A 104,546-nucleotide genomic window follows, 5' to 3' on the forward strand; every position below is an offset into this window, starting at 1 on the left:
TGACCTGCAGTGCAGTCACCTGATAATATACCAAGCATAAATCTGCAGAACCTCTCAAGTACCTGAGAATCCATTTCACGGCCTGCCAGTGTTCCTTGCCAGGACAACTCATGTATCTGCTGACCACACTAACTGCATGTGAAATGTCTGGACGAGTGCAAACCATTGCATACATCACGCTTCCAACTGCACTCGAGTATGGAATGTGAGACATTTGCTGCTTTTCTTCATCAGATTGTGGTGACAACTCTGCAGAGAGTTTGAAATGTGGTGCCAACGGAGTACTCACAGTTTTCGCTTTATCCATGCCGAAGCGTTGAAGAACCTTTTCAATGTAGTTCTTCTGCGACACACGAAGCTTGCCCGCCTTGCGATCTCTGTGAATATCCATGCCCAAAATTTTCTTGGCAGCACCCAGATCCTTCATCTCGAACTCACCACTCAACTGCGACTTTAACTTGTTGATTTCCGACATGTTTTTGGAAGCAATTAACATGTCATCAACATACAGCAACAAATAAATGTGCGAACCATCTGAGAGCTTCCGATGATAGACACAAGCATCATAGTCACATCTTGTGTAACCATGCTGAATCATGAAGCTATCAAACCGCTTGTACCACTGCCTTGGGGATTGTTTCAATCCATATAAAGACTTCTTTAATAGACAGACATGGTCTTCTTTACCAGGAACTGTAAAACCCTCTGGTTGACGCATGTAGATTGTTTCCTCGAGCTCACCATGCAAGAACGCCGTTTTTACGTCAAGCTGCTCAAGTTCTAGATCAGACTTGGCCACCATGGCAAGTAATACACGAATGGAAGAATGCTTTACGACTGGGGAGAAAACTTCATTGTAGTCAATCCCCTCTTTCTGAGTGAAGCCTTTAGCAACCAATCGTGCCTTGAATCTAGTTGCTTCAACCCCTAGGATGCCTTCCTTTTTCTTGAAGACCCATTTGCAACCAACTATCTTCTGGTTACTTGGCGGCTTAACCAACTCCCAAGTATGGTTCTTGTGAAGAGATTCTATCTCCTCACTCATAGCAATTGCCCACTGTGCCGACTCATCACACGTGACAGCCTCATTATAACTGGAAGGTTCTATACCAATGGACTCCGCCACACTGAGCGCGAAAGACACCAGATTAGCGTAACGCGGATTTGGTTTGATTTGTCTCTTCGTTCTTCCAGTGGCAATGCTATATGGTTTTTCTTGAGGTGACTCATCTTCATCGGAATCTTGCACCTCAACTTGATCATCCTGGACTGAAGTACCTTCCGTAGGAATTGGAGCGTCCACCTGACACTCCACCTGCTTCTCAACACCGTGATCTCCCATTCTATCTGACTCCTCCTTTTCCCGGGAATTTGTGGTGGATCGAAGCATGGATGACTCATCAAAAGTCACATCTCTGCTGATGATGAACTTGGACGAAACCGGATCAGGACACCACAACCTGTATCCTTTCACCCCTTGGCCGTATCCAAGAAATATGCATTTCTTCGCCCTCGATTTGAGTTTTCCCTCATTTACATGAGCATACGCAGGGCAGCCAAACACTCTTAAACCAGAGTAATCAGCAGGAGAACCAGACCATACTTCCTCAGGAGTCTTCAGCTCAATAGCTGTTGATGGAGATCTGTTAACCAAATAACAAGCAGTATTAACAGCTTCAGCCCAAAATTCTTCACCGAGCCCAGCATTTGATCGCATGCAACGAGCTCGCTCCAAGAGAGTTCTATTCATGCGTTCTGCAACTCCATTTTGTTGTGGTGTTCGACGAACAGTGCGGTGTCTCACTATTCCTTCATTTTTGCAGAACTCATTGAATTCACCTGAGCAAAACTCCAAGCCATTATCCGTCCGGAATCGCTTGATCTTCTTTCCTGTTTGATTTCGATCAAAGCTTTAAATTGCTTGAAGTTGATGAGAACCTCATACTTGCTCTTCAGAAATACACCCAAACCTTTCTCGAGTAATCATCGATAAAGGTAAGCAGATATCTGTAACCACCTTTAGAAATTGTCGGAGAAGGCCCCCAAAGGTCAGAATGGAAGTAATCCACTGTGCCTTTTGTCTTGTGAATCCCAGTGCTGAACTTACCCGAGTCTGCTTACCGAAGACGCAGTGCTCACAGAAATTCAACTTTCCTGTACACTGCCCAGACAATAATCCTCGTTTGCTTAGCACCGATAAGCCTCTCTCGCTCATATGCCCGAGCCGCATATGCCATAACTTCGTGGTGTCAGAATCTAGATCATCTGATGATGACACTCCCGCAACACCTGTAACCGAGGAACCATCGAGGAAGTAAAGGCCCCGCTCCAAATTACCACGTATCACAGTCAAAGCACCCGAGAATACCTTGAGAACTCCACCTTCAGCAGAGTACCGAAAGCCTTTCTTGTCCAACGTACTCAAAGAGATCAAATTTTTCTTCATTTCTGGAATGTGCCGAACATCAGTTAGAGTTCTAACAATACCGTCAAACATCTTTATACGAACTGTGCCAATCCCCATGACTTGACATGCGTGGTCATTTCCCATTAGTACTGAACCAGAATGCTTCTCGTATGTTGAGAATGCATCTTTCGAAGTACTTATATGAAATGTAGCTCCCGTATCAAGAATCCATCTCCCACCAGCGTAAGAGTCGGATACTGCAAGAACGATCTCGGCATCACTTGAAGAATCTGCATCAGCTACATTCGCACGATCATTTTGTTGCTCCTGTGATTCTGATTTCTCCTTCCTTTTCGGACAATCTACCTTCATGTGCCCGTACTTCTTACAGTAGTAGCACTGTATTCTCTTCTTGGACTGCGATCTAGGATGGCTTTTACTTGAACTTCCACCCTTTGCCTTGGATCTTCCTCGAGCAACCAAGCCTTCGCCTTCATTGTTTTCGACCACCTTACCAGTGATTTTCTTCCTCAACTCACTGGAACTTAAGGCATTTTTCACCTCCTCTAGAGTCAGGTCATCACGACCGTACATCATTGTATCAACAAAATTCTCATACGAGGGAGGCAAAGAACACAAAACAATTATTGCTTGGTCCTCATCATCGATTTTGTTATCGATATTATTCAAATCCATGATAATGGAATTGAATTTATCCAGGTGCTGGGAAACAGGTGTACCTTCCTCCATCTTCAGGGCATAGAGTCTTTGCTTGAGGTAGAGCCGGTTCGTCAATGACTTCGTCATGTACTTGCTCTCTAACCGGAGCCACAAACCGGACGCGGTTTTCTCATCCGCTACTTCTCGTAGCACTTCATCTCCTAGACATAGCAGAATAGCACTATGTGCTCTTTCTAGCATGTCATCCTTTTGCTCTTCCGAAAGCGTGCTTGGTAATTTATCTTTACCAGACAATGCTTTTAGCAATCCTTGTTGAACCAGCACTGCCCGCATCTTGATGCGCCATAAACTGAAACTATTTTTCCCGGTAAATTTCTCGACATCATACTTAGTCGATGAAACACTTGTAGCCATAATTTGGAACCTTTGAATGAATGATAATATTTTCTTCCTGATGTGAAAGATCAGACAAAGCTGCAGTCACAGGGCAATTCAGAAAATATTATCACTCCTTCAACTACGCTCTGGTACCAATTTGTTGCGGAAAGGATCGATTCGAGAACTCCGATATGACTACAAGTAAATTGACCGGAACGAAAAATAAAGTGAACACAAGGATTTACGTGGTTCGGCTTTAATGCCTACGTCCACGGGCAGAGGCGAAAAGAAATTTCACTATAACAAGATGAAGATTACAAGTGTTTTACACTCAAGACACAACCCGAGAACCTCACAACTCTCAACCCCTATAGAAAACCCGAAAGCTAAAATCCTAGCTTTCAAAGAACAAGCTTTGCTCTCTCTTGGTTTGGGATGATCAATATGGCTAATGAACCTCTCTATTTATAAGAGAGTTCAAGGACATAATTGTCCAAAACTTTGGCAAAGATTTGTGGTTGAAAATGGACACCAACAACCATCCACTAATCCACTACCACCAACAACCCACTACCAACAACAACAATCCACTACCAATTTTAAGCCATTTCTTAACAAAAACTGTAATACGGGATGGAGAAATCAATGAGGTGCAATCGCCTGTTTCCCATCAAAGCATCATCGATAACTTTTTTTATGACGCCATTAATATGGTAGCTGTTATAATGATAATATGGTGCAGGATCCACCGGGAAAGTGAAGTAGGAAGAAGCGGGATGCAGTCCGTAGGCTCGGCGAACCAGAGCGTCCGCAAAGTATTTCACCACTCTGCTTTGACATGCGTAGGGTCTCTCATCAACAAGAATCAAGATTTTCTGAAGCAAATCATCGGCGCTTTTCAGATCCCCATCTTCAATAGCTTTAGCGCAGGATGGTAACAATCTCAAGGCGGGGTCAAAAAAAGAAGAAGCCATGAAAGAAGGTGAGGTTCAACGGGGTTTGGGTAAAGCAGAAGAGAAATATGGTAGAAAAGAAAGTGAAAGCAGCAAGATGATCACTCAGGAAATGCAAAAGCAGTAGGAAATTAAATAATATCAACTTCATTGATCACTCACGCGGAATACTCGATGTTCCTATTTTGACTTTCTTTTTGCTTCCTACAAATTACCTGCCTGCAAATTAAATAATATCTCAACCTACTCTCTGGTTTTTTTTGTCTACATTAATACTAGAATTTCACAAATTTGATCCCTGATTTTGTATTCTAAAATGGTGTGATGTTATTATCTAATTTTTATAGAAATATATATATTTAAAGGTAAATTTATTAATTAATGAAGAGAACCATATAATTTAGAGAAAAAAATAACAAATACTCATAGCAGATAGTGAAGGACAAGCTCAAACAACACAACAAAAACTTTAGCTTCAGTATCATGACACAACAAAGACTTTATTAATTAATGAAAAGAATTATATAATTTAGAGAAAAAATAATAAATACTCATCGTAAATAGTGAAGGATAACCTCAAACAATACACCAAACACTTTAGCCTTAGTATCATATTATGAACACAATAAGGATAAGTAATTCTTATTGACTCATTAGGTTAGTGGAAGGCTGAGAGCCCCTACTATGTTATTGACTAATTGATTAAATAGATCCCGAAGTAGGAGTTAATTATGAACACTGAAACAAGTTAGTCTTCTTTCCTTTAATTTGATAAAATTTACAATTTGTTTCCACAATTGTTTTTATTATTTTTATAAAATAGCTTTTCTCATTACCTTAACAACAATCTTAATATAATTTAGTTATAAGTACTAACTAGACCCATTATCATAATATAATCTTAGGAACTATTGTAAAATTGTTAAAAATATTACATTACAAAGGGAATGTAAGATTACCTAAGGAATGTGTGTTATTGAGATTACCCCTTACATTCCGAATCTTAATATTATTGACTCAAAATAATGTTTGAAATCCAAAGATGAAATTCTATGCCAAAATATGCTTATTTGAACTTGAAATTGAGTTGCTCAAATATATCTCGAGTCGAGCTTGAACTTAAAAATTATGCTCAATCAAGACCGAACAGAAAAATCAATGCTCCATCAAATTCAAGCCGAGTATTAAGCTTCAAGTTTTGAATCAAACTTGAGCTTACAACTATTTGAACTCAACTTGGCTTAATTGCACCTCTAGTCAAATCTATTAGCTTAAGGTTGAATTCCTCCCACATTTGGTTCTTCAATTGATATTTTACTGAGTTTTTTTTTCTTTATTTATATTTTTATTAAAATTTAGATAAATTTCCCCAAAAATTAAGACATTGAAATTTCCCCAAAGTCACCTTATTTGCATTTCTTTAATAGAGAATGGATAAAGACTGCAAAAAAGTCCAGAAATTAAGACATTGAAATTTCCCCAAAGTCACCTTATTTGCATTTCTTTAATAGGCCTGCGTTGTCACTTTGCTGAAAACATTATTCTATGTTCTGCTGAAATTTGATACAGAAAAAAATACGATAAAAATCAACATTCAATTCCTTACCATTTTCTAGTTCAATTACCATTGTTGTTGGATTTCTTTTTTATCACATGTTAAGAGTTATATGACCCAAATCTTTATTAAAGAAATATAATATAATGACAAAACAATGGGATATATGTAGGGCTTAAGGCCGAAGGCCATGCCACATAAGTAGAATCCATAGAGAACTACACTTATTCTATTTGACATTGATTAGAATAAGATTTTTCAACCTTTAAATAGATGTAGTCGAAACTATTGTATCATTCGAATTCAACACTTTGAATTTCTCTTCTTCTCTCGTGATCTTTCTCGCTAGGGTTTTTTACGTAAATCTGTGTGTTTTGTTCTCTCTTTCTTATTGCTTTACAATCATTCTATTATCGTTACCGACGTTAGTTTTAACATCACAACATATTTATCAACTTGAAATATTTAAAAATGATTTAACAATCTCATTGACATTTGCCAAAAAAATCAATAAAATTATAATTTAAATTTTAATATTTAATTAATTAATTTGAAAATAATTTTACTCTTCGACATAGAAAATAAGTATAAATCCGAGGTTGAAAATACCATACATGCATAAAAGATGAAAAAAAGAAAGGAAAGAAAACTGATAAAATTCATCAAATTCTAGAAACTCGAATACACATTATTTGACTTTGAGCGCGCCCAAACAAGGCATTAATCTTTTTTATTTTCTGATATGCAATCTTCCACGGTATAAATCAAGAAAGATACGTCGTCGGAAATGAATCATATCTTTTTGTGTAAAAGGGAAGAAATCACCATACGTAAGACAATCACCATATTTCATTACGAACACCCCACAATCAACCGAGCTTTGCATTATAGTAAAAAAAAAATGAATGTAAGATACTAAATAAATAAATAAAGGTTAGAAAAGTCGTAGATTTTCAAAGACGGATGCTTACTTCTTCTGCTGAGGAATATCAGTACGCGCCACATATGGCCATTCATTTGCATCTTTATAACCAAATTCTGGCAATAAAAAGTTTTTGAACCATTGTAATATTTTATCAACATTTTTGGAATTGAGAGATAGTATTCCAGACGATTGGTACGGATCCAAGCATGAAAATTTCTTTGCATTGATATCAACATAGAAAAGAACCCAATGATCTGATAAGCACAATGGTAGAAATAGCTGCAATCACACAAAAAACAACTAAAACATTATATCCATTCTTATTACTTACTGTCAATGATTTAAATAATATTTGATATTTTCGATTTGAGTTTTTTCTACTTTAATATTTGTTGTAATTGAATTCAATTTACATTTATATTCATAAACACAATTTAAATCTCAATTATAAGCCAGAAAAGAGAGATGTTTTACTTACCTTATGTACACCGCTTAGGTGATCAGGTTTATACCGAGCTAACACCTCTTGTTCCGATCTGGATCCTTTTATCAAGAGATTCTAATGATAGAATGAATATAGGTTAAGTACTCGTGCCTTGTTTTTATAAATAGTAACAATTTTAATTTGAAATATTATTAGTTTTTGACAAGATCAAGATTCTTACCGCTGCTTGAGAGTCAAATGAATAGTGATTGATGTATGCTTTTGAAAATTTACGAGATCTCTCCTTAAGCAATTTGAAAAAAGCATTGATGACCTACACAAATACATTATCATGAAAGCGATACGAGTACATGAGTTACGAGTTACGAGTTACGGAATTAATTTATGCCCCAAATGCTATACATTTAATGATTACTTACAACTTCATTAATATGGTACTTTTTTTGAGTTTCAGTACTTCTTGGCACCATGAGTAAAGGTTCCAATTTATCACCCGTCAAATTGAGTTCTTTACCTCGTCCAAGTGATTTTCTGTGAAACATAAACTTAGATATATCGTTAGATTATAGTGATCAGTTGATATTCCAAAATTTAATTCATCGAAGCTAGTAACATACCGATTCAATTTTTTCCTTTCCAACTTATCTAGCCGTTCATAGTCTTTGTTTGTAAAGTTTGAGACTAAATATACCCGAACATCCTATAAAAACAAAACAAAAAAAAAAAGGCATGATGTAAAATAATTAATATATGCATAAAACTAACTGAATGTATGAATATATATAACCAAAGAAATGACGTATGAACCTGTTCACACCATTGCCCCTGCTCCTTTAATGTTGTTTCATCATCAGACTCGGAAGATGAGCTCTGAACTTGATCTGATTGATCAAAGTCGGATGATGAATCATCACTCGAAATTTCATTTACGTTCTTAAAGTTTCTTCCATGATTAAATTCTGTAACGAAAAGCTTTGCTTAATAATTTAAGCCTTTCCAATTTCATATTAACATTGACATTCGAGTTTGAGTAACATAGTAGTTAATAATAATAAGTATAGATCAATTACCATTGTTGTTGAAATCTTTGGCATTATCTTCGGTACTAATAGCTTTCTCACAATTCGAAGGTTTGGATTTTTTTCTGACACAAGTGTCTTCATCCAGCTTCCTTTTTCCTTTATCCTATGAAATGAAAATGCATTAAGGTAATTCAGTTTTCAAGGCATATGAAAAAAAATTCAATGGAGACAACTTCTAATCATAATTTATGTACAATGCCTACCGTAGTTTGTGTGGGTTCATGATTTTCTCCATCATCTGTGATAGCAAATCAACACTGTTAAGTGATAAGATAATGTAATACTAAACAACAGAGTAGACCCTAAATGAAGTGTAGGAAAATATAAATTGACGGATCTAAACAAATTAAGAGTAAAGACTTACTTCCTTTTGGAGATTCCAACCAGTTTTCACTGCATACCAAAGCTTCCATGCTCTCAGGATTCAAGATATTGTAGGCTCGATTATTGATCGTGGCCTTAATATTTGAACACGATGTGAAAATTGATACCGGAATAGCGAGGAAATCTCGAGCCATCTTTGCAAGTATTGGAAAATTTTGAGATTTATCACACCACCAACCAAGTATGTCAATGATTGCTCCATCCTGGGGAAGTAAAGGTTCATCTAAGTAAAGCTCAAGCTCTGACTTCGATGTGGCCTCATTAAAGTTGCTTGCAGTTACAAATTTACTGAAGGAGTCCCAAATAGAATTATTTCCAAGCCAATTGGTATCATCCAAGACTGAAGCGGATATGGTTTGATTTTTGGTTTCATTGGCATACTCATTGTAGACATTCGTAAGAACTTCACGAAACGTGTTCAATGGCACCTTACTATCATGGCCATAAATCAATATATATGAGAACTCCACAATTTTAAATTTTAACCTTGGATCAAGAACAGATGCAACAGCTAATGCCGAATTGCATAATCTCCAATAGTGGTCGAATCTCCTCTTCATCAATGTAACAAATGAAGGATTGATTTTTTCCAACTGAAGAAATTTCATGTATATGTGACAAAGCTTTGGAAAGTACAAGCTTACAGTAAGGGATTGAGTTCCTTTGATATCATCAAAGCATCTCAAACAACTCTGTAGAGCTGCTGCATTCTCCCATTCCTCCGTTGATGGGTTTAGTTTAAAATTGCCATCAATTTGCTCCAGTTTACGAAAGATTTCTCTTGATCTCAAAGCACTATCAAGTATGCCAAAGTCTGATTCCAGCTTGAGAGAAAGATCATCCCATGATTTCCCATCTTGTAGCTTCACTTGATCTACAGCTTCTTGGAATTTCAATCTTCCATGTTTTGTTTCAGTGACATATTCAATGGACTTCTTTAAATTAAAAAGTAGGTCATCCATCTCACGAAACCCGTCCTCAAGAAGAGTGCAATTGATGAACCAATGAGTTGAAGAAAGGGAGACTAGATTACTGAGACAATTTTCTTTTATCTGTTGAACCATACTGTCATCCAAAAAAGAGTTATCCACAGTTATGGAACATACTTTACTGCCTATATTCCACTCCGAAACTAAGCTCTGAATAATCCCACCAACAGCTTTTGTGTCATTGATATGCTCCAAAGTTCTCAAACCAAGAGTCTTCATCTTTAGTTCCCAACCATCATCAATAAAATGTGCTATCAAACAACAATATGCAGTCTTTCCATGATTGTTCTTCCACAAACTTACTGTCAAATTTAATTTGCAAGCAAGCTGATCAAAATACAACTGAATTTTCTCTCTCTCTTCATTATAGATGCGATGTATGTCAGATAACAATTTATCTCTTGATTGAAACTCATACATTGGCTGCAAACCTTTCACAAAATTCTTGAAGGCTTCTTGACCAGCCAGATCTAATGGATACTGATGCCTAATAACCATTTTCATAAGATCCAAGTGACTCCTTTCTTGATCAAACGTTGAGCTTCTTTCATTGGTATCAACTGGAAGTATCAACTGGCTTTCTTGATTTTGTTTTTTCTTACCAGGACATACTTTCGAGTGGTTATTCAAGTGTGTGGTTCCACTCTTACTTGACCCTGTAAACACCTTGAGACAGTGTTTACATTTGGCTACTTGTTTTCCATGTTCTTCAAACTTATCAAAGTCTACCCAAACCTTTGACCACGACTTTCTCTGTTTGTTTCGTTTTGTTTCCGCAATCTGAGAGTCATCATTGAAAATAATCTATGAAAAATGAGAATAATAAATCATGTATATTACTTTATATGATTTCAATATTTTATCCAAAGGGAAAATCTATTTGATACTACATATATATACAATATTTAAGCAGAAAATATGAACACGATGTTGAAAGGATATTCCACCAATATTGAAAAAAAAGGTAATAGATTTACTGTGAAATTAATTTATTAAGCTGCATTCTTGATGTAAGTTTTTCCTTATGGGTTTCTATGGAACTGATTAGGTTAAAAGAAAACTAGATTTCCAGTTTAGACAGACTCTATGACATTAAAAAGGAAGAATAAATAATGACCTTGTTATAAGGCCTTTCTAGTGTGTTAAAAGGAGCTGCAACAACCTTTGATGAAGAATGTATAGAAATCAGAGAGTCAAAATTAGGAACCACCCCTTCTTAGAGCAAATGTTATTATCATATTAGAACTATAAATGCTAACCCATAATTAATTCAGTGTTGAAATAATATAAGAATATATAAGGCAATGTAATTACCTGCTCAATATGCGCATTTATTTCGTTTGCATGAATATCCCTTGCTTCTTCAGCTATTTTCAAAGGCATTGCTGTGTTTGAAGATGTAGCAATGCTTGAAATGCCTTCTTGGAACTTAATTTCGGGGACTTGAACTTTTACTGTTACAAACGTTGTCTTCTTATGTTTCAAGTCATCGAAGATACGAAGAGCTAAAGATTTTGACATTTCACTCTCAGTTGGAGGCCAATAAAATTCTACGATATAAACTTCATCACTTGTGTGACGATTTTGTAGGCAGATGGCAACAGCAACATCTATGTGATAATCCTCTAACACTAAATATCTTGAGTCTTCTACCTTAGCAAGAGATGGTTCAAAATGGTAGCCGTCCCTTGATTCAAATGCTTTCTCAATAATGAGGGGGACACTAATCTCGTCTTCAAAATCAATCAAAAAATAATAAGAATCTCTATCTATCTCACAACAAGAAATACTTTGGATAGAAAAAGTATGTTTCTTGTTTGGATCCGAGATAGTTTCATTTATATTGTTAACCTCAGAAGCCCATGTTATAGCAAATGAAAGCTTGTATTTACAACATAAATCTTTTGATATGTCATGTATCTCGGCAAGTGCAGCTGATCGATTCAATATCAAACCCTGTAAAATTATTAAATAAGAAACAATTATCACAAACAAAATTTGAAAATTTGAAATAACACTCTAAATGAAAAGAATTTTGACATTGTACTTTTAATTTGATAAAGATAATAAAATTTAAACAAATTAAAAACATAATGTCATAATTATACTTATTCAAATAAATTTGATTCTCTCTTGCATAGATAGGTATTCATAAGTTAAAGTTGGATTGAACCAAAAAGATTGAAAGCTCATTTGAGTCAAGTCTAGACTACTTAAAATAGTTAACTTTACTATTTTAAAAATTAAATATTTCAAATATGAGTATATTAATATTTTTATTTTATAATTAAATTTAAATAAAAATTATACTTTTTATTGTAAAAAGAAAAAAGAGCTAAATGTTAAAGTAATACCTCTAGGAAAGGTTGAAGAGGTTGACGAGGCAGAGGATTTAGATTGAAACCTACAAACATATTCCATTCAGTGAAAATGCTATACTTAGTCAAATAAATCAACTTTTATTAATTTGGTCACTTGTTGTTTAATTCAACTTATTACAAATAATGTCCTAAATATATATTTTAACTTAAAATACATTGTCAATTTAAATATAATTAAAATAAATTAATTTTGAATATGCAAGAAATTTTGGTTAAATGAATAATTCAGTTAATTAATTTCAACTAAATCAAATTAATTATAAACTATATTTTTAAATCCTTTTCATTATGAATTATATTTTAATTGATGATTCAAAAAGTAGATTTTAAACAATGTTTAAACATCCTGTAAAAAGTCATGTAAGTGGAAATTAATGTAAGTTATTCATTTTCACGTGTGTTTATAATCTATATTTGATATATTATTAGTATACATTGAGAATAATATATAAATCATATTATATAATAAAATAAAGGTTTTGAAACATTTGAAATTTTTGAAAATAATCAATTCAATTTTTATATTTTTTTAACTCAATTGAGGTTTTAAACATTAAAATTTCAATTAGGTAAGTCTATTACTATTTTTTTAGATTATTTTCATCATGTGGTACATTAAGATTATGTCACATAACCAAAAAATTGATATTTTCATTTAAAAACCATAAAAAATAAAACAACTATAAAATTATAAACATGCAAAAAAAATCTATAAAATTTGAAAAACAAATATTCAAAAAATAATAGAAAATTTTAAAAAATAAAAAATATATCAATTTATATACAACCTTAATTGTCACATGACTTCTCAACTTATTTTCCGACCTTAGTTTGTCTTATATTTTTAAAGTTTTTTTATAATTTTTATGCTTTTTTATAATATTTTGTAATTTTTACTAATTTATTAAAATTTATTATTTTCTATATTTTTAAATATTTTTCATATTTTTTACAATATTTTCTTTTTGCAATTTATATAATTTTTATTTTTATTTATAATAATTTTATCATTTTTGTGCACTTTTCTATATTTTCAATTAATTTTTTTGTAATTTTTAAAATATTTTGTATATTTTTATAATGATTATAATTTTTATTATTTTAATAAAAAATTAATTTTCACCATGTGTCACAATCCTTCCATGGCCATGCCATGTTATGAAAATAACACAAAAAGGTAACCATTACCATTTAACAATTGACCTTAATTTTAACAGAAAAAATCTTCAATTGATTGAAATTTTAACATTTAAAAGTATAGGAAGTTAAAATAATTTATTTTCTCATTTATTTTTAGTAATTTTAGAATAATTTATTTTAGTATGGATGTATCATACGGTTGGCTATTATATAGAAATTTATAAGTTATCAATGCATCAAATAAAAATTGATATATAATTTAAGATTATTTGAATTGGATCAAATCAAAAGCAATTGATGGAATCAATAAATTAATAATTTGGTGGTTCAACCATCAATTACTGTAAAATTATTATATAGTTTAAAAAAAGAAAAGAAAAGAAAAGAAGAAAAAAGAATACCTTGTCCAAACTTATGGTTGGTGGAAATGAAATTGAAGTGTCCATCTTCAACTTTGGGTTTCCATGCCGATAAGAAAAACATTGGACATCCCTTGTTACCTAAAATCAAACACTCTTCTTCCTCCCCCATTATTTCTAACCAACTTTCATCCTCAACGCTAAGATTATCTTTCCTGTGGTTTAATGGAATTCGACTAAAGCCAGCCATTGAAAAGAGATGTTGCCATTCTGTCAAACTTGGGTGCCGCCTAATTATATTATTACCTTCCCCTGCCTCTATGTTGCACTCCCACCCATACTCCCAATGAAGATAATTGTCCCACTGCGCCCAGTAAGTCTTCAAGGAATACTGAACTGAATCCTTGAAACATGTCAAGAAATTGGAGTGGGTATGATTAGAATAAAAGTCTAGCATGATTACAATCATCGGATTTATCTCCTTCAATCTTACTAACTCTCTCTCCGTTGCTTCTGCATCTCTTACCAACTTCTCAAGTTTAAATTTATAGTAAACCACCACCATTTCATCATCTCTTCTTCTTTTGAAATCCATTTCACATTCATTCACTTCTGCCAAACTATTGCCATAAACCACTTTCAACTCATCCTCCAACTTTACATTAACTTCCTTGGCATCCTTAGTCAAAAACTCCATTTGGCGTGAGAACTCTACATATGCTTTCAGAAATGGTGGAAGTATGTAACTTACACGGACGGGTAGAGGATCGCCGAAGAAGCTCGGTAGTGTACGAAGAACTGAATTCTGAAACCTGTAATACGGGATGGAGAAATCAATGAGGTGCAATCGCCTGTTTCCCATGAAAGCATCACCGATAACTTTTTCTATGACGCCATTAATATGGTAGCTGTTATAATGATAATATGGTGCAGGATGCACATGGAAAGTGAGGGAGGAAGAAGCAGGATGCAGTCCGTAGGCTCGGCGAACCAGAGCGTCCGCAAAGTATTTCACCACTCTGCTTTCATCTCGAGAGCAGTAGGGTCTCTGATCAGCAAGAATCAAAATATCGTGAAGGAACGCATCGGCGCTTTTCAGATCCCCATCTTCAATAGCTTCAGCGCAGGATAGTAACAAATTCAAGGCGGTTTCGGAAAAAGAAGAAGCCATGAAAGAAGGTGAGATTCAAACAGAGTTTGGGTAAAGCAGAAGAGAAATATGGTAGAAAAGTAAGTCACAGCAGCAAGATGATATCCACGGATATATAGAGAGAGAGAGTGATGGCAAAACCACTTAATGCCATAAGAAAATTAACTACGAATGACCCAAAATGGTGGATAAAAATTGAAAAAAGATTAGTATTCATCAAACAACAAAATCATCTATAAAATCACTTGTAAAATTAAGGTTATTTATATAAACAAGACTAAAAAACGTGCTATAAGAATAGATAAATATTCTTAAAACGGAAAGAAAAATATATTTTTTAAGTGATAACATAGTGCAATATCATATTCTCGTGTTATCATATGACCTAAAACTAAAAAAGATTTATCAAATTCTAAAACTAAAGTAAACCAAAAAATTAAGGACTAAATTTAAAAAATATCAAAATCAAAGATTAAAAGTTAGTTTATCCCAAAGCAAAAGCAATCGCGAGTCATTGATTGATGGAGAAACCCCACGTGGAATACACTGTTTCAACTTTGAATTTTCTTCTTTCCCTGTGGTTCCTGGAAATAATTGAGACAGCCTTTTCAATTTTTGGCTTCCACTTGGATTTTTATTATTTGCCAAATTATTATTTATTCTAAAATAATATTTTAAAAACTAAAAGTTAAATAAAAGGCATGATAATTTTTTTTAAAAATTTCACTTTGTGAAATTTAAAAAATCAATATTAAAATATTAAAGGGTAAACTACAAAAATAGTCACTTTTGTTTGCCTTAGGTTACATTTTAATCACTTATGTTTGAAATGTTACGTTTTAGTAACTTATGTTATTATTTTGTTAAGAAGTGATCACTCTTCCGTTAAGTGCCGTTATCTCCCTAACGGTAATCCTACGTGGCAGTCTAACTAGATTTTAAGTGCCAACTTGGATTTTCTAATGGGATGAGAATAAATTTTTAATTAAATAAATTTAATTAATTAAAAATTTTAAACCCTAAATCTTAGTTAAAAAACCGTTCATCTCCCCCACTAGGGTTCTTGCATCTTTAATTTCTTGATTAATTGGTGAGTTCTTTTCATTCTTCAATCACTTAATGCATCGTTTTGTTTCTTTAATGTTTAATGTTATATTGAATTCATTGTTAAAGATAGTTTCTTTGGCCTATTCTTTGAATGAGAGACACATGGATTTTAAGTGTTGAATTCACTGTTAAAGTGTCTCAAAAGCTTGAATTCCCAGTTATTTTTTTTAACTTTACTAGGGTTAACAATTTTTTTTAAAGCTTGAACTTCTTTTTTTGCCATTGATGTAGGGTGTTGGAATTAACTGTTTAACGGTTCCCAGTTATTAAAGATGAATTCACTGTTAAAGCGTCTCAAAAGCTATGAACTCTTTGTTTGCCATTGATGTAGGGTGTTGGAGATTCATACTAATTTACATGTGATTTAAGTTTTTAGAAAAATGGGTAATTTTTTAGGGTCAGAATGGATCCCTCAACGCAAGAAACAAACAAAAAAAACAGCTTCTAAACCGATGGCTAGGAAGGAAACCCAAGAATTCCAATTTGTTGTTTACAATACCATGACTCAGCAAAAAGAGGTTTTCAAGCTCAAAACCCCTGAAAAAGTTCACATGTATGTCTGCGGTGTCACTGCCTATGATTTCAGTCACCTTGGCCATGCTCGTGCTGCCGTTTCCTTTGATGTCCTTTACAGGTACATAATTTGTCTTAGAGAAACCCCTTAAAGAAAATTAAAAAAAGGGGGGAGATGAACGGTTTTTTAACTAAGATTTAGGGTTTAAATTTTTTAATTAATTAAATTTATTTAATTAAAAATATATTCTCATCCCATTAAGAAATCTAAGTTGGCACTTAAAATCTAGTTAGACTGCCACGTAGGATTACCGTTAGGGAGATAACGAAACTTAACGGAAGAGTGATCACTTCGTAACAAAATAATAACATAAGTGACTAAAACGTAACACTTCAAACATAAGTGACTAAAATGTAATATGAGACAAACAAAAGTGACTATTTTTGTAGTTTACCCAATATTAAATAATAACTTCTACGTTTTCTTTATCTGCAAAAAGATCCTCCCAAAGTTTAGTCAATTGCTACACTTCCTCCCACGTTCTTTTATTTGCATTTTTATTAAAAATTAAGATAAATGGATATTTTAATTATGACCTAATCTTGATTACATTTTCTACTTACCGGTTTTCTTTTTTGCTTAACAAAATTCTATTTTATTATACTTAAATAATATTATTATTAGTTATAATAGCATAATAGTTCCATCCTCCATGCAATTTTTTTTGAGGTTCGACGAAATATAAATATTAGAGGTGCTCATGGGCTAGTTCGGGCCAGGCCCAAAAAATTTTCAGCCCGCATACTAGGCCCGGGCTGGCCCAAAATATGGGCTTGATATTTTGCCCAAGCCCGGCCTGAGAAATAAATATGAAGCCCGGGCTCGGCCCGGCCCGGCCTTTTTTTTTAGTTAATTAGCAATAAGTAAACAAACCATAATATTCATACATTAATCCATCAACATATTTAATTTTATAACAAAATATAAATTGTAAGCTAAATTAAACTTGTCACAAAGTAATACTAATAAAGTCCATTTAGATGCAAAAATGCATAATATATTGAAGCATAGCAATTGTAATTGCAAGTTGCAACCTTGAATTTGAAGAACAAAGTGCATATCTTTCATGTTATCTATAAAAATTATGTTAGAATTGATGTAGTTTTACACTCTAAGCTTTGATTCTTAATAAATAATGAACATGTTGTCCACCATTTACTTTTGGGTCCAATTGCATCTGCATGCTGTCCAACTGCAAACATCCATTACTAAAATCTCGTTTGGGGACAAGTGAAACAATAGAATACTTTGAAGCAACGACAAATGCTTCCAACGTTCCCAGAAAAAATTGCTACTATAATGAGCTTAAAATTTCAGATATAAAAAAGAAGCAACAAGGTATAAACTAGATTATAAACCAGATTATAAACCAGAATATAAACCAGATTATAAAATTTCAAATAAGAGAAAGTAAGAGAAATTAAGAGAGAGCAGAAGACAGATTATAAACCAGGCACTTGGTACAACAGTCAGTGGATGGAAGAATGTTTCAATGTTTTTCCTTTGGCAGCTGAGCAACAAAAACTTTCTCTTCCTGGTCACTGCCTTCTTCTGCCACTTGAGCTTTAGCTCTTGGCTGTTGAGTTTGGTTTTTTCTCAACTTGCCTTTGTTTCTGCAAACTTTCTCAGCATGGACCATCTTTTTGCAGACTTTGCACTGTACATCAGGCCTAAACCAACAATTTTCTCCTGGATGACTGAGCCTTTTGCAGTGTGGGCAAGGTGGATATCTCCTTCTCGCTCCATCTCTTCTGGGCTTGTCAGACCAAGCCTTCTTCCCTTTGTAGCCAGAGAAGCTTGAGGCAGGTCTGCTCTTGGCTTAGAAGGCACTTTCTTCTTCATCCTCTCGCCTGCTGGCCCTTCTTTGCTCTTGTGCATAAAGAGTATTGATCAGCTCAGTCAAAGAGATGCTAATTAGATCTCTCGAGTCTTCAAGGGAAGAAATCTTGGCTTCATATCTCTCAGGCAAAGTTGAGATAACCTTCTCTACAATTCTTGCTTCTCTACAATATCATTTTCGATGTTCAAATTTGCGTTATTTTATTGAAAGTGTAATGTGTCTTACTAGTACACCGAATACTTATTTATTGTTCAAAATGAAATGAGTAACAAAGATAAAGGAAGAAAGGGATAAAGTAGCCTATAGTCCTTGAATTTGATAGGTTTTCAATTTGGTCTTTCCACTTTTTTAATCCACATTTGTCACGGATCTTGACAATTTTTCCTAATTTTATCCTTAAACTTTGAGATTGTGCCTCATCACCTAAAATTTAAGAATATATATATAATCTAAAAATATATATATATATTTACAAATCATACAAAAATTATAAGTTTTAAAAAAAAATTTAGGTGCTGGTATAGAACAATTTCAAAGTATCATGTCATCATTCCTTAACAAAATCTAAGTTCAGGGATTAAATTGAGAAAAGCTGTCAAATTCCAAAACAAAGTGGACCAAAAACAGTTAGGGACCATGGTGAAAAAAACTATCAAGTTTAAGTACTAAAAGTTACTTTACCCCAAGAAAAAATGAAAATGGAAGAGTTGAAAAAGAAATTAGCGGAAAAGGGAAAAAAATAAAAATAGTTTGTCTTTTATGTATATTTTAATATGTTTATTTATTAATTTTTTATTTATGCTACATTTTAATTAATTTTCATGTTATGTTATGTTATTAATTATTATTTTTAGTTTAAATAATATATTTAAAGAAACTAATCTATATGTACATTGGTAGTATCACTACACCAAAACAAGCTTTTAGCGGCGCTTTTTAGCGCCGCAAATACTTTTAGCGGTGCTTTGATAAGCGCCGCAAAAGATGCCGCTAAAGATAGCGCCGCTACCTTTAGTGGCGTTTTCATAAAAAATGCCGCTAAAGGTGTTGGTCTATAGCGGCGCTTCTATCACAAACGTCGTTGAAGATTAAGAGCTTTAGCGGCGTTTTTAATATAACTGCCGCTATAGATTGGTGTCTTTAGCGGCGTTTTTGTTGAAAGCGCCGCTATAGATCAGGGTCGTTAGCGGCTTTTTTTATATAAGCACCACTATAGATCATGGCCTTTAGCGGCGCTTTTCCCAAAAACGCCGCAATAGACCCTGATCTATAGCGGCGCTTTTCCAGAAAACACCGCAATAGACCCTGATCTATAGCGGCGCTTATCCAGAAAACGCAGCTAAATACCCTTTGTCTATATAGCGGCGCTTCGCGCAAAAACGCCGCTAAAGACCCTAATCTATAGCGGCGCTTTTACCAAAAACGCCGCTAAATTTGGCAGATTTGTAAATTTTTTTTTTATATTTTTTGCCCTCCTGTAAAAAACAAATCAAAAGAAATCATATCTAAACCAGCCAAAAGTAACAAATCTATGGATTAAACAAATAATATAATAAATATCAATAAATATAAACAAATTCGTATTATTCTTACAAAAATGTTAAAAGTTAAAATGATAATTGAAAGTCAAAATTGAAGTATATTTACACGATAGTCTAAGACGGCGGCTGTTGCGACTGCTGAAACATCTTCATCATACTCTGGAGCTGCTGCTGGAGTTCATCGAACTTTTGACGCTGCTCTGCTTCCCTCGCTGCAGCCTCTGCTTCCCTCGCTTTAGCCTCTGCTTCCCTTGCTGCAGCCTGTTCTTCTCTCGCTGCCGCCTCTGCTTCTCTTGCTGCCGCATCTGCTCTAAGCTGCTGCTGGAGTTCTTCATACTTTCGTTGAACCTTAGCTTCTCTCGCTGCTGCATCTGCTTTAAGTTGTAGCTGGAGTTCTTCATATCTTTTTGAACATCAGCTTCTCTCGATGTTGCCTCCGCTTTAAGTTGTGTAATTTGCTCAGTTGTTGTAGCTTGCATCAGAGCAATCTGGTCTCTTAACCTCTGAACTTCAGCTTCAGCTCGACTCCCCGAAGGCATATACTGTTGCGAGCTAGATCCAAAATATTAGGACAGGTTAACAAAAGATCCTTGGAATCGAACCCGACCATACCTTTCAGGACCCAAAACTTCAGTGATAATCCGGTTATCAATGTCGTCAATATGAACAGAACTATCACTGGATGCAATCGCGTCGTACTCCACCTTTTTATTCTTTAATTTTTCCTAAAAAATAAATCACACATAGATAGGAACGCAATATATATTAAAAATAAGAATGCAACATAACTTAACAATATTTGCATTATAATAAATGAAATAAATCATTAGAAAGTAAACACTATATAAATAATTAAAACAAGTGAAATTGTATTAAGCAAACGTACCATAATTTCTGCAGCTTCAGGAGTCATAGGGTTTCCATCTTTCTTCCTATGTGTAATGTCAAAAAGTTGAAGTCGTCCAACTTTTTGACCGGACGACAGTTCCTACAATACAATAGTAAAAATATTAATTGATAGAAAGTAATAAATATCTGCAAATATTAAAAGCATTTCAAAATACCTCTGCATGAGCTACACACGCAAAACTTTTATGTTTTAAAATAATATTTTAAAAACTAAAAAATAAATAAAATACATGATAATTTTTTTTAATTTCACTTGTAAAATTTAAAAAATCACCATTAACATATTAAATAATAATTCTCAAAGTCTCTAGTGGGATAACTTTTATGTTTTGTTTTTTCTGCAAAAAGATTCTCCCAAGATTTACAGAGAAAGAAATTTAGTTAAAAGACAATCTTTTAAATATTTATAAATAAAAAAAAAAATTCATGGTCCCACTTTCCATGTTCTATTTTTTGTTTATTTACATTTTTATTAAAAAAATTAGGTAGGTGGATACTTTAATTATTAGGGTGTTCATCCGGTTAATCGACCCGAAATAACATTAACCGAATTAATTGACCTTTCAAAATATTTAACCGTTAACCGAACTGAAATTTTTTTTAAAAAAATTAACCGAACCGAAATTTTTTCGGTTAATTCGGTCGGTTAACTGAATTAACCGAAAATTATATATTTTTTATTTTTGGTTAAAAATTAACCGAATTAACCGAATTAACCAAATTGAATCACTACATAATTAAATTATTTTTAGACTTTTAGACTTTAGTTTTAGTCTTAGTTTTAGAATTTTATTTTTATTTATTAAATTATTTATAATTTAATTTTATGATTGGGTTGGGTTGGGTAATTAGTTTGGGTTGAATACTTGGGTTTAGATTAGATTTAGATGAATAATGAGCCTATTTATATATTATAATTTTATTTATTAATTTTTTCGGTTAACCGAAAAAATTCGGTTAACCGACCGGTTTCGAACCGAATTAACCGTTAACCGAAAAATCAAAAAATAATTAACCGACCCCCGACCGAAAAAATTCGATTAACTGACCGATTAACCGAATTATCGGTCGGTTAATCGAATTTTTTCGGTTTTACCCGAATTTTGCACACCCCTATTAATTATCACCTAACATGCATTGATTAAAATTTATACCTACGGGTTATCTTTTTTGCTTAACAAAATTATATTTTATTATACTTAAATAATATTATTAGTAATAATAGCATAATAGCTCCATCCTCCATGTAATATATATATTTTATAAACAAAAGTAGTAGCTAAAATATGCCCTATTTTTTTAAAAAAAATGAAAAGGTTTTTTATTTTGACAATGTTTAAAATTTTAAATATAATTGTAAATATCGTAGTGACATTGTAAATCCCAATTTTTACTTTTATAATTGATGGTTGAAAGCTTGTGTTTCCTTTCTTTCTTTTATTTTTATTTTTTGGTATTTTTTAATTAAAATACATGAGTAATAAATTAAATAAAAATATTACTTTTGAATATGAAAAATTACTAATCATGTTTTATTCATCTTTTCTCTCTAATTATCTTTGATTCTTAGTAGTTAGAGAGAAAAAAAATTGTGATCATCTTTATATAATCGATTCATATTTAAGTTGATCATCACTCTTGTCGCTCCTTCTTTCTTGTCATTAGTTTCATAATCACAATTAAGCTAATTTTATTATTCACCAAAAAATAATACTGATACCATGTTAAAAAAATGTCAAACTCGAGTACCAAATAAATTATTAAGCCCATAATAATTAATTAATTAATATGAAAATTGTTTTCCTTTTTTACATAGAAACTAAACATAGATCCGAGAGTGAAAGCATCATACATGCATAAAAGAAGTAAAGAAAAAAATATAACAACAATTTCCGTCAAATTTTAAAAATTCGAATTCAGACTTTGAGTCCTAAATAAGACATCAATCATTGTTTATTTTTTTTATATGTAATATTCTACGGTATATATCAAGAAAGATACAGCGACGAAAATGAACCATATCTTCTTGTTTAAAAGGAAAGCAATCACCATACGTAAGACAATCACCATATTACATCACGAATACCCCACAATAAACAAAACTTTACGTTGCAGTACAAAAGAAAAGGACAAATTTGTAAGTTAACAATTAAATAAAAGGTTGCAAAGCTGTAGATAAAGAATAATACGTACTTTTTTGCTTTGGGATATTATTACGCACTACAAATGACCATTCATTTGCATCACTATAACCAAGCTTCGGGAGTAAAAAGCTTGTGAGCCATTGTAATAATACTTTAACATGGTTTTCGAAATGGTAAGATAGTATTAGGGAAGATGGATCTGGATCCAACCATGAAAACTTTTTTTTCCTTGATATCAACATAGAACAAAACCCAATGTGATGATAAGCACAATGGTAAAAACAACTGCAATCACAAAAAGAAACAACAGAATATTACATCTGTTCTTGTTAGTTACGATTAGGGATTTAAATAAAATTTTATATTTTCGGTTTGATTTTTCTATTATATCATAATTGAAAACAATTTATGGATTGCATTCACCAAACTCAATTTAAATATTAATTATAAGCTAAAAAGAATATTTAAAAGAAAAAAAATCAAAGAGCTTACTTTATGTACACCCCTTAGCTTCTCAGCTTTAAACCAAATTAGTACTTCAAGTTCTGATCTGGATTCTTGTATCAACTGAGTCTAATCATTGCAAAACATAGGGTACTTCATACATATAATGATTATAAAATAATAACAATTTCAATTGCAAATATCAATAGACTTTGATACAGCTATTTGAGACTCATATGAATATATGTATTTGAAAATTTATTGGATCTCTTCTTAAGCAATTCGAAGAAAGCATTGACAACCTGCATTATAATATAAAAAATTAATTAACATCATTGATTTATCTTCAACAAGATTTATACTAGATTGAAGACATGAGAATATTGAACACAACTTGATAATTAATGCATGACACAAATATATGAATTGCCAAATTGATTTATGCTCAATCACTATATATTTGATAATTACTTATTGAATCATTAATATAATACTCTTTTCAAGTTTCACCACTTTGGGGCACCATGAGTAAAGGTGCCAATATCTCACCCTCTGAAATTTAAATTTTTTAGCTCGTCCAATCAATTTTTTGTGAAACATAAATTTCTTTATATAGTTAGGTTATAATGATCATTTCGTATTCCACTATTAACACATCAAAACTAGCAATATACCCATTCAACTCATCCTTTCGCCATTTATCTAGCCGTTTATACTCCTTGCTAGTAAACCTTGAGAGTAAATATGCCTTAATATCCTATAAGAGTAATAACCAAATAAAACCAGTAATATATGAATAACTACAAGGAATGTATGTATATATAGAAGCAAATAAATGAAGTATGAACCTGTTCACACCATGGTCCTTCCTCCTTCAATGTTGTTTCATCTTCAGACTCGGAAGATGAACTCTGAACCTCATCCGATTGATTATTATCGAACAATAGATCATAGTTCAAAATTTCAATTACGTCATCGACATTTTTTTCATGATCAGGTTCTGTAATAAGAAACTTTGCTTAATAACTTAATTCCTTCTTAATAATAAGGAAACCAAATTCATTTAAATTCAACCACATAAGTGATAAAAGGATCAAATAAAGAACTTACTTCCTATCGATGATTCCAACCTACTGTCATTGCAAACCAAAGCTTTCATGATCTCTGCTTTTTCACCAATAGACTCTGAAGAAGAAAATTGTGGCTCCATCCAATTGTCAAAAGATAGACTAAAGTCTGGCATTTTTTACTGGATAAGAGTCCTCCAAGATAGACTAAAGTCTGGCATTTTTTACTGGATAAGAGTCCTCCTCATCCATCTTCCTTTTCCTTTTATCCTATGAAATGATAATGCACTAAGGGAATTAAATTCTCATACTGTATGAAAAAAAAATTCAATGGAGACCGTTTCTAGTCATAATCCATGTACAAAGCTTGAGTATGGATAGTATGAAACTGTGATTCCACGTCATCCTTATCCCTTTCCAATAGGAGAATGACAAATCGGATTTTTCCTCTTTATTTTTACTTTTTTACTCTTGACAAAATTCAAATCTAATTAAAAATGCTAAAAATTAGGAGAAAAACTCTTATTTGTCATTCTCCTATTGGAAAGAAATAAGGATGGCGTGTAATCACAATTTCATACAATCCTTTATCTCCATCATCTGTAACAACAAATCCACTATGTTAAGTGATATTATGTAATATACAAATAGCCGAGAAGGCCTTCTAAGCGAAGTGTAGGAAAATATAATTGAAGGATCTAAACACATTAGTTGTTAAGACTTACTTTCTTTTGGAGTTTCCAACCAGTTTTCACTGCATACCAAAGCTTCCATGCTCTCAGGATTCAAGCTACCGTAGGCTGGATTATTGATCATGGCACTAATATTTGAACATGATGTGGAAATTGATACCGGAATTGCAAGGAAATCTTGAGCCATCTTTGCAAGTATTGGAAACCTTTGAGATTTATCACACCACCAACCAAGTATGTCAAAGAATGCTCCATCCATGGGAAGTAAAGGTTCGTCTAAGTAAAGCTCAAGCTCTAACTTCCATGAGGCCTCCTCATTGAAGTTGCTTGCAGATGCAAATTTACTCAAGGAGTCCAAAATACTATCATTTCCAAGCACTATTGTTGAACAATTGAAATCATCCAAGACTGAAGCAGATGATGTTAGATTTTTGGCTTCACTGGCATATTCATAGTAGACATCCCGAAGAACTTTGTGAAACATGTTCAATCGCATCTTACTGTCATGGCCATAAATCACCCTATATGAGAGCTCCACAATTTTAAATTTTAACCTTGGATCAAGAACAGATGCAACAGCTAATGCCAAATTGCATAAGCTCCAATAGCGGTCGAATTTCCTCTTCATCAATGTAACAAATGAATGACTGCTTTTTTCCAACTGAAGAAATTTCTTGTATGTGTCACAAAGCTTTGGAAGGTACAAACTTACAGGAAGGCATTGAGTTCCTTTGACATCATCAAAGCATTTCAAACAACTCTGTAGAGCTACTGCATTCTCCCATTCCTCCATTGTTGGGTTTAGTTTAAAATTGTCATCAATTTGCTCCAGTTTACAAAAGATTTCTCTTGATCTCAAAGCACTATCAAGAATGTCAAAGTCTGATTTCAGCCTGAAAGAAAGATCATCCCATAATTTCCCACCTTGTAGCTTCACTTGATCTACAGCTTCTTGGAATTTCAATTTTCCATGTCTTGTTTCAGTGACATATTCAATGGACTTCCTTAACTTAAAAAGTATGCCATCCATCTCACGGAACCCATCCTCAAGAAGTGTGAAACTGATGAACCAATGATCTGAAGAAACAGAGCCCTGGTCACTAAGACAAATTTCTTTTATCTGATCAACCATACTGTCATTCAAAAAAGAGTTATCCACAGTTATGGAGCATACTTTGTTGCTTATATTCCACTCCAAAACCAAGCTCCGAATAATTTCGCCTAAAGCCTTTGTGTCATTGATATGCTCCAAAGTTTTCAAGGCAAGAATCTTCCTCTTTAGTTCCCAACCATCATCAATAAAATGTGATATCAAACAGCAATATATAGTCTTTCCAGAATTGTTCTTCAGCAAACTCACTGTCAGATTGAATTTACTAGCAAGCTTATCAAAATACAGCTGAAGTTTCTCCTTCTCTTCGTCATAAATGCGATGTATATAAGATAAAATATCTTTAGATTGAAACTCAAACATGGGTTGCAAACCTTTCACAAAATTCTTAAAGGTTTCTTGTTCAGCCATATCCAAAGGACATTGAAGCTTAATCATCATTTTAGCAAGATCCATGTGACTCCTTTTTTTATCAAACCTCAAGCTTCCTTCATTGGTATCAACTGGGAGTATCAACTGGCTTTCTTGATTTTGTTTCTTCTTACCAGGACATACTTTCGAGTGGTTATTCAAGTGTGTGGTCCCACTCTTGCTTGACCCCGTAAGCACCTTGGGGCAATGTTTGCATTTGGCTACTTGTTTTTCATCTTCTTCAAACCTATCAAAGTGATCCCAAACCTTAGACCTCAACTCTCTCTGTGTGGCTTTTGAGGGTTCCTGCTTATTTGCTTTTACAATCTCAGGGTCACCATTGGGAAAAATCTGAGAAATTGAGAATAAATCATTTATACTACATTATATAATTTAAGCATACATATTGACAAGCTATTCCCCTAATAACCCTTTTTATCTTAGAAATTATAAATCAGTTATCAACTAGAATATATGATATTAACAAGGACGAATAAATAATTACCTGGTTATGAGGTCCTTCTAGTGTGTTAGAAGGAGCTGCAACAACTTTTGATGAAGACTGTATAGTTATTGGCGAGGGAAAATTTGGAACCACTCCCCTCTGACAGCAAATGTTATTATCATCGTTAGAACCATGAATGCTAATTTATGATTAATTTAGTGTTGAAATAATAGAGTAACATATAAGACAATGCAATTACCTGGACATTAACCCCATTTAGTTCTACTGCATCAACGTCCTCTGTTTCTTCAGCTATTTTCAAGGGCCTTGCTGTGTACGAAGATGTTGGAATGTTTGAAATAGCTTGTTCGGTGCCTTGAACCTTTACTGTTACAAACTTTTTCTCCATATGTTTCAAGTCATTGAAGATACGAGGAGTAAAAGATTTTGAGATTTCACTCTCAGTTGTAGGCCAATAAAATTCTACTACATAAATATCATTACTTGTGTACCGATTTTGTAGACAGATTGCAACAACAACATCTACGTTACAATGCTTTGCACGTTGGAGATACATGTAGTCGTCTATGTCAGACTTAGTAAGAGATGGCTCAAAATGGTAGCCGTCCTTTGATTCAAGTGCTTTCTCAATAATGGTTTGCTCAATCTTATATTCACATGAACGCATAAATTTATAAGAGTTCCAATCTTTCGAATAACAAGAATTACTTTGAATTGAAAAAGTATATTTCTTGTTTGGATCCGACATAGTTTCATTCATATTGTCAACTTTAGAAACCCATGTTAAAGCCAATGAAAACTTATGTTCACAATATAAATGGTTTAGTATGTCATATATCTCAGCAACGGCAGCTACTCGACTCAATGTCAAACCCTGTAATTATTAAATAAAAGGCAATTACCAAAAAAAAAATTTGAAATCACACTCTAAATGAAAATAATTTTGATATTGTACTCTTGGTTTGATAAAAGAAATAAAATTAAAAGGTGGTTTTTTGTTTTTGTTTTTATTCGTAATTGTAAAAAATAAAATAAAAAACATAATGTTATAATTATACTTAATTCAGACAAATTTGATTCTTTCATACATATAAAGATATATTCATAGATCAAGTTGGATTGAACCGCATTTCAAAAATAAATTAAAAACTTATTCAGGTCTAAGCTAGGCTACTTGAAATAATTCATTTTATTATTTTAAAAATTAAAATATTTTTATATTAATATTAATATTAATATTTTTATAATTAAATTTTAGTTCTAATTTTTACTATGAAAAATTTAATTCGAGTCAATGTGAATTTTAATTTAGCTTAAGGGTGTAAAAAGCCCTCAAACTTTAAAAAAATTTAAAAATTAAGCCCCTCGTTTTTTTTGCACTCAATTGAGCACTTGAACTTTCAAAATGCATCAAAAAATCCCTCAAACTTCTTCAAAAAAATCAATTAAGCCCCTACTTTTTTTTTACTCAATAGGGTACTTGAACTTTCAAAATGCATAAAAAAAAACCCCTTCAAAATTTTTCAAAAAGCAATTAAGCTCCTGCTCTTATTAAAAATTAGAAAAAAATTATAAAAATAATAAATTTTAGAAAAATTATTAAATTTTAATAAAAAATTTAAAAAATTAAAAAATAGAATTTTTTTTATAAAAAATCGTAAAAAAATAAAAAATTGTAAAATTTTATAAATATCATAAAAAAATGACCCCTAGTTTTTTTTTTCAATTAAAGCCATCATGTGTCACAACACATCGTCACATGTGGCGAAAAATGATAAAAAATAAAAGTCAATAAAAGTTATAGAAAAATTATAAAATCCTTCTTTTGGTACGATAATTTTTATAAATATTTTTTTTATGAAATTTATATTTCTTTACATTTTGTATAATTTTCTTACGACTTTATAAAATTTTATAATTTTTATATTCCTATATATTTTATTTTTACTTTTCAATAAAATTTTAATATTTGAATTTTTATTAAAATTTAATAATATTTATAGCTTTTATTTATTTTAATTTTTATATTTTTAAAATTTTTAATAAAAGCAAGGACTTAATTATTTTTTTGAAAAGTTTAAAAATCTTTTTGATACATTTAAAAAGTTAATTATTTTTTTTCTAAAATAGGAACCATAAATAATACAATGAAAAGAGTCCATAAAATAATTAAATGTGAAATTAATACCTCCGGAAATGGTCGAAGAGGCCGAAGAGGTGATGGATATGGATTGAAACCTACAAAGAAATTCCATTACATTTAGTCAACGTAATGATAAACAAAAATAACTTTTATCCAATAAATAAAAATAAGTTAAAGAAAAGACGATTTAATATTAATTAATTTGGTCAGTTTCTGTTTAACTGAACTTATAATTAATATATTATTAAACTAAGAATGTCATGAAATTATATTTTTTAAACTTAAAATAAATTATAATATTTAATATATGATTAAACTAATAATATAATCAAAATAACTTAGTTTTTTGCATATACAATATATGATTAATGGCAAAAAATAAAAAGAAAAGTACCTTGTCCAAACTTACCGTTGCTGGAATTGAAATTTAAGTGCTCTTCTTCAACTTTGGGTTTCCATGCCGACAAGAAAAACATTGGACATTCCTTGTAACCTAAAATCAAACATTCTTCTTCCTTCCCCATTATTTCTAGCCAACTTTGATTCGACATTGAAAAAAAGTCATTTAGGGGATTTACATCCTTAACAATAAGGTCAATACCTTCCCTGTGGTTTAATGGAATTCGACTAAAGCCAGCCATTGAAAAGAGATGTTGCCATTCTGTCAAAGTTGGGTGCCGCCTAATTACATTATTACCTTCCCATGCCTCTATGTGGCACTCCCACGCATACTCCTCATCAAAATAAAGGTCCAACTCCTCCCAGCAATCAAGAGTCTTCAAGGAATACTGAAATGAATCCTTGAAACATGTCAAGAAGTTGGAGTGGGTATGATTAGAATAAAAGTCTAGCATGATTACAATCGTTGGATTTATCTCCTTCAATCTTACCAACTCTCTCTCCATTGCTTTTGCATCTCTTACCAACTTATCAAGTTTAAATTTATAGTAAACCACCACCATTTCATCATCTCTTCTTCTTTTCAAATCTATTTCACATTCATCCACTTCTGCCAAACTATTGCCATAAACCAGTTTCAACTCATCCTCCAACTTTACATTAACTTCCTTGGCATCCCTAGTCAAAAACTCCATTTGGCGTAAGAACTTTACATATTTTTTCAGAAACGGTGGAAGTATGTAACTTACACGGACGGGTAGAGGATCGCCGGAGAAGGTCGGTAGTGTACGAACAACTGAATTCTGAAAACTGGAATACGGGATGGAGAAATCAATAAGGTGCAATTTCCTGTTTCCCATCAAAGCATTCTTTTCCATTAAAGCATCATGGATGACATTTTCTATGACGCCATTAATAAGGTAGCTGCCACAATGATAATATGGTGAAGGATCCACCGGGAAAGTGAAGTAGGAAGAAGCGGGATGCAGTCCGTAGGCTCGGCGAACCAGAGCGTCCGCAAAGTATTTCACCACTCTGCTTTTATATAGGTAGGGTCTTTCATCAGCAAGAATCAAGATGTTCTGAAGGTACGCATCGGCGCTTTTCAGATCCCCATCTTCAATAGCTTCAGCGCAGGATAGTAACAATCTCAAGGCGGTGTCGGTGTCGATGTCAAACAAAGAAGAAGCCATGAAAGAAGGTGAGATTCAACAGAGTTTTGGGTAAAGCAGAAGAGAAATATGGTAGAAAAGTAAGTGAAAGCAGCAATGATTGATATGCATAATTTAGGAAAAGCAAAAGCAGTAGGAAAAGCGCGTCGTCACGCGGAATACTGGTGTTTCTACTATGACTTTTCTGTTTGCTTCCTACAAATTACCTGCCTGCAAATTAAGTAATATCTCCTTTTTCCTTTCATTATTTTCTTTTTTGAGAGAATTTTTTTAAAAAAAATTACATACAAAATCATATTAACCAGTTATTACGCGGTTCATGTTGGTTCGAATAAGACTGGTTTTAATATTTAAACATTATGTTCATACAAAAAAAAATATTTTTGAAGTGATGGCATGACACAGCATTATATTGTAATGTCATCATATGAACCTAAGAAAAGTTATTAATTTTTTTTTTTTTGAAAAACAAAACATAACTAAACTAACTACCTAATATTTTAATAATCACTTACCCTATCATTCCAAGACCATCACACTCTAAATTATCTCCTCTGGGCAATTCTAAATTATGCACTATGTTGTATTGTTTTGCCCAACTCACTGAAATTTTAATGGTTCCCCTGAAATTCCAAGATAGACATTGGAACACAAAGAGATTTCTATTTTTCCATATGCTCCATATTAACGAACCAAAAAGAGTAGACCAAGTCACCCTTTTCCTTAACGTCCATCCAAAATTTTTTAGGTTTGTTTTGACCCAATTTGAGAGGTTCCTAAAAAAAACAGCGACTAGCAATTTCTTGGCACAAAGTACTTCAAAATATTTTTCGTAATCGGGCAATCCCTAAGGACATGTAAGATATCTTCTATCTTGTGGTGGTAGACTAGGCAGGACATACTTTGTCTAATACCCCTTCGTACACGTTCCTGATTGGTAAGCAGTCTTTGTCTGCAAACAAGCCATAAGAAGAAGAACACGATGTGGTCCTTGATACTTCCAGAAGGCTTTCCACTTAGAATCTCTTACATCCCACGTATCTGCTTTTAACATATGATATGCACTTCTTATCGAAAATCCTCCATTTGTTGTATGTATCTAAAAGATTCTATCAAGGCCGGCTAGAGGGTGTGGTGGAGGGATACTTGCGATCTTTTGACAACTTCTTCTGGCAGTCGTTCCTTAAAAGCTTCCATATTCCATGCTGTGTCCTCTGTTACCATATCTTTAATAAAATAGTTTGTGATGGGCCTATCCGTAGCAGAGACATACATTTTCAACGGTCCTACTTTTGGGATCCAAGAATCCTCTCAATGGTGGACTGCCCTTGATGTTGCAACACGGAGTTTGGAGGTCGTAACACGGTAAACAAAATATCAAAAGAGCAGTCTAGCATTGGTGTTGCGACACAACCATAAGGTGTCACAAGATATCCCTAAAGATATGCCCTAAGGAGTAGACTGTCATCAGTGTTGCAACACAGGCCAGAGGGTGTCGTGGCACAGACGTGATGAGGTCACTTAATGAGCCAAGGGTATGTTGTCCACACGATGAACTTTAACGCAAAATAGTTAGCCAAATTACGTCAGGGATTAGTGGCCAAACCTAGGCTTATAAATAGAATTGCTCTGAGCAGTTTATAAACAACTTTTTACTTATTTTAATTGTACTTTCAATTGTAATTTAGATTTCTTTTCAGTTGTAATTTTTAGTTTTCTATTTCGTTCTTTGTGGGGATCGAAATTTAGATTAATCAACTATTCACGAATTACCATTCGTGCCATTATATTTATATTAGGATTTTTCTTATCTCTGTTCTTGTTTTATTCGTAATATTTATCTTTTCAATAAATTACATTGCACATGTTAAATCCATGGGGAACTAATCCAATAAGGGAGATTAATGAGTGGATGTGGGATTAATTAACATCTATGTGGGGTTTCTTAGCGGATCACCTAGTTGGGATAAGGAGAACTTAAAATGTAATAGCCCGATTTTGGGCATAGTCAGAACAGTGGTTTCGTGACCACAAATTAGACGAGGAAAAAATTTATTTTTATTATATTTTATGGCCTACAATTTCACGCAATGATTTCGTGAAAATTTTGTTCAAAAATTTCGACGTTTGGGCACTCAATTTAGTCAAAAGGACTAAATTGTAAAAAGTGCAAAAGTTGAGTTCTACATGTTAGAGGTGTCCAATTGTTATGAAAATTTAAATTGGAGGTTCTTATATGGTAATTATACCATTGGTTAAGTTGGTACACAAAAATGGACATGAGATAAGTGAAATAGGAAATTTTTAAGTTAGGGGAAATTTGGTAATTTAGTAATAAAAAAGGATTAAAAAGGGAAAAATATGCCAAAATGTGCTCATCTTCTCCATGGTGAACGAAAATAGCAAGGGGGAAGCCATAGTTAGGGTTTTCAAGCTTCCAAGCTCCATAGTAAGTGATTCCAAGCCCCGTTTTTAATGTTCTTTACGTTTTTAGAGTCCCGATAACTTGATTTAGCTTATTCTAGCAATAATTTAACCTAGGGCTTATGTTTGAAAAAATACACATAGGTGAAATGTGTTTATTTTGATGTTTTATGGTAGAATATGAAGCTTGAAATTATGTTAAGCAACTTTTGCTAAGTGATTTTAAGTGAAAACGAGTAAAACGACATAATCAATAAAAATACCTAATGCTCATAAGTAAGTGTTAGAGTGGGAATTTGATGTTGCCATAGAAAGGAAAAATGTTCAGCATGTCATAATACATAAGAATAAGGGATGAAGTTTAATTTACAATCTTTGGGGTAAATGTGTAAATATGCAAAAGTTTAGGGGCAAAATTGTAATTTTTCAAAAGTTTGAGTCAAGGGCTGTTTTGATAAATGTGAGTATTAAATAATTCAAATGTGTTATTATAGATCAAGAAAGAAGTGGAATCGACATTGATCGGAGAAAAGAAAAGATTAAAGACTAAATTGCTAAATTTTTATATTATTGCACTAAAGTAAGTTATGTGTAAATAATAGCAATATATTTTTATAAATTGTGAATTATTATTGAATGTGGAAGGAAAATTGTTTATGAATTATTCAAGTGATAAAGTGTTTAAAATAAAGTGTTAAGTGTAAATTCCCGGTTGAACTTACGAATAGAAATGGATACAAGTGACATGTCACTAGAGACAAGTGTTACAGTGAGTCCTGGGTGCTGGGTGATCTAGCATGTGTTGCAGACACCTGACAGCTTGTGTGAGCAGGCCCGTGGACATTTCTAGTGTTATTGATCAGTGGTAGCTTCGGCTACAGTTCGGTGGTAGCTTCGGCTACATTTCAGTGGTAGCTTCGGCTACATATCAGTGTGGCACTTATGTGCTAATTCTCTACGTATCCGTGTATATTCCAAGTGTTCAACGAGAAATTGACTAAGTGAAAATACATGAGATCATGTAACGATTAAGTGTAATTGAATGATGAATATATATGTGGAATTGAATTGAATAGTGATCGAAAGTGAAAAAGTGAAATTATGAAATAGTAGAGTTAGCAACAAAATAGTTTTGGACAGAAACAGTTGTGTGACTTTGAAAAATCACCAAAAATGGTGCTAATCGAATTAGAGAGTGAATAAGATATGAAATAAAATCTTAATGAGTCTATTTTTACATAAAAGAAACATAGCAAGCAAAAGACTTATATACTTTGAGATATTTTAAGTTTAGTGAGACAGGGTCAGAATGAGTTTGGAATCCCCTATTCTGAATTTTGAAAATTGTTAAAAATTGTACAAAAATAATTACGGGCTAAAATCTATATGTTTAGAGCCCTAAATGAGTCTATTTTCAAGTAAAATAAACGAAAGTACCATCCGAATTCTGTACAGTGAGATAATTGATTTTTAGTGAAGAGAGGTCAAAACTGTCGAACAGTGAAATAGGGGAAACTTTAAAGAATAAATTGTACTTATTGGATAAGCCAAAAATTCTGAAAATTTTATGGTAAGAAGAATGCGAATCTAGTTTCAGTTAAAATTAATGGACCTTAATTTGGAGCTCTGTAGCTCTAGATAAAAATAATTTAATGACTCTGACTCGGATAGACAGCTTTGAATATACATGTGAATGAATAGTAAAATTATAGAAAACGTTATTTATAAGAGTGTTATGTACATTAAGGATGTGGAATGGAGTGGAGGAGGAGGAAAATAAAATATATGAATGGTTTGTGCATAATTGGTCATGGTTTAAGCTCATGTGAGGAAATGAAGTTTTATAGCTTATATGTGTGGTATATTTGGAATATGATTTGGCATGAAGTAATGTCATGAATGGTTCATGAATTAACTCATGTTGGTAAGTTTGATACATAGTTACAGAATTCATATATATATATATTTGATATTTTGTTATGTGATTCAGGAAAAGAGTAAGAAATGGCATAATGCAAATTTGATCATGATGTTAGTTTATGTTAAAGGTGTGTTTTATGGTTAAATTTTAATGATTATTTGATAATTTTAGGAATGATATAATATGTTAATTCATATGTTTGCTATTGAATTGTGAAAATTGTAAAAGAATGAAAATTGAATTATAAGTTCAAATTGAGTAGAATGCGGAGTTGAGTACTTTCGTTCAGTGATAAAGACGAATTGACGGAAAATACCATGGATGAACCATGACAATAAGTGATATGTAATTCCGTGTAAGACCATAGCTGGGCTATGGCATCGGTATATGTTATGTGATTACATGTAAGACCATAGTTGGACTATGACATCGAGAAAATAAGTACTCAATTCCGTAAGGCGTTCACTAATTTGACAAAGTTGGTAAGTGTTACAAGGACTCATATTCAAGTGATAGATTTATTGTGATTGTTAAAGTTGAATTCAATTAAGTGATTTCACCAATTGGATATTGTATATGGCAAAATGTGTTAGTGAATTACATATTTATGAAATGATATTTGAAGTTCAGTAAGTGATATATGAAATTAATATGAAAAGATTTATGATTGTTATTAGTATTGTTTCTGACATAATGTGGATTCTTTGATGTTGAAATGATTTAACGAATTTATTGAGCATATGAATGAGTATGAGACTCATACGAATTAGTATAGATATGTACATGTGTCTTATAAGCTTTGAAATGATAAGACTTGTGAATTGTGAATTAATCTGTGTGAAAGTATATGGGATTGATTAGTGAATCTTTACAAGATATTGAATATTTAATATATTACAATGATTTAATAGGAAAAATATGACGATACGAGAATATGAAATGATACGGATCCATTCAGGTACTCGCGAGAAGCAAGTAATAATTGATAAATTCATATGACGAGAAAGTGAAGGATTATAAGTTCATATATGGCTATGAAATGAACAAATGGTGATAGCTATAAGGCTTGGATCGAATGAGTATATATATATTGGGCCTTGTAAGCCCTAATTAGCGATTCGAAGATAATAATTTAAAAGTTTTAATCTGTATGAAATTTTATAACTCAGTTTAATATGTTTATAAATGTATGTGTTTTGGTAATGCCTCGTACCCTATTCTGGCGTCGAATACGAGTTTGGGGTGTTACATAAAACCTTAGGCTTGACGACCCTAAAAAGTCAGTGGGAATGAACTCGAAATTAGTATTGCCTTTCCATGAAAACCTTACCCCAATCTGGTCTGAACTATGACATCGAGCGATAAGTAATTCTTATCGACTCATTAGGTTAGTGGAAGGTCGAGAGCACCTACTAGGTTAATGACTAGTTGATTGAATAGAACTTGAAGTAGGAGTTAATTATGAACACTGAAGCAAGTTAGTCTTCTTTCCTTTAATCTGATAAAATTTGCAATTTGTTTCCACAATTTTTTTATTATTTTTATAAAATAGCTTTTCTCATCACCTTAGGAACAATCTTAATATAATTTAGTTAAAGTACTAACTAGACCCATTATCGTAATATAATCTTAGGAACAATTGTAAAATTGTTAAAAATATTACATTACAAAGGGAATGTTAGATTACCTAAGGAATATGTGTTATTGAGATTACCTCTTATATTCCGAATCTTAATATTATTGACTCAAACAACTTACGAGTATTAGTGTTTCATTTACACCCAATGATATTTCAATCAGACCAGACCGAACCAGACAGTTGAACTAAAGCTGGCCGAAATACCAATCTAAAAAATGATAATGAACCGAAAATCCGAACATATCAAATGAACCGACAATTTAACCTATTCAACTATCAATCTGATTCTAAAAACATGATTTAGAAGCATTATTTTTACACAACATGTGAAATGTAACATAGGCGTTTTACGAGTTGAAACGTTGAAGTAAACGATTGAATTGATCAATGGTAGTAAGTCAGTGTAATGCATCTTTTTAGCTCAGATGTTGCTGAGTAACTCACGATGTGCATCCATGCTGTATAACTTTATGTACACTTCTCAAAAGGGCCATTATTAATTTATTAACTTTTTATTCCTTCTTTAAAAAAATATTTTTAATAATTAAATTTAAATAAAATTATTTTATTTTGCGTTTTTTTATCATATTAATATTGAAGAGGAAAAAATATCATGCTTATTATTTTATAAAATCATATGTAATTTGACATTTTTTCGATTCAAATTGAGCTGTTTAATCTACCAATTTTCAATTGAATTGATTCAACCAATCAATTTAGTTTAGTTAGACCTAAAAAAATAAAAATAAAAAAAATGAAATTTAACCCAATTCAAGCCAACTTAATTACAGGATCAAACTAGCATGAAATATACTTCTTTAATATTATTGTTTGGTACTTTTAATATTTACATTGAGCTCCAATTATATTCAGACTCAAGCTACGTCGGAGGGAAAAAATTTTTCTAGCATTATTGTTTTTATCTATAATATTCAAACTCGAGACCTTATTTAAAAAAAACATCAAGCTTCTTTTCTGCTTGACCCAAAAAATGTTCATTGAAATTATTATTATCTTATACCTTTAAAATTTAAAAATAATAATAATAAAAGAGGAAAATAAAGAGTCTTCGATTTTATAAATGGTAGGATGGTGAAATTTAAAAATTTTGTCTAAAAAGAGGTTTAAATTGAATACTTGATAATTACAAGGGACTAAAATTGAAATTATTCTATTTAACCAAGAGGGGGCCAAGACCCTTGCCTACCTCCCTAGGTACACCTAGACTTGTTCAAGAGTTGATTACCCATCCATGCTAGAAAACCTGTCCAAAATTTGAGAGGGTTTGAGCAAAAATATTATTCCCATAAAATGAGCTTGTTAAAAAAATAGATCCATTTAAAATATGGGCCGAGCTCAGGCTTAAACATTCAAGATTTGAGCTCGACCTTTTTTTAAGTTTATAATTCTTTATATTATATATATTTTTATATATTATATAATTTACAACACATTAAAAATAAATCTATACTAAATATATAATATTACTTTAATGTAAACATTAAAATTGTGTTAAGATGATTATATAAAAAAATTCATTAAATAAAAAAATCATTAAATATTAAATTAAAAGAACATAAATATTTTTAAAAAATAAAAATAATATGGTCAACGTAAAATGGGTTTGCATAAGTTTTTTTGTAGATAAGGGTGAATTTGGATAAAATTTTAGGCCTATATTTCAGATTGGTTTGGGCTTGAACAAATATAAAGTATGTTAATATCATACTTAGACCTGATCCGACTCATGAACACCTCTCTAAGCCTACACCCTTGAAGTTGATAATTTTAAAAATAATAGCAACTAAATGTTTAAATTACTAAAATTTGTTTCCACAAAGAATGAGAAGTTCAATTAAGAGAACAAGGTAGGGAAAAAGTATCATAGAGGATCCTGTACTAGGAGTCGGATTGCATTTCGCCCATTTTACTGAAAAATGGGCAAATTAGTCCTTGTACGTTGGCACGATGCAAATGTGGCATGCCACATATCAGTATCTGGTTATTTCATCAGTCATACTAGTTTTTAACCGTACAAATGGAAGAAATTTTTAACAAAAAGATTAAATTGCTCTTTGATTTAATGTAGAATAACTAATTTGTCCATTTTTTAAATGGAGGAAGCAAATCTAACTCTTAATACAATCTCTATAGTTTGTTTACCTACAAAGTAAATAGCAATAATTTTATCGTATGTTAAAAATTAACAACCAAGAATTCCACATTAGTTATTTCAACAGTGAAAGACGCAAGGATGTTTTCCACTTCTTGGAAAGCTCAACAATATTGGTGCCTCAAGAATGTTTTCTACTTAAAATCAACGTTCTATAACATATGCTCTTTTGCTAAAAGCCATTGCAACTACTAATCAAGCCAAGATTTTCTAAGAGATCACAAAGAAAGCAAAAGAGTACACACTAAAAGCTTTACTTGAATTTCTATTGCTATAATAATGGCGTAGATAAACCAGTTAGGTGTATGGAATGGTGGGTCGAATTTCGTATGCTTTTTTCATTTGTCTTCACAACATCCTGCAAAGAGACTTGATAAGTGATTTGAGATTCCTTTTAGTTGATTCATCACTTGTGAAGCCAAGTATATCAGGGCTTATATTCTGCAATGGTGAATGAAGAGTGATAAAGCTGCAAATAAAACAATGAAATTTTCTTCTTCCTAATAGAGGAATGTTAGTAGTAGGTAAATATATATAATCTTACCGCAATATTCTTCAAAGTGAAAATCAGTGTATAAATTGATGTTTGAAGTAATTCAGTGTTCTTTGGGGTCATTATAATGGATGAATGCACTCTTCTGCACAAAGCAAGAAGAATATATGTAAGGTTATAACGAGGAACAGGGCAGCCGGTACATAAAACAAGGGACTGCAACTTATTTTCAACATGAAGATGTTGAGTGGAATCCTTTATCTTAAATGTTTCTTAGTTATAAGCATGAGAGAGGTAAAAGTATAGTGGAGCCCTTGTATCAGGAATTAGATTGTATTTTGTCCTCTTTATTCAGAAAATGGACAAATTAGTCTCTATACGTTAGATTAAAGAATAAATTAATCATTCTATTAAAAATTTCATATCCATTTTTACTGTAAAAAGCTTGTCCTTATACATTAGCATATAGTACACGTGACACATCACGTATTACTATTTGGTTATTCTGTCACCTATGCCATTTTTTAATAGTAGAAATGCAATCTACTAATACGACCTCAAAACTTTTACCTTTATATGTGTTACTGGTAAGCTGTCTTACAGTTAAATTCTGCTATTGATCTCTGTAGTTTATGAAAGTTATGGATTTAGTCCTTTATCTTAATTTGTTGTTTTTCAAATTTTAAAATGCCATAATGATAAATTTAGCTTTAACTTTTATATCTTTTGTCAATTTCACTTTTATTTTTTTCAAATTAATTTTGACTATTAACCTTTCAAAAAGAGTCAAGTTGCTTTCTTTTAAGTAAATAAGGACTAAAATATTAGTCACCTAACTTTAGGGTTAGGCTTTATTTTGATCAACTAACTTCAAAAGCTTTCAATTTCATCACCAATATTTTTAAAATTTAAAATTTTAGTGACCCACAATTAAATATTTAACAAGAGAACTAACATGGGCTTATTTTTATTGGTTTAATAACAAATTTAGCCTCCGAAACATGAATAATGAAAGGAAAAAGAGAAAAACTTAACATCCAAAATGGAGTCAATTGTTTAAGCTTGAGCTAAATTAAAGTGCAAAAAGCTCAACATCATTTCAATTGCGATGGAAAATAAGTATAAATCTAAGGAGGAAATACTATATGTGCATAAAAGGGTTAGATTTAACAAAATTAACAATAAAAAGACATTAAAAAAAACACATCCATTGAATTTCAGCTCCAAAACAAGTGGCAAATTTGTCTATCTTATTTACCATGTAACCTCCCACGGTATATATCAAGAAAGATACGACGTCGAAAATGAATCATATCTTTTTGTGTAAAAGGGAAGAAATCACCATGCATTAGGCAATCACCATATTTCATCACGAATACTCCGCAATCAATCGAGCTTTAGTTGTAGTAAAAAAAATGAAAAAAAATGGTAAGATAATAAGTAAATAAAATATAGAAAACTTGTAAGTTTTGAAAGATGAAATCTTACTTTTCTTGCTTTGGAATATCAGTGCGCACTTCAAATGGCCATTTCTCTGCATCATTATGACCAAATTCTGGCAGTAGATAGAGTGCGAACCACTGGAATATTTTTTGTTTTTCGACACTATTAGACATTATCCGAGAAGATGGTATCGGATCTAACCATGAAATCTTCTTCTCTTTGGTATCTACACAAAAAAGAACCCAATGTGCTGATAAACACATTGGTAGAAACAACTACAAAAAAAAAAAAAAAGAATTACAATTAGATATGATCAACTATTTAAATCCAAGTTACATCACAAGATTGAGCTTACTTTATGGACCCCTCTTAACTTTTCATCTTTAAACCATGCTAATACTTCATCTTCTGATTTGGATCCTTCTATTAAGCAAGTCTGGTGATTGCAACATATACAAGTTAAATGGTACTCCCTTTACATAATTTCATATAAAAATACCAATAATTTTTGGCAGGATAAAAATTCTTACAGCTATTAGAGAATCAAACGAATAATGTTTGATGTATACATTTGGAAATTTGTCGGATCTCTTCTTAAGCAATTTAAAATAAGTATTAACGACCTGCATGTAATATTAATCATTAATATCATTAATATATCTTCAATCAAAATATTAAATTGTAGAACTATTCACTTTGAAGATGAGTAAAACATAATACTAATTATAATTATAAAAATGATAACAATATACGAATTAAAAAGCTAAGTTATGGTTCAATCACGTAATAAGTAATTACCGAATCATCGATATAGTACTCTAGTAGTGTTTCATCACAATGAGGCACCATGAGTAAAGGTGTTAGTTTCTCGCCCATTAATTGAAATTCCTTGTCCCTTCCAATTTTCTTTCTGTGAAAAGTAAATTTTAATTTATAGTTAGATTTTCCATGAAACATAAACTCTAATATATATAGGTAGATTATAATGATCACTTCTTATTCCGATATTAACTAATTAAAACTAGCAACATACCCGCTCAACTCACTCCTTTTCCATCTATTTAATCGTTTTTTCTCCTTGTTTGTAAAGCTTGAGACTAAATATGTCCGAACATCCTTATAAGAACAAGAAGTTAGAATTCGTAATGTAAGAACACTAATATATGAATAAAAAGTAAAAGAATGTATATAAAAAACATTGAAATAAAGTATGAACCTCTCTACACCATGACCCTTGCTTCCTCAATGTTGTCTCATCATCAGACTCGGAAGATGAGCTTTGAAATCGATCCAATTGATTACTGTTGAATGGTGGTTCATCATATGGAATTCCAATTGCGGCAGCAATGTTGCTTCCATGATTAGTTTCTGTATCAAGAAATTTTGCTTAACAATGGAGTGAGCCATTGCCAAATGTTAAAGGAAACCATTGTTTAAGTAGTTTTGGATTTGTCTCCACTACTAGTTTCTCCATAAGAACTTACTTCCTATTGACGATTCCAACCTATCTCGATTGCAAACCGAAGCTTCCATGATCTCTGCTTTTTCACCAACAGACTCTGAAGAAGAACATTGTGGCTCCATCCAATTGTCAAAAGATAGACTACCATCTGGCATTTCAACAGTTCAATTGATACCAAGTTTAAGTAGCAAAACAGATAATAATGGCAAGTATGGTTCAAATACCATTTTTGTTGAAATCACTAGCAATGTCTCCATTACTACTAGCTTTTTCATGAGGCCGGTTTTTGAAAACTTTTACAGTAGGAGTGTCATTCTCTTCCATCTTTCTTTTCCTTTTATCCTGTGAAATGAAAATGCATTAATGTAATCAATCTTTTGAAATTCTTAGACATGTTGTAGGAAAAAGAATTCAATGGATATTAGTACCATATTTTGCATGGGTTCATGATGTTCTCCATCATCTGTGATAGAAATGAATTCATATAAGTGAAAACTTGATGCAACTCTAAAAAGTAGACCCTCTATTGAAGTGTAGGAAAATAGAATGATAAACTCTAGCTAAACAAAAAGGTCTAAACAAAGTCAAAGTTAGACTTACTTTCTTTTGTAGACTCCAACCAATTTTGACTGCATACCAGAGCTTCCATGCTCTCAGGGTCTAAGCTACTGTAGGCTGGATTTATGGTCATAGCACTAATATTCGAACATGGTGAGGAAACTGATACTGGGATTGCGAGGAAATCACAAGCCATCTTTGCAAGTGTGGGGAACCTTTGAGAATTAACACGCCACCAACTAAGTATGTCTGCATCCGAGGGAAGCAAAGTCTCTTCTAAGTAACAGTCAAGCTCTGACTTCTGTGAAGCCACCTCTTTAACATTGCTTGCAGATGCAAATTTACTGAAGTAGCTCACAATACAATCTTTCGTGGTCTCTGCTGTTAAAGAATTGGAATCATCCAAGACTGAAGATGATGCACTCAGATTTTTGGCTTCATTAGCATACTCAAAGTAAACATCCATGAGAACTTTACGAAATCTTATCAGCTTCATCATACTTTCAAGATCATAGGTCTCATTACATGAGGATCTAAACTTTAACCTTGGATCAAGAGCAGCTGCAATAGTGAAAGCCACATTACATAAGCTCCAATAGTTGTCAAATTTCCTCTTCATCAATCTGACAAACGGATGATTGCTCTTTTTTAGTTGACCAAATTCCTCATATATGTTGCAGAGCTTCGGGAAGTACAAATTTGCAGTAAGGGATTGAGTTCCTTTGATATCATCAAAACATTTGAAACAACTTTGTAGAGTTACTGCCTTCTCCCATTCCTCCTTTGATAGGTTTAGCATAAAATTGTCATCAATTTGCTCCAGCTTACAAAATATTTCTCTTGATCTCAAGGCACTATCAAGTATGTCAGAGTCTGATTCCAGCTTGAAAGAAAGTTCGTGCCATGATTTCCCACCTTGTAGCTTCACTTGATTTACAGCTTCTTGAAAGTTCAGTTTTCCATGTGTTGTTTCAGTGACATATTCAATGGATTTCCATAACTTTGAAAGTATGCTATCCATCTCACGAAACCCATCCTCAAGAAGTGTGGAACTGATGAACCAATGAGCTGAAGAAAGGGAGCCCTGCTCACTAACACAATTTTCTCTTATCTGATGAACCATACCATCATTCAGAAAAGAGTTATCCACAGTTATGGAACATACTTTCTTACTTATATTCCACTCCGAAACAAAGCTCCGAATAATTCCACCTACTACCTTTGTGTCATATACATGCTCTAATTTCCTCAAGCCAAGAATCTTCATCTTTAGTTCCCAACCATCATCAATAAAATGTGCTATCAAACAACAATATGCAGTCTTTCCATGATTGTTCTTCCACAAACTTACTGTCAAATTTAATTTGCAAGCAAGCTGATCAAAATACAACTGAAGTTTCTCTCTCTCTTCGTTATAGATGCGATGTATGTCAGATAACAATATATCTCTGGATTGAAACTCATACATTGGCTGCAAACCTTTCACAAAATTCTTGAAGGCTTCTTGACCAGCCAGATCTAATGGATACTGATGCCTAATAACCATTTTCACAAGATCCAAGTGACTCCTTTCTTGATCAAACGTTGCGCTTCTTTCATTGGTATCAACTGGAAGTATCAACTGGCTTTCTTGATGTTGTTTTTTCTTACCAGGACATACTTTCGAGTGGTTATTCAAGTGTGTGGTTCCACTCTTACTTGACCCTGTAAGCTCCTTGGGGCAGTGTTTACATTTGGCTACTTGTTTTCCATGTTTTTCAAATTTATCAAAGTCCACCCAAACCTTTGACCACGACTTTCTCTGTTTGTTTCGTTTTGTTTCCACAATCTGAGAGTCATCATTGAAAATAATCTATGAAAAATGAGAATAATAAATCATGTATATTACTTTATATGATTTCAATATTTTATCCAAAGGGAAAATCTATTTGATGCTACATATATGTACAATATTTAAGCAGAAAATATGAATACGATGTTGAAAAGATATTCCACCAATATTGTAAAAAAGGTAACTAGATTTTCTGTGAAATTAATTTATTAAGCTGCATTCTTGATGTAAGTTTTTCCTTATGGGTTTCTATGGAACTGATTATGTTAAAGAAAGACTAGATATCCAGTTTAGACAGACTAGATTTCCAGTCTATGACATTAACAAGGAAGAATAAATAATGACCTTGTTATAAGGCCCTTCTAGTGTGTTAAAAAGGAGCTGCAACAACCTTTGATGAAGAATGTATAGAAATCAGAGAGTCAAAATTAGGAACCGCCACTTCTTAGAGCAAATGGTATTATCATATTAGAACCATAAATGCTAACCCATAATTAATTCAGTGTTGAAATAATATAAGAATATATAAGGTAATGTATTTACCTGCTCAATATGCGCATTTATTTCTATTGCATGAATGTCCCTTGCTTCTTCAGCTATTTTCAAAGGCATTGCTGTGTTTGAAGATGTAGGAATGCTTGAAATGGCTTCTTCTTGGAACTTAATTTCGGGGCCTTGAACTTTTACTGTTACAAACGTTGTCTTCATATGTTTCAAGTCATGGAAGATACGAAGAGCTAAAGATTTTGATATTTCACTCTCAATTGGAGGCCAATAAAATTCTACGATATAAACTTCATCACTTGTGTGACGATTTTGTAGACAGATGGCAACAGCAACATCTATGTTACAATCCTTTAACATGAAATATCTTAAGTCTTCTACCTTTGTAAGAGATGGTTCAAAATGGTAGCCGTCCCTTGATTCAAATGCTTTCTCAAATGCTTGGAGGCCTCTAATCATGTATTCAGAAACAAACATAAATTCATAAGATTTCCTATCTTTCGCATAACAAGAAATAATTTGGAAAAAAAAAGCATGTTTCTTGTTTGGATCTAAGATAGCTTCATTCATATTGTTAACCTTAGAAGCCCCTGTTAAAGCCAATGAAAGCTTGTATTTACAACATAAATTTTTTGATATGTCATGTATCTCGGCAAGTGCAGTTAATCGATTCAATATCAAACCCTGTAAAATTATTAAATAAGAAACAATTATCACAAACAAAATTTGAAAATTTGAAATAACACTGTAAATGAAAAGAATTTTGACATTGTACTTTTAATTTGATAAAGATAATTAAAATTGAAAGGTGACTTTTTTCAGTCAGTTATTCATAAATTTAAACAAATTAAAAACATAATGTCATAATTATACTTATTCAAATAAATTTGATTTTTCCTTACAGAAATAGGTATTCATAAGTTAAAGTTGGATTGAACAAAAAAAAATTGAAAGCTCATCTGAGTCAAGTCTAGGCTACCTATAATAGTTAATGTTACTATTTTAAAAATTAAAATAGTTTAAATATGAGTATATTAGCATTTAAACATGTACAAAGATAGACAATTTGCTTAGTCTTGGATAACGTGAATCTTAATAAGGATTAAATAATTTGAATTAAAACTTTTAATAATAAAGCTAATATTTTTTTATTAAAAGGTATACTAAAATATAGTAGTTGAGAGTTGGCTCAAACTTGACTATTAATATCATCAATAATTTATTTACACAATTTATAATAATGAACAATAAATATTTTGTATGAAACAAAAAAAGGAGGAGGTAAATGTAAAAGTAATACCTCTGGAAAAGGTTGAAGAGGTTGAGGAGGTAGAGGATTTGGATTGAAACCTACAAACATATTCCATTCAATGAAAATGCTATAATTCGTCAAATAAAGAAAGGACAAATGAATCAACTTTTATTAATTCAACTTATTACTAACCATGTCCTAAATATATATTTTAACTTAAAATATTATTAAACTAATAATATGTAAACTATAATTAAAATAAATTAATTTTGTATCCGAGAAATTTTGGTTAAATGAATAAGTCAGTTAATTAATTTCAACTAAATCAAATTAATTATAAACTATTTTTTTAAATCCTTTTCATTATCAATTAAACTTTAATTAATGATTCAAAAAGTAGATTTTAATCGATATTTGAACATCCCTGTAAAAAGTCATGTAAGTGGAAATTTTATATATAATATCAAATTTTATATACATATTATATCAAGTTTTTATATATAAACAAATATCTACAATTTTATATACAAACTTAGTTGTCACTTGACTTCTCAACTTATTTTCCGACCTTAGTTTATCTTATATTTTTAATTTTTTATAATTTTTATACTTTTTTATAATATTTTGTAATTTTTTATTAATTTATTAAAATTTATTATTTTCTATATTTTTAAATATTTTTCATTTTTTTACAATATTTTCTTTTTGCAATTTATATAACTTTTAATTTTTTAATTTTAATATTTTTGCAAGTTTTTAATTATTTTTATTTTTATTTATAATAATCTTATCATTTTTGTGCACTTTTCTATATTTTCAATAAGTTTTTTTTGTAATTTTTATATTTTTGTATATTTTTATAATGATTATAATTTTTATTATTTTTAATAAAAATTAGTTTTCACCATGTGTCACAATCCTTCCATGCCATGTGATGAAAATAACACAAAAAGGTAACCATTACCATTTAACAATTGACCTTAATTTTAACAAAAAAAATCCTTCAATTAATTAAATTTTAACATTTAAAAGCTCGATTGAATGAAAAAAAAAGTATAAAAAGCTAAAATAATTTATTTTAACTCATTTTTTAGTAATTTTAAAATAATTTATTTTAGTATGGATGTATCATATGATTGGTGATTAATATAGAAATTTATAAGTTTTCAATACATCAAAAAAATTGATATATAATTTAAGATTATTTAAATTGAATTGAATCAAAAGCATATTGATGGAATCAATTCAATTGTAAAATTATTATATAATTAAAAAAAAGGAAAAAAAATACCTTGTCCAAACTTATGGCTGGTGGAATTGGAATTGTAGTGTCCATCTTCAACTTTGGGTTTCCATGCCGATAAGAAAAACATTGGACATCCCTTGTAACCTAAAATCAAACACTCTTCTTCCTTCCCCATTATTTCTAACAAAATTTCACCCTCAACGCTAAAATTATCTTTCGTGTGGTTTAATGGAATTCGACTAAAGCCAGCCATTGAAAAGAGATGTTGCCATTCTGTCAAAGTTGGTTGCCGCCTAATTATATTATTACCTTCCCCTGCCTCCATGTTGCACTCCCACCCATACTTACAACCAAGATTATGGTGCAACTCCGCCCAGTAATCAACAGTCTTCAAGGAATACTGAAGTGAATCCTTGAAACATGTCAAGAAATTGGAGTGGGTATGATTAGAATAAAAGTCTAGCATGATTACAATCGTCGGATTTATCTCCTTCAATCTTACCAACTCTCTCTCCATTGCTTTTGCATCTCTTACCAACTTCTCAAGTTTAAATTTATAGTAAACCACCACCATTTCATCATCTCTTCTTCTTTTGAAATCTATTTCACATTCATCCACTTCTGCCAAACTATTGCCATAAACCACTTTCAACTCATCCTCCAACTTTACATTAACGGCATCCTTAGTCAAAAACTCCATTTGGCGTGAGAGATCTACATATTCTTTCAGAAATGGTGGAAGTATGTAACTTACACGGACGGATAGAGGATAGCCGAAGAAGTTCGGTAGTGTACGAAGAACTGAATTCTGAAACCTGTAGTAATACGGGATGGAGAAATCAATGAGATGCAATCGCCTGTTTCCCATCAAAGCATAACCGATAACCTTTTTTATGACGCCATTAATACGGCAGCTGTTATAATGATAATATGGTGCAGGATCCACCGGAAAAGCGAAGTAGGAAGAAGCGGGATGCAGTCCGTAGGCTCGGCGAACCAGAGCGTCCGCAAAGTATTTCACCACTATGGTTTGATATGAGTAGGGTCTCTTATCAGCAAGAATCAAGATGTAGTGAAGGCACGCATCGGCTCTTTTCAGATCCCCATCTTCAATAGCTTTAGCGCAGGATAGTAACAAATTCAAGGCGGTGTCGGAAAAAGAAGAAGCCATGAAAGAAGGTGAGATTCAACAGAGTTTGGGTAAAGCAGAAGAGAAATATGGTAGAAAAGAAAGTGAAAGCAGCAAGATGATCACTCAGGAAAAGCGCGTCATTGATCAGTCACGCGGCATACTCACTGTTTCTGTTTGGCTGGCTTTTCTTCTTTTCAAATTTTAGCTTCCACTTGGATATAATTATTTGCCAAATTATTTTTATTCTAAAATAATATTTTAAAAACTAAAAGTTAAATAAAAGGCATGATATTTTTTTTTAATTTCACTTGTAAAATTTAAAAAACCATAATTAAAATATTAAATAATAACTTCTACGTTTTCTTTTTCTGCAAAAAGATTCACCCAAAGTTGAGTATATTTCCACACTTCCTCCCACGTTCCATCTTCTATTCATTTTCATTCACTTTCTTTTATTTGCATTTTTATTAAAAATTAAGATAAATGGATATTTTAATTATGACCTAATCTTGATTATATTTTCTACTTACCGGTTATCTTTTTTGCTTAACAAATTTATATTTTATTATACTTAAATAATAATATTATTAGTAATAATAGATAATAGTTCCATCCTCCATGAAATATAATTTTTTTATAAACAAAATTAGTGGCTAAAAGAATTAATATTTTAAACCGCATTTTATTTTCACAATGTTTAAAGCTATTCTTCTTTACAAAAAAAATATTATTTTGTTGTTCCCAATTTTATAAGGAATAAGCTTTAATCACGAATGGTAAAAAGAAAAAAAATCTCTAATCACGCATTGATCCAAAACCAAGTTCACTAGCGACGGCCCAAAGTAGCAAGGGGCGCTCTAGCCCAGAAGCCAGCGCCCTGAGTTTCATGCCGCGACCCCCTTTCATCAAGTCTCGACGTCATTACTCGTGTCTTGTGGGTCTGTTTGCTATTTTAAAATTAAGATGAATGGTTACTTTTGTCTTTTTTAGTACTTAAGTGTAAACATGAGTTTGGATGAATGGTGCGTTTACTTGCGTTAGTGTAAAAATAACAGTGACGGTGAGATTAGATACTATAACAATATTATAATGTGAAAGAAAAAATAAATTAAACACATCGCACCTCAACCCCCATCTAAACTCACACTAATTTATAACCTTAGTTTGAAGTTAGTTAACACTCCAGAAACTCTATAAATAGGATCTTAGAATAGGGATGAAGGATCTCCATTTCCAATTTTAATTCACTTTGCGTTTTGTTTTGTTTTATTTTATTTATGACTTGCTAAATTCTTCTTTTTTAGATAAAGTAACATTTGAAGTTCGATTCTACAAATTGTGAGATTTAATTGCTCTTAATCTTTTCTGTGTTCTTTGGTAAATGCACGTCTTTTGATTTAATTACAATTGTTCAAATTTGCTAAATATATGACCAGTATCTAAAAACTTAGAATAATTGCTTTGTGAGTTAGATAATTAGTCGATCAGTTGGTTTCTAATAACTGTGACAATTGCATAATAATTCGTGTAATCTGGGCATGCAGTCTAACTTAAATAAACCTTGATGTGCATTTGTTTGTTAGAATTAGGTCTGTTTTGTTCTTTAAAACTATTTATAAATTAAATTCTTAATTGGTCGTTATAAGATTGTTTGTCAATAACAAAAGGTAAGAAGATATTATGTTACATGGGAATCATCGATAACTATAACTAATTTATTAAAAAACATTGAAATTTATTTTTGCATCGATGTTCAAACCTTTGAATTAAACAGAGAATTTCCTTTGATTAGAAGCTTCATCTCATTGATTTTCCTTACAATTTTAGTTATTGCTATCTTTCTTTTTTTCCTCAAATCTTAATCTTAATTTTTAAGTTTTTCTTTAAACAAAACCTCTCTCTTTATTTTAATTATTTTAGTTAAAGGAATAAAATTTCTATCGATTTTTGTGGATGCAACCCTATTTGTTATTTTATACTATTTATTTTTTCAAGTAAATTTTATTTTTCGTAGTTTCAACCATACAATCAAGTTGGTCCTTGTTGAACCTCTTCATGAGAACCTATTCAAGTAATTTTTTTTAAGTAAATATGCATTAACATCCTATGTGAATAATATCCAAATAAAATTGTGATGTAAAACCATTAATATATGCATAAAATCAGAGGAATATGTGTGTAAGAAATAAAGTATTAACCTGTTCATGGTCCTTACTCCATCAACTGTTGGGGACCGACCCGATTAAGTAACGAACAAGTAAAAATAATGAAATAAATTGAGAAAATGAACACACAAATTTAACGTAGAAAAACCACTTCAAAGAGGATAAAAAATCACAAGCAAATATAATTTTACTATAATGGCAAAAGAACAAAGAGTACAAAAGATAGAGATAAAAACTAAACCCCGAAAACAAAGAACCCTTAAAACGCAAATACAAAATTCTCTAAAAGTGTTATGAGTTCTAATCTCTAATGGGTGTATTTTCTAATGTTGTAAAAGAGCCTATTTATAGGCTAAATCCATAGATCAAATAATAATAAAATAATCTAGACTAATCAGAGTTTGATTGAAATAAATAAACAAAGTTTAACTGGAAGATTATTTCTCAAATTTGACTAAAATAGAAGTCATACTTAACAAATCTCTACATTGACTCATATTTCCACAACGTCATCTTTGCCAAAACCAGCCACGAACCTATCTTGAACTATGCAGGGAATTAATTGAGTCGAATCTATGCTTAGAAGCTGGAAGACTTCTAGCTTTCGACTTATGCATTGCGAAATCAAAACTAACTCAAGTTTGATTTTCACAAACACAGTGCCCTAACTTTTTAAAACCTGCATCCAAAAGAGAACATCTATTCAACGAAATAGTCATACATTTTTCCCTCCTATGACCAAGTTGTCTCCGCTCCAAATGAGTTGACTCTAACTCCATAACAGACGAGAGATGTCTGGTTTCACCCGTCATTGTAGAACTTTCTATAATATAAATATTGTCAGTCATTTTACCTTTTAACAAAATGGAAGCCCCACGAGACACCTTAATGCCGCTCGACTCAATGTTGATTCTGCAACCTTTTGAGTCTAAAATACTCAAGGAGATGTGATTCTTTCGTAAATCAGGTACATACTTGACATTTGAGAATGTCCTAATTGTCTCATCGTGCATTCTAATTTAACAATACCAACACCAATTACCTTACTGGATGAAACGTTTCTTATGTACACAACTCAACCTTTAATCAAACTATATGTGGAAAACCATTTTATGTTGGGACACTTGTGGAAAAAACATCCCGAATCTAATATCTACTCGGACATAAGCTCGAAGCTATCGCTCATTGACACTAACAAGAAATCATCATCGATTTTATCAGCCAAATTAGCGCCACCTCTAAGATAGGCCTTGAAACACAAAAAAAGATTCATGTTTTTCCATACGAAGCATGCTAACAAACCAAATAACGTGGACCAAGGGACCCTATTCCTTTCCAACCACCCAGAATTTCCAAAATTTATCCTAACCCATTCTAAGAGATTTCTTCAAAAAAACTGCGCTTGGCGGTTTTTTGGCACAAAGTACTTCTAAACATCTTTGATAGTCGGGCAGTCCTTACGGACATGTAAAATATCTTTTATCTCATGCTGATATATTGGACATGACATACTCTATCCAATGCCCCTTCGAACACGCTCTTGGTTGGTAAGCAATTTTTGTATGCAAACTAACCATAAGAAGAAACGAACACGGTATTGTCCTTGATATTTCCAAACAGCCCTCCATTTAGTATCTTTCTCGTCCCATGTAACTGCTTTTAATATATGGTACGCACTTTTAATCGAGAAACATCCATTTGTTGTACATATCGAAAAGATTTTATCAAGGCCGGCTAGATTTTATCAGGGCATTCTTTAAAGGCCTCAAGATTCCAAGCTCCATCCTCTGTTTCCATATCCTTAAGGAAACAACCTCTGATCGGCCTATCCGTGGAAGATACATATGTTTTTAACGGCCCTATTTTTGGGACCCAATAGTCCTCCCAACACCGAACCGGTACTCCTACTCCTATGGACTAACATAGATTTTCTCTCAACAATGGCCAAACCTTTGCTATCACTCCCCATACAGTTGAGCAATTCTGTTTCTTAATGTCTTCGAGAATCCTCTCTCTTATCGTATATTTTGAGCGCAAGATCCTAACCCGTAAGTTTTCTTCCTTGGTGACGAGATTATACCCTAATTTTAACAAGAATGAGGTATTTTGGTCTTTCAGGTGTCGAAGGCCTAAGCCACTACACAAACGTGGTTAACATATAGAGCCCCAATCAACCAATGTCATTTTACGCTTTCCTGTATTGGATCCCAAGATGAATTGCCTTGCTAAGTGTTCAATTTCCTCACATACCCCTTTCGGGATTCGCATAGACTGTATAAAGTAATTCAAGATGGACAGGAGTACTAACTGCACCAATGTGAATCTTTCTGCCAAAGAAATTTGTTTAGCATCCTAATTACATAATTTAGATCTAACCTTCATACTTACAAATCTTAAGGTAGCATTAGTGAGTCGTTTGTGGAAGAATGGGATTCTTAGATATGATCCCAAGTTCTGGACTTTTTGAAAATCCAATAGCCTATTCAGGTTATTCCTAAGATTATCATCCACCCCTTGAGAGAAGAATACATTAGTTTTCCGTGCGTTAACCTGATGCCTAAAGAAGCTGCAAAATTGATCCATAATACTTTTAAGCAATAAGTCGTGCTTTATATGTGCTTTATCAAAAATCACCAAATAATTTACAAAAAATAAGTGGGATAAATGTGGTCCTACTCGTGCAAGCTTTATAGGCCTCCATTCGCCGGATGACTTAGTCACTTTAATGCTATGCCCTAACCATTCCATACATAAGATAAATAAACACGGTGATAAGGGATATCTTTAACATACTCCTCTTTCGGGTTTAAACTTTGTTGTAGGAACACCATTCCACAGTTTCTACATGGTAGACGTTAAGATAGCGGATAAAATCACTCTTCGTAAAAAAATATGGTATTCCTGCTGCTTGGATAGAGCATGCAATGAAGTCTCAACAAATCCGATCATAGGTTTTTTCTAAGTCCATTTTGACAGACATCTATTTTTTACTTTTCTTTCGCATAGAGTGGATTACTTCTTAGGAAATAATGATATTATCAGAGATATTTCAACCCATGATGAACCCAGCCTGCTCTTACGCAATGATGTTGGGAACACTACTTTGAATCTATTGGTAATGAATTTCATACCTAATTTATAAAGAACGGAGCATAGGCTAATAGGCCGAAACTGTGAAATCTCTTTAGGTTGGGAAATCTTCGGAATAAGAACAATGAGTGTTATTTAAATATTGGTTAATGGGCCATCCATTAAAGACTTCTTTAACCCACTCACATACTGTGCCTCCAATGTTGTCCCACTGATTTTGAAAAAAGATAGCATGGTATCAATCACTTCCAGGGGCTTTTAATGGGGCCATGTCAAATAATGTTGTTTTAATTTCATCATTTGAGACTTCTTTCCCCAGAAAATCAATATTTTTTTGCTCCAATTGAGGAAAATAGTTAGGAGGTAAACCCATCATTAAACTTGGTTTTCTACTATATAGATTTTAAAAATAGTTAACAGCTTTTAACTGAATTTCATCCAAGTCATACAACCATTCTCTATTCCAGTTACACAAGGCATTGATGCGATTTACTTTCCTTTTATGCATTGTGTGATTATGAAAAAACTGTGTTTCTGTCTCCCAATTTGAGCCAATCGCACCTTGATTTTTGTTTCTATAGTAATTCTTCATGATTTAGTACTTCTTCGAGCTACTTTCTTATTTCTATTTCTTTTCTAGATATTATTCTTGAGTTTGACTGCTCCATTTCCTTTTGTACTTGGTTTAAAGATTGTATTAATCTTCATTTAGAAGTCCCAATATGTCTATATACCCTTTTATTCCACTCTTTAAGGCTGATGGTGAGTTTTTCTAAGGTATCAGTCATACTCTTATTATAATGCCACAAGTCTTTGACAGTTCTTAAGAAGTTCTGATGTTGTGTCCACCTAGCTAGGAAGAAAAATGGGCATTCTTTTGGTAGGTTAACCTCTGGGCAGAAGCTAATGAGCAAATGTATCATTACTAAGTGTGTCATGAAGCACTTTGAGAACGTTTGGATCTAAGAAGCTGATTAAATACTAAAGTTACATATTTTATGTAATTAATTTGGTATATTTATGAGAATGCATCACTAATTTTGCCATATTTATTGAATTTTGTGCAGGAATGCAATTTAGGGCTAAATAGAAGAAAAAGGAAACAATTGGGCCAAATTAAAGAAAGAAGCAAAGAAGGAGGGCCAAAATAGAATCTTTCCAATATTAATTAGCTGAAAATTTTGTTGACTTAGTGGGGGAGATTATTTTGGGATATTTTTTGTCATGGAATATTTATATTTTTATTTTTCCTTGATTTTCTAGACTAGTTGGCTCCTAAATTAGTAAATCCTCTAGTATAAATAGAGCATGTATTGTTCATCAATTCATCAATAAAAAATATTTAGCTTTTATCTCTCAATTCTCTCCTTCCTACGTAGCCTTTGTTGTTTCTTTAGTTTCCTTTCCTTCAAATTTTAATTTCCAGTAGCTAATCACCATTTGCAATTCCTTTTTCAATTTTTTTTCCAAATAGTCAACCACCCCACTTTAATATATTCCAACTCCCATACTCAATCACATCACCCACCTTTTCACCCATTTACCTTAATTAATTTATCAAATACCAACATGTCCCAAACCTTAGCCAACTAAACCCATTTTCAGCTTTAGGCCGAAATTAACCTCGTCAAAACCCGTGAGTTACGAACCCGAGCCCATTTAACTCCTAAAATTCCAGTACTTATTACTTCTCCGGATTAAGAGTATGATTTTGTCAGCTCATAAAGTCAGATCAACACTAAGTCAAAAAAGACGTCGTTTGATTTAGTGTGATTAGACGTACAGTTGGAATTTCGAAAGGAACGTTTCTAATCGGTTTTCTGTGAACACATTGGCGTGCCAAGTGGAGATAGTTGTTTGGTTCTGTCAAGGGAAGTAGTAACTGGATTTGAATGCCCTACACGGTTGAGGGCACTGGTTCGAGCTAGGCTCTTCTAGAACGCAAAGCTGTCGGAGTTCTAAATCACGAACGTTTCGTGGTTGTTCGATCCGTAAGAGTTAGTTATTGGACGTTCCATAACTAATTTACACAAGGAAGAGTTGGTGTCCGAGGCGTCCTTGGTAGCTATAACTAGCTTATTGGAAAAGAGGAGTTCATCCAATTTCGAGGATCGGTTCAAAGACGAGGGAAATCCGTGCCTAAAGCTGAGCTTATTCTAATTAAATTTTTCTTAATATTTATTTCACAGTTTTTATTATTCTGTTTTCAACTTTTACTTTTGACGTTATTTTTCTGTTAATTTCAGGTTTTCGAATTTTTATCCCCCCGAACGTCTTGGGCACGACAGCTGCCCCGACATAAATCTGGTCAAGAGAGCAACAATTTACAGTAAACCAGTCTCTGAGGGATCGACTCTACTCCCTATACTGCATAATTTGCAAACTAAGACGTAGGTTTATATTGGTGGATTCGACACCCATCAGTTTTGGCGCCGTTGTCGGGGACTGGCAACACTTACAGATTGTTTAGATTATCTTCATGACCAGATCTTCATCCGGAGATCTCGAATACGACCCAGAGATTGAAAAATCCGCACGAGCGCGACGTAAAGAGACGAAAGTTCTTAAACGTGTAGAAGCAATTGAACGTGGAAAACAAGTCGAAGTGGTTGAACTTGAGACCGAACCACTTCCTGAAACAAAAGAAGCGAAAGACAACCTCGGTGAACCAGAAAGGATGGCGAACCGAACCATTCGTCAGCTAGCCGCTGCTCCTAATGAGCAAACACCGTTGTGCATCAACTATCCAGCTGGAGAAACCCCATTCGAGTTGAAGTCAGGCCTAATTCACCTTTTGCCCACTTTTCGAGGCTTGAAGAATGAAAATCCACATACCCACTTGAGAGAATTCCACATGGTCTGCTCAAGCATGAAACCACAGGGAGTAACCGAAGATGAAATGAAACTTCGGGCCTTTCCTTTTTCTTTAGTTGATACAGTAAGAAAATGGTTATTTTACTTACCCCAAGGTTCTATTACAACGTGGGATGACTTATCTCGTGTTTTTCTTGACAGATTTTTTCCAGCATCGCGAGTAGCTGAACTTAGGAGAGACATAGTGGGAATTCGACAAATGGAGAGTGAATCGTTCTACGACTATTGGGAGCGATACAAAAAACTGTGTGCAAGTTGTCCTAAACACGGTTTGACCGAGCAATCACTTTTTCAGTATTTCTACGAGGGTTGCTCCCTATAGAAATGGAAATGATTGACGCTGCTAGTAGAGGGGCGCTTGTCAATATGACTCCTCAAAGGGCAAGAGAACTGATATCCACCATGGCAGCAAATTCTCAACAGTATCAGCCTAATTCAGAACCCACAAGACGGGTTAATGGGGTAAACGTTTCATCCTTAGAAGATAAATTGGATAAGCTCACTAATATTGTTCAATCTATGCTTACAGAAAAGAAGAATCAGACCCAACTGTGTGGAATTTGTACTACATCTGAACATCCGACGGATTTGTGCCCAATCCTTAACGAAAATTCAACGGCACATGTTGACGATGTCGGAGGTTTTTCGAGACCTCCGCAAAGACGCTATGATTCTTTCTCCAACACCTACAATCCCGGGTGGAAGGATCATCCCAACTTGAATTACGAAGCTAATCCCCGATATAATCCGTCATACCAACGGAGACCTTTGCAACCACCGCAACTGCCACCCAAGCCAAGCACATCTCTAGAAGCTATTGTGGAAAGACTTGCCGTCGATGCTGCAAAATACCAACAAAGGACAGATGCATCAATACAGGAGTTAACTAATCAAGTTAGTAAACTCTTGATGGCAGTTAATCGTTTAGAGTCTCAAGGTAAATTACCTTCCCAGATAGAGCCGAATCCTAAGCAGAATGTAAGTGCAATAACTCTTCGTAGCGGAAAAGTTTTGGAAATAGTTTCAGACAAAAGTCATTGGCAAGACAACAAACGGGAAAAGCAGATCTCTGATCCAAAAGTCAGAATGGAATCAGAAATCCAGAAATCGTTGGATGCGGAAATGATATACCCGATCTCTGACAGTGATTGGGTTAGCCTGGTTCATGTCGTGCCCAAGAAAACTGGCGTGACAGTGGTGAAAAATTTGTCAGGAGAGCTAGTTCCTACCCGAGTCCAGAATGGATGGAGGGTTCGCATCGATTATAGGAAGTTGAACGCAGCTACCCGGAAAGACCATTTTCCACTTCCTTTCATCGATCAAGTGCTCGAGCGATTAGCTGGTAAGACTCATTATTATTGTCTCGATGGATATTCAGGATTTTTCCAAATTTCGGTGGCGCTTGAGGATCAAGACAAAACAACTTTCACGTGCCCTTTCGGAACGTTTGCGTATAGACGAATGATGTCTGGACTCTATAATGCTCCGACCACTTTCCAGAGATGCATGTCTAGCAAATTCTCCAATTATGTCAAGAAAATCATTGAAGTTTTCATGAATGACTTCACGGTGTACGGATCTTATAGACGATTCATAAAAGACTTATTGAAGATCATGCAACCGCTTTGCAGTCTATTACAAAAGGATAAAGAATTTGAATAACACAGGTCGTCGAGCTTAACGACGTTAAACAAAGCGTTGTTGGGAGGCAACCCAAATTTTCTTTTCCTTTATGCAAATAATTTTTTTTTTGTAAAATGGAAAATGAAAATGCATGTCAGGGATTAGTTCTGTCTAAGGAAAGACTTGGTACTTAAGTATGTCCATTATGACTCACCTCTCTTTCCTGGGAACTTACTTGGTGCATTTATCACGACTGTTTTACCAAATCTCGTAATCTTGGTTTTTAATAATTTATTTCTCGAGTTTATAGCCTAGCTAATAAATTTGAAAATTTTTCCTATTATTATTATTATTTATTCTTACTATTTTATTTTATTTTTGTAGGAAAACATTCCAAGACAAAATTAAATTCTACATGTCAACCCACAAAATTCTTTTTATTTCAGCCAAGGCCCACTCTACCTACGAGACCAACCTCCACGACATTGAAATACATGGGGAGTTTCTTTTTCTCTCTTTCTCCTACTTATCTTTACTTTTTTTTAAATTACATTGGGACAATGTAAAATAAGTAGGGGGAGGAAAATATAAATTGATTCTAATTTGCTTATCTGTCATCGCTATTTTTGCATGCTTTCGGTAAAAGTTAAAATTTTTCTTTTGATAAATTGGGATGGTACACTTATGGTTTGACCTATTTAGCTATTTAATTTTTACACATGAAACTTTTTAATAACCTAGACTTAGTGGGTAAGAAATTTTTGGGAATTATGAGTTTGATTGACTGCTTACCTTTTATCATATGTTAAATCTTTTCAACAAAAAAAATAAGAAAAATAAAAAATAAAAAAATACTCCTCTGATACGAATGTTAAGAGTGAAAAATTGGGGTTGTACATCGGGCTGAGTAACCGGAACGTGGTGCTTGGGTTGTCATTACATCTCGCGTAAAAAGGTTCGTGTGGCTACCCAATTTCTTTGCACTCACTCTGCTAACAAGTTATCATGAGTACGGCGAAATAACCCGCTTAGAGATGTCTGAATTGAGTAACCGGAACATGGTGCTTAGGTTGTCATCATGTCTCGCGTCAAAAAATTCGAAAATGCCCTAAGTACAAAAATAATAAAATGAAAGGTAAGCCTATCAAGCTCTCATAAATTCTGAAATATATTTACTTACTTCTTAGGTTAGGTTATTTGAGATGTTAATGTGCTAGGATTAAATTGTTGAATTGTGCAAATCATGGGGGTCAAGTCCTATTTCGGAGAAAATTTTTCCTTTTGCAGATACATACAAAATGCTCGAGGACTAGCATAAGCTAAGTAGGGGGATTTGATTAAATACTAAAGTTACATATTTTATGCAATTAATTTGGTATATTTATGAGAATGCATCACTAATTTTGCCATATTTATTGAATTTTGTGCAGGAATACAATTTGGGGCTAAATAGAAGAAAAAGGAAACAATTGGGCCAAATTAAAGAAAGAAGCAAAGAAGGAGGGCCAAAATAGAATCTTTCCAATATTAATTAGCTGAAAATTTTGTTGACTTAGTGGGGGAGATTATTTTGGGATATTTTTTGTCATGGAATATTTATATTTTTATTTTTCCTTGATTTTCTAGACTAGTTGGCTCCTAAATTAGTAATCCTCTAATATAAATAGAGCATGTATTGTTCATCAATTCATCAATAAAAAATATTTAGCTTTTATCTCTCAATTCTCTCCTTCCTACGTAGCCTTTGTTGTTTCTTTAGTTTCCTTTCCTTCAAATTTTAATTTCCAGTAGCTAATCACCATTTGCAATTCCTTTTTCAATTTTTTTTCCAAATAGTCAACCACCCCACTTTAATATATTCCAACTCCCATACTCAATCACATCACCCACCTTTTCACCCATTTACCTTAATTAATTTATCAAATACCAACATGTCCCAAACCTTAGCCAACTAAACCCATTTTCAGCTTTAGGCCGAAATTAACCTCATCAAAACCCGTGAGTTACGAACCCGAGCCCATTTAACTCCTAAAATTCCAGTACTTATTACTTCTCCGGATTAAGAGTATGATTTTGTCAGCTCATAAAGTCAGATCAACACTAAGTCAAAAAAGACGTCATTTGATTTAGTGTGATTAGACGTACAGTTGGAATTCCGAAAGGAACGTTTCTAATCGGTTTTCTGTGAACACATTGGCGTGCCAAGTGGAGATAGCTGTTTGGTTCCGTTAAGGGAAGTAGTAACCGGATTTGAATGCCCCACGCGGTTGAGGGCACTGGTTCGAGCTAGGCTCTTCTAGAACGCAAAGCTGCCGGAGTTCTAAATCACGAACGTTTCGTGGTTGTTCGATCCGTAAGAGTTAGTTATTGGACGTTCCATAACTAATTTACACAAGGAAGAGTTGGTGTCCGAGGCGTCCTTGGTAGCTATAACTAGCTTATTGGAAAAGAGGAGTTCATCCAATTTCGAGGATCGGTTCAAAGACGAGGGAAATTCGTGCCTAAAGCTGAGCTTATTCTAATTAAATTTTTCTTAATATTTATTTCACAGTTTTTATTATTCTGTTTTCAACTTTTACTTTTGACGTTATTTTTCTGTTAATTTCAGGTTTTCGAATTTTTATCCCCCGAACGTCTTGGGCACGACAGCTGCCCCGACATAAATCTGGTCAAGAGAGCAACAATTTACAGTAAACCAGTCTCTGAGGGATCGACCCTACTCCCTATACTGCATAATTTGCAAACTAAGGCGTAGGTTTATATTGGTGGATTCGACACCCATCAGAAGTATTCCCCAACACTCTATTAAATCATTCAAAGATCCTCTCTTTCTGCCATGTGAATGATAGCCCTCTAAATCTTAGATCATAGAGATCATTTGTTTCAACAAAATCACCAAAGAATGTGCATTGTTTTCCAACAGTACTACCCTCTTTTTTTTAATCACTTTTTGAAATAATAGCATTAAAGTCCCCTACTACCATCCAAGGGACAATGTCAGTAGGAATGGTTCTTTTTAATGCGTCCCAAAGTACTCCTTTTTTGGCTTTATTTGGGCTACCATAGACAAAACGTAATTAAAGTAATCCGTGCAAGGCACTTGAAGGAAACCTATGTCAAAATGAATTGGGGATGATTCTGGACAATCTTAAGGCGCACTAAATTTTTCCATCCAATCCAAATTTCGCTTGAAAAGCCTCTTGCCTTAACTTGATGCGAATATTGTAATCCTAATTTTGCAATTATCCCATTTGCTTTATCACCTCTAACTTTTGTTTCCATTAGACTAACGACATCAGGTCGGTGGTCCATGTTGTACTCTGTGAAAATATGCAAAAACTTCGCGTTCACCCACCCTTGACAATTCCAAATAAATATAGTAATTCTGAAATCATTAATGAAAATAAAAAGAGCATTCCTTTTACGTAATGTCGACCACTAGCTTGCACGACTTTAGGCTCACCCATTTCTTCTGTTGCCAAACTATATTGCAACTGGCTTTGAAGAAGCTCAGTGATATTACTAACGGACTCTACCAAAAGGACTCTAGGAGATGTGGCCTTAAATGGACTCCCTTTCTCCTTTATGGTCTTATTATTATTACTATTACTATTTTTTAACTACACTATTCTTCCCCCCAATTCTTTAGGCTACTATGGTCTAATCTAAACCCCAAAATTTCAGCTCCGCTTGTTGCTGCTCTTGTCAAAAGCCTAGGTTGGCCATTTTCTTTGAAGACCACCACCGAATGTCCTCCTAAGTCAAAGACTCCTTTTGTCAGGGTCACTATCTCCTCCTTGTAACAGCCCGATTTTGAGTCTAGATGGAACAGTGGTTTCGGGACCACAAATTCGACGAAAAAATTATTTTAAAATTATAACATGGGTTGCATTATGATAGGAAGGTTACATGAAAATACTGATATGAAAATTTAGTGATTAATTAAGGAAAGGACCTATTTGTATAAAATGTAGAATTTGAATTCTAGAAGCTAGAAGGGTTAACTAGCTATGAAATTGTAATACCCCGAAAATTACTATAGTAAGAAAGTAAGATAATATCCCTGATATGGTAAATTAAGGAAATAAAGTGATAAAAAGGGTAATTGAGTTATGTCAACATTGGAAAGTATATTATGACATATTAATTCAAGAAAGGATTAAATTGCAAAAGTGAGAAAAGTTTTGTTACCCAAGAGTAAATACTCAAATTTTGAGGGGTTAAAGTGTAAATATGAAAAATTTGAAGGACCAATAGTGTAAATATTTAAAGGGTGGAATGATCTAGAAACTAAGAAAAATGGATGGATTAGGACCAAATTGAAAAAGGTGAAGAAGTTTGAGGGACTAAATTATAATTTTACCAAATTAAGTGATGACTCAAGGATGGAATTTTAAAAGATCATAAAGGGCAAAATGGTCAATTAAAAGAGAGAGAAATCTAGAAGATAATGATGATGTTGGAGATATTTTATATTAATAAATAAATAAATATTAGTTTATTAATATTTTAATCTGATTTTTTTAAATGATATCTTATTATTTTATTATTAATTTATTTAGTATATATATATGTAGAAAGAAAAAAAAACAACCAACCCATCATATTTCATGCATCCAACGTGAGGAGAAGAAAGAAAGAAGAAAAGTTTTGCTTTCTTTACAATTTGGTCCTTCCTCCAAAAACTTACCATTTTCACCTAGAAATCAAAAGAATTTTCATATCCATCAAGAGAGAAAGATAACAAGGAGACTATGGGGAGCTTTAATATCAAGTTAGATTCAAGAAATAGAAGCTGGAGGAGGGAGAAAATCAAGTTAAAGATTGAAATCAATGGCATAAGGTAAGAACATCAAGATTTTTATATAATTTTGAGTTTGATATTATTGAAAAAGCAGGAAATTAATGTTAAGGTAGAGTTTCATTATATAAGGTTCTATATTCTTGTTATGTTAGTAAAGGGAAATAAGAGAAAGTGATGGAAAATATTGAAGAGAAAGGAAAGGAAAGTGTTATAAATTTAGTTATCAACATTTTACACTAAAACAGTTTTGAAACAGCAGCAGTAATCTGACTTTGAAAATCTACCAAAAATCGTATAAATTGAATTGGAGGATGAAAAAAATATGAAATTAAAGCTTATTGAGTCCAGTTTCTCATAGAAGATACGATGTAAGCAATGGAATTGTAAATTATGAGATATAATAGTGTGAGATAAGGTCAGAATGATTTCGGGTTCCCCTATACTGACTTTGGAAAATCATAAAAAACTAGAGAAAAATAATTAGAGGCTTAAATTTATATGTTTAAATCCTTAATGAGTATATTTTTAATATAAATAAACGGTAACATCATTCAAATTCTGTACGAGGAGATAATTAATTTTTAGTGAAGAAGGGTCGGAACTGTCAGACAGCAGAACAGGGATGACTTTAAAGAATAAACTGTACTTATTGGCTAAACCAAAAATTCTGAAAATTTTATAGTAAGAAGATATGTGAGTCTAGTTTCATAGAAAATTAACGGATCTTAATTTGAAGTTCTGTAGCTCAAGATATAAATAATTTAGTGACTATGACTCAAGTGGACAGCTTTGAATGAATGTATAAGTAAATGGTGAAATTATAGATAATGTTACCTATAAGCATGTTATATGCATTAAGGATGTGGAATGGAGAGGAGGAGGAGGAAAATATATGATTATTCAACTAGCATGAGTTTTCATTAAAAATGACCAATTTACATGTTTTAGGTTCAGGGACTAAATTGAACAAATGTGAAACTTTATGGGTAAATTTGTAAAAAAGTCAAAAAGTGACCAAATTGCATGAAATGAATTGTTTTATTATTTAAATTAGTAAATTGAATGAAATATTAATTTAGATCAAGATTGGGTGGAAATTTAAGAAAAATAGAAATTTTCCAAAATGTCCCTGAATTTTGCTATTTCTGCAATTTAGCCTGGTAAGTTCGTATGAACTATATTTTGTATAATTTTAATAGAAGTGAATGCTATTTGGTAATGAATATTATATATGTGTGTGTTTTATTATTGGACTTGAATTATTATTGGTAATAGGTATAATTATTAGATGTTTTGAAATGATTATCGGAAGCTCGATTGGGTTGGAAGCTTGTTGGAGATATATCACATTATCCATTGGTTCTATTGGAAATTTTGGATGATTTGATTCTGGTTATAATGACTTGTATAAGTTAAATTGGTTAATGTTAGCTCATAAATGTTTTGATTCTGATTGGTTATAAATATGAATGCTTGATGAAATGAAATGTCAGAAAATTAATTTGTAAACTCCGGTAATGCTCTATAACCCTATTCTGGAGAAGGATACGGGTTAAGGGTGTTACACTCCTGCAGTTCCTCAAGCCCCGAGCGAGGTCTAACCAGACGAGCAACCCTCGAATAGATTTCATCGCCGCTGCCTTGACTCCCCCGATTTCCCAGTCGTCATCTTAATGGTCGAGTGCCCATCAACTCTCGCACCCTATTGCTTCTCTTCCCTAGGCTCCGTCGAAGCAAGGGTTGTTCGCGTTGTCATCTGGAGATCATTGTTCACCGCAAGACGAAAGTCCCTTATTACCTTGACCCTAATCATCGATGGATTTGAACCTTTCTCACTCGATTCAGTTTGCAGTAGCCCAACTATCTTGGACCTTTCTTGACATTAATTATTAGCCAATTTATTATTTATTCTAAAGTGATATTTTAAAAACTAAAAAATAAATAAAATACGTGATAATTTTTTTAATTTCACTTGTAAAATTTAAAAAACCACCATTAACATATTAAATAAAAAAATTTTAGAAGAAGAAAAAAAAAAACTAGGCATGGTCTCTCAAAGTCTCTGGTGGGATAACTTATGTTTTTTTTGTTTTTTCTGCAAAAAGATTCTCCCAAGATTTACAGAGAAAGAAATTTTAGTTAAAAGACAATCTTTTAGCTATTTATAAATAATAAAAAATTTTCATGGTCCCACTTTGCATGTTCTGTTCATTTTCATTGATTTTGTTTTTGTTTATTTACATTTTTATTAAAAAATTATGTAAGTGGATAATTTAATTATGACCTAACATGCATCGATTAAAATTTATACCTACGGGTTATCTTTTTTGCTCAACAAAATAATATTTTATTATACTTAAATAATATTATTAGTAATAATAGCATAATAGTCCCATCCTCCATGTAATATACATATTATTTTTTTTGAGGTTCGATGAAATATAAATACTTTATAAACAAAACTATTATTTTGTTGTTTCCAATTTATTATGTGGATCTTTTATAATAAAAAAAACCTGATCTTTTATAATAAAAATTTTTAAAAATATACAATATTATCTAAAACACATAAAAAGAATAAATCGGGATAAATGATTATTTAAATATGAAAATTTTTATTTTTATTAATTTATATAATTTTAAAATTTTATATTTATAATTTTCATGTTACATGTTGAGAGATTACTCCGTGGCACATTATTAGTACCACGTCAAACACAAATTATTGATGTTAGTGAAGAGATATCAATCTCGTTGATGGAAGATCAGTTCAAATATCAACTAGGTAAAAAATAATAAGTACCAAATAGAGATGTTCATGAACCGGGTCGAGTCAAGTTCGTGCTAGGTTTAGGCATGAAACTAATATATTTTATGTTTGCTGAAGTCCAACTTGACTCGAAATACAAGCTTAAAACTTCGATAAGATTTTTTTCTTTCGACCTAATTTTTAAATATTTTTATTTTAAATTTAATTATAATATATATTATATTAAATGATATATTTTAATATTTTATAAAGCTTCAAGATAGACCTTGAAACACAAAAAGATTCATGTTCTTCCATACGCGGCATGCTAACAAACCAAATAACGTGGACCAAGGGACCCCATTCCTTTCAGCTACCCAGAATTTCCCAAATTTATCCTAACCAATCCTAAGAGATTTCTTGAAAAAAAACCGCGCTTGGCGGTTTTTTGGCACAAAGTACTTCCAAACATCTTTGATAGTTGGGCAGTCCTTATGGACATGTAAAATATCTTTTATCTGATGCTAACATTCTGGACATAACACACTCTATCCAATGCCCCTTCGAACACGCTCCTGGTTGGTAAGCAATCTTTGTATGCAAACTAACCATAAGAAGAAACAAACGCAGTGTGGTCATTGATATTTCCAAACAATCCTCCATTTAGTATCTTTCTCGTCCCATGTAACTGCTTTTAATATATGGTATGCACTTTTAATCGAGAAACCTCCATTTGTTGTACATATCGAAAAGATTTTATCAAGGCCAGCTAGATTTTATCAGAGCATTCTTTAAAGGCCTCAAGATCCCAAGCTCCATCCTCTGTTGCCATATCATTAAGGAAACAACTTCTGATCGGCCTATCCGTGGGAGATACATATGTTTTTAACGATCCTATTTTCGGGACCCAATAGTCCTCCCAACACCGAACTGATACTCCTACTCCTATGGACTAACATAGATTTTCTCTCAACAATGGCCAAACCTTTGCTATCACTCCCCATATAGTTGAGGAATTCTGTTTCTTAATGTCTTCGAGAATCCTCTCTCTTATCCCATATTTTGAGCTTAAGATCCTAACCCATATGTTTTCTTTTCTGATGACAAGATTATACCCTAATTTTAACAAGAATGAGGTATTTTGGTCTTTCAGGTGTCGAAGGCCTAAGCCACTACACGAACATGGTTAACATATAGAGCTCCAATCAACCAACATCATTTTACGCTTTCCTGTATTGGATCCCCAGATGAATTGCTTTGCTAGGTGTTCAATTTCCTCACATATCCCTTTAATTATCTTAGACCTTTCCTCGCATTAATTATTAGCCAATTTATTATTTATTCTAAAGTAATATTTTAAAAACTAAAAAATAAATAAAATACATGATATTTTTTTAATTTCACTTATAAAATTTAAAAAACTACCATTAACATAGTAAATAATAATTTTTTTAAAAGACAAAAAAAAAAACAAGGCATGGTCTCTTAAGGTCTCTAGTGGGATAACTTTTATGTTTTCTTTTTTCTGCAAAAAGATTCTCCCAAGATTTACAGAGAAAAAAAATTAGTTAAAAGACAATCTTTTAACTATTTATAAATAATAAAAAAATTTCATGGTCCCACTTTCCATGTTCTATTTATTGTTTATTTACATTTTTATTAAAAAAATTAGGTAAGTGGATACTTTAATTATCACCTAACATGCATTGATTATATTTTATACCTACGGGTTATCTTTTTGCTTAACAAAATTATATTTTATTATACTTAAATAATATTATTAGTAATAATAGCATAATAATAGTTCCATCCTCCATGTAATATATATATTTTTTGAGGTTCGATGAAATATAAATATTTTATAAACAAAACTATTATTTTGTTGTTTCCAATTTATTAAGTGGATCTTTTATAAATAAATAAAAAACTGATTTTTTTAATAAAAAATTTAAAAATATATAATATTATTTAAAACACATAAAAGAATAAATCGGGATAAATGATTATTTAAATATGATAATTTTTATTTTTTATTAATTTATATAATTTTAAAATTTTATATTTATGTTTTTCATGTTACATATTGAGATATTACTATATGCCACATTATTAGTGCCACGTCAAACACAAATTATTGATGTTACTGAAGAGATATTAATCTCGTTGATGGAATACAAGTTCAAATACCAACTAGGTAAAAAAAATAAGTATCAAATAGAGATGTTCATGAACCGGGTCGAGTCAAGTTCGTGCTAGGCTTAGACATGAAATTAATATATTTTATGTTTACCCAAGTCCACCTTGACTCCAAATACGAGCCTAAAATTTTGACCTAATCTACTCATATTTGTAAATAGTTAGCTCATTTTTTTTTTGTCCATGGATTGGATGGCTTGCCTGGCTCGACCCAACTTCGGTAAAGATTTTTTTCTTTGGGCCTAACTTTTAAATATTTTTATTTTAAATTTAATTACAATATATATATTAATATTAAATAATATATATTAATATTTTATAAATAGTTGTATACGTTATTTGGTTGGACCAAGCTTGAGCCCAATTATTAAAAATTTTAAATTTAGGCCTTGACTTGGCCCGACCATAGACATGTTTAGTTTAAACTAAAAACATTTTTTTTTACCAATTTTTCAAATATTAAATCTAATATACTGGTTCTAATCTTTATAAATGTTAAAATTTGTAATTCTATTTCTAAATATTGGTTCAAAACATGCATATTTTTATTATTGAAAACAAAATTTTATTTGTATTTCTCAAACATGTTTTTCAATTTCAAAAAATAAAATAATTTTTGAAAATGAAAATAAAATAGAAAATATTTTTTAAACCAAACAGAACCATAGTTTGGAAAATAATACACTTTTAAAAATTATTGTGACATTAATTTAAAATTTTAAGTGTTTAGTATTACTATAAAATTACAGTAAAAAAATTAAAATATTCATTTTAATTGTTGTGGTAAAAACTAAAAACTAAATCATTAAGTTAGATTAATTTTAAATTCTTTAAGTGAAAACCAATAAGTCAAAAATCAAAATCACCTAAACATGTTCATGGCACCCTTTACAATGAGTAATTCAAAACTACAATTTCTCTTCTACCAAAGAACAAACTTCAATGCTCTTAAACATGACAAAGGTATACTGCAGAAGTAAATACAATATCAAACATGTTCATGCATTGTTACTGTAAGTGACTAATTGACTAGGGATTACAAAACAATGGAAGCTTATAACTTCAATTAATGCAACACTGGCAACAGAGTATGCAAGGTCATGGCCAGCATATGCTAGATCTTCTCCATTTTGTGGCTGGATGAATCCTTGTGCCATCCAAAACTTGATATAAGCACAATCCATGCATTAAATTGTAGGTGACAATTCAATGTAATAATGGCTTCTTTAATCATCTTTTCCTTGTATAAAGGATTGATTATAGAACTAAATCTCACTACCGACTCGTTCATTCATCATATATCAAAGCAAGCTTGCCGTTTCTGTCGATTTAACTAGAAACATAATTATTTGTTTCACCACAATCTCCATGTTTTTCGAAATAAAGAACAGTAAGCACACTCCAATTATGAGTGACTCGTTAGTTCCATCATGGTAATAACTTATCCGATCCTCTTTTCCTTGCATAATGCATCGATTAAAGAAATGAAAGTCACTACATTAGGATGGACACTATTCATCATTCTATCGAGCAAGCTTATCGCTTCTGTTCTGTCCATTTACCTTCAATCGTTTCACCCAAACTCAATGTCCCTCATAATTAAAGAGCAATAAACAAAGTATTATTTCAAATGCGAAGGAAGGTGATCACCAAAAGAAAAATTAAACCATCATCAAATTCATTTCCTTGGTGATGAGAAATGTGCTTCAATCTTATTCAATTGATTTTTACTACAATTTTTAAAAACCATGCAAACATTTTTGTGCCGTACAGATATTTGTATAGACACTCGTATCCAAATCCCAGTAACATAGGAGGTATCCCTTCACAGCAGAACCAGAATGATAATTTCAGCAATTTATAATGCTTAAATTATGAACCCAACATAACACAAGCACCAAATGACTAACAGAGCCTTCCTCGCATTGCCATTGTCCACTAAATACCCCGATGTCTTTTCAGAGACCACGTTCATTTCAAGACAAAGATTAAATCGTCCCAAGAGCTTCACCAGAAATCCTTGCAAGAACAAGAACCCAATTGAAAATGGTGGAACCGTTGTCCGTCTCTTACAATAAGATGCCTGCCTGTAACCTTGGAAGTAAACTTCAAAAACGAGTGACAATCACCACAAGTTTGTAGGTTCTTTATGATCGTAAGAGTAGTTCCCGGCTCAGTACCGATAAGTCCCCAAGCGACAGCCAATCGTTCGCTATGAACCTTCATAGACTCCTCTTTCTCTTCATTTTCCAAGTCATGAACTACCATATCTGTTTCAGCAACATATCCAGCTTCTTTAAGTTTTGTATTAAGCTCATTCAACTTTTCATAGATTCCAGCAGACCGATGATGTGATCTATCTCCGGCCATAAAAACATGTACCGAGCCATTGATCTCGATCTGGCTCCAACCGGGTTCTTTAAACAATCCTTTATTCCTCATCATGCTTCTTGTTTTAGCTGCTTCCTTCCACTTACCAGCCGATGTATATATATTAGCCATCAAAACATAACTGCTGGTGTTTCCGGGATTTAAATCTAACAACTTCTTGGCTACATATTCGCCGAGTTCGATTTTACAATGTTTCCTACATGAACTAAGCAATGGAGCCCAAACTTGAGCTTCTACTTGCAGAGGCATCTCTTGGATGGTTTTCAAAGCCAAGTCAAAGTGACCAGCTCGTCCAAGGAGATCGACCAAGCAAGTATAATGCTCTATTCCGGGCTCTATTCCGTAATCGTCTTTCATGCTTTTGTAGTACTTCAACCCATCTTCTACCAACCCTGAATGACTGCAAGCCAATAATATGCTTGTGAAAACAACATGATCTAGGCTGCACGGTTTGGTTATCTGCATCCGGTGAAATAGTTTCAGAGCCTCGTTACCCATTCCGTGAATCGCGTAACCATTTATCATGGAACTCCAAACAGCTAAGTCTTTATGTAACACTCCTGCAAATACTTCTTCTGCCTTGTCTATCCTCCCACATTTACAGTACATGTGAATCAATGAGGTCTGAACCTGCTGATTTGACGCCAAACCATTCAATTTCACATAATGTTCAATCTCGTTCCCGATGCTCAGTGACCCCAAATCAGCACAAGCAGAGAGTATGCTGGCAATGGTAGCTTCATTTGGTTTAAGATCGGTTCTTAATAAACTCTTGAATAAATCCAATGCTTCAGCAGGGTAACCATGCTGAGTATTCGCTGCAATCATTGATGTCCACAAGAAAATACATTTCTCGTCTACCATTTCGAAAACTCGTCGAGCCGACACAATGTCACCACATTTTGAATACATATTAAGAACCGAGTTATCGATCGAAGCTTCACCATGAAATCCACTTTTTAGAACAAGGGAATGAACTGATGATGCCAATAACAAATTCCCAGATTTCACACAACCCGAAATGATCTTAACAAACAGCACCATATCTTGACTAACACACCCCATTTGTCTCATTCTATTAAAAAGATTGAATGCTTCCCCAACATTCCCAACACTTACATAGCCACCAATAATAGTAGTCCATGAAAGGATCGATCTTTCATCCACTGTATCAAAAATAGAACGAGCATCATCAATTAACCCAAATTTAACATACATATTCACAACCGAATTCGCTAAAGGTATCTCGCAATGTAGCAACCCAAGCTTGAACACACAACAGTGCATTGATAAGCCTAGTCGAAGATTAGTACAAGCAGCTATAACACTAACAAAAGTGGAAGCATTCAGCTCAAAACCAATAACCCACATTTCTTTCAACAAATTCATTGCTTCCATCACACGGAAACAACGACAATAAGCAGAAATCATAGTGTTCCAACAAACAACATTTCTCATAACCATTTCGTCGAACACATTCCGTGCAGAGGCCAAGTCAGAGCATTTCGAGTACATATCGAGAAGAGATGTTTGTACGAAGATGTCTTGTTGAAAACCAAGCTGAAGCACGTGGGCATGGAGCTTTGTACCATCATGAAGAGAATTAAGGGAAGCGCAGGCTTTGAAGAGTAATGGGAAAGTAAAGCTATTGCCATGAACATGAGTGTCTCGTAACATTGAAGAGTAGATTTTGAGAGTGTCAGCGAAATCGCCATTGTTGGTTGAGTTTCTGATTTTCAAGTTGAACAGATAAAGTGGACGCTTCTTTGAAGTGATTGAATTCAAAGGAAAGTGTCGCATTTACAAGTTCCAAACATTTGGTGGTTATTAGCACTAGAAAAGAACGTCATGCAATTGACCTTAAAAAATGGAAACAATAGATATGTTGGTTTGCGGCAGACGTGATGGTCGGGGTGGTGCTTAATCAATATTAATATATTTCTCCAAACATAAGTTTAAAATTTTACTTTATTTTAGAACTATTCATATTATTTTAAATTTTTTAATATTTATATTATATTATTTCAATATTTAATAAAATTATTAATTTTTTATTTATTGAAAATTTTTGTATAGTCATCTTAACGTTATTTTAATTTTTACATTAGAGCGATATTGTTTACTTTGTATATGTTTATCTTTTTAATATAGTTAAAATTACATAATATATAAAAATAATATAATATAAAGTATTATAAACTTAAAAACGGTCTGAGCCAATCCAAACCATATTTTAAATGGACCTAATTTTTGTCCAAACTTATTTTCAGACCTAATTATTTTACCCAAACTCTCTCAAATTTCGACCAGATCTTCGGGCCTAAGTGGACAGTCCGACTCATGAACAGGTCTATTTTGAGAGTATTTTTTAAAATTTAAATTAAATATTATTTAAATAATTATTTAAATTAAGGAAATATTAATAAAAAATGTCTTTCTTTTGTATAAAATTTGTTCTTTTAAATAAATTAAATTGATATAATATGAATTATTAAAATTATATAACTTAAAAATAATTTAAATACAATTATGATATTTGGGCGACCTCCAATAATATCATTTTAAATGTTCAAAATATCATTTTCGATGTTTAAACTTGTGTTATTATATTGAAAGTGTAATGTGTCTTACTAATGCCATTAGTTCATATATTTTAATAAAATTTAAATTTTAGTTTTTTATTTTGAAAATTTTTAAATCAAGTCTCTACATTTAAAAAGTTAAAAGTTAAAATTTTTAATTTTTTATTTAAAAACTTTAGTCTAATCATTAAAATCGTAAATATTTTTGTCAAATTTTATCACCTTGACAGGCATATGGCGGAAATTACAAACGATGATAAAAGTAGGAAGATTGGATATTTAGTTTGTTAAGTATAGGGACTAAATCTCAAATTCTATCAAAGTACAGGGACTAATAGAGAGTTAACCTAAGAAGAAGTAGAACTCTAACGTCATATAACTATTTAACCAAGGTTAAAACAGTCAATACAATATAAAATTTTCTCTAGGGTTTTTTGTGTGCACCCTATATATAGTTAAATATCGAACTTTTGTAGCGCCTTTTTGTGCTTGGGTTATAGCAAATTGAAGAATACGCTGAAATCTTCAATCCAAAATGGTAAAACTCATGTCTCTTTAATTCTCTGAAATTATTCTTATTTTGATGCTCTGTTCTGACTCAATTTCTCACTTGGTCTGCATTTGAATGCTTTGTTTGCATCTTTCTGATTTTCTCCTCATTTGATGGAGCTTTGTAGAAATTTGGGTACTAATATAATGCAACTGATTATCATATATCCGTTTATGTTGGCCTAAATAATGAGAAAATTGTTTCATACAAATCTGGTATGGCTCAATGAACTGTGTTTGAAGATGGGAAAAAGTTAAAAATTTTGCCCATGTTTTTGCTGCATCATTTGATGATATTTTCAGTCTAAAACATCTGAATATGTTTAAGAATGTGTGTGTGCTGTTCTCAGATCTTTAGTTCTAATTTGTGTTTTTACTTGCTCTTTGAGTTGCTGATTTGCTTATTTGCAAATAGTCGTCCTAATGCAATGTTATGTCTTTTCTTTTGGATTTGGCTTATGTTTGAAGGACTTGCACATATTTTTACTACATGTTATGACATTTTAATTCTAGAATATCTGATTATGATATCATTTGTTAAGAATGTGTATATTCTTTTAGTTTCAATCTGTATTTTCCTTGTTCATTGAGTTGCTTATTTACTTATTATGATCCTTATTTTGCGATTTTGGCTCTCACCGGCCTCTGTACTATAATTGATTTATGTCTTTAACTATGATTCGACTTCCTGGGTTAAACGAATGTTTTCTGGGTTATGATTTACAGCCTAAGCAGATTCATGAGATCAAGGACTTCCTTCTGACTGCCAGAAGGAAAGATGCACGCTCTGTAAAGATCAAGAAGAGCAAAGATGTCGTCAAGTTCAAGGTCCGCTGCTCCAAGTACTTGTACACACTTTGCGTGTCGGATGCTGAGAAGGCTGACAAGTTGAAGCAGTCCCTTCCTCCAGGTACATCTATATAAATGATACAGTAATCGTTTTTCTTTTTTCGGTTCAACTAGCATCCTTATTTCAAATCAACAAATATATTATAGAATTGTAGGTCCATAGCAGAAACAAACCATTGTTCTCGTTTCTGCTGTACTGACAGAATTACAATCTGTCTTGCTGTTCTTTCTTACCATGTAGATAACATCTCGAAGTTTCTTGGTCTTTGCTATGATGGTGTAGCCTTGTTTTTCTTATTTCGTTTCAACCAGCATCCTTTTTTGAAATTGAGAAACATGCTATAGAATCATAAACCCATAGCAGAAATGAATCATTGTTTCCCACTGTTATCATACTGGTATCAGTACAATCAATCCTACTGTTCTTTCTTGCCATGCTGGTAATATCTCAAGGTTCTTGGATGAAACAACTGAATAGCCTCGTTTTTCTTATCTTGATGCAACCAGAATCCTTATTTGAAATGAATTATTCGAAGCTAAAATGAAGTATTCTCTCTTTTTTGCCATGCTGGTGGCAATAGAATGTGTTCTTTTTGCCATGTTTGTAACTTGGTAACATTTCAAGGTTCTCCGTCTTGACCTACTTATCTCATGTTGTTCTTGTTTGCAGGTTTGAGTGTTCAAGACCTGTGAAAATATGGCAGCCCCGGGTTTGTCACCTGATTTATAGGTGATGAAAGCTAGGTTTTTAGTTTTGGGTTTATTGTATTTCTGGTCATTCTGCAACAGTGAGCTCAATTTTCTGTAATTGGATCTATGTTTTTTTGTTGATTAAGGATTTTAGTGATATATGCACTTTTCAATTACAATGAATGTTCTTTTTAATGAAAAACAGAAAATTTTGACGTTGCTTCTCTATATTTTCTTAGCTTTAAAGTTCAAGCAAAAAGCAGCGAATTAAGTAACAAGATATTTATAATTCTATCTATATTTGATTAGTTTACCCTAAAATTTGGGTGACTGATTGGGTAATTTGCCCTAATTCAAAACCATCAGACTTTTAACACTAGATCAGTATCTTATTGGCGAGAACTTGGACTTTATGGAATGGTTGTTCGGCTTTGTGCGTTAGGTTTAAATTATTCAATCAATCAATGTCTCGATTGCTGTTCCTTTTGATGAAATACCGAGAATTCATCGATCAACACTCAGCAGCTACAGTTTTTGCCTACGATGGCCTCTTCGTCTTCTTTTTCTTCTGCTGATGCTGCTTTGGAGCTCTTAGTATCGTGTGCTCATGCAATTGAAGATGGGAATTTGAAAACTGCCGATTCATTCCTGCACCAGATCTGGAACCTTGCTCCTGAAGAACACGGCCTCATAAGCAAACTCGTGAGATACTTTGCCGAAGCTCTAGTTCGACGAGCTTACGGTCTCCATCCTTCTTATTATACCTATTCGTATCTGCAAATACCTCATCCACTGTATTACTATTATTATTACTCGAGGTTTGATATCAATGAAATGGTGGGAGAAGCCATCGAAAGTGCCGCGATAGGAAAGAAGGGATTTCATCTTATTGATTTCCACATTCCGCATCTGTATGGAAGGGGATATTTGTTCAAGACACTATCGAATCGCTCCAGCGATCCCTTGTCGGTCCGTATAACCGTCGTATTACTAACTTTTCTGAAAAATACCGTCGATTTCCAAGAAGAAATGGAGTATTTGACTGGAGTGGGTAAGCCATTGAAAATAGAGTTGAAGAGGGAAGATCTGAGAATTGTTTACGCTAATAGTTTGGGAGAAGTGGATGAATCTACGTTGGATTTGAGAAGAACAAACGATGATGAGGCTTTGGTGGTTTATTATTGTTGTTCCAATAGGGTCGGAAGCGTGTAAATTATTGTACTAAAAAATCACACAAAGTTCAATTCCCAGGGAAGAGAGGTGGATCACATGGATCTCTTAAATACCAAGTCTTTCCTTAGACAGAATATCCCTTCTATAGTAATTTAATAGCACAATTAAATACTACTATTATACACTCAAATATTGAAAGAAAAATAGGACAAGAAAGAACACAAGAGTTTTAACGAGGTTCGGTAAATTATACCTACGTCCTCGGGTACTAACACCAGATGATAACTTTACTATCTTCAAAGTATTACAAACAAATAGAATTCCTTAAGAATTCTCAAATGGGAGAAAAAGAAAACTAAGAGAGAAAGATTGGTTGGGATGAATTGAAATGAGAAATGAGAAGGCCTATTTATAGTTGAGGTTCAAGGACCAAACAATAAATAGCCCATTATCTCAAGGACCAAAAAAAATTATCCCTTGCCACTTTTCCAAAGTTGGTGGTTGTCATTATTGATTGTCTCCCATTAATGTTAATGGCAACCATTATTAATTGTCTTCCATTAATGTTAACAATCTCCACCTTGAAGATTTGATTAGGATAATCACATCTTCACACACTTCCTTCAACTCTCCAAATTCGATAAAGCTATCTTTTGTAGTGCCTACAAATGCGCTCTCGAGCGCCATACACCTGAAGGTACTCAAATTCTCAGGATGTTAATCAAGTTCAAACAATGATTAAACTTGATTGTTGTTACCACCTTGGTCATCATATCTGCGGGATTATCTGCTGTCGGAATCTTCTGAAGTAGAATTTTTCCTTTTTCAAAGACTTCCCGCACAAAGTGATATCTTACGTCGATATGCTTGGTTCTTGAATGATAGACTTGATTTTTCGCTAAATGAATAGCGCTCTGACTGTCACAATATAAACTTATGTGACTTTGAACAACTCCTAAGTCTTTCAACAATCCATTAAGCCAAATAGCCTCCTTAACAGCTTCTGTAACTGCCATATATTCTGCCTCTGTAGTAGACACAGCTACTGTAGACTGTAAGGTAGACTTCCAACTCACTGGGGCTTTCGCAAGAGTAAACAGATACCCCGTAGTTGAACGACGTTTATCTAAATCACCAGCAAAGTCGGAATCAACATATCCAACTACAAACTGACCAAGTGCTTCATCCTGTTCAAAAATTAAACCAACATCTACGGTTTTTCGAAGATACCGTAGAATCCATTTCACAGCTTGCCAATGTCATGCATATACCTGCTCACAACTCCAACAGCTTGTGAAATGTCAGGCCTCGTACACACCATCGCATACATCAAACTCCCAACTGCATTAACATATGGGACTTTCGCCATATATTCTCTTTCATCTTCAGTCTTCGGAGATAATTGAGCACTAAGTTTCAAATGAGAAGCAAGTGGGGTACTTACATGTTTTGTGTTTTCATTTACACCAAAACATTGTAATACCTTTTTCAGATATTGCTTCTGATTTAAACAGAGCTTGCCTCTCGGTCTATCTCTACTTATCTCCATGCCGAGAATCTTCTTGGCCTCACCTAGATCTTTCATCTCGAACTCTTGATTCAACTGAGCCTTCAGCTTATCTATCTCATTTTGGCTCTTCGAAGCGATTAACATATCATCAACATACAAGAGTAGATAAATGAAAGATCCGTCATGCAGCTTCTGCAAATATACACAATTGTCATATTTGCTTCTTGTGTACTTCTGCCTTCTCATAAAGCTATCAAATCGCTTGTACCACTGCCTCGGGGATTGCTTCAATCCATATAGCGATTTGTTAAGTTTACAAACCCAATTTCTACCACCAGCATCTGTGTATCCTTCTGGCTGAGTCATATAGATCTCCTCTTCTAACTCACCATGCAAGAAAGCCGTCTTAACATCAAGTTGAGCTAGCTCCAAATTCAACTGTGCTACCAAGGCCAACAAAATTCTAATGGAGGAATGCTTCACAACAGGGGAAAATACATCATTGTAGTCAATTCCCTCCTTCTGAGCGTAGCCTTTAGCTACCAATCTTGCCTTGTAGCGAATATCCTTCTTGCTAGGAGATCCATCTTTCTTTGCGAATACCCACTTGCATCCGATTGCCCTTTTACCTTTCGGTAATTGCGCCAACTCCCAAGTATTGTTCTTCCGAAGAGACTGCATTTCTTCATCCATGGCGCTTTTCCATTTATCACTTTCTAAGCTTTGCATTGCTTCTTGATAAATGATAGGAATATCATCAACAACGGGAAGGGCGTAGGCCACCATATCAGTAAATCGAGCAGGTTTACGAATTTCTCTCCGTGGCCTTGCAACTGCAACTGGTTCTGGTGTACTTAGTGGTTCTTGGGTCAGAACCTCTTCAACCTCTAATTCCTCCATTGTGGCTGGAGAATTAGACTTATTAACTGGGCAAATCCCCATCTGCTCAAACTCCACCTGTTTTGGAGTACACTCCACCTGCTGTGGAGTATTGCTCGTCTGAATATCTTTATCTGCTACCTTTTTCAATGTGGCAGATTCATCAAAGGTAACATCTCTGCTACAGATCATTTTCTTTGTGCTTAAGCACCAAAGACGAAATCCCTTCACTCCAGAAGTGATTCCCATAAAGAGAGCTTTCTTTGCCCTCGGATCTAACTTTGACTCCTTCACATGGTAATATGCAGTGGTTCCAAACACATGTAAGGAATCATAATCTGTAGCCGGTTTTCCAGACCATACCTCCATAGGAGTTTTTCTTTCTAATGCAGATGATGGCAAACGATTAACAAGATGGCCAGCGTATGTCACAGCGTCAGCCCAAAATTGCTTGCCCAACCCAGCATTGGACAACATACATCGAACTTTCTCCAGTAATGTTCGATTCATACGCTCTGCCAATCCGTTCTGCTGTGGCGTATCCCTAACTGTGAAGTGTCGGACAATACCATACTCTTGGCACACATCGAAGAACGGATCACTTTTATATTCCCCTCCATTGTCCGTCCTAAGCCGCTTGATTTTCTTGCCAGTCTGGTTTTCGATCATAGTTTTCCATTTAAGAAAAACTCTAAGCACTTCATCCTTAGTTCTCATGGTATACACCCAAACTCTTCTGGAAAAGTCATCAACAAAAGTAACAAAGTAGTGTTTTCCTCCCAATGAAGGTGTCTTGGAAGGCCCCCACACATCTGAGTGAACATATTCCAAAATACCTTTTGTATTATGGATAGCAGTACCGAATTTCACTCTCTTTTGCTTTCCCAGAACACAATGCTCGTAAAATTTTAATTTGCAAGCCTTTGCACCTTTCAACAATCCTTGCTTTGCCAGAATTTGCAAGGATTTTTCGCTGGCATGTCCCAACTTCATATGCCACAACTGTATTGAGTCCAATTCTTTGTTGCCGGAAACTGCAGCGACTGCTCCAATAACTGTACTACCTTGGTAGTAATATAAGTTATTTTTCCTGATGCCCTTCAATATCACAAGTGCGCCAGATGTCACTTTCAAAACCCCATCTTTCATAGTAACAAGTGAACCATTGGATTACAAGGCTCCCAATGAGATGAGATTTTTCTTCAAACTGGGCACGTACCGAACATCAGTCAGAACTCTGGTTGATCCATCTTTATTCTTTAATTGGATTGAACCTATCCCAACAGTTTTACAGGCATTGTCATTGCCCATATAAACAACTCCTCCATTTAGTTCTACTAAATCAGAGAACCACTCCCGGTTAAGGGACATATGATAGGTACAACCCGAATCCAATATCCACTCATCTGAATGGAACGACGATGATGATGCAACCAGTGATAGTTCAGAGTCACTAGTATCATGCTTAGCAACACAAGTATCTACAGCAGCTTTTCCCTTATTCTTCAGCTTTGGACAATTTTTCTTCCAGTGGCCTTTCTCATGACAAAAAGCACATTCATCTTTCCCGAGTCTGGACTTTGACTTTGATCTCCCCTTTTGAGTTTTCTTCCGAGTGTATGAACGACCTCGGACTACTAAAGCTTCTGTATCTCTTATTGAGTTTTTCTGTTTGTCCTTCTTTCTCTGTTCATAACTGTATAAGGCCGCACAGACTTCGCTCAGAGATATATCACTCCTGCCATGAAGTAGAGTAGTTTCTAGGAACTCAAACTCCTCAGGAAGTGACCCCAACAGCATCAAAGCCAAATCTTCATCTTTGAATGTCTCATCCATATTCAGCAAATCAGTGACTAACTGATTAAATTTGGTGATGTGATCATTCATTGTGGTACTTGGGACGTATGTGAAGCGAAACAGTCTTTTCATCAAGTGGAGCTTATTTTGACTGTTTTTCTTCAAAAAAATTTCTTCAAGTGCCACCCACAACTTATTTGCAGAAGTCTCCTTTGAAAAAGCATACCCCTGCTCTCGAGAAAGGCATGATCGAATTGTGCCACATGCCAACCGATTGATCGCCTTCCAATCTTTCTCCTGTACATCATCTGGTTTCTCTTCATCAATGGCAATGTCTAGACCCTGCTGAAAAAGGGCATCTAGAACCTCACTTTGCCACATACCAAAATGGCCCGTGCCATCAAAGATCTCCACGGCCAATCTTGCATTTGCAATTGTCGGTCTTGTCCACATGGACGATGTTGAAGCTCCTACACCGACCGTTTTCTCCATAATCTTTCAATATACCTAAGGAAATCTTTTCTGATGTGGAAGATCAGTTTAAACTGCAACCACAGAGCATACTACGATTAACCTTCGGCTCTTGATACCACTTGTTGTTCCAATAGGGTCGGAAGCGTGTAAATTATTGTACTAAAAAATCACACAAAGTTCAATTCCCAGGGAAGAAAGGTGGATCACATGGATCTCTTAAATACCAAGTCTTTCCTTAGACAGAATATCCCTTCTATAGTAATTTAATAGCACAATTAAATACTACTATTATACCCTCAAATATTGAAAGAAAAATAGGACAAGAAAGAACACAAGAGTTTTAACGAGGTTCGGTAAATTATACCTACGTCCTCGGGCACTAACACCAGATGATAACTTTACTATCTTCAAAGTATTACAAACAAATAGAATTCCTTAAGAATTCTCAAATGGGAGAAAAAGAAAACTAAGAGAGAAAAATTGGTTGGGATGAATTGAAATGAGAAATGAGAAGGCCTATTTATAGTTGAGGTTCAAGGACCAAACAATAAATAGCCCATTATCTCAAGGACCAAAAAAAATTATCCCTTACCACTTTTCCAAAGTTGGTGGTTGTCATTATTGATTGTCTCCCATTAATGTTAATGACAACCATTATTAATTGTCTTCCATTAATGTTAACAATTATAACTTCAAATTTCATACACTGTTGGCAGAGGCAGAAGCAATGAAGAAAGAATTGATCAAATTGAGGCAGATAAATCCAGAAATTGTGATCATGCAAGAACAATACGCTAACGATAACGACGGGAATTTCATCAAACGCTTGGAGTACTCTTTTCGATATTACTCTAACTTTTTTCAATATTATTCTAATCTTTTCAAATCTGGGAAACCTCTGGACTACAATACAGCTAAATATTATATGAGACAGATTCATAACATTGTGGCATGTGAAGGCAGGGATCGAATTATGCGACACCAGAGTTTGGATGAATGGCGAGATCTGTTGTTAACAGCGGGCTTTCTTCAAATTCCATTCCAGAAAGATGTTGAGAATTTACATGCTCTGTATTGGGTAGAGGAAATCAAGGAGGAAAAAGGGTGCTTGGTTTTAAGTCACAAGGATTGCCTAATCTTGTTCGTATCATGTTGGAGACCCAGAGCTGGAGAAGAGCATTTCAAATTCAATCTAAACAGCAATAAGTTACGGCAAGGTATTTTTGTTTTCCATTGTTGAATTATTGTAGTCATAGGTGAATATCCATTATTTACTTTATCTCAGTTTCTTAACAAATTAAAAACAATTATAATTTGTTAATATTTTGAACAAAAGAAAAGAAAAAGTGACTAAGTTAGACTTGATCATAGATTGAAACGAGATAAAATTTTAGGTTCTTTTTTTAGTTTTAAGCCTAGTCTAGTTTAAAAAATAGACCTAAAATTTTACCTAAATTCGAGTTAGATATAAAATGCTAAACTTGGATTTGACTCGATTCGCCCATATTAAAATTTTTTATATAAAAATAATTTTAAAAAATATAATACATTAAAAACACTAAAAACTTTAAAATAAATAATTCTCAACAAAATTGAAAATATATTTAAAAAAACCTTTATACTTAAATAACATTAAGATAGACGTAACTTAGCAAGTAAATGCTTTTAATGTAGTAGTAAAATTAATAATAAACTAAAAATTATACAATATCCAAACAATAACAACAATACGACAACAAACAACAGGAAAAAAAAATTTAGGTAGATTTAGGCGAGTTGAAAGAAGTTTACTAGAGGTCTAATCCGTTTAAAAAATGTACATTATTTTTTGTCGAAGTCCTTTTTCTAGACTTATATTTTTGTCTACATCTTTACTTTTCAAGTAAATTTTCGAACTTGAATGAGTGATTCAACTCATAATCAGGTCTATAATTAATGGTGTAAAAGTTATTTAATATAAATCTTAAATATTTTTATTTATCATATTTATTATTAGTATACCCACTTCACCTTCTCACGAATTTAACTTTTTATTAATACATATCATCTCTCATATAATCTTTTTTTTTAAAACAACCATCACATTTAACTTTTCCCAAACATTTTTTTAATTTTCTATTAATCCTATAGTAGTGTGCAATTGAGTTGTCCATGGCCATAGTTAAGTGGCCCGCCTGACCTGATTGGTCCGGCCCAACTTGAGAGTTAAACTGGGTTTGGATAAAGAGATTTTTATCCCTGGCCCAATTTAGCCTGAATTTAAATAAAATAATTTGTAAAATAATTTATTTAAATTTAATTATAAAAATATATTTTATAATTTGTAAACTTTTAGGTGGGCTGAGCAAGGGTCAGGCCTTGACTTTGGATTTTTTTTTTAAATTCTTGATTCAAGTTATGGACACCTCATTATGATATAGTCTAGTTTTAATAATTTAGTTGTATGTTTTACTTACACAAATTTATCAATTTTAATTTTAATATAAAATAAAATAATCAAAATATGGAAATTAGATTGCAAATCTTAATTCTTTTATCTTTTCACAAAATTAATTTCATTAAAATTTAAGATTAATGAAAAGAATTAAAACATATTTAATGAATGATTTTTCATTAAATTAAAAAAAATATTTAAAATCGAGATTCCTCTTTTTAAATAATAATGTGGTTTTCGTTTGAACCTACCTTTTCCATTGGAGAGTGCAATGTATCTTACTACTGCACTCAACATTTGTTGGTAGAACAATAAATTTGAGATATACTAAATATCCATTACCCATTTCGTAGATATTTTTTTGTATTTATGTTTATATTTAAAAATTAATTTAACGTAAAATTCAACATTTTTTTTAGTTATATGATTGCATTGACTAACAATAGCATTATTACCTTTCTACATTCATAGGCTTCAATCCAAGACCTTTTCAGCCATTCCCAGAGGTATCAACTTTTATTTATTAAGAGTTTCACTTTGGTTTAGCTTTAAAAAGTTATTAGTATTACTGGTTTGTATGTTTTATAAACAGATAAAATATAACAGTATGCTTTTATTTTGATTGGAATGATAAAAAAAAACATAAATTATTTTATAAGAAAAATAAAAGGTCTTTTAAACTTGCTTAGAGGATACATATTTTGAGCATTATATATATAGTTTACACATGTTTAGATGATGGATCAAATTAAGATATGTTTTTTTCGACCAAGATGAAATAGGATAAAATATTCTCAGATTCTTACAAGACAAATGTGAGCTTTAGGGCATCGGAGGTTAATAGTTTGAGACACTCTTTGATGTTTAAGTCATTAAATGGTATATTCTCATAAAGAAAGTAAGAAGCTTCAGCTAATGAAGAAAATTTAATGGAAGAGAAAGAGCGAAGAGCATCCAAATTCATTTCATCTTCTTCGAATTCAACTTGATACATCATTTAAAGATTCTTAAACACACACATATAACTATACATTCTCATTTCTTGTAAAGATATACATGTATATGTATATAGTTTTTGAATTTTGGGATATAAACTTAGAAACTGCTTATAAAATGGTCAAAAACTGTTCACTTAGGGATCTTGTCATTGAGTTATTTTGGATTTTCTAATTTTCTTTCTGGTAGTTTATTGCTAAGTTAATATTTTAACAGGGTTTCATATTGAACCGGTTAGCTACTTTTGCTGAGATTTATGACATGTTGGAAGATGTATGTTTTAGATATGAGCTTCCAGTGGCTTTAACATGGGCTTGTGAGGCTAATACAGATAAAATTATGTTGGATGGCAAGAAATATACTCTATTCATGGAAAAGACTTCTTTTTATGCAAGTAATGAGGGGTCTCAATGTTTCATGGAAGCATGTGCAAAACATCATATTCAAGAAGGGCAAGCCATTGCTGGGAAAGCACTCCAATCAAGTGCTAACTTTCATTTCAAACCAAGTATTACAAAGCTTATCAAAAGTGACTACCCACTGTTTAATGCTGCACAGTTGTTTGGTAACCATGCTGTTGTTGCAATCTGTCTACAAAATCACTACATCATTGGTGATGTTTATGTAGTAGAATTTTATTGGCCTGAAATCGAAAGTGAGAAATCAGAATCTTTAGCACTTGATATCTTCAATGACTTGAAAAATATGAAGAAAAAGTTTGTAACTATACGGGTTGGAAGTAATGAAGTTGGATTCGAGAGAGAAGCCATTTCAACCACTCTGCAGGGGACAATGCATACGAGAAATGCTCAACCAGCTTCATCCACCAATGATTTACTAAGCTCAAACACAACATGGTCTTTGAATACAGTTCAACCATGTGATGTTCATGAAATGGAAAGACATGGGCTTGTTGAGCGGGTATGTTATGTTATATTATTGTTATAGACTTGTAGTATTCTAGTTCACGTGTATAATGAATAACAATATTTTCTATTGGAACCCACCATTGTTTGAAAAGTCAAAAAGGGTGGGCACCGAAAGTAGAAAGAAAATTGGTTGGCAAGTTGGGTTAAAAGTTGGCATGGGATAATTGCAATTTTGGTCCCTAATTGTATAGGGACATTGCAAGTTGATCCTTGAACCTCAACTATAAATAGGCCTAACCATTTCTTACTTTCTTCATCCCACACTTGCCATTCTCTACTTAAGGCAATTGTTCTCTCTCCCTATTTGTAAACTTTCACTTGTATTTTTGGAGTGAAATATATTTGGTAGTGCCCGAGGACGTAGGCAAAATTTGCTGAACCTCGTTAAAATTCTAGTGTTCTTTATTGTTTATTCTGCATATTTTGTAAGTGTCATTGTAGTGATTTATTGTGCTATTAAATTACGATAGAGGGATATTCTGGCTAGGAAAGATCTGGTATGTAAGCGATCCTCGTGATCCACCTCTCTTTCCTGGGAATTGAACTTAGTGTGATTTTTCAGTACAATAATTTTACTCTTTCACACGCTTCCGTGCAACAATTGGTACCAGAGCCAGGTTCGTACTTGGGGAATACGACCGTTTACGGCACTATTCACGTATACGGCACTATTCACGTATACGGTACTATTCACATATACAGTAGTTGGGATTGAGGAGAAAAATGGCAGCAGCATCGTCATCAGCAAGGACTACTGTGACAAATGCAAAATTTGAAGTAGAGAAATTTGACGGTACCAATAATTTTGGTATGTGGCAATGTGAGATCCTGGATGTCTTATGTCAGCAAGAGCTAGATATAGCCCTTGAAGAAAAACCTGACAAGATGGATGACAAGGAGTGGGCCAAGATCAATAGACAGGCGTGTGGTACAATCCGCCTATGTTTGGCCAAAGAGCAGAAGTACTCTGTCATGAGGGACACATCAGCGAAGAAGTTATGGGATACACTGGAAGAAAAGTTTCTAACGAAAAGTCTTGAAAATAGGCTTTATATGAAAAAGAAACTTTATCGGTTCACGTATACACCCGGTATGTCGATGAATGACCATGTGAACTCATTCAATAAAATTTTAGCAGACTTGCTAAATTTGGATGAGAAATTTGAAGATAAAGACAAGGCATTATTGTTGTTGAATTCCCTTCCTGATGAATATGATCATCTTACCACCACATTGCTTCATGGGAAGGACACGATCACATTTGATGCAGTCTGTAGTGCGTTGTATAGATCTGAGACTCGAAAGAAAGATAAAAGAGATCACAGAGATACAACCGCAGAAGTCTTAACAGTAAGAGGTCGTTCACACAGCAGCAAATCTGGTAGAAGGGGAAAGTCCAAAGGGAGACCCGCCAAAGATGAATGTGCATTTTGCCTTGAAAAAGGGCATTGGAAAAAGAATTGTCCTAAGCTACAAAAGGGCAAGGCTATTTCTAATGCATGTGTAGCGGAGCATGATGAGGAGTCAGACTTTAGCTTGGTTGGCATGGCAATGGCATGTCAAACGGATGAGTGGATTTTGGATTCAGGATGTACTTACCATATGTGTCCTAATAAGGACTGGTTTTCTAGTCTTAAAGAGCTAGAAGGTGGAATTGTTCTTATGGGCAATGATAGTGCTTGTAAGACAATGGGAGTGGGTACAGTCCAATTGAAGAATCACAACGGCTCAATCCAAGTCTTGACAGATGTTCGCTACGTACCTAGCCTGAAGAAAAATCTCATCTCATTAGGTGCCCTAGAATCTAAAGGGCTCACAATCACTTTGAGAGATGGATTACTAAAAGTAGTAGCTGGGCAACTGACGGTGATGAAAGGCACAAGAAGAAATAACTTTATTTTTTAAATAGAAGTACAATTATTGGATCAACATCAACAGTTTCTACAAAAGATGTAGATTCAGAGGCTACCAGATTATGGCATATGCGATTGGGACATGCTGGTGAAAAAGCTTGGCAGACATTGGTGAAGCAAGGCTTATTGAAAGGTGCAAATTCTTGCAAAATGGAATTCTGTGAACATTGTGTTCTGGGTAAGCAGAAGAGGGTAAAATTTGGTCCAGCAATTCACAATACGAAAGGAATTCTGGACTACGTTCACAGTGATGTGTGGGGACCTACCAAAGTAGCTTCTTTGGGAGGTATGCACTATTTTGTTACTTTTGTTGATGATTATTCAAGAAAAGTATGGGTGTATCTAATGAAAAGAAAAAGTGAAGTTTTGGATGCATTTCTGAAATGGAAGAAGATGGTGGAGACTCAGACTGGTCGAAAGGTCAAACGACTTCGATCAGATAATGGTACTGAGTACAAAAACGATCCATTTCTACAAGTATGCCAAGATGAGGGCATTGTGCGACACTTCACTGTTCGGGATACACCACAGCAAAATGGGGTGGCAGAACGAATGAATCGAACTATACTGGAGAAAGTTCGATGTATGTTGTCCAATGCTGGATTGGGAAAAGAATTTTGGGCTGAGGCAGTTACATATGCGTGCCATCTAATTAACCGTTTGCCATCAGCTGCAATAAATGGAAAAACTCCTATGGAGATGTGGACTGGTAAATCTGCTACTGATTATGATTCTTTGCATGTATTTGGTTCTACTGGATATTATCATGTAAAAGAATCTAAGTTAGACCCAAGAGCAAAGAAAGCATTATTCTTGGGTATAACTGATGGAGTAAAAGGATATCGTCTCTGGTGTCCTGATACAAGGAAGATTGTTTTCAGTAGAGATGTGACTTTTGATGAATCAACCATGTTGAAGTACAAGGATTCACAAAAGGATGACAAAACCAGTAGTACTTTGCAGCAGGTGGAGCTTGAAAAGGTTAACGATGATCCAGCTAATATTGAAGGGACAAATGATGAAGAGGTTCCTACCCAAGAACCTCTACAGCAACAAGATTCAATTGCATATAGAAGGCCAAGAAGAGAGATTCGTAAGCCTACTCGCTTTGATGATATAGTGGCCTATGCACTTCCAATTACAGATGATGATGTTCCTTCTACTTACACAGAAGTAATAAGTAACCCTGATGGTGTAAAGTGGAAGCAAGCAATGAATGAAGAAATGCAGTCTCTTCATAAAAATAAGACTTGGGAGTTGGTGACACTACCCAAGGGAAAGAAGGCAATTGGATGCAAATGGGTATATGCAAAGAAGGAAGGATTTCCTGATAAAAATGAAATTCGATACAAGGCTAGATTGGTAGCAAAGGGTTACGCTCAGAAAGAAGGAATAGACTACAATGAAGTGTTTTCTCCAGTTGTGAAGCATTCGTCTATTCGGATTTTGCTAGCCTTGGTTGCGCAATATGATCTTGAACTAGTTCAGCTTGATGTGAAGACCGCGTTTTTACACGGTGATTTGGAAGAGGAAATCTATATGACTCAGCTAGATGGATTCAAGGTTGCTGGAAAAGAAAATTGGGTTTGCAAACTGACAAAGTCGCTTTATGGATTGAAGCAATCTCCGAGGCAGTGGTACAAGCGATTTGATCAGTTCATGAAAGGGCAAAGGTACACAAGAAGTAAATTTGATCATTGCGTGTATTTTCAGAAGCTACAAGAAGGAACTTTCATATACTTGCTCTTATATGTTGATGATATGCTAATAGCATCTAAGAGCAAAGTTGAGATTGAAAGATTGAAGACTCAACTCAATCTCGAGTTTGAGATGAAAGATCTAGGAGAAGCTAAAAAGATTCTCGGCATGGAAATATGGAGAGATAGAGCTCATGATAGAGTTAGCTTGTCTCAGAAGCAGTATTTGAAAAAGGTACTACAGCAGTTTGGCATGAACGAGCAGACAAAACCTGTAAGTACCCCGTTGGTTTCTCATTTCAAGCTTTCTGCACAACTATCTCCTTCGACGAATACGGAACGAGAATACATGTTGCAAGTTCCGTATTCTAATGCAGTGGGTAGCTTGATGTATGCAATGGTGTGTACAAGACCCGACATTTCACAGGCAGTTAGTATAGTGAGCAGGTATATGCATAATCCTGGAAAAGGACATTGGCAAGCTGTGAAATGGATTCTACGGTATATTCAGAAGACCGTGGATGTTGGATTACTGTTCAAGAAGGATAATACACTTGGTAAAGGTGTTATTGGGTACGTTGATTCTGACTATGCCGGTGATTTGGACAAGCGAAGATCAACCACCGGTTATGTGTTTACACTTGCTGGAGGACCAATAAGTTGGAAGTCTACACTACAGTCTACAGTTGCATTGTCAACCACAGAAGCCGAGTACATGGCTGTAACAGAGGCTGTAAAGGAGGCTGTTTGGTTACAAGGTATGGCTAAAACCTTGGGGTTGGTTCAGGAGCATATTAACGTGTATTGTGATAGTCAAAGTGCTATTCATTTAGCAAAGAATCAAGTCTATCATGCACGTACAAAACATATCGACGTACGATTCCATTTTGTGCGGGAAATTATTGAAGAGGGGAAAATTTGTCTTTAGAAGATCAAGACTGCAGATAATCCCGCAGATATGATGACCAAGGTGGTAACAGCAACCAAGTTCGAACATTGTTTGAACTTGATCAATATCCTGCAAGTTTAACAGTTGAAGAAGGCACTATCAAGTATTGTTGTCAAAGGCAGAAAGAATTGTGTGAAGATAAGATTATCCTAATCAAATCTTCAATGTGGAGATTATTGGAACCCACCCATTGTTTGAAAAGTCAAAAAGGGTGGGCACCGAAAGTAGAAAGAAAATTGGTTGGCAAGTTGGGTTAAAAGTTGGCATGGGATAATTGCAATTTTGGTCCCTAATTGTATAGGGACATTGCAAGTTGATCCTTGAACCTCAACTATAAATAGGCCTAACCATTTCTTACTTTCTTCATCCCACACTTGCCATTCTCTACTTAAGGCAATTGTTCTCTCTCCCTATTTGTAAACTTTCACTTGTATTTTTGGAGTGAAATATATTTGGTAGTACCCGAGGACGTAGGCAAAATTTGCTGAACCTCGTTAAAATTCTAGTGCTCTTTATTGTTTATTCTGCATATTTTGCAAGTGTCATTGTAGTGATTTATTGTGCTATTAAATTACGATAGAGGGATATTCTGGCTAGGAAAGATCTGGTATGTAAGCGATCCTCGTGATCCACCTCTCTTTCCTGGGAATTAAACTTAGTGTGATTTTTCAGTACAATAATTTTACTCTTTCACACGCTTCTGCGCAACATTTTCTTTTAGGTTGAATCAGCTCCCTTTAGCACACCCAATCCCATGAGTTATGGAGGAGTACTACAAACACAAGGGCCTCATAAACAGGTAATCATTTCTATATAGTTGGTCTAACACTTGAAATTTGATTAGTAGGACAAAGCCCTGGAATATGTAAAGGAGAAACATATACTATCAATTATCTTGAATATTGTTTTTAAACAACACGAATGTAACTTAACTGAATAGCATTAGAATTAGTTGCTTGCCACTTTTTTTCCTTTTTCTTTTAAAAGAAGAAGGGTTTGGCTGACATTTTATTAACATTGTATGCTTATATATAAAATGTAGTGCTGCATGCCTAAGCTAAGTATTCAAATGATTATATATAATTTTGAGAGCTTTAGCTATTGTAATGTGCTTTGAAGTTTTACTTATAGAGAACTTATTCTTAGTTTGTCTACTTTCTGAAAGGAAATTGGTGAGAAGGATTTCATTTCTCAGACTGTATCCATTGGTGACTATGAGATTGTGAAAGCATACATGGAGACCTGTAAAGTCCCACGAACCAAACGGAGAAAGTACTTGTCTAAAGTTTGGCTGGATTTCGATAAGTTTGAAGTGAATGGAAAACAAGTAGCCAAATGTAAACACTGCAATAAGGATTTTACGGGGTCAAGCAAAAGTGGAACCACACACTTGAAAAACCATTTGGAAAGATGCCAAAGTAAGAAAATAAAAAATCAGAAAAGGCAGTTAATCACATCTGAAATAGGTGATTTGATCACTCGGGATAGTGATGAAAGCAACTTCACATTCGATCAAGAAAGGAGTCGCTTGGATTTTGCGAAAATGATTATCAAGCATCAATGCCCATTGGATATGGCTGAACAAGAGTTCTTTAAGATTTTCGTGAAAAATTTACAGCCAATGTTTGAGTTTCAATCAAAAGATATTTTATTATCTGACATACATCGCATCTATAAAGAAGAAAAGGAGAAACTTCAGTTATATTTTGATCAGGTTGCTTGTAACTTCAATTTGACAATCAGTTTGTGGAAGAACAACCTTGGAAAGACTGCATATTGCTGTTTGATAGCACACTTCATTGATGATAATTGGGGACCAAAAATGAAGATTATTGCCTGCAAACCTTTGGAGCATATCTATGACACAAAGGCTTTAAACGAAATTATTCAGAGCTCGGTTTTGGAGTGGAATATAAGTAAGAAAGTATTTTCCATAACTATGGATAACCCTTATTTGAGTGATGATATGTTTCAGAAGATAAAGGAAACTTGTTTTAGAGACCAAGGTTCGTTTCCTTTAACTCACTGGTTCATCGGTTGCACTTTCATTAAAGATGGTTTTCGTGAGATGGATCTAATACTTTTGAAATTAAGAAAATCCATTGAATATGTAAGTGAAATAGCACAAGGAAAACTGAAATTTGAAGAAGTTGTAAATCAAGTGAAGCTACAAGGTGGAAAATCATGGGATGATCTTTCTTTAAGGTTGGATTCAGACTTTGGTGTGCTTCATAGTGCCTTGGAATCAAGAGAAATTTTTTGTCAACTGGAGAAAATTGATAGCAACTTTAAATTAAACCCATCAGTGGAGGAATGGGAGATGGTACTAGCTTTCCACAGTTGTTTGAAATGTTTTGATGATATTGAAGGAACTCAATCACTTACTGCAAATTTGTACTTCCCAAAGCTCTGCAACATATATAAGAAATTTCTTCATCTGGGTAAGAGCAACTATCCAATTGTTACATTGATGAAGAGGAAATTTGACTACTATTGGAGCTTATGTAATTTGGCATTTTCTGTTGCAACTATTCTTGATCCAAGGTTAAAGTTTAAATTTGTGGAGTTCTCATATACTGAGATTTATGGCCATGATAGTAAGATGCATTTGAACAGATTTCATAAAGTCCTCACAGATGTTTACTATGAATATGCCAATGAAGCCAGAAATTTGTCTAAATCCACTTCAGACTTAGATGATTCCAATTCTTCAACAACAGAGATTGATAATGATTGTATTCTGGAATCTTTCAGTAAATTTGCATCTGCAAGCAACTTTAATGAGGTGGCCTCATGGAAGTCTGAGCTTGACTGTTACTTGGATGAGCCGTTACTTCCCTTGGATGGAGCCTTTGACATACTTTACTGGTGGTGTATTAATACTAAAAGGTTTCCTACACTAGCAAAGATGGCTCGAGATTTCCTTGCAATGCCAATATCAATACTCGCACCATGTTTGAATTTCAATGCCATGATCACAAATCCAACCTACAACAACTTGAATCCTGAGAGTATGGAAGCTTTAGTATGTAGTCAAAACTGGTTGGAAATTCCAAAAGAAAGTAAGTCTAACTTTTAATTTGTTTTAGATCCTTTCATTCTATTTTATTGCACTTCATTTGGAGGGTCTATTCTTTAGAGTTACATTATCTTATCACTTAATTGAGTTCATTTTGTTATCACAGATGATGGAGAAAATCATGGACCCATGCAAAATATGGTAGGTATTACATATGAATTATGATTAGAAAATGATCTCGCTTGAATTCTTTTTCCTATATTATGACTAAGCTGAAGAATGAATTACCTTAATGCGTTTTCATTAAATAGTATAAAAGGAAATGGAAGATGGAGGACCACTCTAACGTGGTAGAAGTTTCTAAAAATTGGAATCGAGAAGAAGCTAATAGTAGTGGAGACATTGCCAAAGGATCCATCAAAAATGGTAATTGAACCATACTTTTGCTATCTATTGTGTTACTTGGACAAGGGTATTTCAAGAAGGATGAAAAGAACTTTGTTCTTATTTAACTTGAAATGCCAAATGATAATCCGCTTGTTGTTGAAAAAGCAGAGAACATAGAAGTTTCAGTTTGCAATCGAAATAGGTTGGAAATATCAACAGGAAGTAAGTTCCTTATTTGATCGTTTTATCACTTATCTAGTTCATTTTTCCAACCAATTTTTTATCTACTCATCTTGAACTGAATCTAAAAGGTGTGTAAACAGTGATAAGTTGCAAAAATTGATCTTATGAAGAAAATAGCTGTGGAAACAACTTAAGTAATGTTTCCCTTTTAACATTGGCAATGGCTCAATCCATTATTAAGCAAAATTTCTTGATACAGAACCTAATCATGGAAGAAACATTACTGCCTTAATCGAAATTCCAAAAGATGACTCACCATTCAACAATAATAAGTCAGGTCAGTTTCAAAGCTTGTCTTCTGAGTCTGATAACGAAATAACATTGAAGGAGCAAGGATCATGGTGTAAAGAGGTTCATACTTCAATCCATTCCTTAAACACATTTCTTTGCTTTTATGCATATATTAAGGCTTTTACATCTAAAATTTTTCCTTTTTTTTTTTTTAATTCTTCTTTAGGATGTTCGGGCATATTTAGTCTCGAGATTTACAGGCAAGGAGAACAAACGGCTAAATAGATGGAAAACTAATGAGTTGATTGGGTATGTGCTAGCTTTGATAAGTTAATATTGGCATATGAAGTGATGATTATAATCTAACTATACGTTGAAGTTTATGTTTCACAGAAAATTGATTGGACGAGATAAGGAGTTTTGCTTGATGGGTGACAAATTAGTACCTTTACTCATGGTGCCCCATGGTGATGAAACTCGAAAAGAGTATTATATTGATAATTCTGTAAGTAATTATCAACTTTTTAGAGATATGGGCATAACCTAATTTGGTAATCTATATATTCATATGATTTTCATAATTATAGAACTGTGTTGTGTATTAATTATGTATTTTCTCATGTCATGTTCAAAGTTATCAGGTAGTATGAGTTGACAATAAACAAATGTTGTTAATTCATTATGGTATGCAGGTCGTTAATACATTCTTCAAATTACTTAAGAAGAGATCTGATAGATTTCCAAAGGCATACATTAATCATTATTCATTCGACTCTCAAATAGCTATAAGAAATTTTATCTTGCACGAGGAACTATATTGATAGTTCGAATTGAAATTGTTAGTATATTATATCAAATACTATATATAGTACAGTTTAACCTATATTTTTTGCAATCACTAGACTTTCTTGATACAAGGATCCAGATCAGAACATGAAGTATTAGCTTGGTTTAAAGCTGAGAAACTAAGAGGTGCTCATAAAGTAAGCTCTTCAATTTTTGCTATATGCTTTGTAATTGTGATAAATTACATTAACTATTGCAGTAGAAAAAACCCAAATCGGAAATATCAACAGCAACTTAAATCCTTGATTGTAACTAACAAAGATGGATGTAACCTTTTTTGCTTTCCTTTTTGTGATTGCAGTTGTTTTTACCATTGTGTTTATCAGCCCATTGGGTTCTTTTCTATGTTAATACCAAGGAGAAGAAAATTTCATGGTTGGATTCAAATCCATCTTCTCGAATAATGTCTAATAATGTTGAACAACAAAAGATATTACTCTGGTTCACGACCTTTCTACTGCCAGAGTTTGGTTATAATGATGCAAATGAATGGCCATTTGTAGTGCGTACTGATATTCCAGTGCAAAAAAAGTAAGTATTCATCTATCAAAATCTACACATTTTCAACCTTTTATTTACTTTATCTTACCTTTCTTTTTTCGTTTCTCTTGTACTACAATGTAAAGCTGGGTTGATTGTGGAGTATTCATGATGAAATATGGTGATTGCCTTACACATGGTGATTTCTTCCCTTTCACACAAAATGACATGGTTCATTTTCGACGTCGTATCTTTCTTGATATATACCGTGGAAGATTGTATGAAAAAATTAGACAAGTTTGATGCCTTGTTTTTTTCTTTTTTCCTACTTTTGCGAAACCTGGCCCTTTTTTATGCATACATGGTGCTTTTATCCTCAGTTTATACTTACTTTCTACGGTTAAAGGTGAAGAACAATGTACTTAAAAATATGACTTGACAATAGAATAGGATTTTGCCAATTTTAAAGTTGAATTATTATCATTTTCCTTTGCATTTGAAATAATGTTTAGTTTATTGCTCCTTAATCTCGAAGGAAATTGAGCTTGAGGTGAAACAATTGATCACATTTTTTGGATAGCATTAAGTGTTTATCCAGCCACCATTAGTATTTCATGGAGATTCTATTTTCAAGTTACAAGACAAGATGATTTGGGAATTGTGGAGAGCTTAATAATGCATGATCTTGCATTGCATGCTCTGTTGCTGTGACTGAATGTTGCATCACAAGTTGACATTTTTGCTCCAGTTAAGTGGTGTTAGCTCGGATCATTGCATATGCATTCGGATATGCATTAATACAGATTCAGATAATTTCAGGTTGTGCCAAATCTAGGAATTTGGATATGATGGTGAAACTTTGATTGACAACTCAGTTACTAACATGTATGCAAAGTCACTGCAAAGTGTGGTGACATTGTCTCAGCTCGATGAGTATTCGAAATGATAGACTTTCTTGTGGACATTGATGATTGTTGTGTATACTCAGCATGGTTACCCTTCTGAAGCATTGGATTTATGCAATAGTTTGTTAAGAACCGATCTTAAACCAAGTGAAGCCATCATTACCAGCATTCTCTGCTTGCGCTGATTTGGGGCCGCTGAGCATTAGGAATGAGATTGAACTTTATGTGATCGACAGGTCCGGACCTCATTGGTTCACATGTACTGTAGATGTGGTAGGATAGACAAGGCAGAAGTAATTGGAGGAGTGTTATATAAAGATTTAGCTGTTTGGATTTCCAAGGTAAACGGTTATGCGATTCACGGAATGGGTCATCAGATGCAGATAACCGAACCTTGCAGCCTACGTCATGTTGTTTTCATGAGTATATTATTGGCTTGCAGTCATTCCAAGGTTGGTGGAGGATGGATTGAAGTACTTCAAAAGCATGAAAAATGATTTCGGAATAAAGCCCGGTGTAATTGCTTGGTCGATCTTACTTGGTAGGGTGGGTCGCTTCAACTTGGCTTTGAAAATTAAAAACCATCCAAGAGATGCCCATGCAAGCTCAAGCTTGGGCTCCATTGCTTCGTGCATGTAGGAAACACCAGCAGTTACTATTTTACAACGAATTTTTTTAATGTATCACATTTTCTTTTTACGTAAAAAAATAATAATTTAAATCTGCAACGTTTCACGCCGGGACAATACAACTCCTGGTTTCCGCAAATTTGGTACATATACTTCTGAAAAGTTATATCAATTTCTGTAAATTTGAAATTGTGCCACCAACTATCAAAATAGTGCCAAGTCAGAGTTTAATAACAATTAAACTGTCACGTAAGCGGTTAATGTTGACCATTAGTCAACTAATGACCACGTCAGCATATCCGTTAAAAATAAATTAATGTGACAAAAAATAAACTTTAGGGGTTAAAGTGCTCCAAAAAGGAAAGATAAAGAGTCAAAGTGACCAAACATTCAAACATTATTTTTGGCATTATGCCTATATTTTAATAAAATTTGAATTTTAGATTTTATATTTTGAAAGTTTTGAAAATTAATCTCTATACTTAAAAAATTAAAAGTTAAGTCCTTTAACTTTTTTATTTAAAAATTTTGTCTATTCATTAAAATCTTAAGTATTTTCTATCAAAATTTATCAATTTGAAATGTTGATTAGGCTATCATTATGTGATAATGCTTATGATTGATAGAAAACTGAACATGTCCAGTTGAAATATTTGGATAAAAATTACTAACGATAATAAAAGTAGGTGATTGAATTTTTTAACTTTTTAAGGATAGGGACTAAATCTCAAATTCTATTAAAGTATAGAGACTAACATCATATTTTAACCTAAGAAGAAGTAGAACTCTAACTTCATATAACTAATTAGCCAAGGTTAAAACAATCAATACAATATAAAATTTGCTCTAGGGTTTTCTCCGTGCACCATATATATAGTTAAATATCCAGCATTCGTAGTGCCTAGACCTATCTATGGGCAAAGTCAAGTGTCCGCTCAAAAAGTGAGAGGGTTTGAGTAAAAATATATGTTTGAAAAACAGATTTTAACAAAAAAAAATAAGGCCCATTTAAAAAATAGGCCATGATCACGAATCCAGCCAACTTGAACCCCGAGAGCATGGAAGCTTTAGTATGCAGTCAAAATTAGTTGGTAATTCTCAAAGAAAGTAAGTCTTTACTCTTAATTTGTTTAGACCCTTTCATTTGATCTCCTATGCATCACTTTTGAGGGTCTAATCTATTCCTCAGAGGTACATTATCTCATCACTTAACTATGTTCATTGGCTATCACAGGTGATGAAGTTCATCAACCCGTACTAACTATGGTATGCACCACATGTGAATTATGATTGGAAGTGATGTACATTGATTTTTTTTCATACACTATAAAGATTGAATTACTTAATGCCTTTTTCATTTTATAGTATAAAAGGGAAAGGAAGATGGACCATGAGGATTATTATCAGCTGGTAAAAAATTCCAAACCTTTGAAACGCGAAGAAACTAATAGTATCGAAGATATTGCCAATGATTCCAACAACAATGGTAATTGATCTATGCTTATTATTAATAATTACAATATTACTCGAACTCAAATGTGAATGTTGATATGAATATTTGACCGACCCAAATACTAAAATTAAAGTAAAATAAAGTAGAGATCAAAGAAGCTTCGGTCTGCAATTAAAATAGGTTTGAAATGTGAATAGGAGGTAAGTTCATATACTAATTTATCTAGTTCAATTTTTCTGACGTATCTTGGAATAAATCTAAAAGAGATGGAAACAATGAAAGGTTGCAAAAATTCATATCATGGAGAAACTAGTAGTGGAGACAAATCCAAAGCTTCCAACAAAATGGTAAGAAATTAGATTATTACCTTAATCAGGTTTTCTGACTAAACAAACTACTTAAATACTTATTTTCTTCAACATTAGAAATGGCTTAACTTACTAAACAAAGCTTCTTGATACAAAACATGGAAGAAACATTAATGACAATTAATGAAGTAATGGGGGCTAATGAAATGGGTCAACTTCTTGCCAAAAATAAAATTTACTTTAAAAAATGAATACTAAAAAATGACAAATAGGGTTGCATCCACAAAAATCGGTAGAAATTTTATTCCCTTAACTAAAATAATTAAAATAAAGAGGGAGGTTTTATTTAAAGAAAAACTTAAAATTTAAGATTAAGATTTGGGAAAAACAAAAAAAGCAATAACTAAAATTCTAAGGAAAATCAATGAGATGAAGCTTCTAATTAAAGTAAATTTTTCGTTTAATTCAAATGTTTGGTCATTTATGCAAAAATAAATTTCGATGTTTTTTAATAAATTAGTTATAGTAATCGACGATTGTCAAGTAACTTAATATCTTCTTACCTTCCATTATTGACAAACAACCTCATAACGACCACTTAAGAATTTAATTTATCAATAGTTTTAAAGAACAAAAGAAACCGAATTCTAACAAACAAATGCACATTAAAGTTTATTTAAATTAGATTGCATGCCCACATTACACAAATTATTATGCAATCCCCACAATTATTAGAAACCAGTTGATCAACTAATTATCTAACTCACAAAGCAATTATTCTAAGCTTTTAGATACTAGTCATATATTTAACAAATTTGAACAATTGTAATTAAACCAAAAGACATGCCAATATCAAAGAACACAGAAAAGATTAAGAGTAATTAAGTCTCACAACCTGTAGAATTGAACGTCAAATGTTACTTTAACTAGAAAAGAGGAATTTAGCAAGTCATAAAGAAAATAAAACGCAACGCGAACTAAAATGGGAAATGGAGATCCTTCAGCTCTATTCTAAGATCCTATTTATAGAGTTTATGGAGTTTTAACTGACTTCAAACTAGGGTTACAAATTAGCATAGTTTCAGATGGGGGTTTGAGGTGCGATGTGTTTAACATACTTTTTCTTTCACGTTACAATATTACTACCATATTTAATCTCACCGTCACAGTTATTTTTACACTAACGCGGGTAAACGCACCGTCTATATAAACCCACATTTACACTTAAATACTCAAAAAGACAAAAGTAACCATTCATCTCAATTTTAAAATAGCAAACAGACCCACAAGACACGGGCAATGACGTCGAGACTCGATGAAAGGGGGTCACGGCATGAAACTCGGGGCGCTAGCTGCTGGGTTGGAGCGCCCCTTGCTTCTTTGGGCCGGCGCTAGTGAACTTGGTTTTGGATCAAGCGTGATTAGAGATTTTCTTTTTCTTTTTACCATCCGTGATTAAAGCTTACTGAACAACAAAATAATCTTTTTTTTGGAAAGAAGAATAGCTTTAAACATTGCGAAAATAAAATGCGGTTTAAATATTTATTTTAGCCACTAATTTTGTTTATAAAAAAATGATATTTCATGGAGGATGGAACTATTATCTATTATTACTAATAATATTATTATTTAAGTATAATAAAATATAAATTTGTTAAGCAAAAAAGATAACCGGTAAGTAGAAAAATTAATCAAGATTAGGTCATAATTAAAAGGGTAAACTACACCCATGGTCACTCTTGTTTACCTTAGGTTACGTTTTAGTCACTTATGTTTAAATTGTTACGTTTTAGTCATTTATGTTATCATGTTGTAACATTTTAGTCACTGAGCTATTAATCATCGTTAATGGTGTAACGGTAAGCTGACGTGGCACGTTAAATCATCATTTCAAACAAAATTTTAGGTTAAATTATACAATTGATCCCATATTTTTTCCTTTTAAGTAATTTAATTTTTTTCTTTTATGTTTTTTAAACTTTCCTCTTTTTTCCCATTCTCTTTTGTTTCTCCCTCTGTTTTCATATATTTCCCATTTCTTTTAACATATTAGGAAGTTGAATTGGCAGTGAAAAAAGAAGTAGGAAGTCAACTGTCATCATTTGCCTATAACCAAAACTCTATAACCAAAACCCAAAAACTCATATCATGCTTCTTTCTTCACTACCAATTCGACTTCCTGGTATGTTAAAAGAAACAAAGAATGTAGGAAAACAGAGGGAGAAGCAAAAGAGAATGGAAAAAAAAGAAAAAAAAGAAAGAAAGTTAAAAAAATATAAAAGAATTAAATTGCTCAAAATGAAAAATATGGGGGACCAATTGTATAATTTAACGTAAAGTTTTTGTTTGAAATAATAATTTAACGTGCCACGTCATCTTACCATTACACCATTAACGACAATTAACGGCTCAGTGACTAAAATGTTACAACACGATAACGTAAGTGACTAAAAAGTAACATTTCAAACATAAGTGACTGAAATATAACCTAAGGTAAACAAAAGTGACCATGGGTGTAGTTTACCCTAATTAAAATATCCGTTTATCTTAATTTTTAATAAAAATGCAAATAAAAGAAAATGAATAGAAGATGGAACGTGGGAGGAAGTGTAGAAATAAACTCAACTTTGGGAGAATCTTTTTGCAGAAAAAGAAAACGTAGAAGTTATTATTTAATATTTTAATATTGGTTTTGTAAATTTTACCAGTGAAATTTTTAAAAAAAATTATCATGCCTTTTATTTAACTTTTAGTTTTTAAAATATTATTTTAGAATAAATAATAATTTGGCAAATAATTAAAATCCAAGTGGAAGCCAAAAATTGAAAAGGCTGTCTCAATTATTTCCAGGAACCACAGGGAAAGAAGAAAATTCAAAGTTGAAACAGTGTATTCCGCGTGGGGTTTCTCCATCAATCAATGTCTCGCCATTGCTTTTACTTTGGGATAAACTAACTTTTAATCTTTGATTTTGATATTTTTTTTAATTTAGTCCTTAATTTTTTTGGTTTACTTCAGTTTTAGAATTTTATAAAGCTTTTTTAGTTTTAGGTCATATGATAACATGAGAATATGATATTGCACTATGTTATCACTTAAAAAATATATTATAACATAGATGTTGCTGTTGCCATCTATCTATAAAATCGTCGCACAAGTGATGAAGTTTATATCGTAGAATTTTTTTGGCCTCCAACTGAGAGTGAAATATCAAAATCTAAAGCTCTTCGTATTTTCGATGACATGAAACATATGAAGACAACGTTTGTAACAGTAAAAGTTCAAGTCCCCGAAATTAAGTTCCAAGAAGGGCCTTATAACAAGGTAATTATTTATTCTTCCTTGTTAATGTCATAGACTGGAAATCTAGTTTTTTTTTTAACCTAATCAGTTCCATAGAAACCCATAAGGAAAAACTTACATCAAGAATGCAGCTTAATAAATTAATTTCACAGTAAATCTAGTTACCTTTTTTACAATATTGGTGGAATATCTTTTCAACATCGTTTTCATATTTTCTGCTTAAGTATTGTATATATATGTAGTATCAAATAGATTTTCCCTTTGGATAAAATATTGAAATCATATAAAGTAATATACATGATTTATTATTCTCATTTTTCATGGATTATTTTCAATGATGACTCTCAGATTGTGGAAACAAAACGAAACAAACAGAGAAAGTCGTGGTCAAAGGTTTGGGTGGACTTTGATAAGTTTGAAGAACAAGGAAAACAAGTAGCCAAATGTAAACACTGCCTCAAGGTGTTTACAGGGTCAAGTAAGAGTGGAACCACACACTTGAATAACCACTCGAAAGTATGTCCTGGTAAGAAAAAAACAAAATCAAGAAAGCCAGTTGATACTTCCAGTTGATACCAATGAAAGAAGCTCAACGTTTGATCTAGAAAGGAGTCACTTGGATCTTGTGAAAATGGTTATTAAGCATCAGTATCCCTTAGCTTTGGTTGATCAATAAGCCTTCAAGAATTTTGTGAAAGGTTTGCAGCCGAAGTTTGAGTTTCAATCAAGAGATAAATTGTTATCTGACTTCTATAAGGAAAAGAAAAGAGAAGTTCGACAGGGTTTTGATAAACTTGCTTGTAAGTTCAATTTGAGAGTCACTTTGTGGAAGAATGGTCTTGAAAAGACTGCATATTGTTGCCTGATAGCACACTTTATTGATGATGATTGGAAACTGAAGATGAAGATTCTTGCCTTCAAAACTTTGAAGCATATATATGACACAATGGCTTTAAGTGAAATTATCCAAAGAATAGTTTCAGAATGGAATCTAGATGAGAAAATATATTCCATAACTATGGATGACCCTTCTTTGAACGAGGAAATGTTTCAGCAAATAAAAGAAACTTGTGTTCGTGATCAAGGCTCGCTTTCTTCAGCTCATTGGTTCATTAGTTGCAATTTCTTGAGGATGGGTCTCGTGAGATGTATAGTATACTTCATAAGTTTAGGGAATCCATTGAATATGTCACTGAAACAACACATGGGAGACTAAAATTCCAAGAAGCTGTAGATCAAGTGAAGCTACAAGGTGGGAAATCATTGGATGATCTTTCTTTCAAGTTGGAATCAGAATTTGACATACTTGCTAGTGCTTTGAAATCAAGAGAAATCTTTTGTCAGTTGGAGCAAATTGATGGCAATTTTAAGCTAAACCCATCAATGGAGGAATGGGAGAAGGCCATAGCTCTAAAGAGTTGTTTGAAATGTTTTAATGATATCAAAAGAACTCAATCCATTACTGTAAGTTTGTACTTTCCAATGCTTTGTGACATATACAAGAAATTTCTTCAGTTGGAAAAAAGCAATCATTCATTTCTTACATTGATGAAGAGGAAATTTGATCGCTATTGGAGCTTATGTAATTTGGAATTAGCTGTTGCATCTGTTCTTGATCCAAGGTTAAATTTTAAAATCGTGGAGCTCTCATATAATGTGATTTATGGCCATGACAATAAGATGCAACTGAACGAGTTTCATAAAGTTCTTACTGATGTTTACTGTAAATATACCAATGGAACTAGAAATTCGATTGCATCCACTTCAGTATTGGGTGATTCCAATTCTTTGACAACAGAGACAGCAAATGATTGTATTTTGGACTCCTTCAATAACTTTTTACCCTCATGGAAGTCAGAGCTTGAGGATTACTTAGGTGAGTCAGAGCCTGCACTTCCCTTAGATGGAGACATACTTGGTTGGTGGCGTGTTTATTGGGAATTATCCATATTTATGGAAAATCAAAGACATGGGTATCAAATAATAGAAAGTCAAAGATATGGGTATCAAATATTGGAAAGTCAAAGATATGGGTATCGAGATATTGGCATAATAAAATCTGAGATATTTGCAATATATGGTCCCTAATTGTAAAGTGACTTTGCAAGTTAATCCCTGAACTTCAACTATAAATAGGCATAACCATCTCTCATTCTGTATCTCAAACTTGCCATTCTCTACTTAAGGCATTGTTTTCTCTCTCTCTCTTTGTAAATTCTCACTTGTATTTTGGAGTGAAATATATTTGGTAGTGCCCGAGGACATAGGCAAAATTTGCTGAACCTCGTTAAATTCTTGTGTTCTTTATTGTATCATTCTGCATGAATTGTGTGTGTGATTGTAGTGATTTATTGTGTTATTAAATTACGATTGAGGGATATTCTGGCTAGGAAAGAACTGGTACTTAAGTGATCCTTGTGATCCACCTCTCTTTCCTGGGAATTGAACTTAGTGTGATTTTTTAGTACAATAATTTTACTCTTTTACACGCTTCCGCACAAT

At 33.2% G+C, this 104,546-nt stretch overlaps 8 protein-coding genes across 18 annotated transcripts; 4 read left to right on the top strand and 4 right to left on the bottom strand.

Annotated features, from left to right (window-relative positions):
- Positions 1 to 6,526: 6,526 nt before the first annotated feature.
- On the bottom strand, positions 6,527 to 14,995 carry LOC107939715 (uncharacterized). Of its 3 annotated transcripts, none has more exons than XM_041087966.1 (13): positions 13,722 to 14,995; positions 12,154 to 12,203; positions 11,114 to 11,755; positions 8,791 to 10,579; positions 8,630 to 8,664; positions 8,415 to 8,529; positions 8,152 to 8,303; positions 7,962 to 8,044; positions 7,764 to 7,875; positions 7,565 to 7,657; positions 7,378 to 7,458; positions 6,946 to 7,178; positions 6,527 to 6,852 (listed from the first exon to the last, which is right to left on the bottom strand). In XM_041087966.1, exons 1-13 carry the CDS (start codon positions 14,848 to 14,850, stop codon positions 6,705 to 6,707), a joined length of 4,662 nt encoding a protein of 1,553 aa, XP_040943900.1. In that variant the 5' UTR covers positions 14,851 to 14,995; the 3' UTR covers positions 6,527 to 6,704. The 3 variants fall into 3 exon arrangements, with proteins under 3 accessions (XP_040943900.1, XP_016728570.2, XP_040943901.1); XM_016873081.2 differs by having other exon boundaries at positions 6,558 to 6,852; positions 8,791 to 10,603; XM_041087967.1 differs by lacking the exon at positions 6,527 to 6,852 and having other exon boundaries at positions 6,903 to 7,178; positions 8,791 to 10,603.
- Positions 14,996 to 22,735: 7,740 nt separating this feature from the next.
- LOC107939729 (uncharacterized) lies at positions 22,736 to 31,087 on the bottom strand. 8 transcript variants are annotated; one of them, XM_016873100.2, is made up of 9 exons: positions 29,673 to 31,087; positions 29,324 to 29,373; positions 27,374 to 28,009; positions 27,175 to 27,273; positions 25,181 to 27,020; positions 24,499 to 24,725; positions 24,237 to 24,388; positions 23,437 to 23,690; positions 22,736 to 23,229 (listed from the first exon to the last, which is right to left on the bottom strand). In XM_016873100.2, exons 1-6 carry the CDS (start codon positions 30,868 to 30,870, stop codon positions 24,721 to 24,723), a joined length of 3,828 nt encoding a protein of 1,275 aa, XP_016728589.2. In that variant the 5' UTR covers positions 30,871 to 31,087; the 3' UTR covers positions 22,736 to 23,229; positions 23,437 to 23,690; positions 24,237 to 24,388; positions 24,499 to 24,720. The 8 variants fall into 8 exon arrangements, with proteins under 8 accessions (XP_016728589.2, XP_016728584.2, XP_040943907.1 ...); XM_016873095.2 differs by having other exon boundaries at positions 24,499 to 25,055; XM_041087973.1 differs by having other exon boundaries at positions 22,736 to 23,690; positions 29,688 to 31,087.
- A 9,349-nt stretch (positions 31,088 to 40,436) lies between these two features.
- LOC107939712 (zinc finger BED domain-containing protein RICESLEEPER 2) lies at positions 40,437 to 49,113 on the bottom strand. Of its 2 annotated transcripts, none has more exons than XM_016873078.2 (14): positions 47,841 to 49,113; positions 46,598 to 46,647; positions 45,337 to 45,981; positions 43,005 to 44,790; positions 42,833 to 42,867; positions 42,629 to 42,746; positions 42,427 to 42,552; positions 42,159 to 42,310; positions 41,976 to 42,058; positions 41,741 to 41,852; positions 41,473 to 41,565; positions 41,298 to 41,378; positions 40,988 to 41,217; positions 40,437 to 40,894 (listed from the first exon to the last, which is right to left on the bottom strand). In XM_016873078.2, exons 1-14 carry the CDS (start codon positions 48,964 to 48,966, stop codon positions 40,750 to 40,752), a joined length of 4,782 nt encoding a protein of 1,593 aa, XP_016728567.2. In that variant the 5' UTR covers positions 48,967 to 49,113; the 3' UTR covers positions 40,437 to 40,749. The 2 variants fall into 2 exon arrangements, with proteins under 2 accessions (XP_016728567.2, XP_040943908.1); XM_041087974.1 differs by having other exon boundaries at positions 45,337 to 45,748; positions 47,841 to 48,064.
- A 20,971-nt stretch (positions 49,114 to 70,084) lies between these two features.
- On the bottom strand, positions 70,085 to 72,732 carry LOC107935563 (pentatricopeptide repeat-containing protein At4g21065). The gene has a single exon (XM_016868191.2). The coding sequence runs from the start codon at positions 72,617 to 72,619 to the stop codon at positions 70,436 to 70,438; it is 2,184 nt and encodes a 727-aa protein (XP_016723680.1). The 5' UTR covers positions 72,620 to 72,732; the 3' UTR covers positions 70,085 to 70,435.
- A 1,073-nt stretch (positions 72,733 to 73,805) lies between these two features.
- LOC107939716 (60S ribosomal protein L38) lies at positions 73,806 to 75,704 on the top strand. The gene is made up of 3 exons (XM_016873082.2): positions 73,806 to 73,939; positions 74,677 to 74,860; positions 75,470 to 75,704. Exons 1-3 carry the CDS (start codon positions 73,937 to 73,939, stop codon positions 75,490 to 75,492), a joined length of 210 nt encoding a protein of 69 aa, XP_016728571.1. The 5' UTR covers positions 73,806 to 73,936; the 3' UTR covers positions 75,493 to 75,704.
- Positions 75,705 to 76,032: 328 nt separating this feature from the next.
- On the top strand, positions 76,033 to 80,202 carry LOC107935577 (DELLA protein 2-like). Its single transcript, XM_016868202.1, has 2 exons — positions 76,033 to 76,659; positions 80,173 to 80,202. The coding sequence occupies exons 1-2, from the start codon at positions 76,033 to 76,035 to the stop codon at positions 80,200 to 80,202; spliced, it is 657 nt and encodes a 218-aa protein (XP_016723691.1).
- Positions 80,203 to 82,013: 1,811 nt separating this feature from the next.
- Positions 82,014 to 84,283, top strand: LOC121214894 (DELLA protein 2-like). Its single transcript, XM_041089392.1, has 2 exons — positions 82,014 to 82,539; positions 84,228 to 84,283. The coding sequence occupies exons 1-2, from the start codon at positions 82,050 to 82,052 to the stop codon at positions 84,281 to 84,283; spliced, it is 546 nt and encodes a 181-aa protein (XP_040945326.1). The 5' UTR covers positions 82,014 to 82,049.
- Positions 84,284 to 84,882: 599 nt separating this feature from the next.
- LOC107935573 (zinc finger BED domain-containing protein RICESLEEPER 2-like) lies at positions 84,883 to 95,387 on the top strand. The gene is made up of 10 exons (XM_016868198.2): positions 84,883 to 85,673; positions 90,962 to 91,039; positions 91,406 to 93,302; positions 93,426 to 93,460; positions 93,571 to 93,685; positions 94,089 to 94,240; positions 94,347 to 94,429; positions 94,514 to 94,625; positions 94,813 to 95,103; positions 95,268 to 95,387. Exons 1-9 carry the CDS (start codon positions 85,014 to 85,016, stop codon positions 94,939 to 94,941), a joined length of 3,261 nt encoding a protein of 1,086 aa, XP_016723687.1. The 5' UTR covers positions 84,883 to 85,013; the 3' UTR covers positions 94,942 to 95,103; positions 95,268 to 95,387.
- The last annotated feature ends 9,159 nt before the right edge of the window (positions 95,388 to 104,546 follow it).

Source organism: Gossypium hirsutum, chromosome D02, assembly GCF_007990345.1.
Source record: "Gossypium hirsutum isolate 1008001.06 chromosome D02, Gossypium_hirsutum_v2.1, whole genome shotgun sequence".
Lineage (NCBI taxonomy): Eukaryota > Viridiplantae > Streptophyta > Magnoliopsida > Malvales > Malvaceae > Gossypium > Gossypium hirsutum.

Excerpts from the sequence above, each read along its gene's own strand:
- LOC107939715 (XM_016873081.2), bottom strand. The coding sequence starts at position 14,850 with ATGGCTTCTTCTTTTTCCGAAACCGCCTTGAATTTGTTACTATCCTGC. Across the intron at positions 8,665-8,790 it reads GTTGGAATCTCCAAAAGGAA|ATGATGGAGAAAATCATGAA; the intron begins GTAAGTCTTTAC and ends TTGCTATCACAG. Across the intron at positions 8,045-8,151 it reads AGGGGCAATGGTGTGAACAG|GATGTTCGGGTATATTTAGT; the intron begins GTTCATACGTCA and ends TTGTTTTTATAG.
- LOC107939729 (XM_041087970.1), bottom strand. The coding sequence starts at position 30,870 with ATGGCTTCTTCTTTGTTTGACATCGACACCGACACCGCCTTGAGATTG. Across the intron at positions 28,010-29,323 it reads CTCTTCGACCATTTCCGGAG|GGTTTGACATTGAGTCGAGT; the intron begins GTATTAATTTCA and ends TAATAATTACAG. Across the intron at positions 27,021-27,174 it reads TAGAAGGACCTCATAACCAG|ATTTTTCCCAATGGTGACCC; the intron begins GTAATTATTTAT and ends TCAATTTCTCAG.
- LOC107939712 (XM_016873078.2), bottom strand. The coding sequence starts at position 48,966 with ATGGCTTCTTCTTTTTCCGACACCGCCTTGAATTTGTTACTATCCTGC. Across the intron at positions 44,791-45,336 it reads TAAATGCGCATATTGAGCAG|ATTGTGGAAACAAAACGAAA; the intron begins GTAAATACATTA and ends GATGACTCTCAG. Across the intron at positions 42,311-42,426 it reads GTTGGAATCGTCAATAGGAA|AAACTAATCATGGAAGCAAC; the intron begins GTAAGTTCTTAT and ends TTCTTGATACAG.
- LOC107935563 (XM_016868191.2), bottom strand. The coding sequence starts at position 72,619 with ATGCGACACTTTCCTTTGAATTCAATCACTTCAAAGAAGCGTCCACTT.
- LOC107939716 (XM_016873082.2), top strand. Across the intron at positions 74,861-75,469 it reads GAAGCAGTCCCTTCCTCCAG|GTTTGAGTGTTCAAGACCTG; the intron begins GTACATCTATAT and ends TCTTGTTTGCAG.
- LOC107935577 (XM_016868202.1), top strand. The coding sequence starts at position 76,033 with ATGGCCTCTTCGTCTTCTTTTTCTTCTGCTGATGCTGCTTTGGAGCTC. Across the intron at positions 76,660-80,172 it reads CAAACGATGATGAGGCTTTG|ATGTCACTTTCAAAACCCCA; the intron begins GTGGTTTATTAT and ends CAAGTGCGCCAG.
- LOC121214894 (XM_041089392.1), top strand. The coding sequence starts at position 82,050 with ATGAAGAAAGAATTGATCAAATTGAGGCAGATAAATCCAGAAATTGTG. Across the intron at positions 82,540-84,227 it reads CAGCAATAAGTTACGGCAAG|GCTTCAATCCAAGACCTTTT; the intron begins GTATTTTTGTTT and ends CTACATTCATAG.
- LOC107935573 (XM_016868198.2), top strand. The coding sequence starts at position 85,014 with ATGTTGGAAGATGTATGTTTTAGATATGAGCTTCCAGTGGCTTTAACA. Across the intron at positions 93,303-93,425 it reads GTTGGAAATTCCAAAAGAAA|ATGATGGAGAAAATCATGGA; the intron begins GTAAGTCTAACT and ends TTGTTATCACAG. Across the intron at positions 93,461-93,570 it reads ATGGACCCATGCAAAATATG|TATAAAAGGAAATGGAAGAT; the intron begins GTAGGTATTACA and ends TTCATTAAATAG.